The sequence below is a fragment of the Narcine bancroftii genome, chromosome 11 (genome assembly GCF_036971445.1).
Source record: "Narcine bancroftii isolate sNarBan1 chromosome 11, sNarBan1.hap1, whole genome shotgun sequence".
NCBI lineage: Eukaryota > Metazoa > Chordata > Chondrichthyes > Torpediniformes > Narcinidae > Narcine > Narcine bancroftii.
This window is the reverse complement of record NC_091479.1, coordinates 51,661,112-51,805,290: the sequence shown is the minus strand read 5'-3', so window position 1 is coordinate 51,805,290 and position 144,179 is coordinate 51,661,112. Positions and strand designations below refer to the sequence as shown.

General features: G+C 42.8%; 1 long non-coding RNA gene across 2 annotated transcripts; it reads right to left on the bottom strand.

Moving 5' to 3' along the window:
- Window positions 1–30,781: 30,781 nt before the first annotated feature.
- Window positions 30,782–118,069, bottom strand: LOC138745371 (uncharacterized). 2 transcript variants are annotated; one of them, XR_011346223.1, is made up of 4 exons: window positions 117,832–118,069; window positions 117,028–117,126; window positions 87,766–87,906; window positions 30,782–31,049 (listed from the first exon to the last, which is right to left on the bottom strand). It is a non-coding gene; the product is annotated as an uncharacterized lncRNA (long non-coding RNA). The 2 variants fall into 2 exon arrangements; XR_011346224.1 differs by lacking the exons at window positions 30,782–31,049; window positions 87,766–87,906 and adding an exon at window positions 102,248–102,365.
- Between the last annotated feature and the right edge of the window lie 26,110 nt (window positions 118,070–144,179).

Sequence of the window (144,179 nt, the reverse complement as noted above, 5' to 3'; positions counted from 1 at the left end):
CTAATGCGAACCGAATAAACTCAATTAGAGATTTATCCATTCTTAAACCCATTGTTAAAGTTGGAATATACCCCATTTTAAAAAAGCAGTAGATCTAACATTAAAGTAGTCTCTAATAAATCCACCTTAAACTGTTTCATTTTTATCCAAAAAGATTTACTTTATCACACAACCAGACAGAATTGAAAAAAAAAAGTACCAATTTGAGTCCCACAATGAATACATATATCTGAATGACTAAATACATATCTTTTTAACTTTTCTGGTGTTTAATTCAACTGATGTAGAAAATTGTAGTTCACCAAATTTAGTCACACTATCTTCACACATAGTAGTCCATCCTTCTTGGGACAATTCTAAGGATAAATCTTTGTCCCCTTTAAGCTTTGATTTATCTCAATCAAGTTTAGCCATTTTCTCTTGCAACAAAGAATACATTTCTGAAATAAATCCCTTTCTGCCCCATTTACAATTAAATTTTTAAATTTAGTTAACTTTGGCATGTTCGATTCCCGCCCAAAACTCTTCACTACTGGAGCATATACTTGAAAATATGCAAGCAAAGAATTTAACAGTACCTCAATTTTTTCCTGAAGCCTAACATAAGAAAACAATATCCCATCTTCAAAACAATCTGCTAACACTTGAACACCTTTCATGGGGCAAATCTTTAAATACTGAGATTATTCATCGAGAAGGAGATGTATTTATCCTGATGTAATGGAATTTGTAATAAAACCTTATCTCCAGTTCCTATTGACAGATTTCTTTTATACCAAGTATCACATAGATGTCATAATACTGGCACATTATAATAATGCAAAAGATGAGGAGTCCATCTAAACATACATTGATGTATAATAGAATGTGAAATCTGTGATAATAACATTTTAGCCCAGTGTGGAGGTTGATTAACATCGAACATCATATTAATAAATTTTAACTGATAATTAACTATTAATTTAATGAATAATTCTGAAAATGAAGCCATTGTCGTCCCTAATGCATATTGCCATGTTAAGTTTTGCAATAATACTCGAGCCAATCAACCTTTCTATAAAAATATTCTGATTGCTGCATAACTCTTTAAAAAATATGTTTGGACACGAACATGGAATTGATTGAAAAAGATATTGAATTCAAGGAAAAATATTCATTTTTAATACAATTCACATGTGCCATTCATGTCAAAGGAAGATCTTTCCATTTAATTCAATCAGCTTTAATTTTATCAATAGAGAAACATAGTTAAACTTACACAAATGTTGATAATCTGCATCAAACATTACCCCTAAATATTTAATTTTCTTCGTCCATCTAAGCTGTGTAATCTGTTTACAAGCAGGATAATCTTCCTCTGTAATTGGTAATATCTTCCTATTATCCCGATTAACCTTATAACCAGACATATCTCCATATTGTACCAAACAGGTTTGCAGATGTCATAACGATTACTGAGGATTTGTTAAATATATTGGTACAAAGGAACCTTATATTCTCTTCATTTATTTTAATCCCACTAATTTTATCATTTTGTCTTATAGCTTGGGCTAGCAGTTCTATCACCAAGGGTGACAAAGGACAAACTTCCCTTGTGGAGCGTGTTAAATTAAAGGTATCTGAAATTTGTGCATTTGTCACCATCCTCGCGAAAGAATTTTTATACAAGGCTTTAACTCAACCAGTTAAAAAAGGTACAAACTTAAATCTTCAAGTACTTTAAATAAAAAGTACCTTTCAACTCGATCAAAGGCTATTTCTGCATCTAATGCCACGATCATTGATTGATTCAAACAATGTCTTGACACATTAATCAAAGTCAACAGTCTAACAATATTTTCAGAAGAAAATCAATTCTTAATGAAACCTGCTTGATCAACATGTATTAAACATGGTAAATACTTCACAAGTCTATTAGCTACTATCTTATAATCTACATTTAATAAAGATATTGGTCGATATGAGGTACCTTTCAATGGGGCTCTTCCTTTTTTGCAATAACTAATTCTAGCTCTAGAAAAGGATTCTGGAAATGCTTTTGCTCTTCTGTAGCTTGTTTAAGAACATCCATCAAAACAGGAGACAAGACTTCATAAAATTCTTTATAAAACCCTCCTGTAAACCCATCTTCTCCAGGTGATATTCAATATCACTTCTTCAATTTCTAAATCACTGAAAGGAACTTCCAATTCTGTCCTATCTTTATCGTCCAAAACCGATAATTCCAAACTACCTAAAAAAGACTCAACAAGTTCCTCATCCTGACTTACTTCAAAAGAATATAAATTCTGGTAAAATGAGTGAAATTCATCATTCATTTTCTGAGGTTTAAAAGTAACTCCTGTATTATTTCTTATCGCATTTATTGTCCTTGGTGCCTGTTCAGTCTTTAATTGCCGAGCGAAAACCTTATGCGCTCTTTCTCCTAACTCATAGTAACGCTATTTGGATCATTGTATTAATTTTTCATATTTATATGTTTGCATTATATTATAACAGTTTCAACTGAATCAAAAAAGTCTTTTTATCCACAGTCGAATTTCGTTGGAATTCCTTTTCTAACATTGTTATTTCCTTCTCTAAACTTTGGCTCTCTGCCAAATGCTGTATCTTAATTCTTGCAGAATAATTGATTATCAGACCTCTTAAATAAGCTTTTAAAGCATCCCACGAAACAAATTTACTTTGTACTGAATATGTATTAATTGGCAAATAAGACTGAATATGGTCTTTGATATAACTTAGAAATTTTGGTTGCTTCAATAACATCCCATTAAATCTTCAGCGATATGGGGTGTCTACATTATGCAAACCAGAACATGTGCTGGTGCATAATCCTTTATCCAGAACCCTTGGGGGAGTCATTGTGTTCTTAATTTCAGATTTTTCTGGATTTCGGAAAGCCAGATTTAAGCCCACCCGAATCATGCTGCTGTATCCACGCTCACTCCCTTCCAGTCACGCTGCCATTTTTCCCCCACCCTTCCCCCACCTGACTTGTGCTGCCGTCTCTCTCCCCACTTGCTGGTGTTTGGAGCTTTCTGGATTTTAGATGTCTGGATAAAGGATTGTGTACTTCTACTTAACAATTAGGAATGATCAGACAAATCCTACTCTTATACTCTGCATGTATAAATCCACCCTGTAATTGTACTAACATTAAGCAAAAGTCAATTCTCGAAAAAGAATCATGTCTGGGTGAATAAAAAGAAAAGTCTTTTTCTGTCAGTATTAACTTCCTCCAGATTTCCAACAAATTCAAATATTTCATTGAGTCTAACAACCATTTAGCTATTTTGGTTCTTTGTAAAGTTTTTGGAAATTTATCCAACACACAATTAAAATCCCCACCAACCAAAATATTTTCATTAGCTTGACCCAGATTCCAAAAAGTTTCAGAAATCGCGTCTTCATTATTTTCATTGGGTGGATAAACATTCATCAAAGACCATGCTTCAGCAAAAATTTTACAATTCACCAACAGCTCTCGACCCAATGTGGCAGAGAATGATTCCAACTGAAACGGTATCTTCTTATGAACCAAAGTATCAACACCTCGAGCTTTCGAATTAAATGGAGATGAAAAACATGTCCGACCCAATCTCTTTTCAATTTCATATGTTCTTTCTCAGACAAATGAGTATCTTGCAAAAAGGCAACATCAACCTTCATTTTCTTTATATATGCCAATATTCCCTTCCTTTTCATTGAATTATTAAGTCATTTAACATTGAAGGTCACAAAATTTAAATGAGCCATAACTTAATTTCCTCCTCAGATTGACACTTCACACAGCAATTACAATTAGATATATTTTTTTTAAAAACCCAAACCCCCCTTTCAAACAATAAGAAACCTCTGTAAAAAATGTAAAAACCTAAGAGCCCAAGAGTCGGACCCCCCTCTGTGGACCAGGTGCAGTCAATACCGCAAGTGGCAGATGACTTTAGAAGTAGCAGAGTCAACCACCACCCCCCAACCGAACATTAAAACATCCCAATGGTAACACCCACATTGAGCTTGAGCTTCATCTTCAATATCACTCACCAATTCTGATTCCAACTTCTTTTTCCCGTTCCCTTCCCAATCTCATCCTCGGACATTTTCCCCATCAATTCCTTCAAATCTGGGAAGGAATTTGCAAAAGATAATGCACCATAAGGACTCTCAAAACATTGAGACTGATCTCGCCCATAAATCACCTTAAATATCGTCGGATACCGAAAAGTAAACTTATACCCTTTCTTCCACAGAACTGCTTTGACCAGATTAAACTCTTTCCATCACTTAATAATCTCCTGACTTAAATTATCATGAAATAAAACCCTATTGCCTTGATACATCGTAGGGCTTTGATCAAGGCGAGCTTTCTGATCCGCAAGCCGCAATATAATTTCTCTATCCTGATATCACAAACATCTTAAAAGAACCGCTCTTGACATTTGACCCAGAAAAGGTTTTCTTCTTCACGCCCTATGAGCCCTATCTAAAAAGACTCGACTCTCAACAACTCTGGAATCCATTTACAAAAATAATTTTACAGGATCTGAACCATCAATATCTTCTGGCAGAACAACTATCTTAATATTATTAGACAACTTTAATTTTCTAACGAATCAATGTTTTTTAACAAATCTCTCTTCTGTAAACAAATCCTCAATATAATCCATTCTCTCTGCATAATGTTCCACATGGTCCTTACAGTCAATAAAAATGTCTTCTATCTTCTGCATTTGATCTTGTCCAGTATCCATTGCAGTTAAACTCTTATTAATATCAACTTGAATAAATGTAATTTCTTCACACATACCAGCCATTATTTCCTTTATACCAGTAAATTGATCATTTAAAGTTTCAAAATTTTAGGTCATAAAAGACATAATCTTTTCATTTGGTTGGATCAGTTCTGTAGACATGAGGTTGACTTCCATCCCTGTTACAGGGGCTTTGAAGACTGGGGAAGGTGTCTGTGGTGAACCAACAGCTTTCATTGGAGAAGGAGATGTTCTTAAAGTCTTAGGCCACCCTTCAATGAGTCCAACTGCAGAAAGTAGTCATTCTTGTTCTTCTTCATCTCGAACTTTTGATTTGTCCTCCTCCAACTCATACCTGGCAGCCCTACTGCAGATCTGATCCAGAATTTCCTGCATGTGAGAACATCCATCCATACTGAGAAGCTCAGTAGCACGCAGGGGAGCATCTCCAGTTGGGCCGCTGCATACTGTCAGTCGCCTTCCTGCTAACTTGTGCTCGCATTTGGGCACCCACCCCCCACTCTCCTTAGTCAAGCCAGACTCGGGTCAGATACCATGCTCGCACACCTCCTGGCCTGCCGCCAGGCCAAAGATCTTGGCAACATCTTGCGTCTCTGGAGGCGCAGAGGATGCGGACGTTTCTTCCAGCTTCTCCCGAGTTCTAAGTTGAGGATTCGGATCTATATATAACTGTTGCTGAGGTTCCTTCTGGAAGGTCAGCCTTGCTTCTTCTGCAATTTTCACAGGTTGAAAACCTAGGTTTTTTCTAAGTTGCTTGTAATGAAATGTTGTATGTACTGACCAGTACAGGCACGGGCTGCTCCCCCCACCCCACCCCGCCGCACCTGATGTCATCCTCTCCTGGAATCCTCCCCTGTGACCCAGGGCATAAAGGTCGAGCCACCTCTTCCTTCCCTTCACTTCCCTCACTTGGAGGCGGGCCTGCAGTCTTTTGTGTAATAAAGCCTATCGTTCCCCTCAGTCTTTGTCTCTGTGATTATTGGGGCAACTGGTCGTGCCCAACACTATTTTTTTCCCTTCTTCATTTCTAGAATCCTACAGTAGAAAATTATTGTTCAAAACATTGATAAAGTCAAAAAAGTCACTACAGTTCGAGTATTGAACAGTTCAGTCAGGGTGAGGTGTCTTCTCACGTTTTTTATTGATGCCATCTTTCCACGACACCCCCCCCCCACCTCCCCTCAGTTGACTCCTTGAACACCATCCAATCCATGGACTCTAGGCAGCCCTGCAGCTGTCTTCCCTACTGTGACCACCTTCTGGTTGTCCTGATCTCATAAGTGTTGTGAGCAATTTTATGCCCCATTTCTAAGAGAGGATGTGATGGACCAGAGGTGGTTTACAAGAATGATCCTGGGGATGAGCGGAATAATGCTTGAGGAACATTTGATGGTTCTGGGTCTGTACTCGCCCGATCTTAGAAGGATGAGGCAGGACCTCATTGAAATCTGATGAATAGTGAAAGGGCTGGATAGAGAGGATTTTGCCAGTACTGGGAGAGTTTAGGACCAGTGGGAACAACCTCAGAATAAAAGGATGTCTGCTTAACACGGAGACAGAGAAACCTTTTCATCAAGAACAGTGATTTTCAAACTCCTCCTCCACACCCCCACCCCCACCCCCCGGATCATATTCCACTTAATCCCTTTGCCAGAAGTGCTCTGTTAATAAGGGATTACTTAAGGAGGAATGTAATTGAAAAGAAAAATTTCAAAAACCACTTTTTTAATCGTACCTCATTGACTTGTTCTGTGCGTGGTTTCATAACTCCAGACGAAATGGGCCAATGACAATTTTTCTCAAGCAAAATTTTCCTTCACAATTGGGTCCACTGCAGTCTTTCTCAGCCTTTTTTCCCATTCATATGCCACTTTAAGCAATCTCCTACTCATTTTTCGACACTCCAAGGAATAAAGTCCCAACCTGTTCAACCTTTCCCTGTAGCTCAACTCCTGAAGACCTGGCAGCTTCTTAGTAAATCTTCTCTGCACTCTTTCAATCTTACTAATACCCTTCCTGTAGCTAGGTGACCAGAACTCCACACAATACTCCAAATTCAGCCTCACCATCATCTTATCCAACCTCACCATAACTTCCCAACTCCTATTTTCAATATGTTAATTAATGAAGGCCAAGATGACAAAAGCTGTCTTTAGAACCCTGTCGTCCTGTGACACAACTTTCATGGAATTATGTAACTGTGTTTTATCTCTTGCTGCCGATTTGTATAACTTGGCTGTTCAATTTCATAATGTTGGCTTCTGGACTATTTTATTGTGCCCCTTGATCTAGAGAGTTCTGGCAGAGCAAAGCAATTTTGTTTTCTTTTGTCAGCTCAAATTTTGTCACATTGATCCAAAAACAAGTATTTTCACCATTCCTTCATTTCAGATTCTCTGCAGCTGTCGTATTGTACCTCACTGTGACGGCATCATGTTTGCCTTGTTTATCCTTTACCCCTCCATCCAGACAGATGTGTTGATCAATGAGTCGACTCCACTCATCCAGCACCACTGCCATTTCTGCTGCTCGGGCTTTTCATCCCATGTATTCAGTTTGTTATTTCCCCTCTTCTTTTTCACAGCAAATATAATCAGGTTTATTTGATCATCTTTCTGAATCCCAGTGAAAGGTTATCGACCTGATGGTTTTAACTCCGATTATTTTTCCAGTAGATGATCTGCTGAGTATTTCCAGCATTGAGATTTTATTTTATTGCCTTGGTGTATTACTGAGTGCTTGAATGGGAGAAGAAATGTGGGTTGGGTCAAGTGGAGATGTTTCGATCATGGAGTGGATTTAGAAAAATAGACGTAAAAGGGGAGGGTGTATGGAAATAGTTAATTCATCTTTTCAAATTGTTTTTTGAGCTATGATTGTTTTCTCCTCTTATTACAATTTTGGTAGTTCAATTTTAGCGAGAAACTCATCTATTTTGTCTTCTTTCCCTTCAATTTCAGTTCGGTATAATTGGTCCTAGAATTCCTTAAAGTTTTCATTGATCTCTGTTGGGTTTTATGTAATTTGTTTGTCTTTTTTCCTTGATGCCAAAACCGTTCTTTTAGCTTGTTTTGTTTTAAGCTGCCAAGCTAGTATTTTGTGCATTTTTTTCTCCTCACTCGTAATACTTCTGCTTTATTTTCATTATGTTCTTCTCCACCTTATACATTTGTAGTGTTTCATTTTTTTTTTGTCTGCCAATTCTCTTCTTTTTGTTGTATCTTCCCTTGATGCTAGATCTTTTTCTGTACTTACTATTTCCCTTTCCAGCTGTTCTATTTCCCAATTGTAGTTCTTTTTCATCTTAGTTACATAATTTATTATCTGCCCTCTGATGAAGGCTTTCATTGCATCCCATTATAAAATTTGTCTTTCACTGATTCCATATTTATTTCAAAGTACATTTTAATTTGGTGCTCAATAAATTCTCTAAACACCTGTCTTTTAAGTAGGATGGAGATTAATCTCCATCTATATGTTCTTGTTGGCATGTCCTCCAGTTCTATTGCTAATAACAGGGGTGAGCGTTCAGATAACAATCTAGCTTTATATTCCATTATCCTAAATCTCCCTTGGATATGGGCTGACAACAGGAACAGGTCAATCCTTGAGTATGTTTTATGTCTACTCGAATAATGTGAGTAGTCCTTCTCCTTTGGGTGTTGCTTCCTCCATAGATCCAAAAGTTGCATTTCCTGCATTGATTTAACCACAAATTTGGCTATTTTGTACTTTCTGCTAGTCTTTTGTCCAGTTTTATCCATCTTTGAATCCAAATTATCCTCCTATCAATATATTCCCCTGTGTTTTTACAATCTTCAAAAAAATATTTTGCATAAACTTTTGATCCTCTTCATTAGGTGCATATATATTGACCAAATTCCAGAGTTCTGAATATATCTGACACTTTATCATTACATATCTCCCTGCTGGATCTATTATTTCCTCCTCTGTTTTGATTGGTACATTTTTATTGATTAATATAGCTACACCTCTGGCTTTTGAATTAATATGATGGTGCTGTTACCTGCCCTACCCACTCTCTCCTTAATCTCTTCTGTTCCACTTCAGTTAGATGTGTTTCCTGCACGAATGCTATATCTATTTTTTCAGTAAATTTAATATCCTCTTCCTTTTGATTTGGTTATGTATTCCATTAATATTTATAGTCATATAGTTCGACATAGCCATCTCATACTTTGTTTAAATCTCATTTCCGATTCCTCACCACCACCTTTCCCCTTTTCCCCATTTCCATTTCTCAGTTTTCTTTTTTTGAACGCACTGTATGACAACACTTCTAAAACATAAAATATTTCCACCATTCCCACATCTATAATTCCCTTAACCCCAACTGTCCCCCATCTCTGAGTCACCCCTTGTCCCTTGCTGGGCAACCACAACTTCCCTCTCCATTCAGACTGCGAACCCGTTCGCAAGTGTCAACTGATTTCGCAGTAACTGTTATTCTCTCCCACCCAACCCCCTCCAGAAAAGACTTTTATCTTCACATTATAACAAAGCTCCTACTCGTTTCTTCTCTTTTTCTTTTTATGTTTTATTTATTTATTTGTTAACTCCTCCTCTTTTCTTTCCCCCTACTCCCTGACTTCCCTTTTCTTCCCTCCTTTAGTTCTTACTTATACATTATTTTTACATCTTTATATATAGTTTATTGTTGTTCTTTGTTCTTGTAACATCTCTTCATCTCTCTGTCTGTCTTGTAGGTGTTCTGCAAATTCTCGTGCATTCTCCAGATCCGAGAACAGTCCGTTTTGCTGCCCCGGGTAACTATTTTAAGCACCGCTGGATATCTTAACATAAATTTAAAGCCTTTCTACCATAGGATCGATTTTGCTGCATTAAACTCCTTCCTCTTCTTTAGGAGCTCCAAACTTAAGTCTGGGTAGAAAAAAAATTGACCTTTGTATTCCAGTGGTTTTTTCTCCTCTTCTCTAATTTTATTCATTGCCTTCTCCAATATAGTTTCTCTTGTCATGTGCTTCAGGAATTTTACTAAAACGGATCTTGTTTTTTGTTGTGACTGTGGTTTCGGGGCTAATGTTGTGTGTGTGCTTTCTATTTCCATTCTTTCCTGCTTTTCTGGCATTCCCAGGACCTTTGGGATCCATTCTTTTATAAATTCTTTCATATCTTTGCCTCCTTCATCTTCCTTAAGGACCACTATCTTTATATTGTTTCACCTACTATAGTTTTCCATTATATCCAACTTCTGCACTAACAACTCCTGTGTTTCTTTAACTTTTTTGTCACTTTCTTCCAATTTTCTTTTTAGGTTGTTCACTTCCATTTTTACCACCATTACACGTTCTTCCCCATTATCTGATCCTTTCCCTACATCTGTTATGACCAGCTCTATACTACTCACTTTTTCTTCTGTACTTTTCATTTCACTAAATTCTAGTGTCAGCCATTCTTTTAATGCTTTCATTTGTTCTTGAAAGATAATTTTTCTTTATGTACTCTCCATTCATTTTACCTCCGATTCCTCTGTGCAGAGCTTGGTGTTCTCCTTCTTCTTCTTCTGTGTCTGCTCTTGGGTTTGTGTCTTCTATTTCTCTTCCTTGTATCTGTATCTCTTCGGACTTTCTGGTTGAGCTGCTTGTCTCAGTTTGTTGGGTTTTTTTTCCATGGTTTCTTGATGTTGGTCCTCTTCTTCTGGGCTGTTTATCTGTTGTGTCTCTTGCTTCCTTTTTTCTTTCTCATCCCTCCCTTTCTAGTTGCTTTCTTTATCTTCCAGCTGGGAGCCCTGCTGTCGGGCATCTCACAGCTGTTGGTGCTGTGGAGTTTAACTCCACTGCCGGTCCCCCTCCCGTCAGTATTCCCTTGTCGTGCTCATCGCACATGCACGATTCTTCGCGTATCCGCAGTGGTGCACCCCTGTTTGGCTCCGTGAGCCATTTTTGCTGTCCCACAGTTGGTGGGTCGCGACCCTGCGGGGTCTCCACTCACCTCGGGGAGCGGGCTCCTCTTTCCACGGTGGGTCCCTGCTTTTTCGTGCAGGTAAGTCCTTCACTTTCTCTTCTGCTGTCTTTATTCTTTTCTTCCTGTTGTTTTGGCTTTTCTTTCTGAGGAGCCATTTTCTCCACATCTTTATTTTTTATTTGTTATGATTTGTGTGTCTGGGGCTGTAATGGAGGATTAAAACCGTGTGCACAGATGCTTTTTGCTTATGTGGAACTGACGACACTGGGTCCACACGCAGGTCACCTTACTTTCAGAACTAGCAGATGTAATTAAACTCAGCCATGGGGATTTATCTGAAGATAGACTTTGAAATGGAATTCCACTGTGAGGCCCAGGGAAAGCAATTGTCAAATGCAACACTCTGAAATTGACGAATTGGTCATAACCTGTCTTGCTCGAGAAGTTTTAATAAGTCTTTGTATCTATGAGATAAACCAGGAAATCATAACATCCTGGTTCCATAATAATTAATCTTCTAAATTGTAGAATATAATGTTCAGTTTTGATTTTGACTGACAAATGTTAGAAGGAGGAGGCGCATGATTAATTGTTTTTGGGGTATATAAGCCTGTGGTCCTGCTACTGAAGTTTAGACTCTCCGAGGGGTGGGAACACCCCTTGTCAAGAAGGAAGAACAGCCAGAGTCCGAGCAACGTCCCTGTCGGGGGAGGTGGAGAAGCTGCTACCGGCGCCATGACAACCTACTACAAGTGTGCAGTCATTGCCTCGCTTCGGCACTTGGGACTAGTCCAAGCGTTGATAAGTATAGTTGGGAAGAGCTTGCATATTGTACTGTGAAATCAGCTTTTGAATTTGTAATAAACATTTGTATAAACTGAACTGTTCTCGGTGTGTGTGTGTCTATTTTCTTTCGGTAGCTCAAACACTGTGACCAATCTAAAATGAACAAAATGAGAGGTATAAGTTTACCCAAGACAGGGGCTTTGCTTTTTCTTCACTTATTTCCTTTTTTTCTGGAGAGGGCTGGTATTCTCCTACCGCCCACTACTCCATTACATGACTCTTCCAGTTTATCTTTCTTATTGAGGCGGATTCCACAATGTAACTTTGTTATTTGAATGAGTTCATCAGAATGAACATGTGATGTGATTTTTACCCGCCGTCTAACCTTGTAAGTGAGTGAGTCCCACTTTTTGACCTTCTTTTCTCATTGGAGTTCGACATTGAAAATGTTTTGTTAGTGAGTTCCACAGTGTAACCTTGTGATGTGAGTGAGTTCCAAAGAATAATCATGTTTTCTTTGTGAATCCCATATTGTAAACTTTATGTTAGTGAGTCCCACAGTGTAATCATGTCTTCTTTATGAATCCCACATTGTAAATGTTATGTGAGTGAGTCCCACAGAGTAAACTTGGTATGTGAGAGATTTGCACAGTATAATCCTGTTTACTTTGTGACTCCCACATTGTAAATGTTGTGTGAGTGAGTCCCACAGTGTAAACTTGGTATGTGAGAGATTTGCACAGTATAATCTTGTTTACTTTGTGAATCCCACATTGAAAATGTTATGTGAGTGAGTCCCACAGTGTAAACTTGGTATGTGAATAATTTTCACAGTGTGACCTGGTGATGTGAGTGAGTTTCAAAGTGTGACATTTTTATGGAAGTGAACTTCACAGTATCAACCTGTAAAGTTCCTGAGTCTCAGAGTATAAAATTGGGATGTTAAAATGGAAAGGAAATACAAACACTAAAATAAATGGCATTTTGGGAAATGTTTAATCTTTGTTTTCACAAGCTATGAACTGTGTTGTGTATAAATTAACAGCACATGTAAAACGATTTTTCTTCAAGAAAACAAAATGTACATCAGGAAATTCACATCGACATTTCAATTTTAAATATGTGCTAAAATGTAACTACAAACACTAAAATAAATGCTATTTTGGGAAAAGTTTTATCTTTGTTTTCACAAACTATGAACTGTGTTGTATATAAATTAATTTCATATGTGAAACGTTCTCAGAGGTTGGAAAAAAATACTTTTCTACAAGAAACAAAATGTAGATCAGGAAATTCACATCCTCATTTCTATTTTAAAAAAACATAATATAAATGCTAAAATTAAACTACAAACATTAAAATAAATGCTTTTTTGGGAAATGATTAAACATTGTTTTGACATCTATGAACTGTCATGTTTAAATATTAATAGCACTTGTAAAACAGTTAAAGAAGTTGAAATATGTACTTTTCAACCAGAAACCAGAATGTAGTTAGGGAAATTTGCATTTAAGTTTCAATTTCATCAAGGATTCCACAGTGTCAATCTGTCAGGTTAGTGTGTCTCCGGCGGCTGGTGTCCCTGCGGAGACTATCGACGACTCAACGAGGCAACCATTCCTGACCGTTACCCCATCCCTCACATCCAGAACTTTACGGCCAACCTGCACGGTGCGAGGGCTTTCTCCAAGGTTGACCTGGTGTGCGGATATCACCAGATCCCGGTGCACCCTGAGGACAGACCCAAGATGGCCACATCACCCCCTTTGTCAATATAAGCATCTGTATGAGTTAACCCTTGGATTACCAAATTAATCATCCTTTGGAATGTAGCAGGGGCATTTTTCATGCCAAAAGGTAACACGTTATACTCATATAAACCGGATGGAGTTACAAAAGCCGAAATATTCTTTCCTCTCCCAGTTAAAGACAGACACCAGTAACCTTTCAACAAATCCAACTTAGTAAGAAATTTAGCTTTGCCAATTTTATCAATACAGTCATCTGTTCTCGGAATAGGATAAGCATCTGTTTTAGTTACTGAATTAACCTTCCTGTAATCTGAACTGAACCTAATAATTCCATCTGGTTTCGGTACCAGAATACAAGAAAAAAAATCTTTCTGAGTTTGAAGGTCTAATAATGTCATTTCTCAACGTAAATTCCACCTCCTGATCCATGATTTTACTCCTTAATGTATATACTATATGGGTGTTTATTCATGGGACTTGCTTCTCCCACGTCTACATCATGATAAATCACTGATATGTTTATTTTGGCACATCAGGAACAAATCTGTAAATTTCAAAATTACTTCCTTCAATTGCATCTGTTTCTTGTGATTTAAGATGACCTAACTTTTCCTCCAAATTTTCCAAAATTGCTGAGTTCGACAGGCGCTCAGGAACCATGGTTTCTTTAAGGTTACCCTCACAAGATTTTGTTGCCATAATCTTATGATCGATAACTTCTTCAACCCTCTCAACAGCAAACACCTCTGAAACAGATGGTTCTCCACTCCCCTTATCCTCATCATAAGGTTTGGTGGTGGTGCACATCTCTGCGAATGAACCGGCCCTGTTTGTACCGCTGCGCTGGCGGGGCAGCTGAAGAAGATGGCGCTGTCAGGGCTTGCTTATTGCCTCGTGGCCTCAGTTTGTGTCCCGGGCCACTTAATGATGTCACCACTGCGTGGGGCAGAACAAACGTTGGCCTTAAATTGGGGCGCTCCAAATTCAATTAAACAGTTGTCCTGGAAATTCCATCAAGTCCTGTGGTGTTTTCTGTGTGTAGCGGCCATGACATTGGTGACCCTGCAGAGCCCAGATGACATCTGGTCTCAAATCATGGATTCCTCGGCGATCAGCACTGTCTCTGTGAAGCTCCCCCATTCTGGACCCACCGGCCCCGCACATGGATCAGGCAGGTGGAGGCGGAGCTTCAACTCCGGCAGATCACCATGTGTGTTCTACCACATGGTGAGTGTCCTCAACAAGGAAACAGCAGCCAGAGTTGATGATCTGATCCATGATCCCTCTGAGGAGGACAAGTACATTGCCCTCAAAACCCTCCTCCTCAGCATCTTTAAACTCTCCTTGGTCACCATTATCCCTATCCATGATAGGCCGAATTAATGCTATTAAGATGATGATCTTACCTAAATTTTTATATATATTCCAAGCTATACCTATTTTTGTTCCTAAATCTTTTTTTTGATAAGGTCGATTCTAAATTGTCCTCGTATATCTGGCAAAACAAGAATCCTAGATTGGGGAAAAAATATTTACAGAAATCTAAACTAGAGGGAGGGTTGGCATTACCCAACTTTAGAATTTATTACTGGGCAATTAATATTAATTACTTAAGGTATTGGTTGAATTATTCAGAATTATCTCTAAATCCCCATTGGGTAAATTTAGAAATTAAACCGATACAAAATTTTTCAATTAGCTCTATTTTGGGAGCTGCTCTCCCTTTTACACTTACTAAATTATATAAACAAATTGATAATCCAATGGCTAAACATACACTACGTATATGGTTTCAATTCCGGAGATTTTTTGGCCTAAGTCATTTTATCTTGGAAACTCCTATTGTACTAAATTTCCTTTTTCATCCCTCTCTAATTGATCAAGCTTATTTACTCTGGAAAGTTAAAGGTATAACATGCTTTTCGGATTTATTCTTGGATAACTCTTTCATGTCATTTGAACAATTATCCATGAAATATGATTTACCTTGATCTCATTTCTTTCGATATTTGCAGATTAGGAGTTTCTTAGTTTCGACTTTACCCTCTTTTCCCAATCGGGAGACTACGACTGTTTTAGAGGATATACTATATTCAAAATTCCCTCCAAAAGGTGTGATATCTAAATTATATAATATAATTACAAAAATAAATTCTGGGACTTTTGAAAAGTTTAAAAGTGATTGGGAAAGAGAACTCAACCTTCATATTTCTAATGAAAATTGGAATAAAATTCTGCGACTGGTAAACTCTTCTTCTCTATGTGCAAAACATTCACTAATACAGTTTAAAGTTGTTCATAGAGCTCATATGTCTAAAGATAAACTCCATCGCTTTTATTCTCATATCGATCCTATATGTGATAAATGTCAATTGGAAATAGTTTCCCTTACACATATGTTTTGGTCCTGTCCCTCTTTACAGAATTATTGGAAGGAAATTTTTTCCATTATATCTACTGTTTTGAATATTGATTTACAACCACATCCCATTACTGCAATTTTTGGATTACCTATGATAGATTTGACTTATTTATCTCTTCCTGCGGATCGTATGATTGCTTTTCTTACACTAATGGCTAGAAGATCTATACTATTAAATTGGAAAGAGGTAAATCCTCCCACTGTTTTCCAATGGTTTACCCAAACCATACTATGTTTAAATTTAGAGAAAATTAGAAACTCTGTCTATTTTTAAAGTTTTTTTAAAATTCAGATTTGTTTTTTCTTCTTTTTTGGGGTTTTTTTTTTCTCTTTTTTCATATATTGTTATTAATTATATCTTTTTTTTTAGAGATAGTTCACACCCTAAACTGATCAAATTTTTTTTATGATATATTTTTATTCTGTAATATTATTGTTTAATATCTCTGTATTAATTCATTACTTACTATGTATTTTTTTTATATCTCTTTGAACTGTATGTGTTTATAAATTATAATAATAATAAAAAGATTGAAAAAGAAAAGAAAGACTCTCCTGTCGGCAGCACGCAGCCAGGCTGATGCACCTCAATGGCCTAGGGGACAGACCTATATAGTATATACATTAAGGAGTAAAATCATGGATCAGGAGGTGGAATATATGTTGAGAAATTACATTATTAGACCTTCAAACTCAGAAGGTTTTTTTTCTTGTATTCTGGTACCGAAACCAGATGGAATTATTAGATTCTGTACAGATTACAGGAAGGTTAATTCAGTAACTAAAACAGATGGTTATATTATTCCTAGAACAGATGACTGTATTGATAAAATTGGCCTTGATGGACGAGATGCTTGCACTGATAGAAGGTCACAGACCTTGCCTGATGCTTGAGCAAGCCTACCTCGAACAAATGCCAGAGGACATCCCGTTCCTGCAAGCAGACGAGGACTTCTCAAATCCCAGGACAGTCGCAGCCCATGCCGATGTGTTTGGCGGACAATGAGAGAACGAGGCCACCATAAACCAGGTCACAAGCCCTGTGCCTGAATGACCACAGCCCAGACAGAAGATGGAGGAGCACCAGTCGACCTTGTGCTTCTACAGGGGCACAGTTCCTACTTCTTCAAAGCCGCCACCATCATCTCTGGGCCGAAGAAGTCATCAGTTCTTGCCTCAGTGATGGCTGCCCTGCCCCACTTACATCTACCATCATGAAGTGCTTTGAGAGTCTCATCATGGGGCACATAAACCTCCTGTTGCTCCCCTCACTGGACCCCCTGCCATTCGTATATTGATCAAACTGCTCTATGGATTATGCCATCACCACCTCCCTCCATTTAGCCTCACCCATCTGGAAGCAAACACAGGTCTGTTGGAATGTTGTTCATTGACTTCACTTCAGCCTTCAACCCAATCAGACCTCAGTACCTGATGGAGACGTTGAACCTGCTGGGCCTAAACACTTCCCTCTGCAGTTAGATTCTTGACATCCTGTGGGGGAGATCTCAAGCATTCTGGGTCACAATCAGGACTTCCCAGATCATCACCCCTCCCCACCTCACCCGGGCTGTGGGCTTGTCCATTGCTGTCGACTCTGCTGACCCATGGCTGTGCAACTAGACTCAGCTCAAACCATATCCTCAAGTCCATTGATGATGCGACCGTGGTGGGCCTTATCAGCAAGAATGATGAGTCAGTGTTGAGGTGCAGTTGCTAACAGACTAGTGCAGAGCCAACAGTCTATATCTGAATGTTAATAAAACCAAAGAGATGGTTGTCCACTTCAGGGAGGCCCGAAGGATCACTCTTCACTGACCACTGACGGCTCCACCGTTGAGGTTGTGAAAAGGACCAGGTTTCTTGGTGTGCGTTTGGTGGAGAATCTCCCCTGGTCCTCAACACCAGCTCCATTATCGAGAAAGCCCAGTAGCATCTCTTCATCCTCTGAAGGCAGAGGAAAGTTCATCTCCCACCCTCCATCCACACGACATCCTACAGAGGATGTATTGAGAGGATTCGGAGCCATTGCATCACACTCTGGTTTGGAAACTGTACCACCTCAGACCTTAAAACCCTCCAGAGGATAGTGGAATCAGCGGAGAATATCATTGAGGGCTCTCTTCCTGCCATGATGGACATCTACAAGGCAAGATCCACGTGGAAGGCAAATAATATGGTGAAAGACTTCACACACCCTTCTTGGAAATGGTCTCCATTCTTCCATCTGGAAGGAGCGTTCGGGCCCACTCATCCAGATTGTGTAACAGCTTTTATCCGCAAGCCATCAGGCTCCTCTATTTCGAGAACATATGTGTACTCGTATATCATGGGTTTGTTTTCGTGGGTTTTAAAAAAAATTGTCTTATGACTTAATAGTTCACTCCGATTTATGTCAATATGCTCCTTGTTCCTGGAGAAACCCTCTCTCATCTTTCCTGTGATATTAATGGCAATGGTTTGAATGATAAATAAAGGTGACTTGACCACTTGGATTTCCTTCCCTTCAGACCCCAAAGAGTACGGATTGGTAAACTCATCTCCTCCACAATCAGGAGCGGAGAGTCACAGGATGGCCAATTCCATCTCCTGGTCTATTCTCTTTGCACCTATGACTGATTCAGAAATTACATTTTCCAATCACTTATTAGCAAATGATACCACAGCAGTGCACTGTATAAAAAGGGTCAATGGGTCAGCACACAGGACGGAGACAGAAATCTTGGCTGAAGCAATATAACACCCACTGTCTGCGTCAAAGAGCTGATTGTGGACTTCAGCAATGTGTGACAGAGTATATAGATATGTTTTTGGGAGATCAATTGGGAAAGGTTTAGAGCACTGTTCAGGTGTCCCAGCTATATTCATCCTTTATGAGTGACGAGCCACCTGCTGGTGAGGGGTAACAGGAAGTCCTCCCTATGGCGCTCCATTCCATCCAGTTGCTACTATGTACCATGACCAACACTACTCGTCACAAGCTCTTACTCAATTTGGAAAGTAGGTCGACATCAAGAACAACACTCCCAACCTGGATCACCACTCCGGGTCCAGTCCTTCTCAGGAAGCACGTGAGGAGAAGCAAGAACCGACCCCCTGGTGGAAAGGGCAAACCTGCTCCACACCAATCCCACGTATGCCTTTGTGGATACCCGGATGGGAGGGAGAACACGGTCTACATCAGGACCTGGCAACCACCAGATCAAAGGGTTTGTTGCCTCAGGTGCCCTGCAAATCACGGAGCTCATTCTCACAGCCCCCAGTCAGGGCCTCGGGGGATCCAGTTCAGGAGGAAAGTGCATCCCCCTCCACCATTGAGCCAGAGGACCAGCCCACCTCTCCTCCCTCACAAGGGGATCAGGAGACCCAAGGAGCCTAAGGGCCCCCCCCCCCCAGTGCTAAGGTGCTCCACCAGGATCTCCAGGTCCCCGCATCGCTTAATTCTGTAAATTTGTAAACGTATATTTTTCAACTTTTCTTCTGAACCCATGATCTCTGTCTTCATTCACAGACCCTAAATTCTACAAGAAGGGGTGAATGCAGTGAATTGGGATTCACTGGTAGTGGGTCGGGAAATGTTTGTATTGGAATATATGGGTCAGCACAATGTCGAGGGCCAAAGGGCCTGTGCTGTGTTTTGCAGGAAAGTGCACAGTGATTTTTTTTTCCAAAAGATAAGGTTGTATTTGACAAAATGTGTGGTGTTTTGGGGTCAAAAACCACAACTTTGCAGGGCCAAAATCTGGGCAGTTTTCATTTAAAAAGCCCAAACTGTGATTTACAAATTGTGTGTTTTGGTTTAAAAACCATGTCTGTACTTTGCAAAAGATGAGACAATGAGACCTAGGAGCAGGTCGGCCATTCAGCCCATCGAGTCCGCTCCACCATTTCATCATGAACTGATCCATTCTCCCACCGCCCCACTCCCCTGCTTCTCCACACAGCCTTGGTACCCTGACTGTTCAGAGAGCTGGGACTGGGAGAACATGGCAGCACTGGCAGAGCTGCAGACCCATGGAGAGCGGAAACCCAGGGCTCCGTTGTGGGCTCCTACCATCCAGTCTGAATGCTGTTGGATCCGGACAGGCTTTAAAAACCTGTAGATTGACCTGATGCTGGTTTTATTTGAAAAATACTGCAGCCGTGGGGGCCGCCTCCAGGATAGCAGGGCCTATGATTGGCAGCAGCCAGGAGAGGTGAGAGACTTCGGGGAAGCAGAGGACTGGCTCAGGGCACCAGGAAATGGGGAGCCCACCCCGGTTTAAGAAGGAGATGCAGAGGAGGTGACCCCTGGGACAGGATCACAGCGGCAGCCCAGAGAGGGGTTCTGTCGTTGAACCCACAGGTGGGGGGGCGTGGGCGATTCGAGGGAAGCTGCTGACAAGTGCAGTTGAGGGATTCACAGGACTGCAGGAGACTGGCTCAAGACTGGCCGAAGGGGATCCAGGGATCTGAAGCAGGATGAGAGAGGGGGCCGAGGTCCCTGAAGGGTTCCTCATCGTGATTGGGGGCTCAGATCTGGAGCTCAAGCTGCTGATGGTTTGGACTAGATTCTGTGTGGTGACAGGGGCTATGGGAGGGTTGGAGGCAAATTGACGGACGCTCAGTGACTCTGGGAAGGTCTCATTTGCTTCTCTTTCTCTGACTGTAAAGAGGTGCTTCAAGCAATTTCTGCCAATGTCAAATCTGTCTGCCCTACAGCAGATGAAAAACAAATTTTGTGTAATGTTGCACTGTCTTTATTACATGGCAATAAATTGAATCTTAACTCTTGGAAATGTGAGAGAGATCTGACTCTTTCATTTGTCCACACAGAGAGTGGTGCTGCCTGGAATGTATTGGCGAGGGTGGTGATCGAGGCTGGGACAACCGGGACATTGAAGACTCTTTGACAGGCAGATGGATGTAAGGATAATAAAGGGTGACGGGTGTAAGGTAGGTTAGATTGTTATGGAGTAGGTTTACGTCGGTCAGCACAACATTGTGGACTGAACGGCCGGTCTGTGCTGGAATGTTCTGTGTTCAATGCTGTTGAGCAAATAAGGAGGGTTCCAACAGTCCCAGTCAGGATGGTGATAAAGATGGGGACAGATGTGGCTTTGGTGAGGGCCCCTGCTTCAGCTCCAACTCTTCCCAACAAAGCCTGTGCACCGTGTACATGGCTCAATGTCCGTGGGACCTTCTCTCGTGGTCTTGTATTTCCTTGTGACAGGAAAGGAGGGGACTTGAGCTCTGCTTCCCTGTTCTCTCCCAACAACTGATCCTAATTCTCCTCATATTTTTGCTGAATCATTACAATTAAACACAGTTTGAATTTCCAGACTTTACTGTGGCATTCCCTGAAAAAAATTATTTCCCGCCACTCAGATCTTTTCACAGAGTCATAAAGTTTCCCAGCGTAGAAACAGGCCCTTTGGGCCAACTACAGATTGACTGTCAGAGTTCAGTGCATGACGTCACATTCAACCCTGAGATTCTTGTTCCTGTAGGCGAGGCAGAGTTACCACTTCTTGGTCATGCCAAAAAGAACCAACTCAACCTATGCAGGGAAACAAATAAAGAACAACTGGGAACAAATGGTGCCATATTGATTCCGATTTATTGTCAAGTACACATAAAAACTCAGAGATTCATTTTTCCTCTGGACAGACACAAATACCACTTATTGGAGGTCTAAAAAACTGTACACAACATACACATGTAAACACATGAAGAACTGCAAACAAAGTGTACAATACATTTGAAAAAAATCGTTAAAGTCTAAACATAAGAATCCTTAAATGAGTCCCGTAAGCCAACTACCCAGAGCCGACGTAACCCCACTACCCACAGCTGCCTTAACCCCACTACCCAGAGCCGCCATAACACCGCCACCCAGAGCCGCCATAACCCTACCACCGAGAGGTGCCGTAACCCCACTACCCAGAGCCACCGTAACCCCACGACCCAGAGCCAACGTAACCCCACTACTCACAGCTGCCTTAACCCCATGACCCAGACCGCCATAACACCGCCACCCAGAGGTACCGTAACCCCACCACGCCATAACCCCACCATCCAGAGCCGCCGCAACCCCACCACCCTGAGCCACCATAACCCCACCACCCAGAGCTACCATAACCCCACTACACAGACCCACCATATCCAAACTACCCAGAATCACCTTAACCCCACTACCCAGAGCCAGCGTAACCCGACTACCCAGGCCACCATAACCCCACTAAACAGAGCCACCATAACCCCACTATCCAGAGCCATCGTAACCCCACTAACCAAAGCCACAGTAATCCCCACTACCCAGCGCCAACGTAACCCCACTACCCAGAGCCACCGTAACCCCACTACCCTAGCCACCATAACACCACTACCCAGACCCACCATAACCCCACCACCCAGAGCAACCGTAAACCCACTCTCCAGAGCCACCGTAACCCCACTACCCGGAGCCACAATAACCCGACTGCCCAGAGTCATCGTGACCTGACTACCCAGATCCACCGTAACCAAACTACCCAGAGCCACCGTACCAACACTACCCAGAGCCACCGTAAACCAACTACCCAGAGCCACCGTAACTCCACGACCCAGAGCCGCCGTAACTCCACAATCCAGAGCCGCCGTAACCCCACTACCCAGAGCCACCGTAACCCCACGACCCAGAGCCACTGTAACCCCATGACCCAGAGCCACCGTAACCCCACTATCCAGAGGCACCGTAACCCCCACTACCAGAGCCACCGTAACCCCACTACCCAGGGTCACCGTAGCCCGACTACCCAGAGCCACCGTAACCCCACTACCCAGAGCCACCTTAATCCCCCTAACCAGAGCCACTGTAACCCTACGACCCAGAACCACAAAAATCCCACGACCCGGAGCCACCGTAACCCCCACGACCCAGAGCCGCCGTAAACCAACTAACCAGAGCCGCCATAACCCTACCACCGAGAGGTGTCGTAACCCCACCACTCATAGCCGCCATAACCCCACAACCCAGAGACACTGTAACCCGACAACCCAGAGCCACCGTAAGCCCACGACCCAGAGCCACCGTAACCCCACTAACCAGAGCCACCGTAACCCTCACTACCCAGAGCCACCGTAACCCCACTACCCAGAGCCACCTTAATCACACTACACAGAGCCACCGAAACACCACGACCCAGAGCCACCGTAATCCCACATCCCAGAGCCACCGTAACACCCATGGCCCAGAGCCACCGTAACCCCACTACCGAGTGCCACTGTAACCCCACGACTCTGAGACACCATAACCCCACTACCCAGAGCCACCGTAACCCCACTCCCCAGAGCCGCCATAACCCCACTAACCTGAGCTGCCGTAACCCCACCACCCTGAGGCGCCGTAACTCCACCACCCAGTGGCGCCATCACCCCACGACCCAGAGCTGCCTTAGCTCAATGACCCAGAGCCGCCGTAGCCCCATGACCCAGAGACGCCATAGCCCCACTACCCAGAGCTGCCGTAACCCATTACACAGAGCCGCCATAACCCCACTACCCAGAGCCACTGTAACCCCACTACCCAGAGCCGCCGTAACCCCACTACCCAGAAACGCCGTAACCCCATTACCCAGAGCCACCGTAACCCCAATACCCAGAGCCGCCGTAACCCCACTACCCAGAGTCGCCGTGACCCCTCTACCCAGAGCCACCGTAACCCCACAACCCTGAGCTGCCATAACCCCATGACCCAGATCCGCCGTAACCCCACGAGCCAGAGCCACCGTAACCCCACGACTGAGAACCGCCATAACCTCATGACCCAGAGCCAATGTGACCCCATGATCCAGAGCCGCCGTAACCCCACTACCCAGAGCCGCCGTAACCCCACGACCTAGAGCCGCCGTAACCCCACGACCTAGAGCCGCCGTAACCCCAATACCCAGAGCCGCCGTAACCCCACAACCCAGAGCCGCCCTTACACAACTACCCAGAGCCTCCGTAACCCCACTACCCAGAGTCGCTGTAACCCCTCTACCCAGAACCGCCGTAACCCCACAACCCTGAGCCGCCATAATCCCACGACCCTGAGCCGCCGTAACCCCATGACCCAGAGCCACCGTAACCCCATGACTGAGAGCCGCCATAACCTCATGACCCAGAGCCACAGTGACCCCACGATCCAGAGCCACCGTAACCCCACGACCCAGAGCCGCCGTAACCCCACGACCCAGAGCCGCCGTAACCCCACTAGCCAGAGCCGCCGTAACCCCACTAGCCAGAGCCGCCGTAACCCCACGTCCCAGAGCCGCCGTAACCCCACGACCCAGAGCCGCCGTAACCCCACGACCCAGAGCCGCCGTAACCCCACGACCCAGAGCCGCCGTAACCCCACTAGCCAGAGCCGCCGTAACCCTACTACCCTGAGCCGCCGTAACCCCACTACCCAGAGCCGCCGTAACCCCACAACCCTGAGCCGCCATAATCCCACGACCCAGAGCCGCCGTAACCCCATGACCCAGAGCCACCGTAACCCCACGACTGAGAGCCGCCATAACCTCATGACCCAGAGCCACAGTGACCCCACGATCCAGAGCCGCCGTAACCCCACGACCCAGAGCCGCCGTAACCCCACTAGCCAGAGCCGCCGTAATCCCACGACCCAGAGCCGCCGTAACCCCACTAGCCAGAGCCGCCGTAACCCTACTACCCTGAGCCGCCGTAACCCCACTACCCAGAGCCGCCGTAACCCCACAACCCTGAGCCGCCATAATCCCACGACCCAGAGCCGCCGTAACCCCATGACCCAGAGCCACCGTAACCCCACGACTGAGAGCCGCCATAACCTCATGACCCAGAGCCACAGTGACCCCACGATCCAGAGCCGCCGTAACCCCACGACCCAGAGCCGCCGTAACCCCACTAGCCAGAGCCGCCGTAATCCCACTAGCCAGAGCCGCCTCAACCCGACTACCCAGAGCCGCCGTAACCCCACTACCCAGAGCCGCCGTAACCCCACTACCCAGAGCCGCCATATCCCCACTACAAAGAGCCGCCGTAACCCCACTACCCAGAGCCGCCGTAACCCCACTACCCAGAGCCGCCGTAACCCCACTACCCAGAGCCGCCGTAACCCCACTACCGAGAGCCGTCGTAACCCTACTACCCTGAGCCGCCGTAACCCCACTACCCAGAGCCGCTGTAACCCCACTACCCAGGGCCACTGTAACCCCACCCTGTGCAGTGGCATTTCTAGTTGGGACGTGCCTTTGTTTTTGATCATTTGAAAACAGCTTAAATGTACTTATAAATACCACTGATATTATTATTTTACATTCTATAAAATTCCAAATTCTGAAAGTGTCTGGTCCACAGGATGTTGGATAAATGATTGAGCACCTGGAAACAGAAAGAAGAAAGAGTTAGAGAAGAGAAATCAAACTATTATATAAACACAATATCATAACAGTCAAATGACAACAAGGTTGTAAATTACTTCAACAATTATAACATGGCAAATTGTAAAAAGTCACAAAATTATATAATACGACAAATTCTATCCTCTCACCTTCTGAACTTCTCGGGTAAGTACAAATCATTTCACTACCATTAAAGTAAAACACAAAATAATAAAGCAAGTTTCTAGTGATCTCATAAATTAGGAAAATATTGAATAAAATGAGCCCATAAGCAGAGATAGATTAAATGTGATCAAGGTAGAAGAACATCGGAGATTCCCCAAAGTATCTTTTCCTTTAGCAGGCCCTTTCCACATCCAGAAGGACTATTACACAGCTGACATCCGCCAGGAGGCGCAGTCCAAATCCGGCACCTGTCAGACAGACCATCCCACAACAGGCACCTGACCAATCCTCATCTGGCATCTGGGAGATGGACTATCCACACCTGGCACCTGGCAGGTGGATCATTCCACATCTAGCAGGCAGACCATTCCATATCTCGCAGGCAGACCATCCCACATCTGGCACCTGGCAGGCGGACCATTATACATCTGGCAACTGGTAGGCAGACAATTCCACATCTGGCATCTGGCAGGAGGACCATCCCACATCTGGCATATGGCAGCAAAGCTATTCCACATCTGGCATCTAGCAGCAGGAACATTCCACGTTCGGCACCTGAAAGGTGGACTATTCCACATCTGGCAGGCCGACCATTCCACATCCGGCATCTTGCAGCAGAAATATTCCACATCCGGCATCTGGGATTTGGAGGATTCCACATCAAGCAGGAGGAAGAGACTACTGGGGAAATGACCAACTCACACATACCAGAAGCAACACCAAATAAACAAAGAAGGCTGCAGATTTTCACGAATGTCAAATTCCTAAGCATTAAAATTCTGAGGATCTGTCATGGAGTCTCCATGGTGATGCATTCAAAAAAAGGGCTATTGGTTATACTGTGTGATATGCCTGAGGAGATTCATTATCGCAATGAAGACACACCTTAACCTCCACAGGTGTACTATGCAGATCATTCTGGTAGGTTGCATCACTGCCTGGTCTGGAGGTGCCATCTCTCAGGAAAATCATAATTTCGAGAGGGTATTTAACTCTCCCTGTAACATCACAGGCACCAGAATTCACTCCAGTCAGAATCTATACATGACATGCTGTCTTAAAATAAAAGTCTCTATCATGTAAAACCTCCACCATCCAGACCATAACTTCCTCACTCTACTATCATTGGATAAGGTACTGGAGCCTGAGGAATAGAGGTCAATGCCACCATGTCAGTTTCTTCCCTGATGCCACCTGATCCTGTATAATCAATGAGCCAAAGACACAGCCTTGCTTTTTTGTGCACTGTTAACTTTATTTTTAAGTCTAGTTCTGAACGATGGTTATAAGATGAATGTTTTCTCCATCCTGCTGCCCCAAATCACCAAATATTAGGACATGTTCTTGACAATAAATCCTGATTCTGAACCTGACAAGATATGAAAGGTATTTCACAAAAAGTGGAAATAGGTGCATGAGACCAAAAAATATGTAAACAATTACCTTCCCAGCAGGAGGCACACTGCACATCCGGCATCCGGATTGAGGCTCTTTCCACATCCGGCAGGAGGACTATTCCACATCCAGCATCCGGCAGGAGTCCCATTCCACATCCGGCAGGAGGCCCATTTCACATCCGGCATCCGGATGGAGGCCCATTCCACATCCGGCAGGAGGACTATACCACATCCGGCATCTGGCAGGAGGCCCATTCCACATCCGGTTGGTGGCCCCTTTCATATCCGGTACCCGGCAAGAGGCCCTTTGCTTCAAAGGCATGAGGCTCTCTTTTAAAATATTTTCAGTGGCCTTTAAGAAACAAGAAACAAACAGAAGCCATTAATCAATGGTAATACATAAAAAGGAAGATTCAGATAAAATACAAATTATAAAAATAATTTATCATGTCTAACCATTATATCATAACAAGCAGAAATAAAGTGATAAACATTTAAACAATTATAACATATGTCTAATAGAACATGATTTAAAGAGTATACAATGCTCCAATTTCATTCCCCTTCCCTTCTGAAGTTCTTTAGTGAGTACATAATATTTCAATATCATTAATGAAACACAAACATATAAAGCAAGGTCCCAGTGATTAAATGTAAAAAAATGTTGAATTAAAGGTGCCCATGGACACAGAATGTTTAAATGTGAATCTGTGGAAGGACATCTGATTAATTCTAAGTAAGGCCTGCCACCATATTACAGCGTAATTGAGTGTTTTTAGGGGCAACAGCATCTTTCCAACTCATCAATATTGAACGTCGATCAACAAGGGAGGCAAAAGAGATGACATGTGGTTAATTCATAGTTCAATTCATTTAGGTTGTCTCTGTTGATCCAAAAGGAGCAATATTAGATTAGTTATCCACTTCAGGACATCCTTCAATACCATTGTTCCCTCAGTGCTGGTCAAAAAGCAACTAACTCTATCCCTCTGTACATCACTCTGCAATTGGATCTTTGACATTCTCATTGGAAGCCTACAGTCAGGACGAATTGGAAACAAGGTCTCTTCCCCACTGATCATCAACACAGGCGCAGTCCAAGGATGTGTGCTTAGCCCCCTGCTCTACTCTCTGTAAACCCCTGACTGTGTGTGGTGAGCCATAATTCCATTGCTATCAACATGTTGGCGGATGACACTACAATTGTCAGCAAACAATAAATGGCAATGATGAAGCGAAGAAGGAAGGACATAGATCAGCTGATTGAATGCTAACAAATCAAACTTTTCACTCAATGTCAACAAAACAATGGATAAGATTTTGGATTCTGCAGGAAGTCAAAAGAACACGACCCAGTCTTCATGGAGGTCTCAGGAGTGCAGATGTTCGCGAATGTCAAATTCCTAAGCATTAAAACTCTGAGGATCTGTCATGGAACCTCCATCGTGATGCTTTCACAAAAAAACCTCACCATTGGCTATACTGTGTGAGGTGCCTGAGGAGATTCATTATCGCAATGAAGACACTCCTTAACCTCCACATGTGTACTATGCAGATCATTCTGGTAGGTGCATCACTACCTGGTCTGGAGCTGCCATATCTCAGGAAAATCATAATTTCGAGAGGGTTTTTATCTCTCCCTGTAACATCACAGGCACTAGAATTCACTCCAGTCAGAATCTATACATGTCTTAAAATAAAAGTCTCTATCATGGAAAACCTCCACCATCCAGACCATAACTTCCTCACTCTACTATCATTGGATAAGGTAGTGGAGCCTGAGGAATAGAGGTCAATGCCACAATGTCAGTTTCTTCCCTGATGCCACCAGATCCTGTAAAATCAATGAGCCAAAGACACAGCCTTGCTTTTTTGTGCACTGTTAACTTTATTTTTAAGTCTAGTTCTGAACGATGGTTATAAGATGAATGTTTGCTCCATCCTGCTGCCCCAAATCACCAAATATTAGGACATGTTCTTGACAATAAATCCTGATTCTGAACCTGACAAGATATGAAAGGTATCTTCACAAAAAGTGGAAATAGGTGCATGAGACCAAAAAATATGTAAACAATTACCTTCCCAGCAGGAGGCACACTGCACATCCGGCATCCGGATTGAGGCTCTTTCCACATCCGGCAGGAGGACTATTCCACATCCAGCATCCGGCAGGAGTCCCATTCCACATCCGGCAGGAGGCCCATTTCACATCCGGCATCCGGATGGAGGCCCATTCCACATCCGGCAGGAGGACTATACCACATCCGGCATCTGGCAGGAGGCCCATTCCACATCCGGCTGGTGGCCCCTTTCATATCCGGTACCCGGCAGGAGGCCCATTGCTTCAAAGGCATGAGGCTCTCTTTTAAAATGTTTTCAGTGGCCTTTAAGAAACAGGACACAAACAGAAGCCATTAATCAATGGTAATACATAAAAAGGAAGATTCAGATAAAATACAAATTATAAAAATAATTGATCATGTCTAACCATTATATCATAACAAACAGAAATAAAGTGATAAACATTTAAACAATTATAACATATGTCTAATAGAACATGATTTAAAGAGTATACGATACTCCAAATTCCTTCACCTTCCCTTCTGAAGTTCTTTTGTGAGTACATAAAATTTCTCTACCATTAAAGAAAACAAACATATAAAGCAAGGTCCCAGTGATTAAATGTAAAAAAATGTTGAATTAAAGGTGCCCATGGACACAGAATGTTTAAATGTGAATCTGTGGAAGAACATCTGATTAATTCAAAGTTAGGCCTGCCACCATATTACAGAGTAATTGAGTGCTTTTAGGGGCAACAGCATCTTTCCAACTCATCAATATTGAACGTCGATCAACAAGGGAGGCAAAAGAGATGACATGTGGTTAATTCATAGTTCAATTCATTTAGGTTGTCTCTGTTGATCCAAAAGGAGCAATTTTGGATGAGTTATCAACATCAGGACGTCCTTCAATACCATTGTTTCCTCAGTTCTGGTCAAAAATCAACTAACTCTATCCCTCTGTACCTTACTCTGCAATTGGATCTTTGACATTCTCATTGGAAGACCACAGTCAGGATGAATTGGAAACAAGGGCTCTTCCCCACTGATCATCAACACAGGCGCAGTCCAAGGATGTGTGCTTAGCCCCCTGCTCTACTCTCTGTAAACCCATGACTGTGTGTGGTGAGCCATAATTCCATTGCTATCCACATGTTGGCGGATGACACCACAATTGTCAGCAAACAATAAATGGCAATGATGAAGCGAAGAAGGAAGGACATAGATCAGCTGGTTGAATGCTAACAAATCAAACTTTTCACTCAATGTCAAAAAAACAAAGGACAAGATTTTGGATTCTGCAGGAAGTCAAAACAACACGACCCAGTCTTCATGGAGGTCTCAGGAGTGCAGATGTTCACGAACGTCAAATTCCTAAGCATTAAAATTCTGAGGATCTGTCATGGAGCCTCCATGGTGATGCTTTCACAAAAAAGCCTCACCATTGGCTCTATTGTGTGAGGTGCCTGAGGAGATTCATTATCGCAGTGAAGACACTCCTTAACCTCCACAGGTGTACTATGCAGATCATTCTGGTAGGTTGCATCACTGCCTGGCTTGGAGGTGCCATATCTCAGGAAAATCATAATTTCGAGAGGGTTTTTATCTCTCCCTGTAACATCACAGGCACTAGAATTCACTCCAGTCAGAATCTATACATGACATGCTGTCTTAAAATAAAAGTCTCTATCATGGAAAACCTCCACTATCCAGACCATAACTTCCTCACTCTACTATCATTGGATAAGGTACTGGAGCCTGAGGAATAGAGGTCAATGCCACCATGTCAGTTTCTTCCCTGATGCCACCAGATCCTGTATAATCAATGAGCCAAAGACACAGCCTTGCTTTTTTGTGCACTGTTAACTTTATTTTTAAGTTTAGTTCTGAACGATGGTTATAAGATGAATGTTTGCTCCGTCCTGCTGCCCCAAATCACCAAATATTAGGACATGTTCTTGACAATAAATCCTGATTCTGAACCTGACAAGATATGAAAGGTATCTTCACAAAAAGTGGAAATAGGTGCATGAGACCAAAAAATATGTAAACAATTACCTTCCCAGCAGGAGGCACACTGCACATCCGGCATCCGGATTGAGGCTCTTTCCACATCCGGCAGGAGGACTATTCCACATCCAGCATCCGGCAGGAGTCCCATTCCACATCCGGCAGGAGGCCCATTTCACATCCGGCATCCGGATGGAGGCCCATTCCACATCCGGCAGGAGGACTAAGCCACATCCGGCATCTGGCAGGAGGCCCTTTCCACATCCGGCTGGTGGCCCATTTCATATCCGGTACCCGGCAGGAGGCCCATTGCTTCAAAGGCATGAGGCTCTCTTTTAAAATATTTCCAGTGGCCTTTAAGAAACAGGAAACAAACAGAAGCCATTAATCAATGGTAATACATAAAAAGGAAGATTCAGATAAAATACAAATTATAAAAATAATTGATCATTTCTAACCATTATATCATAACAAACAGAAATAAAGTGATAAACATTTAAACAATTATAACATATGTCTAATAGAACATGATTTAAAGAGTATACGATACTCCAAATTCCTTCACCTTCCCTTCTGAAGTTCTTTTGTGAGTACATAAAATTTCACTACCATTAAAGAAAACAAACATATAAAGCAAGGCCCAAGTGATTAATTGTTACCAAAATGTTGAATTAAAGGTGCCCATGGACGTAGAATGTTTAAATGTGAATCTGTGGAAGAACATCTGATTAATTCAAAGTTAGGCCTGCCACCATATCACGGAGTAATTGAGTGTTTTTAGGGGCAACAGCATCTTTCCAATTCATTAATATTGAACGTCGAGCAACAAGGGAGGCAAAAGAGATGACATGTGGTTAATTCATAATTCAATTCATTTAGGTCGTCTTTGTTGATCCAAAAAGGGAAATCATAGGGCAAAGGAGTTAAGGGTTATGGGGATAAGGCTGGAAAGGGGTATTGATGGTAGTGATCAGCCAGGATTTGTAAAATGGTGGTGCTGGCTCGACGGGCCGAAGGGCCCACTCCAGCTCCTATTGTCTATTGTAAATATCAGATTGACCCTGAGAACTAAAGTGTGCTCTTCATTGACTACAGCTTGTCCTTCAAAACTGCTATCAACTCAGTGCTGGTCAAGAAGTAAAATCTCTCACCCCCCTGTACCTCACTCTGCAATTGGATACTTAACTCTCTCAACCAAAGACAACAGCCAGTATGAATCGGAAACTACGTCTCCTCCCCACAGTTTCTCAGCACAGGCCCACTCTAAGAATTTGTGCTTTGCCCACATCGCTCTCATTATTGTTAACACGTGACCATGTGGCGAGGCACATTTCCATTGCTTTCTGCGTGTTTCCCGATGACAGGACAAATCTCGGCCAAATAACAAATGGAATGACAAAGTGTACAGGAGGGACATAGATCAGCTCGGCTACTGTGTAACAACGACATCCTTTCCCTCAATGACACCAAAACAGAGGAGATAATTATGGATATCAGGGTGAAGTCTGCAGACCACGATTCGATCTTCATGGAGGATTCAGCAGTGGAGATGATCAAGAATCTATTCAGAAAGAAGGCTCGCCAGTGGCTATACATTCTGAGGTGTATTAGGTGCTTTGGTATTTCATCCAAGACACCGGTAACCTCCACAGGTGAACTTTGGAGAGCATTCTGGCTGGTTTCATCACTGCCTGGTATAGAGGCGCCAACTCTCAGGAAGTTCACCCTGCCACATCATCGGCGGCAGAATTCACTTCATCGACAACATCTACGTGAGGCGTTATATTAAAAAAGAATCCTGTATCAGCAAAGACCCCCACCACCCAGACCATAATGTCTTCACTCTGCTACCCTTCGGAGAAAGGTACTTGAGCCTAAGGACAAGCAGCGCATGCCACGAGGACAGCTTCTTCTCCGATGCCACCAAATTCTTGAATAATCAATGAGCAAAAGACACTGCCTTGTTTTTTTCCACTGTTAACTTCATTTTTTAAAGCAATGTTAAAAGATGGTTATAACATGAATGTTTGCACTATTCTGCTACCCCAAATCACTGAAATTCATTACTTGTTCTTGACAATAAATTCTGATTCTGAATCAGAAAACATATGTTAGACTTCTTCACTAAAAAGTTCAGAGAAGAGTGAGAGAAAAAAAAATGGAACAAAATCTTCTCTTTAAAATCATCTCTTCAGAATTTAGCTTAAACTATAATGGGCACCCCCTCCTCACACGCACGCACGCACGCACGCACGCACGCACGCACGCACGCACGCACGCACGCACGCACGCACGCACGCACGCACGCACGCACCCACCCACACATTCATTTGCACATTGTGGGGTTAAGTTACATTTATGTTTAGAGTTAAGGAACAAATGATAAACTATAAATAAATAAAACGATTGTTTGGAAGATATTGTTTTCTTTGTGAATTTCTATTGCTGCTGGTCTCGTATTTAACACATTCCCTGGCTTTCTTCCTATAAACCATGATTCCCTGACAAATCCTATACATCTCAATCTCTGCCTTAATTACTCCCAATGACCTCACTTCCACAATCGCCTTTAGCAACAAGCTTCACAGACTCGTGAGCCCCGGACTAAAGAAATATTTTGCATCTCTGTTTTAAATTGACACCCTTTTATCCTGACATTATGCCCTCTTATCCTACAATCCACTGTCATGGGAAACATCCTTGACACATCTACTCTGGCTCGGCCTTCCAGCATTTGAACTGCCTCAATAAATTTCCCCTCATCCTCTGTACTCTATCAAGAACAGCCAAAAAGCTTAAAACGATTCCTCAAATGCTAACCCTTTGAATCCTGGTATCATTCCAGTCAATCATCTCTTAACCCTCTCGTCTCCTAAATGCAATTCTACGATTAATGGTCCAATAGACAGTATGCCTTGTTAATCACAGAATCAACCTGAACAGCTTTTTGGAGCCCCCTATGGACTCAAACCACAAGATCCCTGTGATCCTCCACACTGCCAAGAGTCTTACCATTAAAACTAAATTCTGCCATCATATCTGACCTACCAAAATGAACCAGTTTGCATTTCTTTGGATTGAATTCCAACTGCCACTACTCAGCCGGGGTTTTGCTTCCAAACAATGTCCTGCTGTAACCTCTGACAGGCCTCCACACTATCCACAACACCCCAAATCACTGTGTCATCTGCAAACTGACTAACCCATCCCTCCACTTCCTCATCCAGGTCATTGATCCAAATCACAATGGTTCCCAGAACAGATCCCTGAAGAACACCACTGGGCACCTACCTCCATGCAGAATAGGACCCGTCCACAACCACTCTCTCCCATCTGTGGTCAAGCTCATTCTGCATCCACAATGCAATGCCCCTTTGGTTGCTTTGCCTCCATACCTTCTCAATAACACTTGCATAGGGAACCTTATCAAATGCCTTGCAGAAATTCATATACCCAACATCTCCTGCTCTTCCTTCATCAATGGGTTCAGTCACAGCCTCAAAGAAATTCAATCAGGCTCGTAAGGCTCAACCTGCCCTGGACAAAGTCACGTTGACTCTTCCTCATTGTATTCCACCTCTCCAAATGTTCATAAATCCTGCCTCTCATCATCTTCTCCATCAATTGACCAACCACTGCTCGATCATTTCCTGGGCTACCTCTACTCACTTTCCTGAATAAAGAATCAACATCCTCCGGAACCTCTCCCGTCCCATCGATGATTCGAAGATCGTTGCCAGAGGTTCAGCGATCTCCTCCCTCACCTCCTAGAGTCGCCTGGGATCCATCTCATCTGGTCCCAGCCACTTCTCCAACTTGATGCTTTCCAAAAGCTCCACCACATCCTCTCTCTTTTATCTCCAGGCTCAAGCTTTTCAGTTTGCTGCAGGTCATCACTTCAATCACCAAGATCCTGTTCCATCGTCAAATCTTCATCAACCCCTCTGCTATTTCCTCACTTTCCCATTGTTACACTTGATAGGTCCTATTCTTTCACGTCTTATCCTCTTGCTCTTCACCCACTTGTAGAATGTCTTGATGATGTCGTGGTCTTACAGTTCAAAAATACACGCCACTTTTGAACAAATCTGCTCCTACACCCCCACTTATCTCCACCACTGTGTCAGCAGGATCAAGGCCTGTCCGACATGTCCTGTGCTGGGAAGGGAGCTGAATCTCATGCTCGGAATCAGAGATTGACAAGAATATGTGTCACAAATTTTGCTGAAACTGAATAACATTAATATTGACTTCTCTGGCTGTCGTTAAGCTCCCCACTTCAATTCTCCCCCATCACCTTCCCCAAGATCTGTCTCTCTCCCCTTTCCCTTTCTCCTTTCCCACAGACATCATCAATGCTCACCTCTCTGTTGGATATGACACCATTACGTGTATGAAATGATTTATACTGAACATTTGGTAGTCATTTCTGTAGTATGTAATGAATAAAGCATTGAGTTAGTTGGCATTGACGATATGACTGTCATTATTTACAATGGGGGGCTCGAACATAACAGTGGCGACGAGGATTCAAGAACTCACTCAACCATGACACATTTATCATTTCTACTCCAGAAGACAGTGAGATGACGGCAGCAGTTCCTGCAGCTCCCTTAGACTAATCCAATGAAGATGAAGACACGTGGGAAGCTTATGTAGAAGGTTTTGATGATCATTGTATTGCACATGATATGACTGAAAATCCTACATCCAATAAAAACGGGCATTGTTTTTAACCCTAATGGGAGGAGGCACCTGAGCTCTTAAGATCGCTGACGAGCTCACATATGCCTTCAACAAAAACATCTGCTGAAATCTGTCAAGTGATCGCTCAGCACCTTAACTCCCCACCTCCAGAGATGACAGAAAGTCATAAATTTTACCGACATCAACAACAACACAGAGAGTCTGTCCCCAATTTCATGGCTGCATTATGTAAACTCTCTAGATACAATGCAGTTGGACAGATCAAAGACGTCAAGAGATCAATTCATAATGGGTTTAGCTGAACAAACGACCCGAGGAAAACAAATTGCAACACAAAATCTGACACCTGAACTGGAGTTAGACATTGCGACTGCCGCCGAGACAGTGGGAAGCAATGCAGATGTCTGTCCGAGAGACTTGGCTATCAATAAATCTTGGCGCCAAGATTCTTCCCGCCAGGAACCTGCCCGCCAAAAATGTTTTCGCTGTGGGAAGACGAATCAAAGTCCCAATATTTGCTATTTCAAAAAGCCAAATGCCACAAATGCAATGTGAAGGGGCACATCAAAGCAAGATGCCCATTGATTAAACTGAGGAAAGATTACCAGCCAGCCTCCTGAAAAGTACATTTTGACCAAGAGACGGGAAAAGCCAGACACTGAAATCCAGATACCAATGAATCAGAAGTGGAACCAAACCAAAGTGAACATGTTATCCATCCGTGGGCCACAAAGAGCCAAATTTTTACATCCATGTCCACATGAACAACAAAATGATATGGATGGAACTCAATACAGAAAGAGCGGTTTCCCTCAGGCCCAGAACAATGAAGGAGGGCCAGCTACCACACACAGATGCTCCATCTTAAAAACAGTTATAGGGGAGGAAATACAAGTTCTTGCCAAGTGCCATTTACACGTTAAGTACAAGGATTAATCGAATCAGTTGCCCCTCTATATCACCGAGAGGCCAGAATTGCTCGGTCCTCATGGTTAACAACTTTCAGCTGGATTGGCAAGAAATAGGGAACATAATCAGTCAAAAGAACAAAGAAAAGTGGGATGAACACCTGCAGCAAACCACACACCTCAAACTGGCTCCAATTTTAAAATGTGATGGTAAGGAGATCAAAGCAATCCTGGTGTCTCACCAAGGTTTAGATAATTAAAATAAGAAAATATCGCTCCTGTCCAGGTGAATGCAAGACTATGGAGCAGAAATAGTCTATTCAGCCCCACTACCTGGCCTTCTCCCCTTGATGCTCTGACTAATCAAGAATCTCTGCCGATGACCTGGCTCCATAACTGCCTGTGGCAACAAATTCCACAGATTCACCACCCTCTGGCTACAGAAATTCCTCCACATTTCTGCTCTAAGTGGAATTCCTTCAATCCTGAAGTTGTTCCTTCTCTTCAACTCTTCCACCATAGGAAACAACTGTTCTACATCCACTCTGACTATGCCTGTCACCATTCAAAATGTTTCAATGAGGACCTTCCCCCCCACACATTCTCCTAAATTCTAACGAGTCCAGGCCGAGAGCCAGCAAACGTTCCTCATGTCATGTATCCCACACACTTGTAGCACCAGGCTGTTAGTTTTCCCACAGCTTCCAAGTCCTGCACCATTCCTACTTGGAAATATATTGCTGGTCCTTCATCATCCTTGGATTTTTATCCTGGAAGACCCCCTCCCCCACCCTCCTGCCTAAAAGCAGCTTCACCAGAAAGATGGCTGCAGTTCAAGAAGGCAGTTCAGCCCCACACTCCCCAAAGCTGAGTGGTAAATACTTGCTTTCAGATCAGATTAGATACGATTTATTGTCATGTAATCAAACAGAAATGTAATATTACACATCATCAACAATATTACAGCAGCTATCATCAAGGATCCACACCACACAGCACATGTTCTGTTCTCGCTGGATAGGGTGTAGGGGCCACAAGACTCACACCACTAGGTTCAGGAACAGCCGCTCCCCCTCCACCATCAGACTCTTCAACAACAAACTCAATCAGGGCTTCATTTAAGGACTTTACTTTGCCACTTTATTGATTTTTCCCACTTCTCTTTATTGCACAGTTTGTTTCCATTTCTTTATTTGTTTCCGCAGTGTCCAGTTTTTTCTTGCAATTCCAAGAAGTGGTCATTTGGCCTGGCCCACAAGATAACAAATCTCAGGGTTGTATGTGCGATCATTCATGTACCTTGACTATAAATCTGAATCTGAAATCATTGCCCTCAGTCTGACAATAATGCAGACAAAGATTCACTGTGAGCCTGAACATTGACTGGCTCCCCTTACAGTCAGGCAAAGAGAGGTCAAAGAGAGTCCCTTCACAGTCATTGGGTGACCGTGGATTTGTCTCCGATGCTCCCGCAGCCTCTGCCAGACTCCTGTTCAGTTCAAATCGTGGCCCGTTCCAAACCTACAGCACAGTGAGGAAGTCTTCAAAGCCCAAGGCATACAAAACATGGATGTTAAACTGATTGGAATCCAGCATCTCAGACAGCAACTCATTTGTACATGAGAAATGACATCTATTCGAGTTGACTTGTTCATGTGAAGTCTTGTTTGACGTCTATCATTTCCATTTCTTAAGAAAGTGCATCCAGAAATGTGAAAAGCTGAGACATGAAACAATGTACCTCAAACAAGTTTAAAGGGATGTCCATCAAATTTATATTCAAGAATATGCCTTAAATATTGTACCTCCCCATGGTAAAATTCCAATGAGATTCTTGTATTAGCCAGGTGACACTGTCCACCTGACATTAATACTACTTATTCCCGCTGGTGTGACTCGAATTAAAGCCGTGTCTTGTACTTTGTGGTTCTGTTGGGATTTTTGAAACTCACAGGAGGCACAATGATACAAGGGCAGTTCTATTGTGTCTGTTTCTTCATGGGACTTCGTGTAACCCTTGCTTGGGTTTTTTAAATCATTGGGGAAGAAAAACGTCCTGAAATTTCCATGCAAGAGTGGAAAATCAGTCATATGAAGAAACAATTCTTTGGAAGCAACTTGACAAGAAATTTGTGAGTTTTGAGGTCTGATGGCTCACGCTTCCTCCATAATTGCTTTTGAACAGCAGTAAAGACTATTTTCAACACAAAAATTTCTGAGACTGAACATTAAAATCATCTCTTCAGAATTAAGCTTATAATTTAATAGTTTGGGTTTTGTCCCATGCGCGCATGCACACAGATTTGCACATCATGTGGATAAGTTAGATTTAAGTTTCGAGTGAAGTAAGAGATTATTAATAAATAAATGATTGTTGTGAAGATACCCTTGCCTTTGTGAATATCTATTGCTGCTGGTCGAATATTTAACACATTCCCTGGCTTCTTCCCTTAAACCAAGATTCCCAGACTAATACAAAGCATAGCAATCTCTGCCTTAAATACTCCCAAAGACCTCGCTTCCACAGCCGCCTGTGGGATCAAGCTCCACAGATCATGAACCTCTGGCTAAAGAAATTTTTCTGAATCTCGCTTTTAAATTGGCATCTTTTCTCCAGAAATTATACCCTCGTCCTAAAATCCAGGCCATGGGAAACATCCTTTCCCCATTTACTCTGGCCAGGCCTTTAGCATTTGAACTGCCTCAATATGTTTCCCCTCATCCTACGTAATCCAGCTGAAAACCATTCCTCATAATGTTAACCCTTTCAATCCTGGTCACATTCCAGTAAATCTTCTCTCAACCCTCTCCAAAGCCAGCACTTTGTTTCTCAAATAAGGCACCAAAACTGTCCCCAATACTCCAAGAGAGGCCTTACCTGAGCTTGATGGAGTCTCAACATCACACCCCTGCTCTTGCCTGCTGTCTCTCTGGAAATGAATCCCAACATCGCATTCACCCTGTTTATAACAGAATGGAATGTTCTAGAACTCATTAGGATGACCAATACCCTTCATCGCAATCCGTCAATAATGGTGATTTCAGGTGGGATTGTGATGAATAAATTAGAACTTCCCTGGACATTCCATGTTGTCTTTTGAATGTCCCTCTTGTTCCAGCCTCCATCACCACCCTTGGCAATGCATTCCAGGCACCCACCACACTCTGTGGAAAATAACATCTGGCCTCTGTTATCACCACTAAACTTTCCTCTGAATCTACATTTTCATAAAATTGAATTATTCCCAATCAACTCACATGATCCTATATATGACAATATACCATTTAAGATTGTTTTTTTTTAATTTTTTATTTTTCACACCATAAACCACATTGACCAAGATACATACATTTTCCTTTTCAAATATATAGTGTCATTTTCTACCCCACCCCTCCCTCCTCCCATCCCACCCTCCCTACCCCCCCCCAATTCATTTAAAGTACAGAATCTAAGTAAGATACATTAAACCAGTCAAACAATGTTGTCATTCAATAAAAATAAACAAGAAATTCCACTGAGTCAATTCTTTTCATTTCCTTCTCCTTTCGTTAATTTAGGTGGTAGATGTCCCTGGTAGGTTTTCTCTATTATGTTTCATGTATGGCTCCCATATTTGTTCCAATATTTCAATATTATTTCTTGATTATATGTTATTTTTTCTAATGGAATACATTTATTCATTTCTATATACCATTGTTGTATTCTCAAATTATCTTCTAATTTCCAGGTTGACATAATACATTTTTTTGCTACGGCTAGAGCTATCTTAACAAATCTTTTTTGTGCATCCTCCAAATCAATTCCAAATTGTTTGTTTTTTATGTTACTTAGGAGGAAGATCTCTGGGTTTGTTGGTATATTGTTTTCTGTAATTTTATTTAATATCTGGTTTAGATCTTCCCCAAATTTTTCAACTTTCTCACATGTCCAGATTGCATGAATTGTTGTTCCCATTTCTTTTTAACAACGAAAACATCTGTCAGATACTGTTGGGTCCCATTTATTTAACTTTTGAGGTGTAATGTGTATCCAGTGTAATGTGTATCCAGTTATATTGTATCATACGTAACCTCGTGTTTATTGTATTTCTCATAGTTACAGAGCATAAATTCTCCCATGTTTCCTTCTTTATCTTTATGTTTAAATCTTGTTCCCATTTTTGTTTAGTTTTACCATTTGTTTCCTCATTCTCCTTTTCTTGCAGTTTAATATACATATTTGTTATACATTTTTTGATTATCATTGTATCTGTAATCACATATTCAAAATTACTTCCCTCTGGTAACCTCAGACTGCTTCCCAATTTGTCCTTCAAGTAGGATCTCAGTTGGTAGTATGCCAACACTGTATCTTGAGTTATGTAATATTTATCCTTCATTTGTTCAAAGGATAGTAATTTATTTCCTGAAAAACAATTTTCTAATCTTTTGATTCCTTTTTTCTCCCATTCTTTCAAGGAAAGGTTATCTATTGTAAAAGGGATTAACTGATTTTGCATCAGTATTAGTTTTGGTAATTGGAAATTTGTTTTATTCCTTTCTACATGAATCTTCTTCCAAATATTGAGCAGATGATGTAATACCGGAGAACTCCTACATTGTACCAATTTTTCATCCCATTTATATGTGTTCAGGTATCTTCTCCCCTATTTTATCTAGTTCTAATCTAGTCCAATCTGGCTTTTCCCTTGTTTGATAAAAATCTGATAGGTATCTTAATTGTTCGGCTCTATAATAATATTTAAAGTTTGGCAGTTGTAAGCCTCCTTGTTTATACCATTCTGTTAATTTATCTAGTACTATCCTCGGTTTCCCACCTTTCCATAAAAATTTCCTTATTATTTTCTTTAACTCCTTGAAGAATTTCTCTGTCAAGTATATTGGCAATGCCTGAAATAGGTATTGTATCCTTGGGAAAATGTTCATTTTAATACAGTTTATCCTTCCTATTAGTGTTAGTGGTAAATCTTTCCAATGCTCTAAATCGTTCTGTAATTTTTTCATTAGTGGATAATAATTGAGTTTATATAGATGGCCGAGGTTTTTATTTATGTGTATACCTAGGTATCTTATTGCTTGCATTTGCCATCTGAATGGTGATTCCTTCTTAAATTTTGAGAAATCTGCATTATTGATTGGCATTGCTTCACTTTTATTTGCGTTAATCTTGTTACCCAACACTTCTCCATATTCCTTCAATTTCTTATGTAATTCTTTTATTGACAATTCTGGTTCTGTTAAGTATACTATAACATCATCTGCAAATAAACTGATTTTATATTTCTTGTCTTTTATTTTTATCCCTTTTATTTTATTTTCTGTTCTTATCAATTCTGCTAGTAGTTCTACAGCTAACGCGAACAATAAGGGTGATAGTGGGCATCTCTGCCTTGTTGATCTGCTTAAATTAAATTACTTTGATATATATCCATTTACTGTCACTTTCGCCAATGGACCCTTATATAATGCTTTAATCCAATTAATATATTTCTCTGGTAAACTGAATTTTTGCAATGCTTTGAATAAATAATTCCATTCCACTCTGTCAAAGGCCTTCTCTACATCTAAAGCAACTGCTACTGTTGGCGCTATACTCCCTTCTACTGCATGAATTAAGTTAATAAATTTACAAATATTGTCTGTTGTTCGTCTTTTTTTAATAAATCCAGTTTGGTCTAGATTTACCATTTTAGGTACATAATCGGCTAATCTGTTTGCTAATAGTTTAGCTATTATCTTATAATCTGTGTTAAGTAATGATATTGGTCTATATGATGCTGGTGCGAGTGGATCTTTCCCTATCTTTGGTATTACTGTATTTATTGCTGTTTTGCATGAATCTGGTAAGCTTTGTGTTTTGTCAATCTGGTTGATTACTTCCAGGAGGGGAGGAATTAATAAATCTTTAAATGTTTTATAGAATTTTATTGGGAATCCGTCCTCTCCTGGTGTTTTATTATTTGGTAGTTTTTTTTATTATCTCTTGTATTTCTACTATTTTAAATGGTTCTGTTAATTTATTTTTTTCCTCTATTTGTAATTTTGGTAGTTCAATTTTAGTTAAAAATTCATCTATTTTCCCTTCTTTCCCTTCATTTTCAGTTTGGTATAATTGTTCATAGAATTCTCTGAAGTTTTCATTAATCTCCGTTGGATTTTATGTGATTTGTTTGTCTTTTTTCCTTGATGCCAATACCATTCTCTTAGTTTGTTCTGTCTTAAGCTGCCATGCTAGAATTTTGTGCGTTGTTTCTCCTAGTTCATAATATTTCTGTTTTGTCTTCATTATGTTCTTCTCCATCTTATATGTTTGTAGTGTTTCATATTTTATTTTTTTTATCTGCCAATTCTTTTCTTTTAGTTGTGTCTTCCTTCATTGTTAATTCTTTTTCTATATTTACTATTTCTCTTTCCAACTGCTCTGTTTCCTGATTGTAGTCCTTCTTCATCTTGGTTACATAACTTATTATTTGCCCTCTGATGAACGCTTTCCTTGCGTCCCATAGTATAAACTTATCTTTCACTGATTCCGTATTTATTTCAAAGTACATTTTAATTTGTCTTTCAATGAATTCTCTAAAATCCTGCCTTTTAAGTAGCATGGAGTTTAATCTCCATCTATACATTCTTGGATATTGTCAATATCAAAGGTGAATGGTCCGATAATATTCTAGCTTTATATTCTGTTTTTCTTACTCTGTCTTCCATACGAGCTGAGTATGTTTTATGTCTACCCGAATAATATGAATATTCCTTTTCCTTTGGGTGTTGTTTCCTCCATATATCCAATAGTTGAATTTCTTGCATCGATTTAATTATAAATTTGGTTACTTTGTTCTTTCTGTTAATTTTTTTCCCAGTTTTATCCATATTTGAATCCAAATTAAAGTTGAAATCCCCTCCTATTAATATGTTTCCTTGCGTGTCTGCTATCTTCAAAAAAATATCTTGCATAAATTTTTGATCTTCTTCGTTAGGTGAATATACATTGAGTAAATTCCAAAACTCCGAGTATATCTGACATTTTATCATTACATATCTCCCTGCTGGATCTATTATTTCCTCTTCTATTAAAATTGGTACATTTTTACTGATTAATATAGCTACTCCTCTAGCTTTTGAATTATATGACGCTGATGTTACATGTCCTACCCAATCTCTCATTAATTTCTTATGCTCCATTTCAGTTAAATGTGTTTCTTGCACGAATGCTATATCAATTTTTTCTTTTTTCAGTAAATTTAGCAGTTTCTTCCTTTTGATTTGGTTATGTATTCCGTTAATATTTAAAGTCATATAGTTCAACGTAGCCATTTCATACTTTGTTTATCTTCCCTTTCCGTTTCCTCATCATCACCTTTCCTTCTTATCCATTTCTGCTTTCTTGTTTTGAACACTTTATAAGACAACATTTCTAAAACATCAAACATTTCCCTTATTCTCCTATCTAAAATTTCTTTAACCCCTCTATCACCTCCCCTTCCTGAGTTGCCCTTTATCCCTTTTTGGGCAACCACATCTCCCCTCTCCATTTGGATTTGCGAATTCACTCGCAAGCATCAACTGATTTCGCAATGACTGTAACTCCTCCCCACCCAGCCCCCCCGGAAAAGTTTTCAATTTTCATATATAACAAAGGTCACTCTTTTAATTCCCTCCTTATTTCCTCTGTTCCCTTTCATTCCCTTATTAATTCTTATCTATACTCTATATATTTTCCTCTAAATACGGATACACTCATGGACACACATATATACATACACATCTATATATATATATATATATATATATATATTACCCATATACACACATACATATAGTTCGTGGTCATTTTTACTCTTATTACATGTCTTCATCTCTCTGCTTGTTTTGTAGTTGTTCTGCAAATTTTCGTGCTTCCTCCGGATCCAAGAATAGTCTGTTTTGTTGCCCTGGAATAACTATTTTAAGTACCGCTGGGTACTTTAACAAATTTATATCCTTTTTTCCATAAGATCGTTTTTGCTGTATTGAACTCCTTCCTCTTCTTCAGGAGTTCAAAACTTATGTCTGGATAGAAAAAAAAATTTTGACCTTTATATTCCAGTGGCTTTTTGTCTGCTCTTATTTTCTTCATTGCTTTCTCCAATATATTTTCTCTTGTTGTATATCTTAAGAATTTTACTAAAATGGATCTTGGTTTTTGTTGTGGTTGTGGTTTCGGGGCTAGTGTTCTATGTGCCCTCTTTATTTCCATTTCTTCCTGTAATTCTGGTCTTCCTAGGACCCTGGGGATCCAATCTTTTATAAATTCTCTCATATTCTTGCCTTCTTAATCTTCCTTAAGGCCCACTATCTTTATATTATTTCTTCTATTATAGTTTTCCATTATATCTATCTTCTGAGCTAACAGCTCAAGTGACTCTATCTTTTTTATTAGATTCTTCTAATTTATCTTTTAAGTCCTCTACTTCCATTTCTACGATTATTTCTCGTTCTTCCACATTATCCACTCTTTTTCCTATCTCTGATATGACCATCTCTATTTTATTCATTTTTTCTTCTGCACTCTTAATTCTTCTTTTTATTTCATTAAATTCTTGTAATTGACATTTTTTTACTGATTCCATATATTCTTTAATAAAAATGTATCCATTGTCCTGCCTTTCCCTTCTTCTTCCATTTCTCTATGTTCTTCTTCTTCTTCCTCTGGGTTGGCCATCTGTTGTTTCCTTGTTTTCTTTTTACCCTCTTCTTTCTTGTTCTTGTTGTTTTCTGTGTTCTCTTCCTGTTGCTGTGTTGCAGCTGTCACTCTCAGCTGTGGACATCGACTCCTCAGCTGTTCCCCCCTCCCGTCAGTGTGTTTTTTTTCATGCGCATACGCGGTTGCGCACTTTTACTCGGCTCCGCGAGCCATTTTTGTAGTCCTGAGCTTGGGACTTCCACCGACCTTAGGGAGCGGGCTTCTCTCTCCACGGCGGGCCTCCTCGGACAGGTAAGGCCTTCACCTTCTTCTTCCGACGTTCTTTCTTCTTCTCTTCTTCCCGTTGCTTTCGACTTTTCTCTCTTCGCTGCCATTTTCTTCTCACCTTTACTTTTACTTTGTTTTAATTTTTATTCTTGTACCTTTGTGAATTGTGTGTTTTTTTTTCAACTTTTCCAGAGATGGCTGGAATTCCCTGACCGGCCACTACTCCATCACGTGACTCCTCCACCATTTAAGATTGTTAAAGAGCATTTTATTTATTTAGGTGTTAAAATCACCAGGAATTTTAAAGATTTGGTTAAATTAAATTTTGCTCCTTTATTTGTTTTTGTGAAGCAATCTTTTACTAGATGGGCCCTGTCGACTTTGTCTTTGGTTGGCCGTATTAATGCTGTTAAAATGATAACATTATTTAAAGTTTTAAATCTATTTCAAGCTGTCCAAATTTTAATTCCGAAATCTTAATTTGATGATATTGATTTGAAGATTTAATCTTTGATGCACCATCAATAATCGCATAAGACTGAAGTGAAACTGATGGGCTTTTATTAACTATAGACTGGAACAGCCGTCACCCTCATTGACTGATCGAGACAGAGTGGATTGGGGAGCAAACAAAGAATTATGGGTAGGATCGGTCTTGGGAGGCATTTCCTGTCAGCAGCACCCAATCACAGCACGACATCGGTTTACCACACCATTATATTTGGAATGGTGAAGGCATCAGATTGGGCTTCACTTCCAGAAACCTAAGAAGGATGGTGGTCTGATTTTACTATTGGGCACTTAATATTTCTTGTCTGATTTTTTTTGGATTTATTACTTGGATAAATTTGAGCGTCCACACTGGGTAGATTTGGAATTGAAATCTGTGTAGAATGATTCCTTCACTTCTTTGTAGGGTCAGCATGACCTTTTAGATGACCTCAGATCAGTAAGTAGATTTCCAAACCCGTGTCCTATTGTTGCAACCACTTCAACCCAGAGATAAAGCCTCTGACTATCCAACAATCAATGCCTCTCATTATCTTAAACACCTCTATCAGGCGCCTCTCATCCTCCGTCAGTCCAAGGAGAAAAGGCTGAGTTCACTCACCTGCTTTCACAAGGCACGTTCCCTAAACCAGGCAACATCCTTGTAAACCTACTCTGCACCACATCCTTCCAGTAGTGAGGTGACCAGAATTGAGCACAGTACTCCAACTGGAGTCTGACCACGGTCCTATAGACAAAGGACCACCCTTGGCAATGCATTCCAGGCACCCACCACACTCTGTGGAAAATAACATTTGGCCTTTCTCATCTCCACTTAACTTACCTCCACTTGCCTTCAAAAGGTGCCCTCTGATTTTTGCTGTTGCTGCCCCAGGGAAGAGGTGTTGGTTCTCCATCCTATCTAAGCCCATCGTCATCTTATGTACTTCTATTAAGTCTCCTCTCTTCCTTCGAGAGGTTCTGTGGTGAGGAGCCAGGAGATGAGTGATCAGCCGTTGTTCTTGGTACAGAGTAACAAGATGGTCAGCGAGGCAAGAGAAAAGTGGGGAATGTCTGGAATGAATCATTCAGGAAGTGATAGCAGGCCATCTAACGTGATGGTGGGATGAGACAGAGGCGATGGAAATGGTGTTGGATTCAGCTATCCAGTTCTTTTGAGGATGTCATTGTCAGATTAGATGAGTGGGAGCCAGATTGGGTGTTGATCCATTTTAAGGCATTTGGAAAGGTGCTTCACGAGAGACGATGAAACAAAATAGGAGAATGGGTGATTGTGATTGAGGACTATATACTGACATGGAGTGTGGGTTAGTTCATGGACAGAATATGGACAGTATGGCTGTTCACCAGTCTTTTGCAAACCGGTGAAGGGCAGCTGGTATCATCCCAACTGTTCATAATTCATGTCAGTGATGTGGTAAAGAGGTCCAAATGGAGGGAGGTAGCATTCGAACCTTTGATGACATGGTGGGAGACAGGGTGGTTGGGAGAGATGTGGCCAATGCTGTGCCACAGGAATCAGTGTTGGTCACTGAGGCATGGCTTTAAGATGGGAATGAACATTTGCAGTGCCTGAGGAACAATTCGTTACTGAGAGGGCGATCCATATCTGGAACAAGCTGCTAGAGGAAATTGTGGGGGCAAGTACAATTATGATTTTAATAGATATTTAGACAGATATATGGATGGGAAGAGCTTGGAAGAATCTGGGCCAAATGCAGGAAATGGGACAAGCCCTTAATCCTAAGTTGGTCGAGGGGAACAAATTAGATGGAAGGACCTGTTCCATGCCGTAGTTCGCCAGGATTAAGTCAAGTCCAGTTTTTTGGCATCTGACTGTACAAGCACAAGCCGACGAAACGGCATTCTCTGGTCCTCGGTGCAAACATTCCGACACAAAACCAGACATATCACACATAAAAACAAACGATACATATGGAGAAGTATTTTTCTCTGAAGGAAATACTATTTTGTCCAAATTAGAGCCTTGGATGTTAGTGTGAGCAGATCCTTTGGTCTCACCACCTGTGGGAAGGAACTGTTCCTCAGCCTTTTATGACCATATAACAATTACAGGATGAAAACAGGCCACATGGGCCATTCTAGGCCGCACTGATTTAAGTGAACTCCACTAGTTCCACCTACCTGCTCACTGCCAAAAACCCTCACATCCATGTACTCATCCAACCTCCTGTTAAATGACAAAATTGACCCTACTGTAACGACCTCTTCCGAAAGGTCATCCCACTCAGCCACCACTCTCTGAGTGAAGAAGCTTCTTCTTGTGTTACTTCTAACATTTTGCCATCTAACCCTTAACTTATGACCCCTCGTTCCAATCTCTCTTACCCTCAAGGAGAAGAGACTATCTGAAATAGGTATATGACAAAGTAATGTTATCATTTTAACAGCATTAATACGGCCAACCAAAGACAGTCAACAGGGCCCATCTAGTAAAAGATTGCTTCACAAAAACAAATAAAGGAGCAAAATTTAATTTAACCAAATCTTTAAAATTTCTGGTGATTTTAACACCTAAATAAATAAAATGCTCTTTAACAATCTTAAATGGTGGAGGAGTCACGTGATGGAGTAGTGGGCGGTCAGGGAATTCCAGCCCTCTCCGGAAAAGTTAAAAAAAAAACAAAACACAAAGGTACAAGATTAAAACTTACAATAAAGTAAAAATAAAGGTGAGAAGAAAATGGCAGCGAAGAGAGAAAAGTCGAAAACAACGGGAAGAAAAGAGGAAGAAAGAATGTTGGAAGAAGAAGGTGAAGGCCTTACCAGTCCGAGGAGGCCCGTCGCGGAGAGAGAAGCCCGCTCCCTCAGGTCAGTGGAGGTCCCGTGCTCGGTACTACAAAAATGGCTCACAGAGCCGAGTAAAAGTGCGCAACCCCGCATGCGCGAGGAGTCGCGCATGCGCAATGCGCATGAAAAAAAAAACCACTGATGGGAGGGGGGAACAGCTGCGGAGTCGATCTCCACAGCTGAGAGAGACACCTGCAACACAGCAACAGGTGCAGAACACAGACAATAACGACAACAAGAAAGAAGAGGGTAAAAAGAAAACAAGGAAACAACAGATGGTCAATCCAGAGGAAGAAGAAGAAGAAGAGAAAGAAGTGGAAGAAGAAGAGAAAAGCAAGACAATGATGAATCTTTTTTTAAAGAATATATGGAATCAGTGAAAGAATGGCAATTACAAGAATTTGATGAGATAAAAAGAATTAAGAATGCAGAAGAAAGAATGAATAAAATGGAGGTGGCCATATCAGAGTTGGCAAAAAGAGTGGAAAATATGGAAAAACGAGAAACATTTGTAGATATGGAAGTAAAAGAATTAAAAGAGAAATTAGAAGAATCTAATAAAAAAGCTAAAGAAGCACAGGAGCTGTTAGCTCAGAAGATAGATATGATAGAAAACTATAATAGAAGAAATAATATAAAGATAGTGGGCCTTAAGGAAGATGAAGAAGGCAAGAATATGAGAGAATTTATAAAAGATTGGATCCCCAGGGTCCTAGGACGACCAGAATTACAGGAAGAAATGGAAATAGAGAGGGCACATAGAACACTAGCCCCGAAACCACAACCGCAGCAAAAACCAAGATCCATTTTAGTAAAATTCTTAAGATATACAACAAGAGAAAATATATTGGAGAAAGCAATGAAGAAAGTAACAGAAGACAAAAAGCCACTGGAATATAAAGGTCAAACATTTTTTTTCTATCCAGACATCAGTTTTGAACTCCTGAAGAAGAGGAAGGAGTTCAATACAGCAAAAACGATCTTATGGAAAAAAGGATATAAATTTATGTTAAAGTACCCAGCGGTACTTAAAATAGTTATTCCAGGGCAACAAAACAGACTATTCTTGGATCCAGAGGAAGCAAGGAAATTTGCAGAACAACTACAAAACAAGCAGAGAGATGAAGACATGTAATAAGAGTAAAAATGACCACGATCTATATGTATGTGTGTAAAGGGGTATATGTGTGTATATATATAGTGTGCATACATGAATGTATCCGTACTTAGAAGAAAATATATAGAGTATAGACAAGAATTAATAAGGGAGGGAAATGGAATAGAGGGAATAAGGAGAGAATTAAAAGAGTGACCTTTGTTACATATGAAAATTGAAATCTTTTCTGGGGGGGGCTGGGTGGGGAGGAGTTACGGTCACTGCAAAATCAGCTGACGTTTGCGAGTGAATTCGCAAATCCAAATGGAGAGGGGAGATGTGGTTGTCCGACAAGGGATAAAGGACAACTCAGGAGGGGGAGGGGAGAATGGGGTTAAAGAAGTTTTAAATAGGAGAATAATGAAAATGTTTGATGATTTAGAAATGTTGTCTTATAAAGTGTTCAAAACAAGAAAGCAGAAATGGATAAGAAGGAAAGGTGATGATGGAGAAACGGAAAGGGAAGATAAACAAAGTATAAAATGGCAACGCTGAACTATATGACTTTAAATATTAACGGAATACATAACCAAATTAAAAGGAAGAAACTGCTAAATTTACTGAAAAAAGAAAAAATTGATATTGCATTTCTGCAAGAAACACATTTAACTGAATTGGAGCACAAGAAATTAAAGAGAGATTGGGTAGGACATGTAACAGCAGCGTCATATAATTCAAACGCAAGAGGAGTAGCTATATTAATTAGTAAAAATGTGCCAATTAAAATAGAAGAGGAAATAATAGATCCAGCAGGGAGATATGTAATGATAAAATGTCAGATATATTCGGAGTTTTGGAATCTACTCAATGTATATTCACCTAACGAAGAAGATCAAAAGTTTATGCAAGATATTTTTTTGAAGATAGCAGATATGCAAGGGAACATATTAATAGGAGGGGATTTCAACCTGAATTTGGATTCAAACATGGACAAAACTGGGAAAAAAATTAACAGAAAGAACAAAGTAACCAAATTCATAATTAAATCGATGGAAGAAATGCAACTTTTGGATATATGGAGGAAACAACACCCAAATGAAAAGGAATATTCATGTTACTCGGCTAGACATAAAACATACTCAAGAATAGACCTATTTTTGTTATCAGCTCGTATGCAAGATAGAGTAAGAAAAACAGAATATAAAGCTAGAATATTATCGGACCATTCACCCTTGATATTGACAATAGAGTTAGAGGACAGCCCTCCAAGAATGTACAGATGGAGATTAAACTCCATGCTACTTAAAAGGCAGGATTTTAGAGAATTCATTGAGAGACAAATTAAAATGTATTTTGAAATAAATATGAAATCAGTGAAAGATAAGTTTATACTATGGGATGCAATGAAAGCATTCATCAGAAGGCAAATAATAAGTTATGTAACCAAGATGAAGAAGGACTATAATCAGTAAACAGAGCAGTTGGAAAGGGAAATAGTAAATATAGAAAAAGAATTAGCAATGAAGGAAGATACAACTAAAAGAAGATAAGTGGCAGATAAAAAAATAAAATATGAAACACTACAAACGTATAAGGTGGAGAAGAACATAATGAAGACAAAACAGAAATATTATGAACTAGGGGAAAAAACGCACAAAATTCTAGCTTGGCAGCTTAAGACAGAACAAGCTAAGAAAATGGTATTGGCATCAAGGAAAAAAGACAAACAAATCACATATAATCCAACGGAGATCAAGGAAAACTTTAGAGAATTCTATGAACAATTATACCAAACTGAAAATGAAGGGAAAGAAGGGAAAATAGATGAATTTTTAACTAAAATTGAACTACCAAAATTACAAATAGAGGAACAAAATAAATTAACAGAACCATTTGAAATAGTAGAAATACAAGAGATAATAAAAAAATTACCAAAAAATAAAATACCAGGAGAGGATGGATTCCCAATAGAATTCTATAAAACATTTAAAGATTTATTAATTCCTCCCCTCCTGGAAGTAATCAACCAGATTGATAAAACACAAAGCTTGCCAGATTCATGTAAAACAGCAATAATTACAGTAATACTAAAACAAGGGAAAGATCCACTCGCACCAGCATCATATAGATCAATATCATTACTTAACACAGATTATAAGATAATAGCTAAACTATTAGCAAACAGATTGGCAGAGTATGTACCTAAAATGGTAAATCTAGACCAAACTGGATTTATTAAAAAAAGACGCACAACAGACAATATTTGTAAATTTATTAACTTAATTCATGCAGTAGAAGGGAGTAAAGCGCCAACAGTAGCAGTTGCTTTAGACGCAGAGAAGGCCTTTGACAGAGTAGAATGGAATTATTTACTTAAAGTATTGCAAAAATTCAGTTTACCAGAGAAGTATATTAATTGGATTAAAGCATTATATAAGGGGCCATTGGCGAAAGTGACAGTAAATGGATATATATCAAAGCAATTTAACTTAAGCAGGTCAACACGGCAGGGATGCCCACAAACACCCTTATTGTTCGCGTTAGCTATAGAACCACTAGCAGAATTGATAAGAACAGAAAATAAAATAAAAGGGATAAAAATAAAAGACAAGGAATATAAAATCAGTTTATTTGCGGATGATGTTATAGCATACTTAACAGAAACAGAATTATCAATAAAAGAATTATATAAGAAAATGAAGTAATATGGACAAATGTCAGGTTACAAAATTAACGTAAATAAAAGTGAAGCAATGCCAATGAATAATGCGGATTTCTCAAAATTTAAGAAGGAATCACCATTCAGATGGCAAATGCAAGCAATATGATACCTAGGTATACAAATAAATAAAATTCTCAGCCATCTATATAAACTCAATTATTATCCACTAATGAAAAAATTACAGGACGATTTAGAGCATTGGAAAGATTTACCATTAACACTAATAGGAAGGATAAACTGTATTAAAATGAACATTTTCCCAAGGATATTATACCTATTTCAGGCATTGCCAATACAACTGACAGGGAAATTCTTCAAGGAGTTAAAGAAAATAATAAGGAAATTTTTATGGAAAGGGGGGAAACCGAGGATAGCACTAGATAAATTAATGGAATGGTATAAACAAGGAGGCTTACAACTGTCAAACTTTAAAAATTATTATAGAGCCGCACAATTAAGATACCTATCAGATTTTTATCAAACAAGGGAAAAGCCAGATTGGACTAGATTAGGAGTAGATAAAATAGGGGAAAAGATACCTGAACACATATTATATAAATGGGATGAAAAATTGGTACAACGTAGGAGTTCTCCAGTATTACATCATCTACTCAATATTTGGAAAAAAGATTCATGTAGAAAGAAATAAAACAAATTACCAATTACCAAAACTAATATTGACGCAAAATAAGTTACTCCCTTTTACAATAGATAAACTTTCCTTTAGAGAATGGGAGAAAAAAGGAATCAAAAGAATAGAAAATTGTTTTTCAGGAAATAGATTATTATCCTTTGAACAAATGAAGGATAAATACAATATAACTCAAGATACAGTGCTGGCATATTACCAATTGAGATCCTACTTGAAGGACAAATTAGGAAGCAGTCTGAGGTTACCAGAGGGAAGTAACTTTGAATATGTGATTACAGATACAATGATAATCAAAAGATTTATAACAAATATGTATATTAAACTGCAAGAAAAGTAGAATGAGGAAACAAATGGTAAAACTAAACAAAAATGGGAACAAGGTTTATATATAAAAATAAAAAAGGAAACATGGGAGAAGTTATGTTCTGGAACGATGAGAAATACAATAAATACGAGGTTACGTATGATACAATATAACTGGATACACAGGCTATACATTACACCTCAAAAGTTAAATAAATGGGACCCAACAGTATCTGACAGATGTTTTCGATGTAAAAGAGAAATGGGAACAACAATTCATGCAATCTGGGCATGTGAGAAAGTTGAAAAATTTTGGGAAGATCTAAACCATATATTAAATAAAATTACAGAAAACAATATACCAAAAAATCCAGAGATCTTCCTCCTAAGTAACATAAAGAACAAAGAATTTGGAATTGATTTGGATGGTGCACAAAAAAGATTTGTTATGATAGCTCTAGCCGTAGCAAAAAAATGTATTATGTCAACTGGAAATTGGAAGATAATTTCAAAAAAAAAACAATGGTATATAGAAATGAATAAATGTATTCCATTAGAAAAAATAACATATAGTTTAAGAAATAATATTGAAATATTTGAACAAATATGGGAGCCTTACATGAAACACAATAGAGAAAACCTACTGGGGACATTCACTACCTAAATTAATGAAAGGAGAAGGAAATGAAAAGAATTGACTCAGTGGAATTTCTTGTTTATTTTTATTGAATGACAACATTGTTTGAATGGTTTAATGTATCTTACATTTTGTACTTTAAATGTATGAGGGTGGAGGTAGGGAGGGAGGGATGGGAGGAGGGAGGGGGGGAGAAAATGGTACTGTATATATTTGAAAAGGAAAATGTATGTATCTTGGTCAATGTGGTTTATGGTGTGAAAAATTTAAAAAAAATTAAAAAAGAGACTATACACATCTACTCTATCTATTTCCTTCATAAATTTATATACCTCTATCAAATCGCCTCTCAACCTTCTGCATTCCAATGAATAAAGACCCAGTCTACTCAAACTTTCTCCGTATTCTACATACTGCAATCCAGGAAACATTTTAGTAAATCTTCTCTGCACCCTCTCTACCTTATTGATATCCTTCCTATAATTTGGAGACAAGAACTGCACACAATATTCCAAACCTGGCCTCAACATTTCCTCCCACCTCCTATATTCTATGCTACGATTTATAAGGCCACCATACCAAAAGCCTTATTCACCAGCCTATCTACATGAGTCGCCACCCTCAAAGAACGCTGAACCGTTATTCCAAGATCTCTTGGTTCTTCTGCATTCATCAACACCCCCTCCCCTTCACTTCATTTTGTGTATTTTTCCCAAAATGAAGTACATCTCTCTTCTCTACATTAAACTCCATCTGCCACCATTCAGCCCACTCTTCTAAGCCGTCCAAATCCTTCTGCAGTCCACAAAAACCCTCCTCACTATCCACAACACCCCCACTTTTGTATCATCCACATATTTACTACCCAATTTACCACGCCATCATCCAAATCATTCATGTAAATGATGAACAATAAAGGACACAAAACCGATCCCTGAGGCACACCGCTGGTCACTGACTTCCATCCTCATAGACAGTTGTCCACCATGACTCTCTGGTGCCCATCTGACTACCTCAACATCTATCCCTAGTGACTGAACCTACCTCACCATGTGGAACCTTATCGAAAGCCTTACTGAAATCTAAACAGACCACGTCTACTGCTCTACCTTCATCAACTTTTCTATTCACTTCCTCAAAAAATTCAACAAGATTTGTCAAACATGACTTCCCATCACAAACCCATGTTGGATGGCGCTGATCAATCCCTGCCCCTCTCGATACTTATACATATTATCCCTAAAAATACTTTCCATTAGTTTACCCACCACCGATGTCAAAATTACTGGCCAATAATTGCTGGGCCTACACCTTAAGCCCTTTTTAAACAGAGGAACCACATTTGCAACACGCCAATCCCACGGCACCACACCCTCCTCCAGTGACTGTGGAAAAATCACTGTCAGAGCCTTTGCTATTTGCTCCCTGACTTCCCTTAAGGTCCTGGGGAAAATCCCATCGGGATCTGGAGACCTATCCAGCTTTATATACCTCAGAAGTTCGAACACCCCCTCTTTGCTGATCCCTATGTTTTCCATAACTACCCCTTTTGCCTCACTTATCCTACACAATTCCATAGCCCTTTCCCTAGTGAATACCGATGAGAAGAACTCATTCAATATCTCTCTAATCTCATTTGGCTCCTTACATGCTCCGATTCTCCAGTGGACCAATTCTATCCTTCACTCTCCTTTTGCTATTCACATAGCATAAACCCTTCGGATTTACTTTCACTCTATTTGCTTTTCCCACCTTGTACCTTCTTTTCGCTTTCCTAATTTCCTTCTTAAGCTTCTTTCTACAATCTCTGTATCTTTCAAGCATCTCGTCCATCTCTTGCTTCCCGTATTTAATGTAAGCCTCCCTCTTGACTTGAACCAACTTCCTAATCTCTCTTGAAAACCACAGCTCTCTTGAACATCTGGCCCTGTCTTCTATCCTTACAGGAACATAAAGATTCTACACCTTCAAAATCTCACTTTTAAATGTCCTCCAATTCTCCTCCACCTCCTTCACAAAAAAAACAAATCAGCCCAAACCACACCCTCCAAATCCCTTCTCATTTCATCAAATCTGGCTTTCCCCCACTCAAAGACCTTCATCATCGGACCAGACCTATCCCTTTCCATAATTACGTGGAAACTAATGGTACCATGATCACTGGATCCAAAGTGCTCCCCAACAGTAGGTCCAACACTCCCCCCTCTCTCGTGGATACCTCAACATATTGCTGCATCAAGCTATCCTGCACACATTTGACAAATTCTAAGCCACCCAGGCCTTTCACTGATGGCGTCTCCCAATCTATATTAGGAAAATTAAAATCCCCAACTAACACAACTCTGTGCTTATTGCACACCTCAGCTATTTCCTTCCACATTTGCTCCTCTAGTTCTCACTCCCCACTAGGTGGTCTATAATACACCCCTATAATTGTAACCTCACTTTTTCTATGTTTTCATTCCACCCACACCGCCTCCCTCGACGAGCCCTTCAATCTATCACGCCTCACCACTGCTGTAATATTTTCCCTGACAAGTAATGCCACACACCCCCTGAACCCTCCCCCCACCTTACCCCTCCAATTCTCTCACATCTAAAGCAGCAAAATCCTGGAATATATAAGTGCCAATCACATCCCTCATACAAACACATCTCACTAATATCCACCACATCATATTGCCAAGTGTCTATCCCACCTTCAGCTCATCCACCTTACTTTTGATAGAGTTGAATGGAGATACTTGTTTGAAATTTTGGAAAGGTTCAATTTTGGTTTTGGACTGAATTCCTGCATTAAGTTACTTTATTTTAAACCAACTGCAGTAGTTATTACGAATGATCTCAAATCTTCCCCACTCACATTGTTTCGATGTACTAGACAAGGCCGTCCCCTCACACTTCACTTTTTAATCTGGTGTTAGAACCCCTTGCAATTGCACTCCGTAATTCAAATGAGATTCAAGGAAGAGATGAAGGACATCGTCTCTCTAGATGCAGATGATCTTCTAGTCTCTATTTGAGATCCTGCTCGTTCTATCCCTGCGATGCTCGCTTTACTATCACATTTTGGGAGGGTTTTCTGGATATAAACCACATTTTCATCAAACTGAATTATTCCCAATCAACTCACATGATCCTATTTATGACAATATACCATTTAAGATTGTTAAAGAGTATAGTACATACTTAGGTGTTAAAATCACCAGGAAATTTAAAGATTCGTTTAAATTAAAATTTGCTCCTTTATTCACTTTTGTGAAGCAATCTTTTACTCGATGGGCCCTGTTGACTTTGTCTTTGGTTGGCCGTATTAATGCTGTTAAAATGATAACATTACTTTGTCATATACCTATTTCAGCTGTACCAATTTTTATTCCGAAATCTTAATTTGATGATATTGATTTGAAGAATTAATCTTTGATGACTAATGAAACTGATGGGCTTTTATTAACTATAGACTGGAACAGCCGTCAACCTCATTGACTGATCAAGGCAAACAAAGAATTATGGGTAGGATCGGTCTCAGGAGGCATTTCCTGTCAGCAGCACCCAATCACAGCACGACAGCGGTTTACCACACTATTATATTTGGAATGGTGAGGGCATCAGACTGAATCAGCTTCACTTCCAGAAACCTAAGAAGGAGGGAGGTCTGGCCTTACGGAATTTGAGATTTTGCAATCGGGCACTTAATATTCGCTGTATGATTTTTTGGGTTTATGACTTGGATAAATTTGATCGTCCACTCTGGGTAGATTTGGAATTGAAATCTGTCCAGAATAATTCCTTAGCTTCTTTTTAGTGTCAGCGTTACCTTTTAGACGACCTCAGATCAGTAAGTAGATTTCCAAACCCGTGTCCTCTTGTTGCGATAATTCCCATCTTGGGAAAAACCTTCTCACTATTCACATCATCAATGTCTCTCATCATCTTAAACACCTCCATCAGGTCCTCTCATCCTCTGTCAGTCCAAGGTGAAAAGCCCGAATTGACTCACCTGCTTTCATTAGGCATGCTCTCTAAATCAGGGAACATCCTTGGAAATCTCCTCTGCACCCTTTCTATGGTTTCCACATCCTTCCAGTAGTGAGGTGACCAGAATTGAGCACTCTACTCCAACTGGGGTCTGACCATGGCCCTATATCACTGCAACATTACGTCGTGGCTCCTAAATCCAATTCCACGATTAATCAAGGCCAATACACTGATCAGCTTCTAAATCACAAAATCAACCTGCTCAGCTGCTTGAGTCTCCTATGGACTCGGACGTCAAGATCCCTCTCATCCTCTATCCTGCCAAGAGTCTTCCCATGAAAACTATATTCTGCCATCCTTTAACAAACTGTTTAAAGACAGCTCGGAGGAGTTGGTAGCAGGACTAGGCAGCAGTACCATGTGGGAGAGCACTGTGTCTCCACTGGCTGAACACGCTGGATTTGTACAAGTGACAACGCTGCCATTTCTCAACACAGTTTGCCAGTGATATCTGATCCCAAGAGACAAGGGATAGACACTGTAGAGAGCTGATAGTGAAATCAGTGGCCAAACCTAGTGGCTGAGGACATCAGCATATGTGGGGGCTGCACAGTTGGTATCTTGGGGCAGAAAGGGCGAGAGGAATATTATTCATCCTAGCTCTGCCTCTCAGAATCTTGTAGACCTCTATTAAGTCTCCTTTCATCCATCTTCACTCCAAAGAGAAAAGTGTCAGCTCTGGTTAAGACTTACTTTCCTATCCAGGCAAATTCCTGGGAACTCTGTTCTGCACCCTCTCCATAGCTTCCACATCCTTCCTATAATGGATGATGGTAGATGGGGAGAGAGGGGGTGGGACAGATGATGGATGGAATCTGCAGTTCTCTATCCTCACAGTCACATCAAAGTGAGGTGAATTACTCCCTGACCAACAGGTGATCTCTCTCGGACCAACAGGTGAATCGACCCTGACCTACGTGTGACCCCTGACCTACAGGTGACCCATGACTAATAGATGACCTCCTGACCAAAAGAAGACCTCTCCCTGACCCACAGGAGACCCCTCGACCACAGGTAACACCTTCCTAACCAACAAATGACCCCCTGACTAACAGGTGACTTGACCAACAAGTGACCACTGCTTGACCAACATATGACCCTGACCAACAGGTGATGTCTCCCTGACTAACATGTAGACTCCTTCCTGACCAATGTAGACTCCTTCCTAACCAACAAGTGACTCTCTCTGACCAATGGATCACCCCAGGCTAACAGGTGACACCTGACTAACAGTTGATTCCTGAACAAGATGACCCCTGACCAAAAGCTGACCTTGAACAACAGCTGATGTCTGACCAACAGGTGACCCTTAACAAACAGGAGACCTCTCCCTGACCAACAGTTCATTTCTCCCTCATCAACATCTGACCACTGACCAACAGTTGACACTTGACCCATTGGTAACCCTTGGTCAATATGTGGTCCCTCTCTCATGTATAAAAACACCTGACCTTCTCCAGCAAACCATCAAAATCCGTCTGCCGGTTCATCAGTTGTTTTTAGGTAAGCAAGAACCCTTTAATGACTTTTTCGTGCACTCTTCAAAGGCCTTGCAAAAGGAATCAAGAGACAGTATGTCTCTTGCTGTTGCTTTAAAGACAATAGTCTATTTAACCTTAACGTCAATTCAGTTAACACCAACTTGTGAAATCTCCAGTGCTGTTCTTTACAACTTCTGCAAAGTCACTGTGGATATAAATTCTTCAGTATTTCAAATAAGATCTGCTTTAAAGTTTGTGTATGTACATAACCTGCTCTATGTTTCCCAATTTATCTCCCAAAAATATTGCTATATATTCTGTCACATGCCCAACAGGAGATCTCTCTCTGACCAATAGGTGACCACTATATGCAGGCCATTTGAGTCCACATTGGTCGCCAGGGTTAACTGGCCCAACCTGTCACCCATCCCTTTTACAGTCACAATGGACTACCTAAAGGTACTGGGGATCTGGTTTGGAGGGGTTGAGGCATGCACTAAGAATTGAACAGAGCAATCATTAAGGTCCTCCAAAAATGGTCATTGTGACTTTTGACCAACAGGTGACTTCTCCCTGACCAATATGTGACCCTTGACCAACAGATAACCCCTGACCAAGTGATCCACTGCATAACCAAGAGAAAACCTTTCCCTCACCCAAACAGGGCCCCTGTCCAACAGGTGACTATGACCTGCCAACAGGTGATGCCGGATCCACCTTTGAGCCTGCCCTGACCCACAAGTGGCCCATAACCAACAGGTGACTCCTGATCCACAAAAGACATCTTGCTGACCCACAGGTGGCCCTGACCCACAGGTGATTCCTTCCTGATCAATAGATGAATCCTTCCTGACTAACACGTGACTTTTCACCAAACAGAATTCTACCTGGCCAAAAGGTGACCCCTGACCTACAGGTCACCTCCTCCTGACCAGCAGGTAACCCTTGACCAACAGGTAACTAACTACTCCTTGACCAACACATGCCCTGTCCTGACCTAGATGTCCACTTGACCAACAGATGACCTCTCCCTAACCAATTCGTGACCATTGTCCAGCAGGTGAAAACCTGACCAACTGGCAACCACTCTCTGAATAACAGGTTACCCCTGATGAACAGATCACCTCTCCCTGACCAACAGGTGACTTCGGAACAACGGGTGACCCCTGAACAACACATGACATCTGAATAACACGTCCCCTTCAAAAACACACTGGGGTGTAGGTCAATGGGGTGTAAGGACTTGTAGGACCGAATTGGTGGCCTGTTACAGTGCTGTTTGTCTAATTATAAAAATTAAAGAAAAACAGGTGACCCCCTCCCCAAGAGTTAACTCTCCCTGAGCAACAGAGTGAGGAGTCTGAGGAAATTTGAGATGTCACCAAAGACTTGCCAATTTCTACCGGTTGCATCGCCTGAGCTGCCAATACACAAGACAAGAAAAGGCAGCAGAATGTTGTGAACTCAGCCAGTGCCACCATGGGCATTAGTCCCCACTCCATCGAGGACATCTACAAGAGACGGTGTCTCAAGAAACCAGCCACTATCCTCAAGGACCCCCACCCCAGCCTGTGTCATCTTCTCACTGCTACCAATGGGACGGAGGTACAGAAGCCTGATGAACACCCAACAGCACAAGGACAGCTTCTTCCCCTCTGCCCACAAGAGCCCGATAGCTATTTAATTAACACTGTTCTGGAAGCTTGGGGTGGGGGGAGGGGGTGTCAGGCAGAAGGTTTGTGAACTACGACCACCTGCAACCTTGAGGCATGGCCTTGTGACCCTCGCTCTGCCAGTGCTGTCAGGCATGGGGTTGGCCATGGTTGGAGCATGCTGGGAGCAGCACCGTGCATGCTGAGAGCAGTGCCAGGCATTCTAAGGGCAACAAAGTGCCGACTGTGATGGCTATTTTTGTGAGAACAGCCTTCTACTCAAAACAGAGATGCTGCATGAGGGAGAGTTGAATGTTGAAGAGGTTTGTCAGTTGTCACCTCAGTGGCTGGCATATTCAAAGTGTTTTATTCTGTGTAACAAGGCAATAAACTGATAACATCTATGAAGAAGGCAACAGTATTGCGAGCCTGCATCATTTCAAAGCCTCTGGTTCCTTCTGGCTGCCTTGCCGACTCCTGATACATATTTTTACAGGATGCAACTTCATCCACTTCTGAGTGGTTCCCTCAATTCCAGATCTCTCAAGGTTGCCCTTGCAGGTTGATAGGATCGTTCAGAAGGCTTATGGTATTCTGGCCTTCATTAGTTGGAGATTGAGCTCAAGAGTTGAGAGGTCACGTTACAGCTCGAGAAAACTGGTTAGACCACAATTAGAATATTGTGTTCAGTTCTGGTTTCCTTATTACTGGAAGCTTTGGAGAGGGTAAATGTAAATGTTTCACTATCATCATGTAACACTACATTTAGAATGTAACATACATGAAATTCTTTAACTTTTTTCTACCGGAAGGCGGACAGAGTGTTGCCCATTTCTCCAGCGCCCCTTAGAATCCTACAGCACCGGGTGTCCCTAGGCAGTCTCCCCTCCAAGTCCTGACCAGTCCTGAGCCTGCTTCGCTTCCAAGATCAGGCAATCTCAGGCATATTCAGGTTATTAGGGTGCAGAGAAGATTTATAGGAGGTTGCCTGAACTGAAAAATGAGGCAAGCTTAACAGAGCTAGGGCTTTTCCCTTTGGAGTGAAGAAGGATAAGTGGTGACAATAGAGTCCTACAAGATTATGAGGGCATTGGTAGGGTGGACAGGTGGCAACATTTTCCTGGGGTGAGAGGAGCAAATACCAGAAGACAGAGAGGTGTTAATGAGACTCTTTCTCAGAAAGGATGTGATGTTGTTGGAGATGGTGCAGAGATTTACTACGATGATTCCTGGAATGCAGGGGCTGGCGTATGAGGAACATTTGGCACCACAAGGGTTGTATACGTTGGAGTATAGGTGAATCTCATAGAGATCTTTTGAATATTGAAAGATTTTGACAGAGATGTTTCCCTTGATAGGTGAATTGAGGACAAGGGTCATCGTCTTAAAATTAGAAATTATTCATAGAGGAGGAACTTCTTTCGTCAGAGGGTCATGGATCTGTGGAAGTCACAGCCGCACAAGGCAGTGGAGGCCAGATCACGAGGAGAATTTAAATAGGAAATAGATAAGTATCTCATTAGTAAGGGTATCAAGGGTCCTGGGGAAAAGGCTGGAAATCAGGAGTTCAGCTGAGTGTAAGTCATGGAACAGACTCGATGGGCCTAATGATCTGCTTCTGTCCCTTTACATTGTGATCAGATTTCCGAATGTTCAACAAACCATAGACACGATCTCATATTCTCTTCTTTTGAAAATGTAATTTATAGCAATATTTGCACCTATGATACTGCTGTGGAACAATAAATTGAGTGAAATGTTCATGAGAATAAATTCGGATCTGGATTCTGCATTGTTCCAAAACAAGGTCTAATTAATAGAGTAGAGATACATGCTCCATTTGTGTCTGGTGGACTTTGCTTATTGTTGTACACTACTCTGATCTCGAATGATGGATGCCAGTGTAAGTTTGTTGTCTGTCTCAGTTGCTATTGTATGTGTGTCGTCAACTTCCAAAATGGCTATCCCCATGGTTTGCACGCAGTCGCCGTTGGAGTTGACGTTAACCCTATCCGTCGTGCTCGGGCCCCCACTATGCTATTTTCCACGACTAGAAATGGGGCCAGAGGTGACACAGTCCAAGTTGGCGATGGCCGTTGTTCACATGAAGCACTGGAAGGGTAAGATCTGGCCTTACGCACTTATGCTTAGGGTCCCTTTCTTCCGCAGCTGAAACTGGCTGCGCTTCTGGCATGTCAGCTCTTTCATGGATGCTTTATCTGGGAGTGAGGTGGGTAGAAGTTGGGGAATATCTTTGATAGGGTTAGACCATAAGATTTAATGCATGCAGTTACCAGATTCTGGAGTTCTGTTTTGATTTTCAGAGAGATTTTGTGACCCTTTTGGCTGTGAAGTTCCTGCTGCATTTCAGTCAATGGAAATCATTTCTAGACTGGACTGGGGCTGTGCCAACAGAGAGGCTGGGTCGAGAGGAACTGTTCGCCCTGGAATGACAGAGGCTGGGGGGTGACTTGAGAGAGGCTTAGAAAATAGAAAGGACATGTGCCAAGCATAGAGAAATGTAATGTATTAATATGAACGTTACAGTCTGGTGTCCCATGACACACTTGACTCCAATCACACCCAATTAACCTGCCAACCCTGTATGTTTCGAAGGCTGGGCGGAAACCGGAGCACCTGGCAAAAAGTCACACAGGTCATGGGGAGAAAGTACAAACCCTTCACAGCCCAACCAGGGGACACAACACAAACTCTGCCCACGTCACTCTTCACTCTGTCCTTTCATTTACACTTGTGGCTGCTCTCACTCAATCCCTCTGTTCATTAAACAGTTCTCCTGTCCCATTTCAGATTCAAGATTCCTTTGTTGTAATATGGCACGAGATTTGCTTTAATCTGTCCTAATTCGCAGAACAGCAGTAATCATCAAGAATCCGCACCACCCAGCATACGCTCTTTTCTCGCTGCTACCATCATGAAAGAGGTATTGGTGGCACAAGCCCCACACCACCAGGTTCAGGAACAGCTGCTCCCCCTCCACTATCAGACTCCTCAACGACAAACTCAATCAGGGACTCATTTAAGAATTCTTAATTGTGCACTTTATTGAGTTTTTCTTTTATTCTCTCTGGATTGCAGTTTGTTTACATTTATTATTTGCTTACAGTTAGAAACATAGAACACTGCAGCACAGAAAACAGGCTGTTCAGCCCTTCTAGTCTGTTCCAAAATATTATTCTGCTAGTCCCATTGACCTGCACCCAGTCCATAACCCTCCAGATCTCTCCCATCTGTGAATCTATTCAATTTATTCAAGAGTGAGCAGGCATTCACCATGACAGATGGCATTTCATTCCACACTCCCATCATTTTCTGAGTTCCCCCTAATGTTCCCCCAATTCCTTTCTCCTTTCACCCTAAAGCCATGTCTTCTCCTAATCTGTGGAAAGAGCCGACTCTCATTTACTGTCTATTCCCCAGAATTTTGTAAACCTCGATCAAATCTCTCCTCGTTCTTCGACGCTACAAGCAATAAAGTCCTAACCTGTTTAATCTTTCCCTATAACTCAACTCCTGAAGACCTGGAAACGTCCTAGTAAATCTTCTCTGCCCTCTTTCAATCTTACTGATATCCTTCCTGTAGTTAGACGACCCAGAACTGCACACAGTACTCCAGATTTGACCTCACCAACATATTATACAACCTCATCATAACTTCCCAACTCCTCTATCGATACTTTGATTTATGAAGGCCAAGAATGCCAAAACTTTCTTTGCAACCTTTAGTTCTTTACATGAGAACATTGAGTCCAGTTGTGTTTGCACGACCAATAAGTGGTAATTCTGCCTGACCCACAAAAAAAATGATCTGAGGGTTGTATGTGATGTCAAAAAGGGTTCAAGGAGGAAGCCTGGCAACTATCGGCCTGTAAGTTTGACGTCTGTGGTAGGTAAATTAATGGAGAAAATTCTTAGAGATAGTACTTATAAACATCTGGATAGACAGGGTCTGATCAGGAGCACTCAACATGGATTTGTGGGAGGAAGGTCATGTTTGACCAATCTGATTGAATTTTTTGAAGAGGTGACTGGGAATGTGGATGAGGGTAGCGCAGTGGATGTTGTCCATATGGACTTCAGTAAGGCCTTCGATAAGGTACCACATGGAAGGTTAGTTAGGAAGGTGCAGTCTTTAGGTATAAATTTTGAGATAGTCAAATGGATTGAACATTGGCTGAAAGGGAGAGGCCAGAGAGTGGTAGTGGATAATTGTCTGTCAGCTTGGAGGCCGGTGACCAGTGGTGTGCCTCAAGGATCTGTATTGGGCCCATTGTTGTTCGTTATATACATTAATGATCTAGATGATGGGGTGGTGAATTGGATTAGTAAATATGCAGACGATACTAAGATAGGTGGAATAGTGGATAATGAAGAAGGTTTTCAAGGATTGCAGAGGGATTTGGGCTGCTTAGAAAAGTGGGCTGAAAAATGGCAGATGGAATTTAATGCTGATAAGTGTGAGGTGCTTCATTTTGGTAAGAAGAATCAGAATAGGACATATGTGGTAAATGGGAGAGCATTGAGGAATACAGAAGAGCAGAAAGATTTAGGAGTGACGGTACATCGTTCCCTGAAGGTAGAAACTCACGTGAATAGGGTGGTGAAGAATGCTTTTAGTATGCTGGCCTTTATCAATCATTGCATGGAATATAGGAGTTGGGAGGTGATGTTGAGATTGTATAAGACGTTGGTGCGGCCTAATTTGGAGTTCTGTGTGCAGTTCTGGTCGCCTAATTATAGGAAGGATATAAACAGAGTGGAGAGAGTGCAGAGAAGGTTTACCACAATGTTGCCTGGGTTTAAGCATCTGGAGTATGGGGAGAGATTGGACAGATTGGGTCTTTATTCTTTGGAGCGTAGAAGGTTGAGAGGGGATTTGATAGAAGTATTTAAGATTATGAAAGGGATAGACAGAATGGATGTGGATAGACTATTTCCGTTAAGAGGAGGAAAGTTTAAAACAAGAGGACATGAGTTAAGAATTAAGGGGCAGAGGTTTAGAGGTAACATGAGGGGGATCTTCTTTACTCAGAGAGTGGTAGCTGTGTGGAATGATCTTCCGGGAGAAATAGTGGCGGCGGAGTCAATTGTATTATTTAAGAAAAGGTTGGACAGGTATATGGATGAGAAGAAGATGGAGGGTTATGGGCATTGTGCAGGGAGGTGGGATTAGAAAGGGGTGTTTGGTTCGGTGCGGACTAGAAGGGCCTAATGGCCTGTTTCCGTGCTGTAATTGTTATGTTATGTTATGTTATGTTTTGTACTCGGACAATAATTCTGAAATCTGAATGTTCCTGACACTGGGGCTTTGAATTAAAGGAGAGGTTGGATAGACTGGGACTGTTCTCCTTCGAGTGTAGGAGGATGAGGGGGACCTCAGAGATCTTGAAATCTTATGTTAATTCACCTTTTTCCCCAACATGTAACACCAGAGGACATAGATTTAAATTGAGAGGGGAAAGATTTAAAAAGGACCTGAGGGGCATCATTTTCACCCAGAGGGCGGCGGGGCAAGTGGAACGAGCTGCCAGAGGAAGTGGTAAAGCCGGGGACTATTGTAATGTTTTAAGAACATTTACCCAGGTACAGATTCAGACGGATACGGGCTAAATGCAGGTGAATGGGACCAGTTGAAGAAGACAACTTGGGTTTCAGGGTCGAGCTGGTCTGAAGGGTCGGTCTCTGTGGATTACAATTCCACGAGTCTCTGATATCAGTGACTGTACAATCTCTTCCATAGAAAACTCCAGCAGAACAACAGGCCTTTTGGCCCTTTTAGTCTGTGCTGAACTATTATTTTATACAGATCAAACTGACCTGCACCTGGAACATAGCCCTCTCATCAAGGTACAAGCCCAAAGTTTTATTAACTATTAAAATCAAGCCGGCATTCACCACTTCAGCTGGCAGTTGGTTCCATTCTCCCACCACTCTCTGTGTGAAGAAGTTCCCCCCAAATGTTCCCTTTCTACATTTCACCTTTCATTCTTGACCCATGCCCTCTGGTTCTTATCTCACCTTAACTCAGTGGATAAAAAGCCTGCTTGCATTTGTTCCATCTACATCGCTCAGAATTCTGTGTCGATGTAAGCAGAACAGTGCAGCGGAAGCGTGCTGGGCCCACAACCCAGAGGGTGATGGATCTAGATATTCTTTGGGTGCCATGGTTGGCTTAGCAGTTATCACAACTCTTTTCATCGCCAGCGATTGGGCCCAGGGTTCCAATCACGTGCTATCTGCAAAAAGTTTATCCTGTGAGAGATGATGCTATATTTTATATTGGTTATAGATATGTTTTAAAATGAGATAAATTGTGGCAGGTTTTTTAGTATAGGTCACATACAAACACTTCAAAACAGATCTCATTTAAAATGCCAGAGCTCTGCTCAAGGCAGACAGTCCAGGCTTCGGGTGCCTTTGCAAAAACTTTGAAGAATGACTATAAGGATTTCACAAGTACGGGTTAATTCGAACTGCTGTGGAGTGATGGATTATTGTTTTGGAAAGCAGCAGATGAACAAACTCAGAGGATTAGCTCTGGTGCCGCAGTCTGAGTGCAGTTGGCTGTTCCCAGAGGGTAATGTGGTTTTCTCTGTGTGAGTGAGAGAGAGAGAGAGAGAGAGAGAGAGAGAGTTGAGTTCTCCAGATCTGCAGCAGCTGGGACTGGAACAGGACAAGGTGGCAGCTTGTGGAAATCCCCATTTGGAAGATGGGTTGGGAGTCCTGACTTCAGCCTGGTCAAAGCCCTTGTGGTCCACACAAGAGGCGATGTCTGGCTGTATAATGTTTCACTTGAAATAAGGGAAACATAAAAGGAACAGTGTGGTGACCTGTCTGATGATATGCTGCAGTAGCTAACGCGGCCACTAGGTGGCGTAGAGACTCGGCACCCGGCCTAATGACATCCATCTCTCTCTCTCTCCCCCTCCCTCTCTCTCATGACCCCCGGGACCACTGTAAACACAGCAAGCAGCCAACTAGATCTTTATGTGAGTGAAATCAAGCTGTGTGGCCCCAAACACTATTGTGCCTGTGTTTTCCTTTGGTGCATCCTGCCACAATTTTTTCCACTCACATAAAATTTGAGTGATCACACCCAAGCACGACGAGGAGATCGAGGAGGAGGTCAAGCCTTTCATGGTTCAGATGTGTGCGAGCCCCCCCCAAACCTGATGGACTTTGGCTCAGACACGGGGATGAGAGTGAGGACGGCAGACCCTCAGTGGACATCTACCAGGTAACGCCAGTCACCAGGGAGTCCCACATCCATCAGTGGAAGCGACAGTCCCCAGCCCCAGCACAATCGGAGCACTTAGAAATGAATCAACGGCAGCACTGGATGCTACGGCCGGAAAGCCTGGAACTAGACCCCTGAGACCCCTGCATACGCACGCATTTCAGTCGCTGCAGACATTGTTTCCTGAATCACAGTCATGTGCTGATGCCCACTGCCCACCCAGAAGACCTTTTCATGCAGCTGGTGGCCCAGCTGGGAGACCACCTGTACACATTAGTCCAGAACTGTGCCTCATACAGGGAGGCTATGGACATGCTCCAGTCCCACTATCTCCAAGGGGGAGGTGAAGTTCACACGAGACACTGTCTCCTGACCAGAAGACAGCAACCAGGGGAGTCCTTCTGGGATTTCATGCTCTCAGTAAGAGCCCCAGCACGGGCATACAACTTCTGTGCTAGAATACCACAGCAAATAGCACAGGACCTGATGAGGGACACTCTGGTGGCAGGGGTCCGGTCAAACAAAATCCGCCAGCGGCTATTAGAACAAAGCACGGTGTCCCTGGAAGAGACTGTTAGGGTGGCAAAGGCAATGGGAGATGGCTAGAAACAACCTTGGGGAATACCTTCCCAACCACAGCGCCAAGCACATCATTCCAACTCTGCTAGATTCGCTGACACCCCGCCAAGATCGGGCCGAGAATATGGAGATGACAACGGCTGCAGCAATGGCAGCTCAGCTAGATGTGACCTATAGATGCCAGTTCTGTGGCCAAAACCCCCACCCCTAGGACGCTGCCCGGCAATAGACGCGGACTGCTCGAAATGTAGAAAACAAACCCATTATGCTCGGGTCTGCAGGAGCCCATGGGCGACCACCAAGACACAATGTCATGTAAATAGGCGGCAGGATAGCTCTGGTTCTTCCCCAGGTCAGCCAGGAAGGAATGTCATGTGCACCCAGAGGGAGCAGCTACCTTGAACCTTGGATCCAGAGGAGGAACGCCACCAAGACGGAGATCTCGAGGAGACCGAGGAGAGCACAATGGATTCCCTGAGGATCAATCAGATGAGTCCACACAATTTGTCAGAGGCTATGGTCTCCGTGCGGCAGTGACTGTGACACGAGGTACAAAATGGGAAGATGGACTGCAGACTGAGTCTGATACTGTGACACGAGGTTCAGAGTGGGGAGCATGTTTAATGGTGATGTACGGCAATCTTTGCCAGATACTGTGACACCAAGTTTAGAGTGGGGAGAAGGGTCAACGGTGATGTACGACACCGGGTTCATAGTGGGGAGGTTTATCAGTGAAGTACGAGAAACTGGCATATACTGTGACACCAGGTTCAAAGTGGGCAGAAGGTTTAAAGGTGTTACACGATACATTTTTGCAAAACCAGTGACATCGGTTTGACAGTAGTGAGAAGGTTTAACAGTGATGTACGATAAACTGCAGCAGAAACTGTGATACCAGGATCGCAGTGGGAAGAAGGTTTAACGGTGATACAGGATACACTGTTGCAGAACCAGCGACACCGGTTTTACAGTGGGGAGAAGTTTTAACCGTGATGTATGGTAGACTGAGACGGATACTGTGAGACCAGGTACACATTAGTGAGACGGTTTCACAGTGAGGTTCAATGAACTGTGGCAGGTACTGTGACACCAGGTTCACAGTGCGGAGGAGATTTAAGGTGACACACGATACGTTGTTGCAGAAACGGAGACACGGAGTTAACAGTGGGGAGAAATTTTAATGGTGAATTTCGGGAGATTGAGGCAGATATTATTTCACCGGGTTCACAGTGCGGAGAAAGATTCACGGTGATGAATGGTAGAATGAGGCAGACACTGTGAAACCGGGTAAACAGTGGGGAGAGGATTTACCAGTGATATACAGTAGACTGAGGTAGATATTGTGACACCGTGTTCGGGAGAAGGTTTATCAGTGATGTAAGATAAACAGGGGCAGATACTGTGACAACAGGTTCACAGTGGGAAGGAGTTTTAACGGTGATACACAGGAGACTGAGGCAGATACTGTGAGACAAGATTCACAGTAGTGTGAAGGTTTAACAGTGATATACAATAAACTGTAAACCGAACACCCAACCCCAACCAACCAATTTTCCCCTGCAACCGGTGCAACCGTGTCTGCCTGTCCCGCATCGGACTTGTCAGCCACAAACGAGCCTGCAGCTGACGTGGACATTTACCCCCTCCATAAATCTTCGTCTGCGAAGCCAAGCGAAAGACAATAAACTGTGACATATACTGTAACACCGGGTTTGTAGAGGGTAGAAGTTTTATTTTTGATGTGACAGTCGATTGAGGCAAATAGTGTGACATCGGGTTCACAGAAGTGAGAAGGTATAACATTGCTGTTTGAGACACTATATCAGATATTGTGAAAACAGGTACACAGTGGAGAGAAGGTTTAATGGTGATATACGGTAGATTGAGACAGGTAATGTGACCCTGGGTTCACAGTAATGAAAGGTTTAATAGTAATTGACGAAAAACAGTGTCAGATACTATACACCCAGGTTCATGGTGGGGAGATGGTTAAATGGTGATGTACAGCAGACTGAGGCAGATACTGTTACACTGTGTTCACAGTGGGGAGAAGGTTTATCAGTGATGTGCAGTGGAGTGAGACAGAAACTGTGACACCGGGTTCAGAGCAATACAAAGGTGATGAACATAAAACTTTGGCATATACTGTGACACCAGGATCAAAGTGGGGACTAAGTTTAATGGTGATACACAGGAGACTGAGGCTGAAAGAGTTTACATCGGGTTCACAGTGGGGAGAGGGTTTAACGTTGTGTGCTGAGACAAATACTGTGACACCGGGTTCAGTGCAAAGAAAAGGTTTAACAGTGATGTACGATAAACTGTGGCAGATACTGTGAATCCAGTTTAAAATGGGGAGAAGGTTTATCAGTGATACAAAATAAACTCTGGCATATACACTTATACACGGTTCACAGTGAGTAGAAGCTTTAACAGTGATGTACGGTGGACTGTGATGGATACTGTGAAACCAGGTACACATTAGTGAGACGGTTTAACAGTGAGGTTCAATGAACTGTAGCAGGTACTGTGACACCGGGTTCACAGTGCAGAGGAGGTTTAAAGGTGACACGTGATACATTGTTGCAGATACAGAGACACAGACTTAACAGTGGGGAGATATTTTAATGGTGATTTTCGGGAGATTGAGGCAGATATTATTTCACCGGGTTCACAGTAGGGAGAAGTTTTAACGTGGTGTATGGTTGACTGAGGTAGATACTGTGACACCAGGTTCACAGTCGGGTGAAGGTTTAACGGTGATGTGCGGTAGAAAGAGGCAGATACTGTGAAACTGGGTAAACAGTGGGGAGAGGATTTAGCGGTGATATACAGTAGACTGAGGTAGATATTGTGACACCTTGTTCGGGAGAAGGTTTATCAGTAATGTAAGATAAACAGTGGCAGATACTGTGACAACAGGTTCATAGTGGGAAGGGTTTAACAGTGATACACAGGAGACTGAGGCAGATACTGAGACACTGGGTTCACAGTAGGGAGAAGGTTTAACAGTGATGTACAGTAAATGTTGGCAGATACCATGAAAATGAGTTCACAGAAGTGAGAAGGTTTAATAGTGATGTATGATTAACTGTGGCTGATACTGTGACACCAGGTTCAGAGTTGGGAGAAGGTTTAATGGTGATGTATGGCAGACTGAGGCAGAAACAGTTACATTGGGATCTCAGTGGGGTGAAGGTTTATCAGTGATGAATGATAAACTGTGGCAGAAACTCTGAAAACAAGTTTCCGGTGGAGATAAGGTTTAACGGTGATGTGAGATAAAGTGTGGCATATCCTGAGACACCAGGTTAACAGAGGTGAGAATGTTTAATGGTGATGTATGATTGACTTAGGCAGGTACTCAGACTCCGGGCTTACAGTAGTGAGAAGGTTTAACGGTGATGTACGGCAGACTGAGGAAGATACTGATACACCGGGTTCACAAGGCTGCACCATTTCATCGGATGCAAGGATCGACAACGAGATAGACAACAGACTCGCCAAGGCAAATAGTGCCTTTGGAAGACTACACAAAAGAATCTGGAAAAACAACCAACTGAAAAACCTCACAAAGATTAGTGTATACAGAGTCGTGGTCATACCCACACTCCTGTTTGGCTCTGAATCATGGGTCTTCTACCGGCGTCACCTACAACTCCTAGAACGCTTCCACCAGCGTTGTCTCCGCTCCATCCTCAACATTCATTGGAGCAAATTCATCTCCAACATCGAAGTACTCGAGATGGCAGAGGCCGACATCATCGAATCCACGCTGCTGAAGATCAAAGTGCGCTGGGTAGGTCACGTCTCCAGAATGGAGGACCATCGCCTTTCCAAGATCGTGTTATATGGCGAGCTCTCCACTGGCCACCAAGACAGAGGTGCAGCAAAGAAGAGGTACAAGGACTGCCCAAAGAAATCTGTTGGTGCCTGCCACATTGACCACCGCCAGTGAGCTGATATCGCCTCAAACCGTGCATCTTGGTGCCTCACAGTTCGGCGGGCAGCAACCTCCTTTGAAGAAGACTGCAGAGCCCACCTCACTGACAAAAGACAAAGGAGGAAAAACCCAACACCCAACCCCAACCAAGCTATTTTACCTTGCAACCGCTGCAACCATGTCTGCCTGTCCCGCATCGGACTTGTCAGCCACAAATGAGCCTGCAGCTGATGTGGACATTACCCCTTCATAAATCTTCATCCGCGAAGCCAAGCCGAAGAAGAAGACAATAAACTACAACAGATGCTGTGGCATCAGGTCAACAGTGGTGAAAAGGTTTAACAGTGATATACGATATAATGTGGCAAATATAATGTGGATTCACAGTTGAGAGATAAATCAACGATGATATACGGTAGACTGAGGCAGATACTGTGACGCAGTGTTCACAGTGGAGAGGTGGTTCATCAGTGATGTACGATATACTGTGGCAGATACTGTAACACTGGGTTCACAGCCATGAGAAAGGTTAACAGTGATGTAAAATAAACGACAGCAGATGCTGTGGCATCAGGTCAACAATGGGGAAAAGGTTTAATGGTGATGTACGATATAATGTGGCAAATACAGTGTCACTGGATTAACAGTTGAGAGATAGATCAACGGTGATGTACGGTAGACTGAGCCAGATACTGTGACACCAGTTACACAGTGGGGAGAAAGTTTAACAGTGATATACAGTAGACAGAGGCAGGTAATGTGACACCGTGTTCACAGTAGTGAGAAGGTTTAAGAGTGATGTACAATAAACTGTGGCAGATACTGTGACAACAGATTCACAGTGGGGAAGAAGTTTAACGATGATTCACGTCACACTGTTGCAGATTCAGTTATACTGTGTTCACAGTGTGGAGAACGTTTAATGGTGATGTACGGTAGACTGGGACAGAAACTGTGACACTGGGTTCAGAGCAGTGAGAAGATTTAACAGTGATGTATATACAGGATCACAGTGAGGTGTAGGTATAATGGGGATAGAAACATAGAAACATAGAAGATAGGAGCAGGAGTAGGTCATTCGACCCTTCGAGCCCGCTCCGCCATTCAACGAGATCATGGCTGATCTTAAAGTTCAGTACCCCGTCCCCGCCTTCTCTCCGTAACCTTTAATACCCTTATACTGAAGAAATAGATCTAATTCCCTCTTAGATAGATTTAATGAACCTGCCTCTACTGCCCTCTGTGGCAATGAATTCCACAGATTCACCACCCTCTGGGTAAAGAAATTCCTCCTCATCTCGGTCCTAAATGGTTTGCCTATTATCCTCAAACCATGGCCCCGGGTTCTGGATTTTCCCACCATTGGAAACATCCCATCTGCATCCATTCTGTCCAGTCCTGCCAGAATTTTATATGTCTCTATGAGATCCCCTCTCAATCTTCTAAACTCCAGCGAGTACAATCCCAATTTGCGCAATCTTTCCTCATAAGTCATTCCTGCCATTCCAGGATTCAGCCTGGTGAATCGCCTCTGCACTCCCTCCATTGCAAGAACATCCTTCCTTAGATAAGGTGACCAAAACTGCACACAATACTCCAGGTGGGATCTCACCAAGGCCCTGTACAGCTGCAGTAAGGTATCCTTGTTCCTATGCTCAAACCCTCTTGATATGAAGGCCAACATACCTTTTGCCTTTTTAACCACCTTCTGTACCTGCATGCTCGCCTTCAGAGACTGGTGTACAAGTACCCCGAGGTCTCTCTGCACTTCCCCATCACTTAATCTATTGCCATTCAAACAGTAATCTGCCCTCCGGTTTGCATTACCAAAGTGGATAACCTCACATTTATCCACATTGTGGTGCATTTGCCATGTATCTGACCAGTCCCTCAATTTATCCAAATCACACTGGAGCTTCCTGACCCCCTCATCCATGCACACAACCCCTCCTAGCTTCGTGTCAAATTTGGAGATATTACATCCAATCCCTTCATCCAGATCATTAATGTGAAGTGTGAACAGCTGGGGTCCCAGTACAGATCCCTGTGGCACCCCACTGGTCACCGACTGCCACTCAGTAAATGAGCCATTTATCCCAACTCTCTGTCTTCTACCTGTCAGCCAGTTCTCAATCCACATCAATACTTTGCCCCCAAACCCATGAGCCTTGATTTTGGAAGCCAGTGGTTTATGCAGGACCTTATCGAAGGCCTTTTGGAAGTCCAGGTACACCACATCCACTGGCTCTCCCCCATCTATTTTACCTGTCACCATCTCAAAGAATTCCAATAGATTGGTCAAGCATGATTTACCTTTTGTAAATCCATGTTGACTCCGTCCGATCCCTTCTCTGCTAGTCATATGCTCCGCTATTACATCCTTAATAATGGATTCCATCATTTTGCCCACTACTGATGTAAGCCTCACCGGCCTATAATCCCCGCTTTTTCTCTAATCCCTTTTTAATAGTGGGGTAACATTAGCTACCCTCCAATCCATGGGTACTGATCCTGAGTCTATCAAGTTCTGGAAAATAATTCTTAAAGCATCTGCTATCTGAATGTCCACTTCCTTAAGTACCCTAGGATGTAGATTATCAGGCCCTTGGGATTTATCTGCCTTCAATCCCTTCAATTTCCCCAAGACCATGTCCTTAGAGATACTGATTTCTTTCAGTTCCTCCCTTGCATTAGTCTCTATGTTTCCCAACATCCTTGGGAGGTTATTTGTATCCTCTCTTGTGAAAACAGAACTAAAGTAAGAATTTAATTGGTCTGCCATTTCCTTATTCCCCATTATATATTCCCCTGATTCCGACTGCAAGGGACCTACTCTGGATTTCACCAATCTTTGGGAAATATATGGGAGACTGAGGCAGACACTGTTACATTGGGTTCACATTGGGGAGAAAGTCTATGGGTGATGTAAGGTATATTGAGGCGGATATTGTGACTCCAGGTTCACAGTGGGGAGAAGGTTTAATGATGTACAGTGGGCTGAGACATATACTGTGACACTGGGTTTACAGCAGTGAGAGCTTTAACATTGTTGTATGATAAACTGTGTCAGATAATGTGACACCAGGTTCACAGCAGGGAGAACGTTTAACGGTGATGTACGGTGCACTGAGACAGATATTATGACAGAGGGGTCACACTGGGGAGGTTTATCGGTGATGTATAATAACCACTGGCATACACTGTTAGACCGAATTCACAGTGGGGAGAAGTTTTAAGTGTGATGTACAGGAGACTGAGGTAGATACTGTGACACCAGGTACAAAGTGGAGAGAATGTTTAACATTGATATAGGATAAATTGTGGCAGATCGGGTGACACCAGTTTCTCAGTTGAGAGAAGGATTAATGGTGATGTACGGTAGACTGATGCAGACACTGTGACACCGTGTTCACATTGGGGAGAAGGTTTAATGGTGATGTACAGCAGAGTGAGAGAGAAACTGTGAAACCGGGTTCAGAGCAGTACGAAAGTTAAGCAGTGATGGACATAAAACTTTGGCATACACTGTTACACAAGGATCTCTGTGGGGACAAAGTTTAATGTTGTACACGGAAGACTGAGGCAGATACAGTTACATGGGGCTCACAGTGGGGAGAGGGTTTAACAGTGATGTATAATAAACTCTGGTATATACTATGACACCAGGATCACAGTGGGGAGTAGGTTTATTGTTGATACACGGGAGACTGAAACAGATACTGTTACATCGGGTTCACAGTGGGAAGATTTAATGTTGTGTGCTTAGACATACACTGTGACACCGGGTTCAAAAAAAAGAAATGGATTAAAAGTGATGTACAATAAACTTTGTCAGATACAATGACTGCAGGTTCACAGTGGGAAGAAGGTTTATCAGTGATGTATAATAAACTCTGGTATATACTGATGTACCGGTTTCACAGTGGGGAGGAGTTTTAACGGTGAAGTCCGGTGGACTGAGACAGAAACTGTGACACTGGGTTCAGTGCAATGAAAAGGTTTAACAGTGATGTACAATAAACTGTGGCAGATACTGTGAAACCAATTTAACACTGGGGAGAAGGTTTATCAGTGATACAAAATACTCTCTGGCATATACACTTATACCGGGCTCACAGTGGGTAGAAGCTTTAATGGTGATGTACGGTGGACTGTGACGGATACTGTGAAACCAGGTACACATTAGTGAGATGGTTTAACAGTGAGGTTCAATGAACTGTGGCAGGTACTGTGACACCGGGTTCACAGGGGGGAGAAGATTTAACTTAATGTACGATAAACTGTGGCAGGTACTGTGACACCGGGTTCACAGTGCGAAGGAGATTTAAAGGTGACACACGATACATTGTTGCAGATACAGATACAGAGATTTAACAGTGAGGATAAATTTTAATGGTGATTTTTGGGAGACTGAGGCAGATATTATTTAACCGGGTTCACAGTAGGGAGAAGGTTTAATGGTGATGTACGGTTGAATGAGGCAGATACTGTGAAATTGGGTAAACAGTGGGGAGAGGATTTAGCAGTGATATACAGTAGACTGAGGTAGATATTGTGACACCGTGTTCGGGAGAAGGTTTATCAGTGATGTAAGATAAACAGGGGTAGATACTGTGACAACAGGTTCACAGTGGGAAGGAGGTTTAACGGTGATACATGGAAGACTGAGACAGATACTGAGACACTGGGTTCACAGTAGGGAGAAGGTTTAACATTAATGTACGGTAGACTTAGGCAGATTCTGTGACAGTGAGTTCAAATTAGGGAGAAGGTTTAACGGTGATTTTCGGTAGATTGAGACTGATACTATGACACAGGATTTACACTAGTGAGAAGGTTTAACAGTAATGTACGGTAAATGTTGGCAGATACCATGAAAATGAGTTCACAGAAGTAAGAAGGTTTAATAGTGATGTACGATTAACTGTGGCTGATACTGTGACACCAGGTTCAGAGTTCGGAGAAGGTTTAATGTGATGTACGGCAGAATGAGGCAGATACAGTTACACCGGGCTCTCAGTGGGGAGAAGGTTTAATGGTGATGTACGATATAATGTGGCAAATACTGTGACACTGGACTCACAGTTGAGAAATAGATCAACGTTGAGGTCCAGCAGACTGAGGCAGATACTGTGACACAGGATTCACACAAGTAGGAAGAAGGTTTAACAGTGATGTACAATATAGCAGAATCTGTGGCACTTGGTTAACAGTGGAGAGAAGTTTTAATGGTGATGTACTGTTGACTGATGCAGATTCAGTGATACTGGGTTCGTAGTGGGCAGAAGTTTTAACAGTGATGTTTGGTGGAGTAAGACAGATTCTGTGACATCAGGTTCACAGTTTGAGAATGTTTTACAGTGTATGATAAATAGTATAAGATACTGTAAAACCAGGATCAAAATGGGGAGGAGGTTTAATTGAGATATATGGGAGATATACAGTAGACTAATGCAGATACTGTGACACCATGTTTACAGTGAGGAGAAGGTTTTACGGTGATGTATGAAATTGAGGTAGATACCGTGACTCCAGGTGCACAGTTTGATTCGTTTTAAAAGTGATGTACGGGAGACTGAGGCTGATACTATGACACTTTGTTCACAGTTGGGAGAAAGTTTAACAGTGATGTCCAAAAAACTCTGGCATATACTGTGACACCAGGATCACAGTGGGGAGTAGGTTTAATGGTGATATACAGGAGACTGAGGAAGATACTGTTACATCGGGTTCACAGTGTGGAGAAGGTCTATGGGTGATGTAAGGTATATTGAGGCAGATATTGTTACTCCAGGTTAACAGTGGGGAGAAGGTTTAACATTGTACAGTGAGCTGTGACCTACTGTGAGACAGGATTTACATTCATGAGAAGGTTTGACAGTGATGTTCTATAAACTGTGTCAGATACTGTGACACCAGATTAACAGTGGGAGGAGGTTTAACGGTGATGTAAAATAAACTGTGCAGATATAGTAAAACAGTGGGGAGAAGGATTACTGGTTATGTATGGGAAACTGAGGCAGATACCGTGACACTGGGTTCACAGTGGGAAGAATGTTTAATGTGATGTACGGATGACTTTGGCAAATATGGTAACACCAAGTTCACAGTAGTGAGAAGGTTTAACAGTGATGTACAATAAACTATGTCAGATATTGTGACACCAGGTTCACAATGGCAATAATGTTTAAAGGTGATGTAAATTAACTGTGGCAGATAAAGTGACACCAGATTCACAGTGGAGAGAGGTTTAATGCTGATGTATGGAAGAATGAGGCAGATACTGTGGCACCGGGTTCACAATGGGGTGAAGGTTTATCAGTAATGTACAATAAACTGTGTCAGATACTGTGACATCAGGTTCACAGTGGGAAGAATCTTTATCAGTGATGAATAATAAACTCTGGTGCATACTGATATACAGAGTTCACAGTGGGGAGTTTGTTTACATGATGTACAATAAACTGTGGCAGATACTGTGACACCGACTTCACAGTAGTGAGAACGTTTAACAGTGGTATACAATAAATTGTGGCAGATAAATTGACACCATGTTCACAGTGAGGAGAATGTTTAACTGAGATGTACGGTGAACTGAGACAGATACTGTGACACCGGGTTCAGAGCAGTGAAAAGATTTAACAGCGATGTATAAAAAATTCTGGCATATACTGTGTGACTAGGTTCATGGTGGAGAGAAGCTTTAATGGTGATGTATGGTGCAGTGAAACAGATATTATGACACCGTGTTCACAGATGGATATCCAACTGCACGAAAACCAACAAGGTTGGGTCAGATACAGCAATGAGCTCTCCGAACCCTTCTCCATTAACAATGGCGTGAAGCAAGGCTGTGTTCTCGCAACAACCCTCTTTTCAATCTTCTTCAGCATGATGCTGAACCAAGCCATGAAAGACCTCAACAATGAAGATGTTGTTTACATCCGGTACCGCACGGATGGCAGTCTCTTCAATTTGAGGCACCTGCAAGCTCACACCAAGACACAAGAGCAACTTGTCCGTGAACTACTGTTTGCATACGATGCCGCTTTAGTTGCCCATTCAGAGCCAGCTTTCCAGCGCATGACGTCCTGTTTTGCAGAAACTGCCAAAATGTTTGGCCTGGAAGTCAGCCTGAAGAAAACTGAGGTCCTCCCTCAGCCAGCTCCCCACCATGACTACAAGCACCCCCACATCTCCATCGGGCACACAAAATTCAAAACAGTCAACCAGTTTACCTATCTCGGCTGCACCATTTCATCGGATGCAAGGATTGACAACGAGAAGAACAACAGACTCGCCAAGGCAAATAGTGCCTTTGGAAGACTACACAAAAGAGTCTGGAAAAACAACCAACTGAAAAACCTCACAAAGATTAGCGTATACAGAGCCGTTGTCATACCCACACTCCTGTTCAGCTCCGAATCATGGGTCCTCTACTGGTATCACCTACGGCTCCTAGAATGCTTCCACCAATGTTGTCTCCGTTCCATATTCAACATTCATTGGAGCGACTTCATCCCTAACATTGAAGTACTCGAGATGGCAGAGGCCGACAGCATCGAATCCATGCTGCTGAAGATCCAACTGCGCTGGGTAGGTCACGTCTCCAGAATGGAGGACCATCGCCTTCCCAAGATCGTGTTATGGCGAGCTCTCCACTGGCCATCATGACCGAGGAGCACCAAAGAAGAGGTACAAGGACTGCCTAAAGAAATCTCTTGGTGCCTGCCACATTGACCACCGCCAGTGGGCTGATATCGCCTCATACTGTGCATCTTGGTGCCTCACAGTTTGGCGGGCAGCAACCTCCTTTGAAGAAGACCGCAGAGCCCACCTCACTGACAAAATACAAAGGAGGAAAAACCCAACACCCAACCGCAACCAACAAATTTTCCCTTGCAACCGCTGCAACCGTGTCTGCCTGTCCCGCATCGGACTTGTCAGCCACAAACGAGCCTGCGGCTAACGTGGACATTATCCCTCCATAAATCTTTGTCCGCGAAGCCAAGCCAAAGAAGAAGAAGAAGAAGAAGAAAGATAATAAACTCTGGCATGTACAGTTATACTGAATTCACAGTGGGGAGAAGGTTTCAGTGTGATGTACGGGAGACTGAGGCAGATACTGTGAGACCTGGTACAAAGTGGGGAGAATGTTTAACATTTATGTAAGAAAATTTGTGGCAGATAGGGTGACACCAGTTTCTCAGTTGAGAGAAGGTTTAATGGTGATGTTCGGTAGACTGAGACATATACTGTGACACCGCGTTCACAGTGGGAGGTTTGTCACTGATGTACAATAAGTTGTGGTAGATACTTTGACACAAGGTTCACAGTGGGTTGAAGCTTTAACTGTAATATACGGATGTCTGAGAAGGATACTGTGACACCGGTTTACATGTGTGAGAAGGTTTGACAGTGAGGTTCAATGAACTGTGGCAGATACTGTGACACCAGGTTCACAGTGCGGTGGGGGTTTAATGGTGTCACGCAATACGTTGTTGCAGGTACAGTGACACAGAGTTCACAGTGGAGAGAAATTTTAATGGTGAATTTCGGGAGATTGAGGCAGATATTATTTCACCGGGTTCACAGTGGGCAGAAGGTTTAACAGTGATGAACTGTGTCAGATACTGTTACACCAGGTTCACAGTGGGGAGAAGGTTTAACAGTGATGAACTGTGTCAGATACTGTTACACCAGGTTCACAGTGGGCAGAAGGTTTAACAGTGATGAACTGTGTCAGATACTGTGACACCAGGTTCACAGAGGGGAGAAGGTTTAACAGTGATGAACTGTGTCAGATACTGTGACACCAGGTTCACAGTGGGCAGAAGGTTTAACAGTGATGAACTGTGTCAGATACTGTGACACCTGGTTCACAGTGGGGAGAAGGTTTAACAGTGATGAACTGTGTCAGATACTGTGACACCAGGTTCACAGAGGGGAGAAGGTTTAACAGTGATGAACTGTGTCAGATACTGTGACACCAGGTTCACAGTGGGCAGAAGGTTTAACAGTGATGAACTGTGTCAGATACTGTGACACCAGGTTCACAGTGAGGAGAAGGTTTAACAGTGATGAACTATGTCAGATACTGTTACACCAGGTTCACAGTGGGCAGAAGGTTTAACAGTGATGAACTGTGTCAGATACTGTGACACCTGGTTCACAGTGGGGAGAAGGTTTAACAGTGATGAACTGTATCAGATACTGTGACACCAGGTTCACAATGAGGAGAAGAATTAACAGTGATGTACAGTTGACTGAGGCAGATAATGTCACAGTGGGGAGAATGTTTAACAGTAATGTATGTTAGACTTTGGCAGATAATGTGACACCGAGTTCACACTAGTGAGAAGGTTTAACAGTGATTTACGATAAGCTGTGACAGATACTGTGACACCATGTTCACCACCATAGGAAGAAGGTTTAACGATGATGTGAAATGAACTGTGGTAGATAAAGTGACACCAGGTTCACAGTGGGGAGAGGTTTAAAAGTGATGTATGGAAGAATGAGGCAGATACTGTGACCCCAATTTCACAGTGGGGATGAGGTTTAACAGTGATGAACGATAAACTGTGTCAGATATTGTGACATTTGAACAGTAATATACAATAAACTGTTTGATACTGTGACACCAGGTCTAGTGGTTTAAAGGGGGAGAAGGTTTAACAATGATGTATGGTAGACTGAGGCAGATACTAAGATTATGGCTTCACAACAGTGAGAAGGTTTAACAGTAATGTACAATAAACTGTGGAAGATACTGTGACACTGGGTACACAGCACTGAGAAGGTTTAACAGTAATGTACAATCCTTGGGTCGTAGGTTTTATATCGGAGTATACTTCTCCTATCCAGGTTGCTTAACCGGGCTGGAGAGGCCTGCCTCCCCTCTTCGGCTGAACCATACCTGGAGATCCATGGCCGCTGTCCTCAGTCATGGGGTGGAGCGCCCTGGGCTCGGCCTGATTGCTCTATGCTTCCAATCTATATTGGTTCTGCTTTGTGTTCCAAGCATTAATTAAATGGCCCGGACCGGGGACTCCGCCTGCTTCTCTCTGCCGAGGCCGGGGCCACCGCCTCCACCTTCCCTCTGCCTGGACCGGGGCCGCCACCTTCCCTCTGCCCGGACCAGGGCCACCGTCTTTCCCTGTTCCTGGACCAGGGCCGCCGCCTTTCACTGCACCCGGACCAGGGCCTCCGCCTGTTTCCTCTCTGCCGAGGCCGGGGCCGTTACCTCCTCCTCCCCTCTTCCCGGACCGGGGCCGCCGCCTTCCCTCATCCCGGACTGGGGCCGCCGCCGTTTCTCTGCCCTGACCGAGGATGCCGCCTCTTTACTTCTGCCTGAACCGGGGCCTCTGCCAGCTTTCCCTCTGCCGAGGCCAGGGCCGCCACTTCCTCCTCCCCTCTTCCCTGACTGGGGTCACCGACTTCCCTGTGCCCGGACTGGGGCCGCCGCCTCCTACTCTTTGCCCGGACCGGGGCCGTCGCCTCCTTCCCGGTACAGGGAAGGTTTTAAGGCCAAACAAACTGCTTTACCTGCACGGACGGCCGCACGGGCGCCGCCATCGAACCATGGGTGTAAAGGGTGGGGCCAGTACTGCGCACACTGTACTCTACCTAAAAGCTCCTTTGCGCAAGCCCAAGGACATATCCACGTCCTCCCCTTCCATGTCCTACCCTTCAAAAGATGCACACAAGCTCAAGCTAGCATGCTGGAACATCAGAACCATGCTAAACAAGGATGACAGCTACCGACCTGAACGTCGGTCTGCCCTCATTGCTCAAGAACTCCTCAGACTTGGCATTGACATAGCCCCTCTCAGCGAAGTCCACCTTGCAGATGCAGGCAGCCTCCAAGAACGTGGCGCGGGCTACAAGCCTATGGCTGAATAACGCCTATCCGGTGTAGGCTTCATGGTCAAGAACTCCATTGTCTCCAAACTCGAAAACCTCCTGACAGGCCAATCTGACTGGATCAGGTCCATGCGACTCCCCCTTCAAAACAAGCGACACATCACCCTCATCGGGGTCTATACCCCAACACTCCAGGCGGAGCCAGCAGAAAAGGACAAGTTCTACACTGATCTGCGCAACCTCATCCAACACACCCCAACAGCTGACAACGCTCGAGTCGGCAAAGACTCAGAAACCAGGCCAGGAATCCTGGGCAAGCATGGTGTCGGCAAGTGCAATGACAACGAGCGCCTCCTGTTGCAGCTCTGCGCAGAACAGTGGCTTGTCATTACGAACACCCTTTTCCAGCAGAGGGAAAGCCTGAAGTCTACCTGGATGCATCCCCGATCCAAACACTGGCACCTCCTGGACTACGTCCTGGTGCGAGAAAGAGACAAACAAGATGTGCTCCACATCAGGGTCATGCCCAGCACGGAATGCCACACTGACCACCGGCTTGTCCGCTGCAAGCTCAACCTTCGCTTCAAGCCAAAGTTCAGGAAGAGTAGAGCCCCCAGAAAGAGGTTCAGTGTTGGAAACCTGCAGTCAGACGAGGTGAGAGGAAACTTCCAGGCAAACCCCCAAGCAAAGCTCGAGGGTCCAAACTGCCTCACGGACACGTCCCCTGAAACCCTCTGGGATCAGCTGAAAACGGCCATACTGCAATCCACTGAAGAGGTACTGGGCTTCTCCTCCAGGAAAAACAAGGACTGGTTTGACGAAAACAACCAGGAAATCCTGGAGCTGCTGGCAAAGAAGCGAGCTGCCCACCAGGCTCACCTTGCAAAGCCGTCCTGGCCAGAGAAAAAACGAGCCTTCTGTCTCACATGCAGCCATCTTCAGCGCAAACTCCGGGAGATCCAAAATGAGTGGTGGACTAGCCTCGCCAAACAAACCCAGCTTAGCGCTGACATTGGCAACGTCAGGGGTTTTTATGAGGCTCGAAAGGCTGTATACGGCCCCTCACCCCAAGTCCAAAGCCCACTGTGCAATTCAGACGGCAAAGTCCTCCTCAGGAAAAAGATCTCCATCCTCAACCGAAGGTTAGAACATTTCCAATCTCTTTTCAGTGCCAACCGCTCAGTCCAAGAATCTGCCCTGCTCCAGCTCCCTCAACAGCCCTTAAGGCTAGAGCTGGATGAGGTCCCTACCCGGGAAGAGACATGTAAGGCAATTGAACAACCGAAAAGTGGCAAAGGAGCAGGTATGGACGGAATCCCCCCAGAGGTCTGGAAGGCTGGCGGCAAAACCCTGCATGCCAAACTGCATGAGTTTTTCAAGCTCTGCTAGGATCAAGGAAAGCTTCCCCAGGACCTTCGTGATGCCATCATCATCACCCTGTACAAAAACAGAGGTGAGAAATCAGACTGCTCAAACTACAGGGGAATCACTCTGCTCTCCATTGCAGGCAAAATCTTCGCTAGGATACTCCTTAATAGAATAATACCTAGTGTCGCCGAGAATATTCTCCCAGAATCACAGTGCGGCTTTCGCGCAAACAGAGGAACCACTGACATGGTCTTTGCCCTCAGACAGCTCCAAGAAAAGTGCAGAGAGAACAAAACAAAGGACTCTACATCACCTTCGTTGACCTCACCAAAGCCTTCCTTACCGTGAGTAGAAAAGGGCTTTGGCAAATACTAGAGCGCCTCGGATGGTTATCCAACTGCACGAAAACCAACAAGGTCGGGTCAGATACAGCAATGAGCTCTCCGAACCCTTCTCCGTTGACATCGGCATGAAGCAAGGCTGCGTCCTCGCACCAACCCTCGTTACTATCTTCTTCAACCTGATGCTGAAACAAGCCATGAAAGACCTCAACAACGAAGACGCTGATTACATCCGGTACCGCACGGATGGCAGTCTCTTCAATCTGAGGCGCCTGCAAGCTCACACCAAGACACAAGAGCAACTTGTCCGTGAACTACTCTTTGCAGACGATGCTGCTTTAGTTGCACATTCAGAGCCAGCTCTCCAGCGCATGACGTCCTGTTTTGCGGAAACTGCCAAAATGTTTGGCCTGGAAGTCAGCCTGAAGAAAACTGAGGTCCTCCATCACCCAGCTCCCCACCATGACTACCAGCCCCCCCCACCCCCCACATCTCCATTGGGTACACAGAACTCAAAACGGACAACCAGTTTACCTATCTCGGCTGCAGCATTTCATCTGATGCAAGGATTGACAACGAGATAGACAACAGATTCGCCAAGGCAAATAGCGCGTTTGGAAGACTACACAAAAGAGTCTGGAAAAACAACCAACTGAAAAACCTCACAAAGATTAGCGTATACAGAGCCATTGTCATACCCACACTCCTGTTCGGCTCCAAATCATGGGTCCTCTACCGGCATCACGTATGGCTCCTAGAACGCTTCAATAATCATTGTCTCCACTCCATCCTCAACATTCATTGGAGAGACTTCATCACCTACATCGAAGTACTCGAGCTGGCAGAGTCCAAAAGCATCGAATCCACACTGCTGAAGATCCAACTGCGCTGGGTAGGTCACGTCTCCAGAATGGAGGACCATCGCCTTCCGAAGATCGTGTTATATGGTGAGCACTCCACTGGCCACCGAGACAGAGGTGCACCAAAGAAGAGGTACAAGGACTGCCTAAAGAAATCTTTTGGTGCCTGCCACATTGACCACTGCCAGTGGGCTGATATCGCCTCAAACCGTGCATCTTGGCGCTTCACAGTTCGGCGGGCAGCAAGCTCCGTTGAAGAAGACCACAGAGCCTACCTCACTGACAAAAGACAAAGGAGGAAAAACCCAACACCCAACCCCAACCAACCAATTTTTTCTTGCAACCGCTGCAATCGTGTCTGCCTATCCTGCTTCGGACTTGTCAGTCATAAACGAGCCTGCAGCTGATGTGGACATACCCCTCCATAAATCTTCATCTGCGAAGCCAAGCCAAAGAATGTACAATAAACTGTGGCAGGTACTGTAACACCAGGATGACAGTGGGGAGAATATTTAACAGTGATGTACGAAGACTGAGGCAGATACTGTGACACTGGATTCACAAAGGGGAGAAAGTTTATCAGTGGTGTACGCTAAACTGTGGAAGATACTGTGACACCGAGTTCACATTAGTGAGAAGGTTTAACAGTGATGTACAATAAACTGTGGCAGGTACTGTTACACCAGGTTCACAGTGCGTAGAAAGTTTAATGGTGATGTACAGTAGACTGAGGCAGATACTGTGACCCTGGGTTTACAGTACAGGGAATGTTTAAAAGTGATGTACAATAAAATGTGGCAGATATTGTGAAACCAGGTTCACAGGGGGAAGAATGTTTAAAAGTGATCCACATTACACTATTGCAGATACATTGACAGTGGGTTCACAGTAGGGAGGAGATTTAAGGGTGATGTATGGGAGACTGAGGTAGATACTGTGACACTAGGTTTACAGTGGGGAGAATGTTAAACGGTGCTGGACGGTAGACTGAAGCAAATACTATTACATCAAGTTCACAGTGGGGAGAAGGTTTAACGCTGATGTACTATAGACTGAGGCAGAAACTATGAGACAGGATTCACATTCGTGAGGTTTAACAGTGATGTACGATTAACTGTGTCAGATACTTTGACATCAGGTTCATATTGGGGAGAAGGTTTAATGGTGATGTACGGTAGAGGGAGGCAGATACTGTGACACAAGGCTCATTGTATTGTTCATTTTTCTTAATTACAACATCTAATTTATATCTCCATTTTTTTTGTGGCAACTTCCAAACATTCCATAAACTTCAATTCTAATCAGATTTTGTTCATTTAAATAGGTCACCACAAAAATCCCAAATCATTTGGTCTCTTAAGTACGCTGCACAAAATTAAATTCTTTACCTGGGTTTGGTTCAATGGCAATTCAGTCTCTTTCATTATTTTTTCAGCCCCTCGTTTTGTGCTTTCTGCTTTGCCCAGCTGATTTACCAAATGAGCATCCAACTCTGTCTTCTCATCTTGACCCAACATCTCCTCTGTAAACTTAAGCAAACCAAGAAGACTAAAGTTAAAATTTTCACATCTGCATTTTCAAAAGCAAAAATCACGCTGTGACTTGCAGTTTCACATCATAATCCCACTTGCTAAACTTGCAAGCAACTACACCACATCTTACAGCTGGAAAATTGCAAGAAAACTGCTTGGTTAAAGCAAAGATTCCACCCAGTCACCCCATTAAAGGCCTCCAGGTTAACAACAGATAGCAACCTGAAAGTTAAATACAAAGATCTGTATCAGGAATATTAACAGGGTTTTAAAAAAAATCATCTACATTATTGAAAGAAAACTCCTCAGGGAACACCAGACTCTTGTTGAACAATTCCTGTTGTATTCCTCAAAATGGTTTGAATCTTGATTTCAAGCAGAGTCAGTTGGTGAGATTGTTGGTCCAGAAAAAACCCTGCCCACACATTCCCTTAAATACCTGCAAAGTCCTGGCTCAGTTCTGCTCCATGCTAAAGCTATCAGAGCTTTTCTGAAGAGATAACGGACTTCAGATCCTGGTACATTGAGTCAAAAACACCCTAATGTTTCCCTGAACAACACACCTCTCTCTGAAAAACAACAAGAACCTTCCTGAGCAGTGCTCATTTACCTTTCAAGCACCAAATCCTGGTGAACTTTATACATATATTTTTATTTATATCTATATATATATAGGTCTTTATTCTTTGGAGCGTAGAAGGTTGAGAGGGGATTTGATAGAAGTATTTAAGATTATGAAAGGGATAGACAGAATGGATGTGGATAGACTATTTCCGTTAAGAGGAGGAAAGATTAAAACAAGAGGACATGAGTTAAGAATTAAGGGGCAGAGGTTTAGAGGTAACATGAGGGGGAACTTCTTTACTCAGAGAGTGGTAGCCGTGTAGAATGATCTTCCGGGAGAAATAGTGGTGGCGGAGTCAATTGTATTATTTAAGAAAAGGTTGGACAGGTACATGGATGAGAAGAAGATGGAGGGTTATGGGCATTGTGCAGGGAGGTGGGACTAGAAAGGGGTGTTTGGTTCGGTGCGGACTAGAAGGGCCTAATGGCCTGTTTCCGTGCTGTAATTGTTATGTTATATGTTATGTTATATGTTAAATTCTGTACACAGTATGAATGGCCTGAAACCAGTGAAGTTGGAGGAATGAGAAGTGAGATTGGACTGTGAACCAAAGAACTTTTCTGAACTTACACACACATCACACACACGTGCACTTAAATTAGAAGGTGGGTAAGTTAAGTAAATTAAGTTAAAGTAGTAAAATAGTGATAAGTTAACATGTAAATCCGTGTTCATGTTGAAAGATAATTAAAATCAGCTTTTGTTTAAGTCACCATTTGTCTTGGTGAATATCTATTGCTGCTGTGTTTTGGGATCCTCTGGTCTCGTAACACAGCACCAAGCTTCAGGTAATGATAATAGTCCAAAAAAGGGACCCGGCATCTTTTGAAAATTATTAATTGACTCTTCAATAATTATTGTAAATATTAACAAGACATAATATCATTTCACTGTTGTGTTTGTGTCGTTGGAGAATTCCCTTTCCATTCAATCAGAATTAGAGTTTTGGGTGCCGTATTTGAGAAAAGATGTGCTGGTGTTGGAGAAGGTCAGCGATGATTTACTGGAATGATATCAGGAATGAAAGGGTTAGTGTATGAGGAACAATTGTCGACTCCTCGACTGTACTAGTTGGAGTACAGAAGGAGAAGAGAGACCTCAGCGGCATTTCAAATGCTGGAAGGCTTGGACAGAGTACATATGGCAAAGATGATTCCCATGGTAGGAGATTCTAGAACAAGGGACATAATTTCAGGATAAAAGGGTGTCAATTTAAAACAGATGTGGAAAAATTGATTTTGTCAGTGGTTCATGGATCTGTGGAACTGAGGTCATTGGGTGTATTTCAGGCAGAGAATGACGGGTATTTGATTAGTCAAGGAATCAAGGGTTAAGGGGAGAGAGCTGGGCAGTGGGGATGAGTGGAAGAATGGTTGAACAGACTCAATGGGCCTACCTGCCCCTGTATCTTGTGATCTATATCCTGCGGAAGACCAAGACAACCCTCCTCTTGTATTCCATTATCAGAAAACAGTCTGCATCATGAGCTTATGTCATGTGAACCCATTTCCTATTGAATCCCATGTTACAAGTGACCCAATACAACTTCTGCATTGAGAGGACTACAGCTTCCTCATTTTTAAAATTGTTATTGAGCAGCTCAAATGAGATTTCTTGGTTCTTTTTTTGAAAGGGAAAAATTGCCATCAAATAAAATAGGAGAGAGAAAGCAGATGAATTCTATATGTGGGTGTAATGGAGGATTAAAACCATGTACCCAGATGCTTTTTGCTTATGTGGAACTGACGACACTGGATCCACACGCAGGTCACCTTACTTTCAGAATTAGCAGATGTAATTAAACTCAGCCATGGGGACTTATCTGAAGATACACTTTGAAATGGAATTCCACCGTGAGGCCCAGGGAAAGCAGTTGTCAAATGCAACACTCTGAAATTGACAAATTGGTCACAACCTGTCTTGCTCGAGAAGTTTTAATAAGTCTTTGTATCTACGAGATAAACCAGGAAATCATAACATCCTGGTTCCATAATAATTAATCTTCTAAATTGTAGAATATAATGTTCAGTTTTGATTTTGACTGACAAATATTAGAAGGAGTAGGCGCATGATTAATTGTTTTTGGGGTATATAAGCCTGTGGTCCTGCTGCTGAAGTGTAGACTCTCCGAGGGGTGGGAACACCCCTTGTCAAGAAGGAAGAACAGCCAGAGTCTGAGCAACGTCCCGGTCAGGGGAGGTGGAGAAGCTGCTACCGGCGCCCTGACAACCTACTACAAGTGTGCAGTCGTTGCCTCGTTTTGGCAGTTGGGACCAGTCCAAGCGTTGATAAGTATAGTTGGAAAGGGCTTGCATATTGTAGTGTGAAATCAGCTTTTAAATTAGTAATAAACTTTTGTATAAACTGAACTGCTCTCGGTGTGTGTGTCTATTTTCTTTCGGTAGCTCAAACACTGTGACCAATCTAAAATGAACAAAATGAGAGGTATAAGTTTACCCAAGACAGTGGGATTCAAAATTAAAGGTCGGTGATAAAAATACACCATTGTTGAAACATATAATTAATATATGGAATAAAACATATGATTAATATATGGAATGAAATTGGTGTAAGTGGATGTACATCACCCAGGATGGCTTTGATTCAAAATCCTCGTATCTTTTTCCAAGGATCATCAATTTCTGGACAGCTGGTTTCATAAGGGAATTATAAATGTTGAAGATTGTTGTGAAAGTGGTCAATTAATGTCATTTGAGCAACTGAAAAATAAATATCGTATAACTCATCGCAATCTTTTTTGCTATTTCCAACTAAGAGCATATTTGAAAGCTAAGTTAGGATCAACCATGTGGTACTGAAATAGAAATTCCTTATAAAGAGGAATTGTTAAAAAATTTACTTCGATTATGTCCTCTTTATTACAAGTAGGAACTTTTAAACGAGGAGTTCATAAGTCGAGACAAAGGTGGGAAATGGATCTGAATATTTTAATTGATTGGCAAATTAGGGCAGGTCCATATAAGGATCTCAATGTAAGATAAAAATTAGTTCAGTTTAATTCTTTTTACATCCGTAATGTAGCATATGTCAGAAAGGATTTTAACTGAAAGCTGCACTTGGAGTCAGGTGACTCAGGCAGTTGGATTTAAAAAGCTCAACATGAAGCTGATTTGGGAATAGAGATCACGTGATCCAGAGGAGTTGTATTAATTCACTTCAACTCAGCATTTTGGATCGATTGACCAGAGTTCCACACTGCAGCAGTGAGGAAGGAATTCATAACTAGTTTTTCTTCTGCAGTTACTTCTTACACCAGTGAAATTGAATAGAATAAAATCAGAATTATCAGATCAATGTTTGAGGTGTGGTGAAGATGTAGAAACTTTCTTGCATACAACTTAGCTTTGTCTTAATGCAAGATCTTTTTGGGGAGAATAACAAATTTTTTTGGAACAAGTTATAGGAGCTGTTTTTCCACAAAATCCAACCTTAATTTTATTAGGAAATATTGAAGGAACAAGGCCCAAATTAAAACTATTAAAGTATCAATTGAAATTTGTTTAATTAATGTTAGCGGTGATGAGGAAATGTATTGCACTTATTGGATATCAGATATAATTTTAGGGATGTCAAGATGACATGCAAAAATTCAAAGTTGTCTTCCTTTAGAAAAAAATACTTCAAGCTTGAGAAATGTATACTCTATGCTTTTGCAAATTTGGCACCTGCATATTCAAATATTAGGCTTCAATTTGTAAAAATGCCCTTTCCATCCCTCTAGACATGCTAGATTCTACTCTAAGTTGTAAAATTTTTATTTAAATGTGTTAGATTTCCTCGCCACCAAGAACTCTGGTGAAGCGGAGGACTAACACAGGGGACCAGAAAACAGGAAGACCACACACCATCAACATCTGAGAAGCGGAGGATTCATTCCACAGGTCAGTGACCATGGAAGCAGAACAGTGAGGGGTCCTGCATCTGTAGGACCCACATATCTGACAGGCTGTTGGTAATTTGAGGAGAGAAACCCACGCAGGCTATGGGCTTCTGGAGAAAGCAGTCAAGGAACTCACACTAGGCTGTGGATTGCTAGAGACAGGTTCAAAACTGGCTAAAAGGGTATCAGGTATCAGACTTGGGATACGAGTGGGTGCTAAATGGTTCCTAATTGTGTCAGAGGTTCAAAACTGGATCTTGCATTGTCAATGACTTGCATTCGTCTGTGACCATTGATAGAGAATCCACAGACCCTCAGTGACTTGGCCCAGGGCTTGGGATGGTGGGGTTGGGCAGTGGGGTGGGGTGGGGGGAGAGAGAGAGAGAGCACGACTCTCTTTTGCTTCTTTCTCTCACTGCAAGAGGTATTTCAGGCAATTTCTACCAATGGCGAATGTCTGCCTTAAAGCAGGATAAAAACAATTTTGTGTGATATAACACTTTTAAATTACATGACAGTAAATTGTCTCCTGAAATAGAGAGGTTCAAGTTTCAAACTATTACAAATTCCACTCACCAGAGCTACCTGGATTATACCTCTTCCCACTTTTTCTTTTGCAAGGACACCATTGATTTGATCACAACTCCTCTGCTTCATCTGTCCTGTGACAGATTATATATTTTACATTGTATATAGATATGTTTTTGAAAGAGATGGATTGTTGGAGTCGTGGAGGTCACAAAAAACACAAACACTTCACAAAACAGCTCTTATTTAAATTGCAAGAGCTTTGCTGAGAGTGAGTCATGCAGGCGCCAAGAGCCTTTGCAAAGACAAAACAAGGAGACTGCTTTGCTATAAATTCAAAATTAGGTGTAAATGGATGATTGTTTTTAAAGCAACAGATGAATGGACTCAGAAGTTTGGGTCAGGTGCAGTCATCTGGCTGGTTCCAGTTTGCTGTTCTAAGAAGGTCATGTGGTTTTGCAAGCAGAGAGGAGAGGCCAAATAGGCTTTTTTTCTGAAAGAGAGAGAGAGAGAGATGGCAAGTTGACATCTTGTTGAAACCCCATTTTGAAGACGGGTTGTGAGTTCTCAGTTCAGCCTGTTGAAAAACCTTGTTGCCCATACAAGAGGAGATGACTGGCTAGAAATGGTGTTTCACCTGAAATGAGGGAAAGAAAGGAACTCCATGGTGACCTGCAGAAGAGGTTATCATTTGGAAAACCCTGATGGGGCTAGTTTCTTTGGCAAGACCCCAAAGTGAACGATCAGAGGGAATCAGATTTTGTGTGTCCAATGAGCAAGAAATCCCTCTCTGAAATCAACAAGCGCCTTCCTGGAGGGTAAACATTTACTTTTAAGCACCAGAGCTTGGTAAAAATTCATAAATGTTAAATCTGTGCATAGTATAAGAATTGATAGACACCGGTGAACTGGGGAGTTGTGTCAAAGAACTTTATACATATTAAATACACCTGCGCTTAGAATTGGAAGGGGGCAATGTAAGGCTGTTAAGTTAATAGTGATAAGTTAAAGTTTGAATCTATTTTTTTGTTTAAAGAAATTTAAAAACAACGTTTGTTTAAATAACCATTTGTCTTGATGATTTACTATTGCTGCTAAGGTTTGGGGTCCTCAGGGACTGTAACAGTCCCAGGATGAGGTCTTCTACTCCAGGACACCCAAAATGACTTATTTCTTCAATAAATGCAGATCCCCCATACTGTCTTTGATAAAGCCTACACTCTTATCTCCAATTCTTTTTCTGCCCTTCCCCCACCTCCTCTCTGGCAGAACAAGAACAGAATCCCTCAGGTTTCTCACTTACCACCCATCAGCTGCCACATCTGACACATTATCCTTGAATACTTCCAACTTCAGCACCATCCTCTAACCTGTTACATCTAACCCGCTCCACTCATATCCTCTTTTCACAGGGGCATGTCTTTCTGTGACTCCCTCGACGGCACTTCCCTCTCCACCCATCACCACCTCATGTAGTCCCCATTGGAACTGCAGAAATTGCCAAACTTGTCCCTACATCTCCTGGCACCTCTATCCAAGGCTACAATCAGACCTTCCAGGTGAGGCAGTGTTTCACATGCACCCCATCCAATTTAATCTCCCACATTTGGTAGACTCAGTTGATCTCATTATCAGCAAGACCAATACAGACTGGGTGGCCATTTTGCTAAATACATGTGCTCTGTGGATCTAAACTTGAGCTTCCTGTGACCTACCATATCAATTCTCTAACCCTTCCAGCAACATGTCTATTGGCCCCATCCTTCGCCAGGTTGAGGGCACACAAACTGAAAGAAAACACGTTATATTCCTCCTGGGCAGCCTTAAACTCTATAGCATGAACACGAATGTTTCTAATTAAAGCAGCCACTCACCTCTGTCTGATTTCATTGTTTCATTCTATTGATCTACTGCCCATTTGAATATAATTAGTCCTTTAAGGTCGAAAAGTTGACAGTGCTGTTTTCCCCATATATCTTGCCATTGAACAACTGGCAAAATTAAGTGGCATTTGTTGCGAAATGAATGGTGTTATTGTTCAAAATCTGCCTGTGATCGAAAGTATTCTTGGACTGAATAGACATCTGGGCCAAGTGGCTATTTAAGGTCAATCTGTACATGATTGTACATCCTAAAGTACAATGACTACTTCTATCCACTAAAGATTGTTAAAGAGCAAGAATAGACAATACAATCACATAAAATTTCCATCCATACAGCACACGTATTAATACACAAAACAATCACACCTCCTTATTGGTCAGGAAGTGCCTACACTTCCCAAGGAGACTGAGGAGGTCAAGGCCAACAGCTCTATTCCTGAGATTTTACAGGAGTGCAGTTGAGTCTCCTGTCTGGCTGCATCATTCGATGGTCTAGTAGTTGGTAAGCATCAGACAGGAATGATGCAAAGAGTTGTGAGTATCACTGAGGTCTCCCTTTCTCCTGTAGGTGACATTTACTGGGAGTGTTGTTCAAATAGGGCTCAAGGAATTGTAAAAAGACCATTTCCATCCAATGCACACTACTTCGATAGAGCTACTAAAGCAACACACACACACACACACACCAGGTTAGTCAACACAAGACTGCTTTATTCAGACTTTACAGACTTATTTTATTTACAGCGTGTCCCGGGCTCCATGGGATATCATTATGTGTTTGCTGCCAATCCACGGGACCGCAGGTTTATATTAAACCCTGTGAGTGTCCCGAGCCTTCTGTCAGGAGAGTCCACAGATCAACGTGTTGTTCCTCGGCACACAGCACCACGCGAGTATGGTCAATTAAATGGACACCTGTTTGTCTTATGATTTCACGTGCCCGCCAAAGAACCATGCCCACTCAGCCCATTACACAGCTGCTACCCGACCCCCCCCCGAACCGTCACCAGAAACTAAAGCACCAGCTGCATGCACCTTAGGTGGATGCCCTCGCCATCTGCGCAGGGGGCACTGAATGGATGAAGTGGGATCCACATGGGCAGGCTTGAGTCTGTCCACATGAAACAGCTACAATGTCCCCCAATGTCCAAAGCATACACAACCCCATCCTTCTTCACCACACAACAATGGCCCTCATACGGTCGTAACGGCACTCGTGGAACCTGTCTGCACACAAAAACAAAATCAGTGTCCAGGAGTGATGGGGGCACATTCTTTTTAGAGGTTCCATGCCAGTGGGTATGAAAAGGTGATCGCGACACCACGTTGAAGCTGCTGAAGAACGTTCAGATCAGAGTTGGTTGTGAAATGAATGTCCCAAGAAACTGTAAGGACCATACCATAAACCAACTCTTCAGACAATGCAGACATGTCTTCCTTTGGAGCCGGGTGCACTCCCAATAGAACCCAGGGCAACTCTTCGACCTAATTGAGACCGGAGAATCGGGCCTTCAGTTGCCGGTGGAAACGTTCCACAAGGCCGTTGGACTGTGGGTGAATTGTGTTCCACGGACTGAAGTAATTGTGGGTCGGGAAACCAAACCTAGCCATCCAATTGATGATGAATGTTCTGGCCCTTGTCTCAGTGTCACTGGATGGCAATGGGATGGCCTCTGGCCAGCGCGTGAAACGTTCTATGACTGTTAGAATCTATCTCATGTTTTGAGATACTGGCAATGGTCCGAGCAGGTTCACTTGCACGTGTTACAACAACCTGTGTACCGCCAGGAAAGGTTGAAGAGGTGCCTTAGTGTGGCACTGAATTTTGGCAGTCTGGCAGGAGGAACATGTGCAGACACATTGCGCAATGCCTTTTTTCAGACCATGCCATACATATTTATTTGACGTGAGCTTGACAGATGTTCTGATGGACGGATGAGACAAGCTGTGTATCTGGTCAAAAAGGCATTGCCTCCAAGATGGCGGAATCACTGGTCTAGTGTAGCCCAAAGACATGTCACAAAGTAAGGTTGGCAGCCCAGTTGTGCTGCCACCTGCTGTATGTCCAGGTTGGTCATGGCTGTACTGTATGCCTGAACATCGGGGTCCATTGCCTGGACACTGGCTAATTCCGGAATATCAATGTCACCCTGAATATGATATAGTCAGTCTGATCAGCATATTCGTGACGCCATTGTTTTTACCAGAAATATAGTGCACATCCATGGTAAATTCTGAATTGTATGACAGTGACCCTGCTGTCTTGCCGACCATGGATCCGTTATTTTGATGAAGGCAAAAACGAGTGGCTGGTGGTCTGTGAACACAGTGAAATACTGACCCTCCAAAACAAATCGGAAGTGCCGTGTCGCTTGATACAATGCACTGTATTTCATCTCCAATGGCTATAGATGTCAGCTAAAGAATGCGAGGGGTTGGCAATGGCCATCAACGTACTGCTCAACAACCACACCCAGGGCCGTACTCGAGGCATCAGAACTAAATGTCAAGGAAGTGTCGGGGTTAGGATGGGGGAGCATTGCTGCATTGACTAAAGCATCTTGAGCATCACAAATTCAACCTCTGTTGTCCAGGGAACGTCCCTGTGCTTTGTGGTGAGGATCGGAAACCGTGGACAAAGAATGTCAGCAGCTGTTGGAATGAACCGGTGATGGAAGTTTTTCCTGCCCAAGAATTTCTGCAGGCCCTGATCCGTGGTAGGTGTTGGAAAAGCAGGGACTGCCTTTACCTTGCTGGATAAGGGAAAGACACCGTTGGCTGTGATCTTGTGTCCCAGGAAGCTGATGGTGGATTTGCCAAATTGACATTTGCTAGGGTTGATGGGAAGACCAAATTCCCCCAGCCCTTGGAACAGGCGGAGTAAATGCAGTTGGTGATATCCTGACTGGCTATGAGGACATTATCCAAGTAGATGTAAGGGAACTCTAAATCTCTGCCCAAAGTGCCTATCAGCTGCTGGCAGGTTTGAACGGCATTCTTCAACCCAAGTGGCATCCTATGAAATTCAAAAAGCCTGCGCAGTTTATCAGATGGAAGAGAACGAGTCCTGGTGTAAGTCGGCAGGCCTGAAGTGTCTCTGTAATGGGATACACCCTGGGCCATTTAGGAGGGATTGGAATTTGGTGAGAGAGTACAGGGAAATTCATTGAGGAGAGCAGCATGTGCATCTTTGTGCAGGGTCTGGACCCCGAGATGGGAAACACTCCCTTTGCTGCAGACCAGTGGGTATGTTTGAAAAGTGGTACATGAACCAATTTCCTCCACCTCACATCTACTAGAAAGTCACGGGACCTTAAAAAATCTGCACCCATAATGGGCTGTGTAATGGAAGCCAATACACAATTCCAATGGAATGTCACACCTCCTATCCAAATCGTGACTCGTCGTGTGCCAAAGCAGGCAATTTTCATCCCATTTGCTGTTTGAAGAGCCAGGTGTTGTTATTTATGTGGTTTTTTATTTCAAAATAGGTTGGGTGGGAGCTAACGGACCTCAGCACTCGTGTCTACACGAAACTTGTGCTTACCAGTGTCGTCTTGAAGACACAATGGGCCCGTACTTGTGCCAGATGCCGAGGCCATTAATGGTAGCCGGGTTTTTCATTTCCTACCTTTTTTCTGTAATAGGTACATGCAGGACACATTTATGGGCTTTTATCCCCATTGGCGATGGTAAAAACAGCATTCTCGCCGCCCATCAGTGTGTTCATCCTTCTTTGACTGAACTGTAGATACAGGAGGCTCATAGGAAATGGGATATAGATCTGCTGCAAAAACAGTCTGGACGTGAGCAGACTCTTGCATTGGAGTATAATGGAGCCTATCAGCCTCCCGCGCTACATGGAAATCCATGTTAATGATTGGTATTGCGACACGACCTGGGAGTTTGGACAGGAATTGAGTCTCAAAAAGTATACAATGAGAATGACCATCTGCTAATGCAACCATCTCATTCATTAGGTCGGATAGATTCCTCTCACCCGAGCCCTCCATATTTAAAAGCCGCAAGCTGCGCTCATGTCTAATCAATTCCAGTGTGTCCAGGAGAAATTGGCTAAACCTGGTGTACTGGTTTTCCACCAGGGGATTGGCAACAAATTCTCTTACTTGAGATCCTGTAGCAGCGTCCAATGCACCTACTATGTACCAGAATGTCATGTCCTCTGCCATTATGCCACAACACAAAACTAGGTTTCAGCCTGATTAAGTTATACGCAAGGTTGATGGGTCCAGAAAGGAGGCAAGTGAAGTCCTAACATCGATTGGGAAACAGAGTCAGTGAGAGGTCAGGATGGCTTAGAGTTTAGATAACGTGTTCAGGACTGCATTTTGCAGCAGCATGTGGAGATGTCCACGAGATGGGGTCAGTGTTCGATCTGTGGGAAGAGAATGAAATGGGGCAGGTGGCGGAGGTGAGCGTTAGGGAGAACTTCAGATCCAGTGATCATGGGTCCTTTAGATTTAGCTTAATTATGGAAGGGGATAGGTCGGGTTCAAAGTTGAAGATCTTCGAGTGGGGGTAGGCCAGATTTGAAGAAATGAGAAGAGATTTGCAGAGAGTTGTGTGGGCTGATCTTTTAGTCGAAAATGATCTAGAAGAAAATTGGAGGGTATTTAAAAGTGAGATTTTGAGAGTAAGGGATCTTCATGTTCCAGATCGGCCGAAAGGCAAGACTCCAAGGAAGCCGTGGTTTTCTAGAAAAATTAGGAACGGTTCAGGATAAGAGGGAGGCCCATGCTAAATATAAGAAACAAAAGATTGATCCTTACTTAGATTGCAGAAAGAACCTCAAAAGGGAAATTAGAAAGGCAAAAAGATGGTATAAGGTGTCAATAGCTAATAAGGTGAACGTGAATCATGAGGGTTTTTACAGATACATGAACAGTAAAAGGAGGTTGAAGGATAGAGTAGGTCCACTGGAAAATGATAACGGTGGGCGATGTGTATGTCAAGAGCTGTATGAGATGGGGAAGATATTGAACAATTTTTTTTCTCTTCTCTATTCACGAGGGAAAGGAACACTGGACTATGTGAGATAAATGAGATGAATGCTTTAGTTATGGAAAGGATAAGGATTATTAAAGAGAGGGTTTTGGGTCTTCCAGGGTCAATGGAGGTGGATAAGTCTCCTGGTCCTAATGGTACTTTTCTCAGGACGTTAAAGGAGGTCAGGGAGCAAACAGCCGGGGCTCTGATGGTGATTTTACAAAGATCACTGGAAGTGGGTGTGGTGTTGCGGGATTGGAGGGTTGCAAATGTAGTTCCGCTGTTTTAAAAAAGAGCTCAAGGTGTAGGCCAAATAATTATCGGCCAATAAGTTTGAGTTTGGTGGTGGCAAAAGTTATGGAGGGTATTCTTCGAGATAGTATGTACAAATATCTGGATAGGCAGGGAGGGATCAGGGGCACCCAGCATGGGTTTGTGAAGGGAAAATCATGTTCGATGAATCTTGTTGAATTTTTTGATGAGAAAAGTAGATCAGGTGATGAGATCTATTTGAATTTTAGTAAGGCTTTTGATAATGTTCCGCATGTAAAGTTAGTTAGGAAGGTTCAGTCACTAGGGATTAATAGATAGTGAGATGGGTTCAGAGGTGGCTGTGAAACAGACAGCAGAAAGTCATGGTGGACAACTGTCTGTCAGGATGGAAGCCTGTGACGAGCAGTGTGCCTCAGGGATCGGTGCTGAGTCCCCTGTTGTTTATCATTTATATTCATGATTTGGATGCGGGGGGTGGTTAATTGGGTGAGAAAATATGCAGAAGATACGAAAATAGTGAGGAAGGTTTTCTTGGTTTGTTTGGAATAGTAGACTGAAAGATGCCAGATGGATTTTAATGTTGACAAATACAGTTAAGGGGAATGAAGAGGAACAGGGGGATCTTGGAGTTATGGTACATGGTTCACTGAGGTTGGATTCCCATGTAGACAGGGCATGCTGGCCTTCATAAATCCTAGCATAGTCTAGAGTATAGCTGTTTAAGGCATTGGTGAGGCCAAGTTTGGAGAATTGTGTTCAGTTCTGATCTCCATTTATTGGAAGGATATAGATAAGGTGGAAAGGGTGCAGAGAAGATTTACAAAAATGTTGCCTGACTAACAACATCAAGAGCACAGAGAAGGATTAAGGAGATTGCGACTTTATTCATTAGAATGTAGATGGTTGAAGGGGGTTATGATAGAGGTATTTAAAATTTTGAAGGGAATAGATAGACTAGATATGAGTAGAGTCTTTCCCCTGAGGGCAGGGGAGGTTGGAACAAGAGGGCATGAGTTAAGGGTAAGGGGTAAAGCTTTAGGAGAAATGTTGGAGGATGCTTCTTCACTCAGAGAGTGGTGGCAGAATGGAATGATCTTCCAGAAGAGATAATTGCAGCAGTGTCCATTCTGTGACTTAAGAGAAGGTTGGATGTGTACATGTATATGAAGGGGTTGGAGGGATATGGGCAGAGTGTGGGAGGGGGAAACTAGTGGAGTTGTTCATGTGAACTGGCACGGACTCGAAGGGCCGATATGGCCTGCTAACGTGCTGTAAACTGTCATATGGGTATAGTGTGCCGGGCTCCACGGGACAAGGTGGGACATCATTAAGAGTTTGCTGCCAGCAGGTTTAAATTAAGCCATGTGAGTATCCCGCGCTTTCTGGCCCATGTATCAAGGACTTCTCCGAGAGGCGGAGTCTCAAGAAAACAACCTCTATCCTCAGGGACCCTCACCACCCAGACCAGGCCTTCTTCACACTGTGATCACCAGGAAAACAGGTCCAGGAGCCTGAAGATGAACACCCAAAGGTACAAACATAGCTTCTCCCCCACTGCCATCAGATTTCCGAATGGACAAGGAAACACAGTCACTCTCACTTACTCTTCATTTTGCACAAATGAATTTCTTTTTTTAAAATGTAATTTAGAACAATATTTGCACCTGTTTTGTTGCCACAATATGACAAATTTTGAGACATGTTCATCACAAAAAAATTTAATTCTGAACACTGTGCATACATCAGAAAACAATCATAGCTCCAAAATCAATTTGAAAAGATTAATGAACAATTTCCATGCCCCCTCCACTTGTACATCTATTTTTCTAAATTCACTCCATGATTGAGACATCTCAACTTAACCCAACCCACATTTCTTCTCCCATTCAAAGCACTCAGTAATACACCAAGAAAGTAAAATAAAATCTCAATGCTGGAAATACTCAGCAGGTCATCTACTGGAAAAATAATCGGAGTTAAAACATTCAGGTCGATAACCTTTCACTGGGATTCTGAAAGATATTCAAACAAACTTGATTCTCTTTGCTGAGAAAAAGAAGAGGAGAAATAACAAACTGAATACGTGGGATGAAAAGCCCGAGCAGCAGAAATGGCAGTGGTGCTGGATGAGTGGAGTCGACTCGTTGATCAGCACATCTGTCTGGATGGAGGGGTAAAGGATAAACAAGGCAAACATGATGTCGTCACTGTGAGGTTCAATACGACAGCTGCAGAGAATCTGAAATGAAGGAACGGTGAAAATATTTGTTTTTGGATCAATGTGACAAAATTTGACCTGACAAAAGAAAACAAAATTGCTTTGTTCTGCCAGAACGCTCTAGATCAAGGGGCACAATAAAATAGTCCAGAAGCCAACATTATGAAATTGAACAGCCAAGTTATGGAAATCGGCAGCAAGACATAAAACACAGTTGCATAATTCCATGAAAGTGGTGTCACAGGATGACAGGGATCTAAAGCCAGCTTTTGTCATCTTGGCCTTCATTAATTAACAAAAAGAAAATAGGAGTTGGGAAGTTATGGTGAGGTTGTATAAGATGATGGTGAGGTCAAATTTGGAGTATTGTGTGCAGTTCTGGTCACCTAGCTACAGGAAGGGTATTAGTAAGATTGAAAGAGTGCAGAGAAGATTTACTTAGACACTGCCAGGTCTTCAGGAGTTGAGCTGAGGGAAAGGTTGAACAGTTTGGGACTTTATTAATTGGAATGTCGAAAAAGAGTAAGAGATTGCTTAAAATGGCACATGAATGAGAAAAAAGGCTGAGAAAGTTTGCTGTCGACCCAATTGTGTCGGAAAAATTTTCCTTGAGAAAAATTGTCATTGGCCCATTTCCTCTGGAGTTATGAAACCACGCACAGAACAAGTCAATGATGTACGATTAAAACAGTGGTTTTCAAACTTTTTCTTTCCAATCATATACCACATTAAGTAATCCCTTACTAACAGAGCACTTCTGGCACAGGGATTAAGTGGAATATGATCCGGGGGATGGGGGTGGGGGTGTGGAGGAGGAGTTTGAAAATCACTACTTGAGATGAAAAGGTTTCTCCATCTCCATTTTGAGCAGATATCCTTTTATTCTGAGGTTGTGCCCACTGGTCCTAAACTCTCCCACTACTGGCAAAATTCTTTCTATCCAGCCCTTTCACTATTCATCGGATTTCAATGAGGTCCTGCCTCATTCTTCTAAACTCGGGCGAGTCCAGGCCCAGAACCATCAAATGCTCCTCAAACATTATTCTTCTCATCCCCAGAATCATTCTTGTAAACCACCTCTGGGCCATCACATCCTCTCTTAGAAATGGGGCCTAAAATTGCTCACAACACTTACGAGATCAGGACAACCAGAAGGTGGTCACGTGAGGGAAGACAGCTGCAGGACTGCCTACAGTCCGTGGACTGGATGGTGTTCAAGGAGTCAACTGAGAGGGGGGAGGGAGTGTGGTTGTGGCAAGATGGCGTAGGAAAAAGACATGAGAAGACATCTTTCCCTGACTGAACTGTTCAATACTCGAACTGTAGTGACTTCTTTGACTTTATCAATGTTTTGAACAGTAATTTACTACAGTAGGATTCTGGAAATGAAGAAAGGGAAAAAACAGTGTTGGGCACGACCAGGTGGCCCAATAATCACAGAGACAAAGGCCCAATAATCACAGAGACAAAGACTGAGGGGAACGATAGGCTTTATTAAACACAACAGTGCAGGCACCTGGGTCCAAGTGAGGGAAGTGAAGGGATGGAAGATGTGGGTCGACCTTCATGGCCTGGGTCACAGGGGAGGAGTCCAGGAGAGGATGACATCAGGGGGTGGGGGTGGATCAGCCCATGCCTGTACTGGTCAGTACATACAACACCATATCAAAACAAGCAACTTAGAAAAAACCTAGTTTTTCAACCTGTGAAAAGTGCAGAAGAAGCAAGGCCAACCTCCCAGAAGGGACCTCGGGATCAGTTAGACATGGATCCGAAGCCTCAACATGTAAGTCAGGACCAGCTGGAATAAACGTCTGCATTCTCTGCACATCCGGAGATGCAAGATAGCGCCAAGATCTTTGGCTGGGCCAGGAGGAGTGCAAGCATGGAATTCGACACCAGCCGGGCTTGACGAAGGAGAGTGTGGGGGGGGGGGGTGAGTGCCCGAATGCAAGCACGTTTCCGGGAAGGGGTCTGCCTGTATGCAGCGGCACATCTGGAGATGCTCTCACTTGCAGGAAATTCTGGATCCGATCCACAGTCCGACTGCCAGGTATGAGGTGGAAGGGAAGAGGTGGAGGAGGACAACTCAGAGGTTCAAGAAGAAGAAGAGCAAGAATGACTACTTGCTGCAGTTGGACTCAATGAAGGGAGGCCTAAGGCTTGAAGAACATCTCCTTCTCCAATGAAAGCTGTTGTTTCACCACAGACACCTTCCCCAGACTTCAAGGCCCCTGTAACAGGGATGGAAGTCAACCTCATGCCTATAGAACTGATCCAACCAAATGAAAAGATGATGTCTTCTGTGAACTAAGGTTTTGAAACTTTAAATGATCAATTTGCTGTTATGGAGGAAATAAATGGCTGGTATGTGTGAAGAAATTACATTTATTCAAGTTGATATTAATAAGAGCTTAACAGCAGTAGACACTGGACAAGTTCAATTTAAGAGAATAGAAGTTTTTATTGACTGTGAGGACCATTATGCGGAGAGAATGGATCATATTGAGGATTTATTTCCAGGCTGGGATGTCCAGAAGAGAGATTTGTTATAAACATTGATTCGTTGGAAAATCAAAGTTGTCGTAATAACATTAAGAGAGTTGGTCTGCCGGAAGATATTGAAGGTTCAGATCTTGTAAAATTATTTTTGGAAAAGGATTCCAGAGATATTGGGAGTTGAATTTTTTTAGATCGGGCTCAGAGGCCTTTAAGGAGAAAACCTTTTCCAGGTTAAATATCAAGAGCGGTTCTTTTAAGATGTTTGCAATATCAGGATAGAGAAATGAATTTGCGGCTTGTGGTTCAGAAAGCTCGCCTTGATCAAAGCCCTACGATGTATCAAGGAAATAGAGTTTTATTTTATGCTGATTTAAGTCAGGAGATTATTAAGTGATGGAAAGAGTTTAATCTGGTCAAAGCAGAGCTGTGGAAGAAAGGGTATAAGTTTACTTTCGGTATCCATCGGTATTTAAGGTGATTTATGGGCCAGATCAGTCTCAATGTTTTGAGAGTCCTTATGGTGCATTAACTTTTGTGAATTCCTTCCCTGATTTGAAGGAATCGATGGGGAAAATGCCTGAGGTTAAGATTGGGAAGGGAACGGGGAAAAGAATTGGAATCAGAATCGGTGAGTGATGTTTGAAAGATACATTGAATGTAAGAGGAATCTTAAGAGAGGAATTAGGAAAGCTAAAAGAAGGTACGAGAAAACTATGGCAAGCAGGGTGAAAACTAATCCAAAAGAGTTCTACAAATATGTTAATGGTAAGAGGAAAGCTAGAGACAAAATTGGTCCCTTAGAAAATCAGAGTGGAAAACTGTGTGTGGAACCTAGAGAAATGGGGGAGATATTGAACAGTTTCTTTTCTTCGGTATTCACTAAGGAGAAGGATATTGGGAGATGTGGGATAAAAAAAGCAAATTGGGTAAATATGGGGAATATAGAGATTACAAAAGGTGTAGTTTTAAGGCTTTTGAAGAATATAAAGGTGGATAAGTCTCCGGGACCAGACGGGATCTTCCCCAGGACATTGAGAGAAGTGAAGGAGGAAATAGCAGAGGCTCTGGCGGTAATTTTTCAAATGTCATTAGATATGGCGATAGTGCCGGAGGATTGGCGCATTGCGCATGTGGTTCCGTTATTTAAAAAGGGTTCAAGGAGGAAGCCTGGCAACTATCGGCCTGTAAGTTTGACGTCTGTGGTAGGTAAATTAATGGAGAAAATTCTTAGAGATAATACTTATAAACATCTGGATAGACAGGGTCTCATCAGGAGCACTCAACATGGATTTGTGGGAGGAAGGTCATGTTTGACCAATCTGATTGAATTTTTTGAAGAGGTGACTAGGAATGTGGATGAGGGTAGCGCAGTGGATGTTGTCTATATGGACTTCAGTAAGGCCTTCGATAAGGTACCACATGGAAGGTTAGTTAGGAAGGTGCAGTCTTTAGGTATAAATTTTGAGATAGTCAAATGGATTGAACATTGGCTGAAAGGGAGAGGCCAGAGAGTGGTAGTGGATAATTGTCTGTCAGGTTGGAGGCCGGTGACCAGTGGTGTGCCTCAAGGATCTGTATTGGGCCCATTGTTGTTCGTTATATACATTAATGATCTAGATGATGGGGTGGTGAATTGGATTAGTAAATATGCAGACGATACTAAGATAGGTGGAATAGTGGATAATGAAGAAGGTTTTCAAGGAGTGCAGAGGGATTTGGGCTGCTTAGAAAAGTGGGCTGAAAAATGGCAGATGGAATTTAATCCTGATAAGTGTGAGGTGCTTCATTTTGGTAAGAAGAATCAGAATAGGACATATGTGGTAAATGGGAGAGCATTGAGGAATACAGAAGAGCAGAAAGATTTAGGAGTGACAGTACATCGTTCCCTGAAGGTAGAAACTCACGTGAATAGGGTGGTGAAGAAGGCTTTTAGTATGCTGGCCTTTATCAATCATTGCATGGAATATAGGAGTTGGGAGGTGATGTTGAGATTGTATAAGACGTTGGTGCGGCCTAATTTGGAGTTCTGTGTGCAGTTCTGGTCGCCTAATTATAGGAAGGATATAAACAGAGTGGAGAGAGTGCAGAGAAGGTTTACCACAATGTTGCCTGGGTTTAAGCATCTGGAGTATGGGGAGAGATTGGGTCTTTATTCTTTGGAGCATAGAAGGTTGAGAGGGGATTTGATAGAAGTATTTAAGATTATGAAAGGGATAGACAGAATGGATGTGGATAGACTATTTCCGTTAAGAGGAGGAAAGATTAAAACAAGAGGACATGAGTTAAGAATTAAGGGACAGAGGTTTAGAGGTAACATGAGGGGGAACTTCTTTACTCAGAGAGTGGTAGCTGTGTGGAATGATCTTCCGGGAGAAATAGTGGCGGCGGAGTCAATTGTATTATTTAAGAAAAGGTTGGACAGGTATATGGATGAGAGGAAGATGGAGGGTTATGGGCATTGTGCAGGGAGGTGGGATTAGAAAGGGGTGTTTGGTTCGGTGCGGACTAGAAGGGCCTAATGGCCTGTTTCCATGCTGTAATTGTTATGTTATGTTATGTTGAAGATGAAGCTCAAGCTCAATGTGGGTGTTATCACTGGGATGACTGATGGGTTTTAATGTTCGGTTGGGGGCTGATGGTCATCTCTGCTACTTCTAAAGTCATCTGCCACTTGTGGAATTAACTGCACCTGGTTCACAGAGGGGGGGTCTGACTCTTGAACTCTTATGTTTTTATAGTGTTTTCTTATTGTTTCAAAGGTGGGGGGGGGGTGTTGGTATTTTTTTATATATATAGTTGTAATTGCTGTTAGAAGTGTCAGTCTCAGGAGGAAATTAAGTTATGGCTCATTTAAATTTTGTGATCTTTAATGTTAAATGACTTAATAATCCGATTGAAAGGAAGGAAATATTAAAGAAAATGAAGGTTGATCTTGCTTTTTTGCAACAAACTCATTTGTCTGAGAAAGAACATATGAAATTGAAAAGAGATTGGGTCGGACATGTTTTTCATCTCCATTTAATTCGAAAGCTCGAGGTGTTGATACTTTGGTTCATAAGAAGATACCGTTTCAGTTGGAATCATTCTCTGCCACATCATTTTCTCGAAGACAATGAAGATAACTGACCTGTTCATGGAGCACTGTGCGGGACTCAGATTCACAAACTCATCTGGCAAGGTCAGCATACACCCATAGACAAGCTCTACCACTAAACATCCATGATCTGCCCTAACAGCAGTAGGCACGCAAAGGAGAACCATGGCCAAACGTTCGCTCCATGGAGATGCATCACCACCTGCTTTCGATTGTCAATGGAAACGCTCAAAGAAGCTGTTCGCCTGAAATGCTCAGCAGTAATTCAGGTTGTGCCAAGAGGATCAGTGAGAGCTCGGACCAATACCAACTCGAACTGTGACCCTCAATCTGTTGTAATAGTGCCCAGAACACCAAAAGATGGAATCCACAAAAGCACAGGCATTTGTCTCTGCAGAGATGCCAATGTTAGGAATTTCATCCTGCCACCTGGTAGTCCAGTCCTCACACGTGAGCAGATTTGTACATTGCCGAGATGGCGGAAGTGGACCTTGCAAGCCACAAGGTGCACGTGCTGGAAATGGGAATCCAAAACAACAAAATCCCTCAGCTTGAATTTCATGTGCCTGGAGACTTTAGGGTGTTGACCCAGCAAGCGAGTCCTTGCCGATAATCCAACATTCTGTTTAACATAAAGCCAGGTAAAATGTTCCTTAACCAGTTTGATTGATGTTCTTCTACCAGGAAGAGATAGATTGTGAAGAGAAAATCTCCTGCCTCATAGCCACCACACAAACGGCCGAGTCCTTCCTGTTGGGGGAAAAACATCACAGACCAACTTTTCACCCGATTCATCCAGCGTCACATCTTGAAGATGGAGACCAGAGTTGATCTGGTTTCACCGGATGAAATCAGGATCAATGTGCCGTGCATGAGCCATGGCACTGAAATCGATGGCAGTAGTTGTATGTAATGTCGTGCCTGAATAGAGCACCAGCCACAGCATTCACTTTTCATCAGATATGCTGTGTGTCTGATGAAAATTGTAGGATGAAGTCCGAGTGCTGAATCTCTCTGGGCAAGTAGAGATGTGTGCTTCTACTTGCAGTATGCAGAAGAGGCTGGTGGTCTGTACAAATGGTCAAAGAATGACCTTCCAATAAAAAGCTGAAATATCGAATTGGAAATTGGGATTCATGAGAGAATGACAAAGAAATTTATTTCAAAATTGTATCTTCTATTTCAAGAGGAATCTCCAAACCCAGACTTGAATAAATCAAAAGAAAGATGGGAATTGGATTTGGGAACTGAAATTGACCCTTTTTGCTTGTCTGACATTTGTTGGGACAGTAATTAATGTTTTCGATAGATTAGTTAATTACAAATTTATTCATCAATTATATTTAATGCAACATCAATTAATTTATTCCTAATTTTTCAAATTAATGTTTTAGATGTGGCACAGAAATTGGTACATTTATACATTGTCTCTGGAGATGTCTCAAGGTGACATCATTTTGGAAAGATGTGGCCAAGTTTTTGGAACAAATTATAATAATGTTTATCATTAACACCTGAGCTTTTACTTTTGGGAAATGTATATGATTTGGAAGCTGAATTCAAGTTCTTAAAAAAAACATTAATTATTTTTATAAATTGCATTGGAAATGGCCTGGAGATGTATAACAATTCCATGGAAATCTGAATCCCATCTTAAAATTGATCATGGGGAAATGCAAAATTGTATTCCCTTAGCAAAGGTGACTAATAATATTAGAACTGGGTATGTTACATAATTCAAAATATGGAAACCATATTTAAAAATAGGTTTATATATCTAATGTATTCACTTCTCCACCCCACCACCACTTTTCATTAATCTTAATGGTTGAACCTTATCATGTTGGTCTAATTCTAATATTTTATTAATATCCTGCCTTTCCTTTTGGGAAGGAATAGTTATCACAGGAGCTTCGCACCTAGATCTGCATTTTTTTCTTTTATACTTTTATCTCTTCTCACTTTTATGTGCAGTACAAAATTTATTTTTTATTCTATTTTGATAATTGTAAGTATCATTTGGATATGATTCTATTATTATATTGAACTGCATACAAACTATAAATATTTTTTTAAATGCTGAAATGTTTCACTGCCAGATAGATAGCTAAGAGTTCTTGCCCAATTGTACGATACTTTGCCTGAGCTGGTGACCGCTTGGCTGAAAAAAAAATGCCAGGGGTTCTAATTGCCCACAGACTCGTTGTTCGAACACTGCTCCCCACAGCACTGACAGATGCATCTGTGATAAGAGAGCAAAGTCTTGCGCATTTGATGTACAACCTTAGTGACATTTGTAAGAACAGTGTTCACATCATGGAAAGCATAAACAGCATGGTCTCCCAAAGATAATGTCTTTTTGAAGCATACATCAGAGCCTTTGAGTCATTCAGCAGTAGGTGCTGTGGCATTCACATAGACCCTGCCTTTATACCATGGCTTATTGCATGTCTGCACACCATTACGATGGGGTCACGAGGCGAGGAAAACACTTGAGCAAGGCTTGGAAAGGGCAGGAGCCAGGTTGAAGGCTTGTCAAACAGCAGATGGCATTGGAAGGACAACAAATGCAGCTCACTTGCATTCAAGAGCTGCAGTCCACACAACAGCATTTTTTTTCCAAATACATCACTGAAAAATGTGACAAGAAATCCACTCCCAAAAAGGAATTTGCCACATTTACAACTGAAAATCCACCCAAAACGATTGTGAAGCTGAAATGAAATGCGAGTGACCTCTGGCCATGTTTGAATAAGAGAATCATTTGTCACTGAAAGAACACATGACATATTAGAAAGTCTATATTCCTCATGGGTTGGAGGGACAGGCACCACTCCAAAGTGACAGATAGTTTTGGAGTTTTACATAGAGATGTCAAACTAATAACCTACTCTAACAACTGCCAAGAATTATTCCATTTTTCTCAGTTGCCTTCAATAAACTCTCTCAAATGAGAACAAGATCTCAAGGCAAAGGACAGAACCAGGCCACAAGTCCCATCGAGTCTGCTCCATAAACCGACACGAAACCACTCTGCACTCCTTCCAATTTCTGGACTTTTCCCATATCCCTTAATGCCCTTACCAACGAGATACTTGTCTATTTCTTGTTTTAAATATGCCCAGTGATCTGGCTTCCACTGCTGTATGAGGCAGCGGTTCCTCAGATCCATGACCCTCTGGCTAAAGAAGTTCTTCCTAATCTCTGTTTTATATAGATAACCTCTAATTTTCTTGTCCTCGATTCACCCAACAAGGGAACCATCTTACCCGCATCCACCCTATCTAAACCTTTCAATATACAAAATGCCTCCATGAGATAACTTCTTTAATTTCCTGTACTCCACTGAATTCTTCACTACCAATTTCACCTGGTCATTAACTTTTAGGTTTCCTTGCTCAAGGACACCCAGGTCTCTTTGCACATCCAAGGTCTGAATTTTCATCCCATCCAAATAGTATGCTTCCTGTTTATTTCCACTGCCAAAATGTACAACTGTACATTTCTCGGTGTTAAATCTCATCTGCCATCATTTTGCCCAGTTTCCTAATCTGTTTATATCCTTCTGCAACTTTACGGTTTCTACACTTCCTACTCTGTCCCCTATCTTGGTGACCTCCGCAAATTTGGCCACAAAACCATTTAAACCACAATCCAAATCATTAATTTCTTTTTACTTGGAATATATCTATCCTGCATTCATTTTATTACTGCCACATGCCATTCCAGAATCGATCATTACTGAACCTGAACATATTTATTGTGATGAACATCTTCCAATAAATGTTCTGGGTTTAATATTTTTAAATCTTGTTGTGGTTCCTCTTCATCACCTCTTTGCAAGTTGAATTCACAAAATTTTCCAAATATTTTTTCAGCAATAATTCTGTGGTACAGAGGATTACTCATCTTTCCTAAAGGTTAAAAGTTGCATTTTGATTTTCTTGTCTCAACTGAACATTGTACAAGGTGAAGGCTGATTAAAATGGATTCAGTAACGATGGCCTTCAAATTTTGCATTATTGCTATGGCTACACAGCTTGAATGATAAACTGGTGTTTCTACAGGGAATTAACTCATGGAAATGTTCTAAATACATTCACTGGAGATAGACCTCTGTGAAAAGTTTACTGCCCATTGGCAACAATCCTTGAAAAGAGATGAATCATCACCCAACAGAGCAGCCCAGGAATAGGCAATTTGGTGAACAATGTCTGTGGTGACCATGATACTCATTAAATTAATCCCATCTGTCAGCACATGGTCCAAACACATCACCCATTCCCTCTTGTTCATGTGCCCAACCAAATGCCTCTTAAATCGTGGCGATTTCACCACTATCCTGGCAGCGTGGGCCAGACCCCCAGCACACTGTGCAAAAACCTGCCTCGCTTCTCTCCTTTTCCCCTCTCATGTTCAATATAAGCATCGTAGTATTTTTACATTTCCTACAGGGGGGGGGGGGGAGAAGACATCGACCTTCTCCAGGACTATAATAATTAGATAAATTTCAACCAGGTCATCTCTCAGCCTCCAAAGCTCCAGAGAAAACTATCCACATTGCCACTTTCAAGGAGCTCGCGCTTGCACCCCAAGATCCCTCATTGCAACACTACTACAAGTCCTCTCAAAGTGCAAGACACTTGTCCAGATTAAACTCCATCTGCCATTTTTCTGCCCACATTAATAAGTCATCTGGTTTGGAAGGGATAATATGAGGGGAACTGGGTGGATCAACAGGTCAGAGAGAAAAACATGGGGGGGGGGGGTGGGTGGGCAGGTTACATGAACTTGGAAAATTCCATATTCATACCATCGATTCACAAATGCAATAAGAGATGGTTCCTCTGTATTTGACCTCACCCAGACAATGGAGGAGGCAGAAGACAAAGGTCAGTATGGGAATGGAATGGAACTTAATACAGCTTGTGACCATGAGCCAAGATGGCCATTGTGATCAAAGTGGAGGTGCTCAGCCAATCTGTCATTTACTCTGCATTGGGTTTCCTGCCACAGAGGGCACGGACATGGTTGGAGTAGGTTTCTTCGAAACTTTACCCTGCATGAGAATCCCTGGATGGTGTTAACTGATGTAGATTGCAGGAGAAAATGCCCGAGGATGGGGAGGAATTAGGAGTCTGTAATTATTTGAAAGATCTTACTGCAAGATTCATCACCAACGAGGAGGAAAGCAGCTTCAGTCTATTCTCCCTCTCAGAAAGATTTATGTAATAAACAAAACAATCTTTCAGTACAGCCAGAGGCAAAAGGGCTCTTAATTTAGTCTTACAATCAACAGACTTTGAAGATAACCAGTGTAAATGACTCAAAATTCAATTCGAGATTCACTTCTGGTGGAAATATAAGAGCCAGTGGCTTGCTTAATCAGATTAGTCTTATTCTGAGTTTCCATTTCTACTTTCACACCATCAAATGCAAGCCTCAGTTGTTGATCCCCAACTATTTTCTATCCTTACCCACTTTGCAACTACACCTACTTGAAATTGGGAGAAACAACAGCTAATTTTTCCACGTATAAATCTTCTTTGGCTTGGCTTCGCGGACGAAGATTTATGGAGGGGGTAAAAAAGTCCACGTCAGCTGCAGGCTCGTTTGTGGCTGACCAGTCCGATGCGGGACAGGCAGACACGATTGCAGCGGTTGCAAGGGAAAATTGGTTGGTTGGGGTTGGGTGTTGGGTTTTTCCTCCTTTGCCTTTTTTCAGTGAGGTGGGCTCTGCGGTCTTCTTCAAAGGAGGCTGCTGCCCGCCAAATTGTGAGGCGCCAAGATGCACGGTTTGAGGCGTTATCAGCCCACTGGCGGTGGTCAATGTGGCAGGCACCAAGAGATTTCTTTAGGCAGTCCTTGTACCTTTTCTTTGGTGCACCTCTGTCACGGTGGCCAGTGGAGAGCTCGCCATATAATACGATCTTGGGAAGGCGATGGTCCTCCATTCTGGAGACGTGACCCATCCAGCGCAGCTGGATCTTCAGCAGCGTGGACTCGATGCTGTCGACCTCTGCCATCTCGAGTACCTCGACGTTAGGGGTGTGAGCGCTCCAATGGATGTTGAGGATGGAGCGGAGACAACGCTGGTGGAAGCGTTCTAGGAGCCGTAGGTGGTGCCGGTAGAGGACCCATGATTCGGAGCCGAACAGGAGTGTGGGTATGACAACGGCTCTGTATACGCTTATCTTTGTGAGGTTTTTCAGTTGGTTGTTTTTCCAGACTCTTTTGTGTAGTCTTCCAAAGGCGCTATTTGCCTTGGCGAGTCTGTTGTCTATCTCATTGTCGATCCTTGCATCTGATGAAATGGTGCAGACGAGATAGGTAAACTGGTTGACCGTTTTGAGTTTTGTGTGCCCGATGGAGATGTGGGGGGGCTGGTAGTCATGGTGGGGAGCTGGCTGATGGAGGACCTCAGTTTTCTTCAGGCTGACTTCCAGGCCAAACATTTTGGCAGTTTCCGCAAAGCAGGACGTCAAGCGCTGAAGAGCTGGCTCTGAATGGGCAACTAAAGCGGCATCATCTGCAAAGAGTAGTTCACGGACAAGTTTCTCTTGTGTCTTGGTGTGAGCTTGCAGGCGCCTCAGATTGAAGAGACTGCCATCCGTGCGGTACCGGATGTAAACAGCGTCTTCATTGTTGGGGTCTTTCATGGCTTGGTTCATATACAAAATAATTTACAAACATTTTCACATCACTGTAGCCACTGATTGATAAGTTGTGCCCATCAGAAAATTGCACCAACCACTACAGGGTGCTATTTACCTTGGTGTTACTGACTCTTTTCCAGTGTTACTTGCAGACATAATGACATATTCAACATGCACAATATTTCTTTTCTTACTGACCAGAACTATAAAGCATTGTGTAAAAAAGAGAAAAGCTCAAGTCAACCAGGATATACAAACTCCAGACTGCAATGTTGCTGTGCACATTTGCTACATTATTGAAGTCTCACAGAGCTTACAACAGATATTCAAAGTCAAGCAATAACAGAAATAACAGAATATTACAGCACGGTACAAGCCCTTTGGCCCACGATGTGTTGATCTTGATATTTCTAATAAAAAAATAATACCCTGTAGCAGCTACTGCGGTAGATGCTATTCAATAAAGGCAAACACACACAAAGGTAGTCAACTCAAGACTGGTTTATTGCAGACATACACAGACCTTTTATTCCCTGCCTGTCAATGAGAATATTAGTGAAAACATTCTGGTCCACAAGATCAGCTGGTTAACGCTACGAGCCAATAGCGCCCCATGCCTTTCAGCAGGGGCTTCATCTTATCCACTCACTGTACTTTGGTGCCCAGCGCTGTTAGCCCGTGATGTGTCAGGTAAGTCTGGGACCTGATGGTGGTGGTTCGTAATACCGTGCTATGCGTCCGCTACAACCCTGTTTTTCTTTCCCTGTATGCCTGTCTCAGAGTCTCTTAAATGCTCCTTTCGTGATATTGTAATAGATAAATATATTTGGAGAATTTGGTAATATTTGGAATTTTGGTAAGATTTCGAGTAGGTTGCATACACATACACACATACATTTTAAAACATCTTATTTGAAAGACTGAAGAAATATTGAAGATCTCTGGAGAATGTTATTCACATTCACAAGTAGCTGTTAATCAAACTGATGTCATAAAATGAATGACCATTGTTTGGAAATGGAGCCACGATGACTACAAGTACATTTCTGCAGGGTGCTTACAGGAAAGTTCTTCCTAGGTTTTGTTTATCTAACAATAGCTTGAGCAGAAGAAAGAACTCCTGTTGTTTCAAATAAGAGAAATAGAACTCTGTAGTAGCTTTGAGAAAGAAGTTACCATCTGGAAAACCCTCACGGGGCAAGGTTCATCAGTGAGACATTGAGGTGACTAATGGTGGTTCTTCAGTTGTGGAAATCCTGGAACAACAAATCTCTCTCTAAAAACCCTACAAGAACAATCCTGAGCAGTAAACATTTACCTTTCGGGCACCAAAACCTTGTGAAATTTAGACACATTCAATTCTGTGCACAGCAGAAGAATTACCTGCACCAGAAAACTTGGAAGAAGGAGAAGTGAGATTGAACTGTGAACCAAAGAACTTTTCTTAAATTTATACACATTACAAACATGTTCGCTTAGAATTAGAAAGGGGTTAATTTGGGTTAGTTAAGAATAGAGTTAAGTTAAATTTTCATTCTATTTTCAGGTTTAAATTTGATTAAAATAAATTTGGTTTTAAAAACCACTTGTCTTGCTGAATGTCTCTTGCTGCTGGGTTTTGGGATCCTTTGGGCTCATAACAATATCTGCTTGGATAATGACATTGGGCCTGTTTAAAGTAGGAAATGGCTTCTACCAGCAGGAGTTTCTATTTGTGGAAAATATTGATAGGTGGCTGGCCACATACGTTTCCTAAAAATGAATACCCTCTCTCTCCCTAAACCACATTCAGCCCAGTGACATCTTTCTGCATTGTCTTCCTGGGACCACCAAGGACCTGATCCATTTCCCATCTCTCCTTGCAATGCCAATATGGCAGTTGCCATTAAGAACTGACGAATCACTTTTTAATTAAGCAAGCAAGATGAAAATCATCCTGACATACTGCTTAAAAAAGAGTCAACAAACCTTCCTAATTATATTACTTCATTTTTATTTCGATTCCCATGGGGCATTAGTAAAAAAATTATGAGTAAAATCATGATCCCTGTTGATGAAAACCCATAACATTCAATGTTACACATATAATCTAGGAAGAATTCTGTCATAAAGGTGAATGAAACATTGAAAGAATTTCCCCCTTTAAAACATTGAGATTGTAGCGTACCAAGTGAGGAAAAAAAGCCAAATCACATCAACACTTGGAGAGTCCAAGATGGCACGGACTCCCCTTCACTACCAAGAAGGAGCCCACGCCTAGCACCAGGTATGGGCTTAGGAGCCCTACACTTCTGCGTAGCTGCCAGCCGGCCAGAGAGTGATGCAACAATGTCACTGCTGGAAGTCAGGGGTACATCACCAGAAGTAGTCGGGCAAGCGAGCAGAGGTGGGGAATTTAAAACAGTAAAGCCAGTCTTTGTTTTACACTCACCTTGGGTGTCTCTTTATTTGGTAGCGCTGCTGCAGCGGACGCTGCAAATCGATAACTTCTTACTTGCTGCAACCAAACAGGTCTGCAAGATACACCAACCTAAGCAGAAAACATGACCAGAAATCCCAAAGATCATAAATTCAAAAGGATTGGTGAAATCTTTACTCTGTATTGTTAACACCAAAGTCCCTATATTTTTCAAGGCATTCAGACAAGTAACTGTGAATCATTACATTTTAGACAAATGGTACGTCAGGATCAGAAGGATTGGAGCATTATTGTTCAAGTGACACAACTTTAAAAAATAACATCTAACTTGATGAAGAATGTGATGCTACAACAGGAAAAACGGATGGAATCAGACACATTCTATGAGCATTGGGAAGCAAAGAAAAATGGATTGGTTTTCCATCCCTTCCTTAGCGACCCAATGACCCCGACAGGTCCTCCTCGACTTGCGACCGTAATGGAGTCAGATCCCACAATGGACGCAAGTCGGAGTTTTGCCCCCGTGCGAGGACACCTGAAGTCTTAGAGCCTATTTTTAAAATCAAATGATTTGACAAACGCGAACAGAGACACAGGGCACGTAAAACCGAAAATGTGCGGATTGACTCAGCGCCTCGGGGTCCTTCGGCTGGGGGCAGCCATCTTAATATCTGTGCGCATGCGCCAGTCGTCAGTTGGGTTCGCTTTGTTGCCCTGTCGGCACATCCAAATCAGTCGCACATGCGCGAACTCACCACGCATGCGCCAACCAGACTTGCCAAGCTCCTGCCCCCGCCCCCTCCCTCTGCAAGTTACCTCGCGGCCTCCGGCCTCGCCCTGTCGGCGCCATCAGGCCTCGCACCGACTCCTCGGCTCCACTCAAACACCTCGCCGGTACCGGCCACTCCCAGGTGGGGCCCAGTGGGCTGCTGGTCGCCCGTTTTCCCTGGACCGCGCGGCTGACGATGATCCCGGCGCCGTCGCCAACTTCTTCTCTTTAGCGCCCGCGGCGACGCGATGGATCCCGAGCAGACGACGACGACGCCAACGTCCCGCCTCCCCACTGCACGAGCCAATCAGCCCGCGAACCTTCCCATCAATCCAACCCGACTTCAGCGTCCAATCAAATAGCAGCCCCTCCGAATCATCCCATTGGATGGCGCATCTGAAGCAAGCGAACACACAGGTGCACCCAATCAGCTTTGCAAGACAGAAGACAGGCAGTCGAAGGAGCAGGAGCCCCTTCGGCCCTTCCATTTCCAACTACCCCAACAACAATCAAATCCTTAGATTTCATAAGATCACTTTGTCCTGGCTCCAGGATTCCTCTGATCTGAAGAAATACAAGGGAGACTATTTATTCTCAATCTTTCCTTCAAATTTATTACCGCTTCCAATTTAATGTCTGTTACTTTTTTCAAACTATCTGCATCTCAGTTCGATGGATCTGATCCCTCTATGAATTTGTATGACAGTAAACTCATCCCATGGATCCCAATTTTAAATGAACCTTCAACAGGGTAGAGAATTCCAAGGATATTACATTTTCATTGAAGACATTAAAGTCCAAGCAGCTGATCGGTTATTGGGAAATTGTGACACTTGGTGTTCGGCTCCTTTGCATGATCCTCTCTCGATCCGTGCTGCTGTGTCCCCTCATAATGTTGTAATGCCATCTTCCTTTTTTCCAATGAGAAAGAGATCCATATTCAAACTTTCCTTCTATCACCCGGTTAAAACATCCCAGAAACAAATCTGATAATATTTGTGCACTTCTCATTCTTCAGATAAGGAAACTGGACACATGATTCCCGATGTAAGATGAGCAAGACCATTCGATGTGAAATTGGAGTGTGCGCGCTACTGTGAAGGGTGGAAAGAAGGACACACACTCAAGAAATCAAAGTTAAAGACTCCTTTATTACACTGACAGCTCTACTTCTATTCTCTCCCCGCTGCTGTCGACTGGAATTGTGTCATATCAGCGCCGGCCTCCAATTAGTCAGTATTCCTGTCCTTGTTGGTTACTGTTGTGTGGGTTGTCCCCTAAGTCGAAAATTGTTGGTCCCTGTTGATTCTGCGTGGTCATCAGGTTCGTCAGTCATCTTGTGTACAGGGAGGATCCCAGTTAGCATGATCCCCCACCTCCCCAGAACCAGTGATTCTGTTCGCTGCTTTTCGTCGCCTATATCTGCGTCGTGGGGGCTGAGTGGAGACCAATTTGCTGGCTTGAGGTGGTCGATGGTTAAAGTCTCTTGCTTCGCACCAATATCCAGCACACTTACCGTGAAGTGTGGAATGAACGATACACACCCAAGAAGTCGAAGTCGAAGACTGGTTTGTTGAACTGGCAGCTCTGCTTATATGCTCTCCCACTGCTGAGGACAGGTCTTTTGAGACGGCAGAGCCAGCCTCGGATTGGTGGGTGTTCCTGCCATTGCTCATTGCTTCCCGCCGTGCAGGATGTCACCTGGGATGAAGGTTGATGGTTCTCGAGGGATCTGCTCAGTCACCGTGTTTGTGAGCCGTAACAACCATATATTGTGGAAGAATATGGAGCCCATATTTACAAAGGGTGGGTATGAATATTTAAATGAAACTCTGACATTCCCTTTCTCCTTAAGGCCTCAGTTTATGAAAAGGAACATTAAAGTAATCAGCGCTCCTGTTTGGGGGGTCCCTTGTCCTCATTTTTCTTCTTTTTTCCTTTCGCACGGGGATAGAGGGGGGATGGGGTGGTTTATGGGGGGCGGGGCGGAATTTCTTTATTCTTTCTTTTAACATGTATTTATATTTGATTTGTATTATTATTAATTGTGTGAATTCTTTGTGGATTTATAAATTATTTTTTTTAATTATCAGAGGTCATTCCACGGGACGTAAAGTGGCCTAGAGCAACACTGGGGACACCCTCCTGCCCCCCACCACCCCAAATATCAATGTGATCCACTACGATCATTGACAAAATCATCGAGGACCCCTTCACCCGGCCAACAGCATCATCCAGCTATTCCCGTCGGGAAAGAGATCCAGGACTTTCAGAGCCGGTAACACCAGGCCCAGGAACAGCCTCTTCCTCAAAGCAGGGAGAATGTGGAATGATTGATGAGCTGCTCATACAAATACTCCTCAACTCTGCTATTTATTCAACAATATTGAGTTATTTTTCTGGACGTGCTCCACATGTATCATTTGTCTGTTGTATGAGGGCTTGGTTGTGTGTTTGCGTGTGTTTATCCCAAGAACGCTGTTTCATCAGGTCGTTCTTGTGCTATCTAAGGGTAATAAATTTGACCTTGTACTTTGGAGTGGGTTCAGAAGAGATTTCCTGGATCGGAGAAAGTATCTCATGAAGTAAAGTTGACTGAGTAGGGCTTTTCTCATCCCACTACCACCACCCACCCCCCACCACTCAGCAAAATTGACTTTATTCACAAATTATTTCCAAAGAGGAAGACCGTTCCAAGTCTTTTCTCCTCCTCCTGTTGTATCCAGATATTCCCTTCACTGCACATTGCTGCATACGTCTCTGTTTACCTTCATTGCCACCACTTTGATACCGTGTGGTTAGTGCCCCCCTCTGCTGTTGGAGGAGTTCCCCTTGGTCTCAGCCTCTCAATACCCGGTAATGAGAGAGTTATGATCCATCCCCATAGTGCCTTCGTTTTGGCTGTGCCAAGCCTCCATCCATCCCTCAGCATGTACTTCTGTAGCCTGGAATGTGCCAGTCGGCAGCGTACCCTCCCCAACATCTCCTCTTGCTGAAAGACCGACAGGTTTAACATAGAACACGAGAGTACAGTACAAGCACTTCGGCCCTCGATGTTATGCCGACCAATGTATTCCAACCAAAATAAAAATAACTAACCCCTTCCTCCCTCATAACCCTCCATTCGTCTTTCATCCATGTGACTCAGAGACTCTTAAATGCCCCAAAGGTTTCAGCCTTCACCACCACCCCAGTTCTTGGGCTCGTCCTATGTCCCTGACCTGGTAGGCATACACTGAATCCCCTCCCCTTGTCACCCTCCTGCTGCCCCCACCCCGAGCCAGAGGTGAAGGTGATTTGTCAGCCAGGGAGCAGATCTGGGAGATGAACCTCAACTGCATCGAATTCAGGTTCCCGCAGATCAAAGCAGGTCCATGGGCCAAGGTGAGTGACCCGATGGCGAACTGGAGCTCCAGGGGTGGTCTCCTTCCTCTGGCTCCATCCCCAATACTGTCCCCTGTCACCCACCAGGCCCATCCCCAAATCCCCCATCTCCTACCAGGCCCGTCTCCAAACCCCTCCCCCTGCTGAGATTGTCCCCAAATCCCTCCCCCTGCTGAGATCGTCCCCAAAACCCTGTTCACCACCGGGCCTGTCAATAAAGTCCCTATCCCCCACCAGTCCCGTCCCCAAAGCCTCTGTCCCCCACTGGGCCCGTCCCCAATGCTCCGCCCATTGCTTGGACTGTCCACAGAGCCCCTGTCTCCCACCAGTGGCTTAAACAAGCCACTGTCCCCCAACATGCCCAGCCCGTCCCCGCGGCCCCACCCCAAATGGCCTGCAACCAAAGGCCCATTCCCCATCAGGTCTGTCCTCCCACCAGACCCGTTCCCTCACTGGGACCCTCTCCAATCGATCACCCATCACAACTACCCCACCCCAGTTCTTGAACCTCCCCCTTCCCCACCCACAGGCCTTGGAATATGAGCTGCTCCTGGGACACCCAGACAGTGGAGATGTGGGGAGGGCAGTGGTCCATCTCCTTCCTGGTGGCAGCATTCCATACGTTCACCAAGTTGGGGAATCCCCTGACCCTTGGCACTGGGTCAATTGACCCATCTGAGCCAGTCCTCTCCCCCCACCCTGGAGAATGTGGCCCAGTTCAGTTGGCTGCTATAGTACACACTGCCCTTCACCTCTTGTCCCAGGACTCCTGCTCCCACTTGTCCTTCAATGAGCTGTGTGACCACAGCCAGGAGCTTCCCCCTCCTCATTACCCTTGGCCCTGTGGGTGTGTGGCATGACGAGGGGGTTGTCGGTCATGGAATTGGGATAAGAAAGTTTGGTTGAAACCTGGGAAAGAGAGTGGTGATCAGCCGGCTGTGATCATCCAGTAAAGATTGTGTCAGGCATTGAAGACGGAGTCAATGCAGTCCCCTGCCGGGTCCATCCCCCACCGGGTCCATCTCCAAAACTTTCCTCCACCAGGTCGATCCTCAATATTATCCCTCGCCAGGACCATCCCCAATCACGTCTGCACTGGGTCCAACCCCAATACCGTCCCCAGCCGGATCTGTCCCAAATACAGTTCCCTGCCGGGTCCATCCCCAATCCTGTCCCTGCTGGGTCCACCAAATTCCCTTCAGCCGACAAGTCCGTCCCCAATCCATTCCCCCACTGCATCCATCCCTAATCTCTTCTCCCACTGGTTCCATCCCCAATTCTGTCCACCGCCGGATCAGTCCCCAATACCATCCCCATTGGATCCGTTCCCAATCGCATCACCAACGGGTCCATACAAAATCCAATCTCCTGTCGAGTCTGTCCACAATACCATTCCCAACATGGTCTGTCACTAATTCTTTTGTTCAACAGGTCCTCCCACAAACGCTGTTCCCCACTTGTCCCTCCCCAAAGCCCCTGACCCCTGCCTGGTCCATTCCCAAAGCCATTGTCCCTCACTGGCTGGTCCCCAAAGCTCCCGCCTCCCCACAAAACTCGTCCTGAAGCCCCAGCCCTCCCCTGGGCCTGTCCAAAAGGCCCATTCCCCATCATGTCTGTCCTCCCACTGCACCGATACTCTCAATTGGCCCATCTCAAATCGATCATGCATCAGAACTGCCTCACCCCAGTTCCTGAACATCCCCCTTCCCCCACCGACAGGCCTTGGAACCTGTGCTACTCCTAGGACCCCAAGACGGTGGAGATGTGGAGAGTGCAGTGGTCCAATCTCCTTGCCGGTGGCAGCATCCCAGACCTTCACTGAGCTGCTGAGTTCCCTGACCCTTTGCACTGGGACATCTGTCCCATCTGAGCCAGTCCTCTCGCTCTCCCCACACCCTGGAGACTGTGCCCCTGTACAGCTGGCTGCTACAGTACACATTGCTCTTCACCTCTTGCCTCAGGACTCCTGCTCTCACTTGTCCTTCGACAAGCTATGTGACTACAGCCTGGGCCTGCTCCCACCTCATTACACTGGGTCCTGTGGGTAAGTGGGTGGAACATGACAAGGGAGTTGTAGTTGGTGGAATTGGGATGAGAAAGTTTGGGTGAGAGCCAGGAAAGAGAGTGATGATCATCCGGCCAGTGAGAGGCAATGGGGACAGAGTCACTGGGGAGGGGTTAGAACCTCAGGGAAACAAGGGCACTGGATTTGGAAGCAATCACAGCTCATGGAAAGAAGGAGGAAGAACCCTGGGAATCATTGAGAGTGGCAAGGTTAGCGTCGCGGTTAGAACAACGCTGTTAAGGGGCCAGCGAGCCGGGTTCAAATTTGACACTGTCTCTGGGGAGTTGTACATTCTTCCTGTGTCTGCGTGCATTTCCACCAGTTGCTCCTGGTCCTTCCACCATTTAAAACGTACCGGGGGTTGTAGGTCATTGGTGTAATTGAGTGGTTGTGGCTCATAGGCTGAAAGGGCCTGTTCCCGGGCTGCATGTGTCAATCTAAAATTTCCATCTAAAATGATACTCCATCCTTTCATGAATTTTTTAAAGATTCAATTCAAGACTGGTCCAGATAGACAACTCCGAAACAGTCCTTTCAGCCCGTCTTTTCTGATGGCCAAGCTGCTTGCAAACAGTCCATATCCCTCTCAACCTTTTCATTCCACAGACCCATTCAACTCACATTACATTGTCAATCTCACGGCCTGTGGGAAGAAGTTATTTCCCTATCTGATAGCCTGATTTTGTTCCTCCATATCTCATTCCTGATGGTAGTGGGTCAAAGATGCTGTGTGCTGGATGTCTGCGGGTCTATTTACAGGCCCCATCCCTGGACAATCAGAGGCTCCTTGTCTCGAAGTCCCATCCATGTGACCTCTCACTCAGCTATCTCTGGTCGGTACACAACTACCCCCTCCTTACCTACCTCTACCAGTCCTTAGTATCCTCATGACAGTTCCAGGCACCTGTTATGTCGACCCTTGATGACCTGTGCCAGCTCTAATTTGGACACTGCCTCACCTAAAATATTGGAATAACCAGCGCCTTCTACCCTCGAGAGCCCGAGGGAATCCGCACCCTCAGCAGTGTCCTGTTGGTGCACCATCGAATGCCCTCCATCCCCCTTCCACGGGTTCCCTGCTGTTATCAGGCTCCTGGATGGACCCCACCCTGGCAAAACTATCCATATTTTCACTGATCCCTCTGTACTTCAACATTCCGTCCAGGGGTCAGGGTTGTGTTGTGGGACTGGTGGAGAAAAAAGCACCAATATCAGGAGACAGGGCGCAATGTAGAGACCCCCAGCTCTGTGAGATGGGGAACATTGCAGAGACTCCCAACTCCAGGACACAGGGACTAGCACAGAGACCCCCAGTTCTGGGAGAACGGCTGAGTTGTACACAAGTCTGGAAGTGGCTGGGCCCAGAAGTATACAATGCTATTTTCCAGGGTAAACTGGAACAAACGCGAGGCAATACACTTTGGTAAATCAGTCCACTGTCCTCTTCACAGTCAGATCTGACTACCTGAATGTGTCGGGGAACTGGCTTGGAGGGGCCGAGGCTTGCAACAAGAATTGGTCAGAGCCGATTGTAAAGGTTCACCAGAAATTGGGTCTGTGGGAATGACATTCCCTCTCAGTGATGGGGAAGAACCTGGTCATCAGGTGCAAGGTGCTCTCGGTACTGCTGCATGTGATGCAGGCGTGGCCCATCCCACACACCTCTGCCCTGGCTATTACTCACTGTTATATTTAACACCGGAAAAACTCAAAAAGTTTGGTCTTAGTAAGTCGGATTGCTGTTTCCGTTGTGACCAGATGGCTAATACTTTTTTGCATACTAAGACCAAACTTTTTGAGTTTTTCCAGTGTTAAATATAACTGATGTATAAAATTGTAATTAATCATTGCTAATCTAGCATTAACAAATTTCCTAATAGTATTCTGACAAATTTCCATCCAAGCTTCTTCAGCTATTATAAAACCTATATCTTTTTCCCATTTCAACTTATCCTTATCCCAATCTTTTTTACTATCAATTTCTTGTAAAATACAATACAAATCAGATATATATCCCTTTTGTGGTATTGAAAGTACATATTCCTCAAAATCAGAATCAGGCGATAAAATCATATGTTGACCACATTTCTGTTTTACAAAAGATCTTAATTGATAATACACAAATACAGAGTTTCCACTAATACCGAATTTCCTTTGTAATTCATCAAAAGAACAAAAAAATCCCTCAGAAAAACAATCGGATAAATTTTTTATTCCCTTCCTTTCCCATTGTTTCAAAGTAATATTGGAGACTGTAAAAGGAACAAGTTGATTGTTTTATAATGGCAATCGTCCAGACCATTTATTTTGAGCCTCAATTTATTAAATTTACTTGTCCATAAATTTAATAAATGCTTCAATATTGGGACATCATAAGTTCATAATAAATTTTTATTCCATCGAAACAAAAACTCATGAGAAAATTTTTCTGAATTAACCGCCATTTCTATCTTTGCCCAACTGGGCGGATCATCCATATTCATTAATGCACTAAGAAATTTAAATTGAGCTGCTTCATAATAATGTTGAAAATTCGGTAATCTTAAACCTCCAAATTGAAAATCCCACATCAGCTTTCTCATCGCTACCCTCGGAAATTTTCCCTTCCATAAAAAGTCTTTAATTGCTTTATATAGATCGTTAAAAAATAAGGAATTGATTGAAACAAATATTGTATTCAGGGAAAAATATTCATTTTTATAGTATTAATGCTCCCTAATAGACTCAAAGGCAAATCCTTCCACCTAGTCAAATCTAATTTAATCCTTTTTATTAAAGGAAGATAATTAATTGAATATAAATCTTGAAATTCCGTATTAACATTAATTCCTAAATATTTAATTTGTGTAACGCACTTCAAATTTGTAATACTTTTATACATTGAATAATCATTTTTACAAATTGTTAAAATTTCACTTTTGGTCCAATTTACTTTATAACCAGATAATTGACCATAAATTTCTAAACCTTCTTGAATTGCTGGTAAAGAAATATCCGGATCCACCAAATATAATAAAACATCATCAGCAAATAGATTAATCTTATATTCCTCATTCAGAACTCTCATGCCTTTAACATTTTCATTTTGACGTATTAATTGTGCCAAAGGCTCAATAACTATAGCAAATAAAGCAGGTGACAATGGGCATCCTTGTCTGGGAGACATTATTAAATTAAAAGATTCTGAAGTCTGCCCATTGACACCAATTCTGGCCTTCGGACTATTATATAAAGCTTTTATCAATCCAATAAATGAAGAACCAAAACAAAATTTCTCAAGTACTTTAAACAAAACTTCCATTCCACTCTATCAAAAGCCTTTTCTGCATCCAGCGAAACCACTATTGGATAATTCATCTGAGATTTAGATTTATTTATCAAAGTTATTAAATGCAAAATATTATCTGATACATATCTATTTTTTATAAATCCCGTTTGATCACTATGTATTATTTTAGGCAAATATTGAGCTAATCGATTAGCCATAGGTTTTGCTACAATTTTATAATCTACATTTAACAACAATATTGGTCTATAAGAAGAAACCTATAAAGGAACTTTATCTTTTTTTGGTATAACTGTAATTATTGCATTGGAACAAGACTCGGGTAATCGAAAAGTGTCATAAATTTGTTGTAAAACATTCTTATATATAGGAAATATATCAGCATAAAAAGTTTTATAAAACTCTATAGAAAACCCATCTTCACCAGTGCCTTTCCATTTGGCATATCTCTTATCGCCGTTTCTATTTCCTTTTCTGTAAAGGATTTATCTAACTCCTGTCTATCTTCTTGATTCAATTGTGGAAATTTAATATTTTTCAAAAAAGAATCTATAGCATCCTCAGTTACATCTTTACATTCCGAAATATATAATTTTTTATAAAAATTACAAAATTCCTCATTAATTTCCTTTTGACTAAAAGTAATACCTGATTTCTTTCTAATTACTGCTATAATTCTAGATAATTGTTCCTTTTTTAACTGCCATGACAGAACTTTATGAGTTTTCTCACCCCATTCTTAAAATTTATCTTTAGTTCGGTTCATTAAACATTCAAACTGATAAGTTTGTAATTCATTATATTTAAATGTTAAATTAGTTAACTGATTCTTTTGCATTTCAGTAGCATTTTTAAAAAATTCTTTTTCAGTAACAGTTATCTTTTTCTCTAAATCTTCAATCTCTTAAATTCTCTCTTTCTTTACTTTAGAAGCATAACTAATAATTTGACCTCGGAAAAAAAGCTTTCATTGCATCCCATAAAACAAATTGACTGGAAACAGAATTAGTATTATTACTAATAAATACCTCAATTTGTTGTTTTAAATAACTAATAAATTCCGTTTTTTGCAGTATTGAATCTCCATCTTGGAGCTCTCTGAACATCCTGTGAACTCTGATATTCTAATAATAATGAATGGTCCGAAACCAGTCTTGCCTTATAATCCACAGATGTAACCCTATCCTGCAAATGTGCTGAAATTAAAAAATAATCAATTCTAGAAAAAGAATTATGTCGTGACGAATAAAAAGAAAAATCTTTCTCTGTAGGATTAAATCTTCGCCAAATATCAACTAAATTCAAATCTGACATCATATTAGTTACTTGAACTGCCATCTTCGATTTCTTAATTACTCTTGGATACTTGTCCAATAAAGGCTCCAATACCACATTCAAATCTCCCCCAATCATCACATTAGAATTTGATTGTCCAAGTAATAAAGACATATCGACAACAAAAGCTGTATCCTCAACATTCGGAGCATAAACATCAAGCAAAGTCCAAGTTTCATTAAAAATTGTACAGTTCAATTTTAATAATCTTCCACCATTTTTCTCTTCATTTTGTAACTGAAATGGTAAAGTCTTGTGCACCAAAATTGCCACTCCTTTTGCTTTTGAATTAAATGAAGAATAAAAAAACTTGTCCAACCCATTCACGTTTGAGTTTCAAATGTTCCTTATCTGTCAAATGAGTTTCCTGTAAAAAAGCCACATCAACTTTTAATTTTCTTAAGTAAGCAAGTACTTTCTTACGTTTAATGGGATTATTTAAACCCAGGACATTAAAAGAAGCAAACTTCAATTTAGACATTCCTTACAACAACTCAACACAAGACAATAAAAGAAAGAACAAAAAGAAAAGAAAGAAAAAAAAGAAGAAAAGAAACCCCCAAAAGAAAAAAAACCCTTCCTCTTATTCCCTCGTAAAACTACAATCAAAAACAAATAAAAAAAAAAGAAAAAAAAATTATTTAAAAAAAGTAATAAAAAAAACTTCACTCCTTAACCCAAAAATTAAGAAAAAAAAAACAGGCAGGAGGTTACTACTACCCCCTCCTGTTTAAACTGCACAATGCGGTAACTCCCACAAAGCACTGGGTGTGAGATAACTCACAAGTAGCTGATGACTTCTGGAAAATAGTGCCCACCCTGTTCCCTCTCCCAACTCCCATTTCATATTAAACTATCATTAATGACTAAGATCTTCAAAAAAAATTAAAAAAAAGATGTATTATTTTTTTAATCAATTTTATCACTTCGACCACCATTGTTTCCATTTCTTCTTGGAATCTGATTCCCATCTTGTATCTCCACTCTCTTTGGAGACCGAGGAGGACTACGTCGTTCTTGAAATTGTGTGATCGGTAAAGATTGAGCAAAGTCCATAGCTTCTTTAGGATTATCAAAAAACTTTGGCTGATATCCATCCTGAAAAATCTTCAATGCCGCAGGGTACCTAAAAGTTGCCTTGTATCCTTTTTTCCACAACAACTCTTTCACAGAATTAAATTCATGTCATTGAAACATAATTTCTTGACTCGCATCCGGATAAAAAAAAACACGATTATTCCGAACCATCAAAGGAGATCTATTTTGCTGAGCATTTCTAATAGCCGCACATAAAATTGTCTCTCTATCACAATAATTTAAACAATGGACCAGAACAGGTCTCAGATTCTGCCCTGAAAAAGGTTTCCTTCTTAAAGCTCTGTGAGCACGTTCCAATATTAAACCTTAAGGGAACTTATCTTGCCCTAACACTCATGGAATCCATTTGGTAAAGAATTTTCTTAGATCTGGCCCTTCTATATCTTCTGGCAAACCAACAATTTTTACATTGTTCCGTCTAGATTGGTTCTCCAAATAATCAACTTTTTTTGCTAGATTTTTATTCTGAATCTGCAATGTTTCAATTGTTTTGTTTACATCTTGCAGTTGGTCTTGTACATCAACTAAACCTTGATCACACATATCAAGTCTTTCAGTGGTTTCAAGTTTAAATGCTCCGTAGTTGAGTATTGATATTCACCAATTCATTAAGCTTAGAATAGACCTGGGTCATAGAGCTACCGAGCTGTTTCATTGAAGAATACATCTTAAATTCAAGATTCTTAACAATCATATCAGCAAAAGTAGATTCAGACATGGTAGGATCCTGCTGTTTCTGAGAAACCAAAGGATCTTCTGTCCCTTCCCTTGGTTTAGCAGCCTTTCTTGCAGTATGGCTCCGTGTAGAAACTCCTGCCACAGCCCCCTCAGCAATATCAGGAGGCTGATAATCAGGGTTATCCTTATCCTTAAGCCATATGTCATCAAAAGCCTCCATTATATCCATACCTGGGGAAAATGTCATGACTGGTGGTGCATTTCGCAGCGTCACCGCTATATCAATCGGAGGTCGGCTCTTTAACTCTCCAGCTGGCAGCGCCCCAGCTGATTCAGCTGTCAATTTCTCGGTGACAGCACTCACAGCGGCCATTGTCTGAAATACACGCACCCGGCCAGCCCTTTGTTCTAAAGGCTGCCGATTGCCATCTTTAGAGAGCCCTACCGGTACAGAGCGGAGCTCCAGTGCTGAATCCTGCATTTCTTCTCCTGGATCCATTCCACGCTGAGTCATGGCTTCTTGTAAACAGGTAGGCTCAGATAATTTCGGGAAATGTAATTTTTTAACAATCTGTTGGTGTTTTCTTTTACTTTTTTTTTAACAAATGTACCATTAGATATTAATTCAACATCTCTTACTATTTTAAAACTTTTTAAAGAATTTTAACAGGCACTTAGAAACAAAACAATAAATCAGAGTCAGGAGAGGACTGGAAGGCACGTCTGTTCCTAACGCCATCTTGCCACGCCCCCCGGTTGGCAGGATATTTGTACTTACCAGCGTCGTCTTGAAGATACAATAGGCCAGTCGGTACTTGTGCCAGCTGCCAAGGCCCCAACTGGCAGCCGTTTTTTAAATTCCCTGCCTTTTTCCTCTAATAGATAAATGGCGGGACACATTTATGGGCTTTTTACCCCATTGGCGATGGTAAAAACACCATTCTCACCGCCTGTCCATGCATTCATCCTTCTTTAACTGAACTGTAGAAATAGGAGGCTTGTAGGACACAGGAGATGGATCTACTGATCAAAGCGGCTGCTTGCATTGCAGTATGATCAAGCCTGTCAGCCTCCCACGCTACATCATGGAGATGGCAGAAATCCATGTTAACGATTGGTATTGCGACACGACCCGGGAGTTTGGACAGGAATAGAATCTCAAAAAGTAAACAATAAGAAAGGCCATCTGCTAATATGAGCATCTCATTCATTAGATCAGATGGATCCCTGTCACTCAGGCCCTCCATATTTAAAAGCTCATGTCTAGTCAATTCCATGAGAAATAGGCAGAACCTGGTTTAACTGCAGCCGTGGTGGCAGCTGCTGCAGTCGTTGTGTCCATGATCACTGGAGATTCAAGCTTCGGCTGAATCTTGCATTCGGGGGGTCACCATTTCTGGCGGAAACTTCAGTACACCTACTAAAGTCATATACATACCCACGTTAATCAACACAAGACTGCTTTATTCAAACTTTACAGACTTCTTTTATATTCCGCATTACTTGTCAGGGAAGATATTACCGCGGTGCTCAGGCAAGAGACTGGAGGTCTCATCGAGGAAGGCAGTGTGGGCAAAACTAAAAAATAAGAAGGGTGAGGTTACTATTATAGGGGTACATTATAGTCTGGCAAATGGGAAGGGAGAACTTGAAGAGAAAATGTGCAAGGAATTAGCTGACATCTGCAGTAGGAATAGGGTGGTGTGGGTTGGGGATTTCAATTTTCCTAACATCGATTGGGAAACACAGTCAGTGGGAGGGCAGGATGGCTTAGAGATCATGGGTCCATTAGCTTTAGTTTAATTATAGAAGGGGATAGGTCAGGTTCAAAGTCAAAGGTCTTCGAGTGGGGGAAGGCCGCATTTGAAGAAATGAGATTTGCAGAGAGTTGTGTGGGCTGATCTTTTTGCCGGAAAGGATGTAGAGGAAAATTGGAGGGTATTAAAAGGTGAGATTTTGAGAGTACAGGATCATTATGTTCCAGTCTGGCTGAAAGGCAAGACCAAAAGTTCAAGGGTTTTCTTCGAGATAGTATGTACAAATATCTGGATAGCACCCAGCATGCGTTTGTGAAAGGAAATTCACGTTTGACAAACCTTGAGTTTTTTGAAGAGGTGACAAGAAAAATGGATGAAGGTAGGGCGGTTGACGTGATCTCTTTGGATCTTAGTTAGGCTTTTGATAAAGTTCCGCATGCAAGGTTAGTTAGAAAGTTTCAGTCACTAGGGATTAATACAGAGATAGTGAGATGGGTTGAGAGGTGGCTGTAAGATAGACAGCAGAGAGTCAGGATGGAAGCCTGTGATGAGAGGTGTGCCTCAGGGATCGGTGCTGGGTCTCGTTGTTTATCATTTATATTCATGATTTGGATGAGGGGATGGTTAATTGGGTAAGCAAATATGCAGATGATACAAAAATAGGGGGAGAGATGGATAGTGAGGAAGGTTTTCTTGGATTACAGGATTTGGTTTGTTTGGAAAAGTGGACTGAAAGATGGCAGATGAAATTTAATGTTGACAAGTGTGAGCTGCTGCATTCCGGAAAAAAATAACCAAAATAAGACATATGCAGTTTAGGGGAGGGCGTTGAGGAATGCAGAGGAACAGAGGGATCTTGGAGTTATGGTACAGAGTTCATTGAAGGTGGATTCCCAGGTAGACAGGGTGGTTAAGAAGGCACATGGCAAACTGGCCTTCATCCATATGTACATGGATACGAGAGGGTTGGAGGGATATGGACGGAGAGTGGTGGGGGGGAACTAGTGAGTTGTTCAAGTGAACCGGCGCGAACTCAAAGGGCCGATATGGCCTGTTTCCATGCTGTAAACTGTTAAATGGTTAAATGTGCCTGGCTCCATGAGACATGGTGAGACATCATTAAGAGTTTGCTATCGATCCATGGGACCAGCAGGTTTAAATTAAGCCCTGTGAATGTCCTGTACCTACCTGCAGGAAACTCCACAGATCAACATGCCATTCCTCGGCATGCAGCACCATGTGCGTGTGATCCATTAAATGGGTGAGTACCCAGCTGTCTGTTTTATGGTTTTGCACGACGTCGGAGAACTGTGTCAGCGACGGTTCACAATGTGGGCTGTGCGCCCTCTTGGCCCACTACATATATTTATTTAGATTATTCATGTGGTCATTACATGCTGCACATTGTGTGTTTTTGTGCAGGCACCATGGTAGTTTTGTCGGGTTGCAGATGTACGACCAAGTGCATCACTCCATAGATTCACAGAACATTACAGCACCGATACAGGCCCTTAAGCTTTTCTAGTCTGTGCCAAACTCTTATTCTGCCTCGTCCCATTGACAAGCATCCAGTCCATCGCCCTCCATCCCCCTTCTATCCCAAATTCTTCAATGCTAACATTGAGCTCACATTTCCTCATGCAGCTGGCAGCTTGTTCCACTCTCCCACCACCTTGCGTGGAGAAGTTCCCGCTCCTGTTTCCCCTAAACTTTTCCCCATTCATCCTTTGCCCATGTATTAAGGACTTCTCCAAGAGGTGGAGTCTCAAGAAAACAACCTCTATCCTCAAGGACCCTCACCACCCAGGCCAGGCATTCTTCACCCTGCTATCACTAGGGAAACAGGTCCAGGAGCCTCAAGATGAACACCCAATGGTACAAACGCAGCTTCTCCCCTTCTGCCATCAGATTTCTGAATGGACAAGGAACCACAGATACTCCCTCACTTATTCTTCATTTTGCACAAATGGATTTCTTTTTTTAAAATGTAATTTAGAACAATATTTGCCCCTATATTGCTGCTACAAAACGACAAATATTGTGACATATTCATCACAATAAATTTTTAATTCTGAACACTGCGCGTACATCAGAAAACAATCATAGCTCAAAAAACAATTTCAAAAGATGAATTAACTATTTCCATGCACCCTTCCCTTTTATGTCTATTTTTCTCAACCCACTCCATGATCGAGACATCTCCACTTAACCCAACCCACATTTCTTCTCCTATTCAAAGCACTCAGTAATACACCAAGGCAATAAAATAAAAGCTCAATGCTGAAAATACTCAGCAGGTCATCTACTGGAAAAATAATCGGAGTTAAAACCTTCAGGTCGATAACCTTTCACTGGGATTCAGAAAGATGTTCAAATAAACCTGATTCTCTTTGCTGAGAAAAAGAAGAGGGGAAATAACAAAATGAATACGTGGGATCAAAAGCCCGAGCAGCAGAAATAGCAGTGGTGCTGGATGAGTGGATTCGACTCGTTGATCAACACATCTGTCTGGATGGAGGGGGAAAGGATAAACAAGACGAACATGATGTCGTCACTGTGAGGTACAATACGACAGCTGCAGAGAATCTGAAATGAAGGAATGGTGAAAATACTTGTTTTTGGATCAATGTGACAAAATTTGACCTGATAAAAGAAAACAAAATCGTTTTGCTCTGTCAGAATTCTCTAGATCAAGGGGCACAATAAAATAGTTCAGAAGCCAACATTACGAAATTGAACAGTGAAGTTAAAGAAATCGGCAGCAAGGGATAAAGCAGAGTTACATAACTCCCTGAAAATGGTAATAAATATGAAGGAAAGTTTGATAATAAATAGTCTCCCTTGCAGTTGGGGTACAATGTGTTTCTTGAGATCAGAGGAATCCTGGAGCCAGGACAAAGAGATCTTATGAAACCCAAGGATTTGATTGAGTTGTTGGGCTAGTTGGATGTGGAAGGGCTGAAGGGTCTCCTGCTCCCTCCACTGCCTCTGTTTTCTGTATTGCGATGCTGATTGGGTGCGCCTGTGTGTTTGCTCGCTCGCTGATTGGTTGCTTCAGTTGCGCAAGCCAATGGGTTGATTCGGTGTGTCCGCTATTGGATTGGACGCTGAAGTCAGGTTGGATTGATGGGCGAATTCATGGGCTGATTGGCTCTTGCTGTGAAGAGGCGTCGTCTGCTCGGAAGGAAGACAGGGTTCTAAAGACATCTTTTGTCATCTTGGCCTTTATTAATTAACATACTGAAAATAGGAGTTGGGAAGTTATGGTGAGGTTGTATAAGATGTTGGTGAGGCCACATTTGGAGTATTGTGTGCAGTTCTGGTCGCCTAGCTACAGGAAGGGTATTAGTAAGATTGAAAGAGTGCAGAGAAGATTTACTAGGAAGCTGCCAGGTCTTCAGGAGTTGAGCTATGGGAAAGGTTGAACAGGCTGGGAATTTATTCCTTGGAGTGTCGAAAAATGAGTAAGAGATTGCTTAAAGTGGAATAAGAATGGAAAAAAAGGCTGAGAAAGACTGCTGGAGACCCAATTGTGAAGGAAATATTTTGCTTGAGAAAAATTGTCATTGGTCTATTTCCTCTGGAGTTATGAAACCACGCACAGAACAAATCAATGAGATACGATTAAAAAAGTGGTTTTCAAACTTTCTTTCTACTCACATCCCACTTTAAATAATCCTTTACTAACAGAGTACTTCTGGCATAGGGATTAAGTAAAATATGAGCGGGGAAGGGGGGGTGGGGGGAGTTTGAAAATCACTTCTCTCGATGAAAAGGTTTCTCCATCTCCGTTCTAAGCAGACATCCTTTTATTCTGAGGTTGTGCCAACTGGTCCTAAACTCTCCCACTACTGGCAAAATCCTCTCTATCAAGCCCTTTCACTATTCGTAAGATTTCAATGAGGTCCTGCCTCATCCTTCTAAACTCGAGCAAGTTCAGGCCCAGAGCCATCAAATGCTTCTCAAACATTATTCCTCTCATCCCCAGGATCATTCTTGTAAACCACCTCTGGGCCATCACATCCTCTCTTAGAAATGGGGCCTAAAATTGATCATAACACTTACGAGACCAGGACAACCAGAAGGTGGTCGCATGAGGTGAAGACAGCTGCAGGACTGCCTCAAGTCGTGTGTATTGAATGGTGTTTAAGAACTCAGCTGAGGAACTGAATGGCTGCACCAGGACCATTGAAAACTTTATCAAAACAGCTGTGGACGAGGGTGTCCCCACCAAATTGTTCAGGGGATTTTCTCAACCAGAAATCCTGGATGAACAACAATATCTGGAAACTGCTGAGAGCCAGATCACAGGCATTTGAGTTTGGAGATACAGATACACAAGGAGCCAATACGAACCATGGAAAGCCATCTCGCAGGTGGTGGAGATTCAGCATGAGAATGGAAACAACAAAGGATACCCATCAGCTGTGACAGGGGCCTAAATGTCATAAAGTGCTGCAAAAACAAATCTGGTGCAGTGGGAGGCGGCAAAGCCTCACTCCACATGAACTCAATGCCTTCTACACCTGATATGACCACTAGTACAGGGAAGAACCATCGCAAATCCCCCCTCCCCCACTACATCTCTTGATGATCTGCTGCTATCAGTAACCAAAGATGACAACATGGGTTGCCATCAGGATAGTGAATCAAAGGAAAGGATCAAGCCTGGATGGAGAACCCAGCAGAGGACTGATAACCTGTGTTGACCAACTGGCCATGGATATCTTCAACATCTCACTCCGACAGGGAGTGGCACCCACCTGTTTCAAATCGGCATCAAACATACCAGTTCCAAAGAGTGGGGTAACCTGCCTAAATGATGATTAATGAGTGACACTCACATCCAGTGATGAGGTGGATTGAGGGGATGGTGTTGAAGTACATCAACTCCTGTCCAAGGGGCGACATGGATCGATTCCAATTTACCAGACCTATGGCAGATGCCATCTTCACTGGCTCTGCCAAAACCCTGAAACACCCAGAAGACAAAGGTGAATCCATCAGAATGCTCTTTATTGACTAGAGTCTGGCATTCTATACCATTCTCCCATCAAAGCTGATGAGCAAACTCCAAAGTCCTGGGACTCCATAACATACTGTGCAATTGGATCCAGAATTTCTTCATCTCCAGACCCCAATTAGTGTGGATTGGCAAGAACAACTCTTCCAAAATCTCCATTAGCTCCCAAACTCCAGAGGGTTGCATATTTCACCCCTGCTCGACTTGCTTTACATCTACAGCTGCATGGCTTGGTATGACGACATCATCTACAAATTCTCTGACGATAGCACAGTCATGAGCTGCATGAGGAATGGCAACGAGTCAGCATTCAGGAGGGAGATTGAAAGCGGGGTTCAATCATGGACCAACAACAACCTCGCACTCAATGCCACCAAAACCAAGGAGATGATTGTCGACTGTAGGAAGAAAAAAGGATGGACATTGCCTGAATTGGAATGGTTTTGGTTTTAATACACACACACACACACACACATATTTGTGCAGAGTGGAGTTAGAGTGAAGTAAAAAGTGTTGTTATTAATCTTTACCAATGAAAATTATTGTTTGAAGATGCCATTGTCCTGTGAATTATCATGGACCATTTTGTGCAAATATTAATCTTTAAAGTTACAATAGTTTATATATATTATCAAGTTATTTTGTGGGTTGGATTCAGGGTCCGCTCACAATCCTTTGAGATGCCAGAAGGCAAGCCATGTACGGAGATGAAACGTCTGCTCATTCTGCATCTGAAACCGAAAGAGGAAAACCTTCATGATGGTCCTTGAGTTACTGGAGTGTTTGCTTTATTAAAAACGGAAGAATTTGTGTCGTCAGGAAAGACAGCTGATCAAATCGAGAGACCATCTGTTGATTATCTGTGTTCTTAAAATTGAAACTAAGTCAATAGAGTGCTGAGAGATGGCAGCTGTTCGAATAAGCGAGTTCTTGATTCAAGTACCTGCACAGACAGGCTGGAGTCCATTGGCTCATGATTCATACTTTTGAAGAGGTTGAATGGACTTCAAAGGCAGAAATGATGGCACGTGTCATGGGATGAGCTATTCTGGAGAAACATTACAAATGAGAGGCAGAAGATGTTGTCCATGCTGTGGGGAAGAGAGGATTGAAGATACAGTCGTCAGAGAAGGTACAGTTACATCGTCTTCTCCTTTCACCAGGAGTAACAAGTGGATTTTGAAGGAGGAAGACCATTTCTAACCGTCTCTTTGAGATCAAGAGAGCAGCCTCGTTGTGACCATGGAAATGGCCACTTTTGATGAATATAGCCAAAGTAATCTTGCATTTGCAACATAACCATTTTTAAATGGTGACTTAGTTCAGCCCTTGACTGAGTTGATGAAATCTTGGTGGAAGAAAATAGCCACTCCACTGTCTCTTTGAAAGACAACAGATTCATCATGTGGAACAGATTCTGAAATCTCCCTGCAAGAGAGGAAAATAATCTCTCGCAGAGTAAGTTTCAGAGCAATGTTTCTTCATCCAAGAAATTCAGAGCAGTTTGAAAGAGGACCGATGACGAGGTTTTGAAATCCTTCAGTTGCTTTTGCCACAATTTAAAGAAATCGACATGGTGTCAAACGACTCAAATCCAGATACAACCCTTCACAAATTGAGCTCTTCCAGCTCCATTGGGTTCAACCAGCGAAAGATGAGGGGGTAAAGCCACAGGGTTAGAGAGAGTCAGCAGGTCAAACAGACATAGAGCAAAGAGAAAGAGACATCACACACATTGTGGGTTTGTCCCTTCATCAAGGAAAGATGAGGAAGAGAAGGTCAGAAATGGGACCATTAAATTGTGGGGGTGGAGGGCAGGAGGAAGCCAACACACACAGAGAGGGGACTTGGGTACCTGGGGAAAACAGGCGGTTCCCTCCCCCTGCCCTCCTCCCCCTGCCCTCCTCCCCCTGCCCTCCTCCCCCTGCCCTCCTCCCCCTGCCCTCCTCCCCCTGCCCTCCTCCCCCTGCCCTCCTCCCCCTGCCCTCCTCCCCCTGCCCTCCTCCCCCTGCCCTCCTCCCCCTGCCCTCCTCCCCCTGCCCTCCTCCCCCTGCCCTCCTCCCCCTGCCCTCCTCCCCCTGCCCTCCTCCCCCTGCCCTCCTCCCCCTGCCCTCCTCCCCCTGCCCTCCTCCCCCTGCCCTCCTCCCCCTGCCCTCCTCCCCCTGCCCTCCTCCCCCTGCCCTCCTCCCCCTGCCCTCCTCCCCCTGCCCTCCTCCCCCTGCCCTCCTCCCCCTGCCCTCCTCCCCCTGCCCTCCTCCCCCTGCCCTCCTCCCCCTGCCCTCCTCCCCCTGCCCTCCTCCCCCTGCCCTCCTCCCCCTGCCCTCCTCCCCCTGCCCTCCTCCCCCTGCCCTCCTCCCCTGCCCTCCTCCCCCTGCCCTCCTCCCCCTGCCCTCCTCCCCCTGCCCTCCTCCCCCTGCCCTCCTCCCCCTGCCCTCCTCCCCCTGCCCTCCTCCCCCTGCCCTCCTCCCCCTGCCCTTCTCCCCCTGCCCTTCTCCCCCCTGCCTTTCTCCCCCCTCCCCTTCTGTCCCCTCCCTTCCTTGCCCAGCCTCCCCCTCGCCCTCCAACTCCCCCTTCACCCTCCCCCTTACCCCTGCCTGGCCCCGCCCCCTTCCCTCCTTGACTTGCCCCGCCCCCTCCGGGCTCCCGCCCCTCCCATCCCCCTCCCTCTCCCTCATCCCCTCCCCGCCTCCTGCACCGACACCTCGGCTCCACCCAAACACCCCGCCGGTACCGGCCACTCCCGGGTGGGTCCCGGCAGGCTGCGGGTCCCCCGCTTTCCCTGGACCGCGCGGCTGAGGAAGGTCCCGGCGCTGCCGCCAACTTCTTCCCTTTCGGCCCGCGGCGACGGACCCCGAGCAGACGACGCTGCCGCCAACGTCCCGCCTCCTCACAGCAAGAGCCAATCAGCCCGCGAATCCGCCCATCAATCCAACCCGACTTCAGCGTCCAATCCAATAGCGGCCTCACCGAATCAACCCATTGGCTCGCGCAACTGAAGCAACCAATCAGCGAGCGAGCGAACACACAGGTGAACCCAATCAGCATCGCAAGACAGAAAACAGAGGCAGTGGAAGGAGCTGGAGACCTTTCGGCCCTTCCACTTTCAACTACCCCAACAACTCAATCAAATCCTTGGGAAACACAGGATCACTTTGTCTTGGCTCCAGGATTCCTCTGATCTCAAGAAATACATTGTACCCCAACTGCAAGGGAGACTATTTATTATCAAACTTTCCTTTATATTTATTACCACTTCCAATTTAATGGAGGACACAAGTGGTTGTGTCAGACAGCTGGACCGCCTCGGGGAACCTCATGGAGCAGGCAATCATGGTGAGAAGGTAACTCATCCCGTGGGAGGCCAGTAGTGACCCTACAATGTCATTGTAGATGTGGCTGAACCTATGTGGTGCTGGCTCGAATGTCTGGGGTGGTGCCTTCACGTATGTCTGCATTTTGGTCATCTGGCAGAGTGTGCAGGCCTTGGCCCACTGACAACCTGTTTCTGGAGGCTCAGCAAGACCAACCGATTGACCACCATTTTGACAGTACTGATGGCCGGGTGCGTCAGGTTGTGCACCTCATCATAAAACTGCCATCTCCATGCTGTCGGCACGATGAGGTGGGGTTTGCCATTGGAATGTCGCAGAGGAGCGTCTACTTACCAGGGTCGATGTTAACATCCACCAGCCTGAGCCTGGACACTGCTGTCCTGCTTGCAAGGATCTCAGGGTCGTCCTGCTATCCCCTGCCGAGGGCTAAGTAGTCTATTCTCTGGGACAGGGCCTTGATAGATTTGATTGCGGGGATGGGGCAGTGCGTCACCCATGATATGTTGAATGTCTGTAGTGAACTCAGACTCATAGGAGAGGAGTCGCTGCTGCTTGGCCGACCACAGGTCCAACACTTTATGGAAGGCAAAAGTTAATGGCTTCTGGTCCATGAAGACACTGAATTGTCTACCTTCCAAAAATACCTTAAGTGCCTGACTGCCAGATACAGCACCAATTGCTCTCAGTCAAAGACGCTGTATTTGAGTTCAGTAGGCCAGAGGTATCTGCTAAAGAAGGACAGAGGCTGCCATTCCCCTTTGATGAATTGCTCCAGTGCACCCCCTACTGCTGTGCTGGAAGCATCTCTTGAGAGAGTGGTGGGTGTCTCTGGCCTGGCGTGTACCACAATAGTTGTGTTGGCCAGTGCGTCCTTGGCCTTCTGGAATGCCTCCAAATCCTCATTCTCCCAGGTAATGTCTTTACCTTTCTCCGCATGATGTGGGCCACGGGGGGCGTGGCAAGATGGCGTAAGGATCAGACGTGCCTTCCAGTTCTCTCCTGACTCTATCTTAATATTTTGTCTAGAAATGCCCGTTAAAATTCTTTAAAAGTTTAGATAACTTCAGTGTTGTTAATTTAACTTCTGATGGTACAATTGGTGAAAAAGAGCAAAAAAAACGACAACAGCTCATCAGAAAACTACATTTTCCAAAAGTTCAAGTTTTGGAGCCTACCTGTAGAAAAGACACCGGGACTCAGCGTGAAATGGATCCGAGGAGAGAGGTACAGTGTTCGGATGCAGAGCTCTATGTTACATCGGTAGAGACCCCTAAAGAGGGCGCCAAACAGACTTTAGAACAAAGTTACTCAGGTTTGCACATGCGTAGTAGCATCTGACGGCAATGTTATGAATGAACCGCTTGTAGTATCATCAGCTGAAGTATTACCAGCTGAAACACCGGCTGGGGAAAGGCATCTGTCAACTGTAGCGGTGGCGCTGCAAACTGCACCTTTTGAGATAAAAAGAACCTATGCAACTTGATGTACTGGGAGAAATTAATACATTCTGGACTGGGGAAAACCCCGGCCAGCGTCCTCCAGTCATTGCTGGAGAGGCTGTGGCTGGGGTTTCCACATGCAGCTATACTACAAGGAAGGCAACCAGAATGAAGGACGCAACATAAGAACCTTTGGTTATGCAGAAGAAGCAGGGATCTATTGAGCCAGAATCTCTTCCAATTGAAAAGATTCTTGTGAATCTTGAATCTAAATGATCTTATACAACGCAGGGATTATCCAAGATTATGACTGAACTTGGTACTAGGTTTAATACTCTGTGGTGAAAATACATTCTCAACAGATGGATGAGTTTGGAGCTTTTAAGCTTGAAGTGAGAGATAAATTTAATTCGTGTGAAGAAGATAGAGACGAAATACGAGATCATGTTTCAGATGTGACCAAAATGGTCAAAGACTTACAAACTCAAAATAAAAATTTGGTGAAAAAGATTGATTATTTGGAAAACCAATCCAGACGGAACAATATAAAGATTATTGGTTTGCCGGAAGGAATGGAGGGACCAGACCCAAGAAAATTTTTTACTGAATGGATTCCGCAGGTGCTGGTTCAAGAACATTTCCTGGAAGGTATAATACTGGAACATGCTCACAGAGCCTTGCGTAGAAGACCTATTTCAGGTCAAAGTCCAAGACCTGTTTTGGTTCGTTGCTTGAATTATTACGACAGAGAAATAATTTTACGAGTGGCTATTAGAAATGCACAACAGAGAAAATCACCCTTGATGATTCAAAATAATCGAGTTTTCTTCAATGCGGATTTGAGTCAAGAAGTTATGTTCCAATGACGGGAATTCAATCCTGCTAAAGTGTTGTTGTGGAAGAAAGGTTATAAGGCAACCTTTAGATATCCAGCTGTTTTGAAGGTTTTTCAAGATGGTTGCCAACCAAAGTTCTTTGATTCTCCAAAGGAAGCTATAGCATTTGCTCAAGAGCTGCCAATTACTCGGTTTCAACAGAGACGTAGTCCGCCACGAACTCTAAGGAGACAAGAGATGGAAGAAAAGAGCCGTGCTCCAAGAAGGAATGGTTGTAATGGTGACTCGGCAGTTGGAGCTGATTAAAAGAAGAGTTGTTCTTTTTTTTAATGTTTTTTTTAAAAAAAGGAATATTAAATAATGATGATGTTAGTTTAAGATGAAGTGAGAATTGGGGGAGAGAACTGGATGGGCACTATTTCCTGAAAGTCATCTGCTACGTGTGAGTTATCTCACACCCATTTTTTTTGGGAGTTACCGCATTGCGCGGTTTAGACGGCAGGGGGTATTTTTAACCTCCTACCTGTTTTTTTTTCCTTTTTTTGTATTATTAGATTAAAGAGTTAAGGGTTTTCTTTTGTGTTTAAAAAAAAAAGCATAAGAAAGTATTTGATTGTTTAAAAAACTAAAAATTCATGTGGTTTTTTTTGTAAAGTTTATTCAGTAGATAAGGAATATTTGAAATTTAAATGTGAATGGGATGGATAAGTTTTTTTTAATATTTTTTCTTTTAACTTTAAGGTGAAAGGAGTGGTAATTCTGGTGTATATTATTTTGCTATTTTAGTTATAGAACGAAGGGAATAATGGTGAAAGTTATAAATTGAATTCTACAATTCTTAATGAGGCTTGAATTTTGTTTGTGGTTTATGCTCCATTTGTTGAAGATATAGATTTCATTGTAGATGTGTTTTTATTATTTGGATATCTGAATTTTAACGTAATGATTGGGGATATTTAAATGTGGTATTGGAGCTTTTATTGGATAATTATTCAAGGTTAAAATGGAAAAATGGTGGAAGAGTACCAAATTTGAATTGTACAATGTTTAATGAGGTTGGAATTTTGTTTTAAGATGGCGGTTTATGTGACTAATATGATGATAGATGTGAAGTTAGTTGATATTTGGTGAAGGTTAATCTCTATAGAGAAAGTATTTTTTTCATCTTTTTTTTCTCATGCTACAATTTTTTTTAAAGAATTGATTATTGTTTAAGAATTTTTGATAGACAATGTTACTAATTTTACTAAATGTTTATATTAAGTTTGAGTTAATTATATGTTTCATCTTAACTCTGTTAAATATAAGCATTTAAGTTTGATTTAAATATGTTTTTTAAGTCTGATATCTTAGTATTAATTACTTTTCTTTTTGTTAGTATTTTAATCGGTTATGTTTTTGTTTTTTTTTGTAAGTGGGTTTTTTTCTCACATATATTATTAGCTTTATTAATTTTTCACTCTTTATTTTGGGGGGGAAGGGGGGGTTGGACTAATTTGAGTTGGGTTATTAATGTGAAATAATTATTGGGGAGGGTATAGTTTATTTAGATTACTGATACTGTATTGTAATTTTATTATTTTGTTCATAATTTTTTTTAATGTAATTCTATATGTTATTCATGTTATAAAATCTTAAATCAAGTTTAAAAATAAAAAAATAATGTCGGCCACTACCGGTATGAATCGGTGATAAAAATTAATCGTACCAGTGAATTCTTGCAGCCCCTTCATTATGTGGGGTTTGAGGAAGCACTTAACAAACTCTACCTTTTCAAGCAGGGTTTAGTTCCGTGCCTGTTGATTTGACCCCCAAGGAAGGCGAACGTTTCCAACCTGAACTAGCACTTAGCAAGGTTTATATAGTAAGTCCAAATTCCCGCAGCCAGGCGCACAGTCACATTAGATGGTCTCTGTTTAGCTTCATTGCCACCACTTTGACATCTTGTGGTTACTGCCACCCTCTGCTGTTGGAGAATATCCTCCTTGGTCTCAGCCCCTCAATGTAACTAAGAACCCCTAAAATGCCCCTAATGTTTTGGCCTTCATCACTACTCCTGGCAAGGCATTCCTGACACCCACAACTCTGGGTAAAAGAAAATACCCCTGATATCTCCCCTAAATCTTCCTCCCTTTGCTTTGGACAGATGTCTTCTAGTGTTT